Source organism: Adiantum capillus-veneris, chromosome 10 (assembly GCF_014529385.1).
Source record: "Adiantum capillus-veneris isolate H3 chromosome 10, ASM1452938v2, whole genome shotgun sequence".
NCBI lineage: Eukaryota > Viridiplantae > Streptophyta > Polypodiopsida > Polypodiales > Pteridaceae > Adiantum > Adiantum capillus-veneris.
Window position 1 is genome coordinate 123,615,038 of NC_140940.1, and position 144,179 is coordinate 123,759,216.

General features: G+C 42.9%; 1 protein-coding gene across 3 annotated transcripts; it reads right to left on the bottom strand.

Annotated features, from left to right (window-relative positions):
* Positions 1–17,237: 17,237 nt before the first annotated feature.
* LOC147449575 (DEAD-box ATP-dependent RNA helicase 10-like) lies at positions 17,238–98,953 on the bottom strand. 3 transcript variants are annotated; one of them, XM_086521986.1, is made up of 12 exons: positions 98,684–98,951; positions 98,480–98,603; positions 48,818–48,887; positions 48,643–48,705; positions 48,395–48,469; positions 33,842–33,961; positions 20,051–20,092; positions 19,218–19,292; positions 18,826–19,110; positions 18,622–18,733; positions 17,708–17,796; positions 17,238–17,620 (listed from the first exon to the last, which is right to left on the bottom strand). In XM_086521986.1, the coding sequence occupies exons 1-12, from the start codon at positions 98,826–98,828 to the stop codon at positions 17,531–17,533; spliced, it is 1,290 nt and encodes a 429-aa protein (XP_086378112.1). In that variant the 5' UTR covers positions 98,829–98,951; the 3' UTR covers positions 17,238–17,530. The 3 variants fall into 3 exon arrangements, with proteins under 3 accessions (XP_086378112.1, XP_086378114.1, XP_086378113.1); XM_086521988.1 differs by lacking the exon at positions 33,842–33,961 and having other exon boundaries at positions 98,684–98,953; XM_086521987.1 differs by lacking the exon at positions 20,051–20,092.
* Between the last annotated feature and the right edge of the window lie 45,226 nt (positions 98,954–144,179).

A 144,179-nucleotide genomic window follows, 5' to 3' on the forward strand; every position in this document is an offset into this window, starting at 1 on the left:
CACCTTCCCATGGCTTCAGGGTATCATTTGGTGTTACAACTAACCTTGTTGACGATTTGTCACTCGAATAGTGTCTTTTTGTGAGGAGAATGTCGGTGATAATTTTTCTTGATGTCTAACCATGCACGTTGGTTGTCGATGATATGTCAATGATGCTTATAAATCTTGGTAGCAAACGGATGCACCGTTTGGCCGTGAGAGCCAAATGACGCTTTGCATGTCTGAAGCCTAATTTGGTGTTTGGACCATCTTCTGGTAGTTTTTTCATCCTAGCATTTACATAGGCTTATAGTAGGGAACCTCGAGGAGTACTTATTCACCAAGTTTGGCGGCATTTCGGCTACTTTTTCCACACTAGCTTCTACAGGCTCCCAGGAGTTAGGGGTTTTTTGGCTGACCTAAATCACTATAGGAGGTCATAGACTTGTTTCCCTAGCCTAGGGCTAACCCCATGTCAAGCTTTTTAGCAATCTCACAACTAGATTTTGCATAGAACTTACTCATATGGATACACAGATACAATATGCATACCCTAAACATGAAGTACACAAAATTTCATGAGATTTGGAGCCAAGGAGGATGGCTAATACCCAAAAACGCAAAGTCTAGGCTAAATATCAAAAATTGGCTTTAGACCTATCAAAAGTGCTCCAAATCAATTCAAAACAAGCACAAAGCATGTACTTAGTACATACATTATGCCCCTATTCTCAAATGTTTGATTTACAAGTGTAGACATCATACGCGTATAATGTCTAGCTCTATCATAGAAGAGTTCTGTCATCATTTTGACCATCCAGAATTGTACTTCATGATATATACATCACATACACTAAGTTTGGGCACGTTTGGGCATGACATACAACCAATTTTGCAAATCAAGGATCCAAAAACATATTCTGTGGTCTTGGGCACATGAACCCTTTTCCAAATTTCATTTCAGGCACATCAAAGCAATCCACACATCCTGAGCTAGCTTCACAATCACTCTCAACCAAAAAAGATGAAATAGACATCATACACGTATGCTAACCCCTACAAAATGACAAGCTACAGGGATTATGAGGTTACCAGCTATTCCATCACAACCTTATGAGCTTTCTAATTAAATTCCACCATGAATGGACATCCTTTATCCATGATATATCCACATGGTAGAAATATGAACGCACAAACTCCTTTTATGGCCTCCCACCTACAAATCCATTTCCAAATTCAATTATGAAGCCACTTACATCATGCACACGTTATGGGCATCCTATCCCGTGATTTTCAAGCAAAATTGCATCAAGAGACATCATACGCGTATAATGTCTAAAGGTATTCAAATATCAATTTGAGAGGAGTTTTTCTTAGCCAATGTTCATACCACCTGCTTATGAGTCTGCCCATCAAGTTTTAACCCATCTGGACATCATTTGCTCAAGCCACGGCCAAAATACACATCCAAGATTAGAAAAAAGCTAAAGTGGTCACATCTTGCCCAACTAACACCCAAACTCAATTCCAGGCATATATCCATGATGCATATTCTATGAGATATACAATGAAGAATCACTTCATTTTAAACACCTAGACACCATACGTGTATGATGTCTCACAGCATGAATCTGCACTCAAAATACACTTTTTGACACATGCATAGTACCCTCAGGCCCTAATTTGCTTGTGTTTCAATTTTGAAGTTATTTGGAGAGTTAGAAACTGCAATAACACTAGATCTCGAAAATTACGCTAACTTTTACACTTGGAGAATCTGAAGGATCAACAGAAGCCAGCCGATCGCCACCAAAGAAGAAGAGGTTGTCCTTGAAAGACATTATTGCAGAGCGTGTGAGCCTTACACACTACCAGAAGAGACGCTCAAGCCAGCCAAATCTTGGATAGACGAGATAACATTATAAAGAGAAGGAGTGATGGTGTATCAAGGAACCTTCATAGACCTTCAAGGAAATACAGTGCATATCCCAATGAATTCATGATAAATTTTGAACTCACCAGTAGATTTGTACAACTTCTTGACAACACCACCACCGGGTGTAGATGTGCAAAGAGTCTACGAGCTAGCCAGCTCAATGCAAAAAGATGGCAAGGCAATGATTACTCCTTTGGATGGACAGAAGGATGGACAGAAGACAGAGGTGGTGATTACACCTCAAATCATAGCAGATGCACTAGGGCTCCATAATAAGGATAGCTTCGTAAGAGAAAGAAGAGACGAATTCAAAATCTACTCTCACAAGAAACCTAATCAGACATTTTCAGACTTGGTAGAGCCTAGGGTTGCAAATATCTACAACCTTTACAACCAATATTTCCATGTTTGCAGCAAGCGGCCACAAAAGTACACAACACCTCCACATACAGCGGCCACTACAATCACTTGTCATTGAGAAGAAGTGTGCCCAAAGAGGTGAATTACGCACAATATCTTCATGAGCAAGTGGTTTGCATGGGTACAGAAAAGCCCAAGTACATTGTAGGTGGAGAAACATTGACAAAGGTTGCATATGAAGCTATCAATGCAAGAGGACAGTGGCTTGCCCCACCAACCTAGAATGAGTGGTTGAAGTTAAAGGAATATAGAGAAGCTGAACCACAAATAGCAGTGGCACCACCAGTTTCCACACGACTGCAGAGGAGGCTGAAGACTATACAAGAGAAACAGTCTGAGGAGCCCCCAAGAAAGAAGGGTAAGATGGTGATGACAAAAAATCAAGGTCCAAAGAGACACACAGCCAAAAGGCCGCTCGGATTGAGAGGTTGATCAAGCAATTCAAGGTAGAACGGACACTCAGAGGAGACTTTGAGGAGTATTGGGTACCAGACCAAACAAGGATCAAAGGAAGCTCCTCGAGACTGTTGGAGGATCAATTCGATCATTATATCCGAACCTATGAAGAATCTAAAAAGGTGATTGAACAGCAAAACTTAGAGCCCTTCACATTGGAGGAGGTACAAGATATCAAGAGGCAATTGAAAGAAACGCTAGAGGCTCAAGTCAAGAAAGTCAAAGAAGCTGAGCAAACAAAAAGTCAACTCCACCACCTTCACCACCACGCTCCTCTAACTATACTCCAAGTCCAAATCCCTCTACATACCAACCATAACACTCACTAGAAAAGACTAAAGAGGAAATACCATCATCAAAAGACAAGGAAAATGAAGAAAGCAACACTTATGAAGACCTCCTTCAAGCAAGATACACATCGGCAGAGGCTTTTGAGGTGATCTATGGCACTCCAAACCTACCATGGGTTGTTAGGCAAGAGCAAGAAAAGGAGGAGATTCCTAAAGAAGAAGTGAGAGCTGACATATCAAAATCATAGCAACCAGACCAAGAAACACAGAGGAGAGCACAAAAAAGGAAATTCCCACATCCTAGAGTATCAAGGTTGGTCCAAATCCCGCATGCACCACAATGGAAACCTTTGGCTAGCCGGTGGAGAACCCCTCCAGCAGGAGTAATGTTGAGTATAGGACACCAAGTTCCCTTTTCAAGCCTCATCCCAAGACCATCAACAAGAAGCCAGGTTGCAGCAAATGAAGAGGATGTGAGAATCACATATCAAGTACTAGACAAAATCAGAATGTGATCTCTAAGATAGGCTGAAGAAAACAGTATGCTGCATACCAGGGAAGACAATATGCAAAGATAACATGATCACCTCACAAACACAATCCAAATGAAAACCATAAAGCTGAGGAAGCAAAAGGAGAGCTTGAGACTCTTAGTAAGATAGTAAGAGAGGCCGAAAGAAAACGAGACACTTTGACACTGCAAATGGTGGAGGTTTTTCATGAAGTAAAGAGTTTGCAGCAAGAAAAAGAAAGAGTGAAGGATGAGCTAGAAGCCAAATTAAAGTTCCACGACTTGACAATCCAGACTCAGAGCAACCCCAAGGGTTGCACAAGCAATTGCAAGAGCAAATAGCCAAGCTATATAATCTTTAGAAGCAGAAATCGCTTTTCTACAAAAGTAATTACGGCTATAACAAAGACAGAGAATGCATATGGCAGAAGGGTCCCTAGCCACAGAAGAGAGAATGAAGACTCAACACCAAGAACTCCACAAAGAAAATGAATAGCTCCAACTTTAATTAGGAATTCTTGAAGAGTTGTTTGTAGATCAAGCAGAAGAAGCTACAGTAAAAGATAAACTTGCTCAGCAAGAGATAACAGAACTACAAAAAGAAGTAGCGGAAGCAAGGACATAGGAAACAGAGTCAAGGCCCAATGACCTCGGCATTAACGTAAGAGATGAGCCCTTGGAGGTTCCTGAAGGTGTAGAAGACCTACAACACCTAGAGAAACAGGTACATACACATGCGAATAGAGAACAACCTTTAACTGTAGAGGAGGTGACATGCCTCCAAAATTTTGATTGAACAATCACAACTGAAGACCACAAGGCAACCTTGGAATGGGAGAAGCAAATGATCCACTCGATAGGAGTCCAAGGTCTCGCCACAAATGTCCTTAGGGAGGAATGGATGCAACCTTCACTGCCCTACCCTCTCCTAAAGTATAAATTTTTGGTGATAAAGAAAAGAGTCAAAGAAAAAGCAACACAGCTAGTGTATAAGGGAGATTTCAAATATTCAGACACTACAAAGAAGATAGTGGAGTCCCAACCAAAGTGGAGAAAAACGTGGCTCCTCAAGTACCCCGGATTCTTAAATTACTTGGTGGAAGCTCCCAAAAACATCAGGGATGACACTCTGGTTTGCCCAGTCCCTCGCGTACGTGTTCGAGCTATATATGGCTCACTCTATTCAACTTGATCTCACCTATATATTTGTATCTTGTCCTCAATATGAATCAATGTTTGAGAGCGTACATGATGTCTCTCTTGTCTTGTCTCTCTCTCTTTATCTCTATATCTCAACATGGTATTGGAGCAGTAACGATCATGCGACGCTTCAATTCATGTTGACAACAGAGTATGTGTATGCGATTTGCATGTAAGATTCAAAATTCCTACAAATTTTATTTTTGAGGATTGATTCTTGTTGATTGTGGTTGTTTTGTGTTAAGAAGAATATGATTAGTGTTTTGTGTAGTGCTTATTGCTAATTGATATGGTGAATCGTTGACTATAATTTTTTGTTGATTTGTCTTTTGACACCCTAGAAGTTCTTGATTTGTTGATTTGTCTCAATTTCTAGGGAGCTTCTACTTAAAATTTGGAGAAAAGGGAAAAGCGCAATGGAACGTAGCGCAATGGTACTTCTCATCCAAAACTTGTTCGTCTCCTCAAGCTCTTTGATTTGAGTTCTAAGTTTGTAGCAAATGAAGTTCGCAGTAGAAAGTTATTTTGTTTTTACTGCAATCAAACTTGACACAGGTTTTGTCCTCGTGCATCTTCGTGAAGCGTCCACAATCGTTTCTCTAATTTTGACGTCAACTTTTTTGAGCAAATTTAGGATTTTGCTACTCATATTATGGCCATCAATCTTGAATCTCATGTCGCGTCTCACGTCACTCTATTTTGACGACTCTTTATTATTAACGTCTCCTTTTCCTTGGTTTTTTGGGTGACCTCCCTCACATTTTTGGACGTTTATTGAGCATCCTTCTTGCGTATATCATTGGTTGAACGCAATTGTCATATTTCTCTCGTTCTCAATTGTAGCCTTCACCATGTGCAAATTCTACGATCTTATCTTCTACGTCTTCTCACAACCAGATATGGCTATGACTATTCTTGTCAATAATTTTCCTTTTAGCCAATGTTCTATTCCTCCTTTCCAAGGCCAAGGATTTTCAGGTTGGAAAGAAAAAATGTTGCTACTTCTTAAAGGCGAACTCTCTGATATTGTCCTTGGATGTCCGCCTCAGCCTGTTGATATGGATCATGACAACGTGCTTATCACTCAAGGACCTGTATTTCAAGACTAACATGTTGTATATAAAGATTGGCAATGAAGTGATACAGCAGCTCATTGATATACTCTTTCTGCTCTTACCAATTCCCTTTTTCTTGATGTGTATGGACTCCTTACTTCCTATGACGTATGGAAGTACCTTATTGCAAACTTTCAAAAGAAATCTGCTGCAAAAATACTTTATTTCAGAGGTTTTCTTAACAAGTCACAATATGAAGTTGGTACTACCATGACGAGACATATTGAGTCTTTCAAATCCATTATTAATCCTTTCAATGTGTATGGACTCCTTACTTCCTATGACGTATGGAAGTACCTTATTGCAAACTTTCAAAAGAAATCTGCTGCAAAAATACTTTATTTCAGAGGTTTTCTTAACAAGTCACAATATGAAGTTGATACTACCATGACGAGACATATTGAGTCTTTCAAATCCATTATTAATCAACTTGCTGCTATCGATAATCCTCTTTCACAAAAACAACTGATTATACTTCTCCTTGCCACGGTGAAGGACTCTTCTTATGATAACATTGTTACCATTCTTTCTAATAAAGATGGTCTCGATTTCAACCAAGCCTGCATTTCTTTAATCGAATACTCTCAACGTCAAGAACGATGTAATGCTGGTCATGATAAAGCTATGATTTCACAAGAGAAGACTGAGTCACAACAGATGGAACGTGCTTTTTATGCTCGAAGGCGTCCATTCAGCGACAAAACCGTAGAGGTGGCCGTCCCGGTAATATTTTCTCTCGTCTCAAATTTCCTAATAAGCAATGTTTTTACTACAACAAAAATGACCATACTGAAGATGATTGTTGAGCACGTCAGTATGATGAAGAACACAATATTACTATTAAACAACCACGTTTATCTAGAGATTCTTCTTCTTCTTTTGAATATTGTGGACGATCTGATCATCCCACTCATATGTGTTATAAGCATCGATTCGACACATATTGTAAAAGAGCATATGCTATTGAACATCGAACAATATTGTACCAAAAACAAGTTGCGTCCTATGTTCAGTTGCTTCAAACAAAATACTTCATATACGTGATGGATCACTTTTTATTGTTGATTTTGGTGCTATAAAAAATATGGCATGTCAGTCTAAGTGGCTGCATAAATATCATCCACTACCAGTTCAAAGTGTCTTTTATCTTACTGATGATACGACTTGTCATGTAAAGGGTATTGAAGATTTATATCTTAGTACCTTATCTTCTTTCACTTTGCGAGGAGTATTACATATACCAAATCTTCAACCTCGGGGGATTCACCGTTCAGTACCCCCCTATATAGCGTGCATTTGCGGGGTATTTTAAAAACCCCTCTTTTAATATGTTTGAATGAATAAAATGATCCCTTATTTTATGAATTTTTTTCAAAATTGAATTTAAAACCCCTTATTTTAATGTATCTCTATTAAATTGCCTAAATTTTTGCATTTTGAAGCCCCTCCTTTCGAACTCACGTTATACATTAACATGATTACATAGTGTACCCCCGAGTCTTCAACGCAATCTTCTTTCAGTTGCTAGACTTCTTGATATTGGTCTCTTTGTTGGATTTGATCATACCAAATGCCAAATTGAGAAATATGGACAAACTATAGCTACTGCTCCTCGAAACGGTAATTTGTTTGAACTCTCTCTCAACGATGTTGTAGCAAATGTTGTCACTACTCCAAAGGATCATGATTGCAAAGTAAGGCATCACCGTTTTATTCATGTTGATTACTCAGATCATTCTCATGACATATTGGATCTTGTTCATACTGATATATGTGGACCTCTACCTTCTTTGAGATCACAATATTGCTACTTCATTACGTTCATTGATGATTTCTCACGGTATACGACTGTATTTCTACTTAGACAAAAATCTGGGGCCTTATCTGTTTTCAAACAATTTCACAAGGCTGCTGAACTTCAAACTGGTCATTGCCTCAAGAAGCTTCGTAGTGACAATGGGCGAATATGTTTCTCGAGAGTTTGTGAGTTACTGTGCTAACATTGGAATTCATCATGAACACACTGTTTCATATTCACCTCAACAGAACGGCGTTGCTGAACGAAAGAATAGCACTATTCTCAATGTTGTAAGATGTATGGTGATTCATTCTGGGTTATCTCATGTCTTTTGGGATGAAACTACTTTGATAGCAGTATTTATTCATAATCATCTTCCTGCACCCTCTGAAAAGATATCCATCACAGCATGGACAGGTGAAATTTTTTCTGTATCTCATTTTTAACCTTTAGATGTATTGCTTATATTCATGTTCCCAGAGAAACACGAACAAAGCTTGATACTCTTGGTCTTTAAGTTATTTTTAGTGGATCTTTTGATACTTTCAAAGGATACAAATTCTATGACCCTTTCTCAAGAAAGTAATTGTGAATCGTGATGCTACTTTTAACAAACAGCTTATGGGAGGCTCATGGTCCATGGATGATTCTTATGATACTAATCATTGCTTCAGGATTTCCCATTTCTTTCAGATGATAAAACTCTTCCTATAGAGCAGCTTTCCTCTTCACAATCATCCATTCCGAATGTTGTTAACGATGATATTGATATTTTTGTTGATTTGCCTACTGATTTTTTAACATGATTCATGTCATATTTATGATGACGATATTGTTGATAATGATTTTTCTACTTTTGAAGATCCCATTACTTATAATGAAGCTATCTTTTCACCACAAAAAGATCAATGGTAAGAGGCTATGGAAGCAGAGTACGATTCTCTCATCTCTAAAGGTACATGGATACTAGTTGAACTACCTCCTGGCCGTACAACTATTAAGTGTAAGTGGGTGTATAAGACAAAGGTAAAAGTAGATAGATCTTTTGACAAGTTCAAGGCATAGTTAGTTACAAAAGGCTACTCCCAAGTTACTAGTGTTGATTATCAAGAGACCTTTTCACCAATTGTTCGCATTACAAGTGTTCAAGTTTTATTCACATTTGCTGTTCAATTTGATTTAGAAGCTCATCCAATGGATGTGCGAACTGCTTTTCGGAATGGTAATTTGGAAGGAAAAATTTATATGGAATAGCCAGAAGGGTTTGTTATTTCAGGTAAACAAGACCTTGTTGCTCAACTCCATAACGCAGTATATGATCTCAAACAAGCTTTCCGGGCTTGGTATACAAAATTTGATCTTTTTCTCACCTCTAAAGGATTCATCTCTTGGTCTTCAGACCCTAACTTACACATAAAGCAACAAGGTAGCAATTTTGTGATTCTTGCTCTTTATGTGGATGATACCATCCTTGTTTCCAATGATTTGGAATTTCTTCAGCAAGTGAAAAAGTTATTGTCTTGCGTATTTGATATGGTGAGTCTGGGAGAGATTCACTCATGTCTTGGCATTCATATTCTAAGGAACCACAAAAAAGGTATTTTATTCCTTCGACAGCCCAAGTTTATTGCAGATACTATTCAAAATTTGGGTATGGAGTCTGCACATTCGACCAACACACCTTGTCTTGCCACCTACTACAAAGAACACTTCTGATAGTGACAGTCAACTTGTCACAAATCAACATTATGCTAACTTCTGACACTGGTAGTCAACTTGTCACAAATCAACATTATCCTAAGGATTGGATGTCAGTATGTTGGCATGAACACTCGCCCTAATATTTTGTTTGTTGCTAATTATCTTGGACAACATCATGTCCTTCTCTTAAGCATTGGTCTGCAACACAGCGTGTATTGAAATACTTAAAAGGCACTACAAATTTTGGTTTGGTCCTTTAGCACCTTCTCTTTATTCCTTAAGACATAAAACATAGAACCAATCTAGTTTGCACATAGAATGTCTGATTTTAGAACCGATTGTCTTGGACTACTTTCTAATTATTAATACACTTAAGAATGCTCCAAAACTTAAAATAAGCATCTTGAGTGGAAGAAAAGATTATTGATAAAAATTAAGGTATATTATACCCACCTATTCATGTGTGCAAGAGCAATAAGCTATTCAAGATCACCTTAGATTAGAAAGATAAGCACCTTGAGTAGAAGAAAAATTTATTCATAAAAATTAAGGCATATTCCACCCACCTATTCATGTGTGCAAGACTAATAAGCTATTCAAGATAACCTTATAGAATAAGCACCTTGAGTGGAAGAAAATTTTATTGATAAAAATTAACCCACCTATTCATGTGTGAAAGAGTAATAAGCTATTCATGATAACCTTAGATTAGAGAGATATAAAGAAGAAGTACTTGAACACCTGAAAGGTCACACACATATTGAGGGTAAGGAGAGTGATCTTGGGTGATAGGCTCATGGGTATTGATGGAAAATACAAACCTTTCACAACCTTGAATGCACACATCATGAATGTTCAACTTTGAAAGGTGTAAGCTTGGAGTTGTAGCTAGCGTGCAACACAATGTGCAGTGCAATACAAATTAGAGTGTATTGTGCACATTGAGTGTGGCATGTTTTGAACAGGTTCCCATTGTGGAAAAGAAGGTGGTGGGCATAATGCCCTATTCAACTCCTGTGAGACACTAGCCCCCCCCCCCCCCCCCCCCGGCGCTCTCTATCCCCACCTTCTCTTTCTGTTTCTTGTGGCATGCATGAATCCCCTTCATCTCATAATAGCGAAATATAAATTATAACAAACATTGATGTGATTTGGTATTTTACTTGGAAAGGTCTCTCTCTCTCTCTCTCTCTCTCTCTCTCTCTCTCTCTCTCTCTCTCTCTCTCTCTCTCTCTCTCTCTCTCTCTCTGTGTGTGTGTGTGTGTGTGTGTGTACAGCTTATGGGATACTACCAGAGATAGATGCGCCCGATTGGCCCTTCAGTCCTCCAGAGAGTTAGCTGTTGGAAATTGTGGGCTTTGTCCTATGATGGTGTGTATCTCGTCTATCCTATTGGGATGCATATATGGCACAAAACCATGTGGTAGCATGTGAAAAAGGTACCTCGGAGTTATTACTAGAGGATTACTAGAGGGTGTGGACTCACCTAGAGTTAGTTAATGGACCCCTAAAGTGGCCTAAAAGGTCACCCACAAGTTTGCAACTTGTATAGGCTGATTTGGAAGCCTTGTATGATGTCATTAGTGATGCCACATGAGATGACTTAGCCATCTCTATATAATGAGCCCTTTGCACACACTTTCAATTGAATCAATTAATCTAGTTTTTGCCTACACTCTACTCTGTCTTCATTGCGTACTTTATTGTGTGATTAACATTGTCATTGGCATGTTAACACCATGAATGCTAGTCTCAACGATCCTCCCTAACTCTACAAGTGGTATTAGAGCTTTGGCGAGATTAGCATTCTCTCTTAGCTAGTTGCACCTCTTACTAATCGAGTTCTAATCTACGCATGTGTGGACACGTCGTTGGTAGACCCAAGAGGCCGCTATCCTCCATGGATTAGGCAGGTTGATTAGGGAGCGTTAGTTTTTCCATTAGCTTGCAATAGTTTTTCATTAGCTTGCAATTAGCACATGCATTAGAGCATCACCTCTATGCTAAATTTCATTAGAAGCAATTCCCTTCTTTCCTTTCCAAACAATTGATTCAATTCCCCTCTAGTAAACTCTCTAATTGAGCACTTGCATTTGAATTTAGGTTGCAACAATTAGTACCAATTTTGTGCATTGTTAACCCTTTAATTAATTTTTCTCCTTGCTCATTATCTAGAGACATTCCCCATGTGGAGAGGGTGCTCTCCAAGTCCTCTCCGATGAGCCTTCAAGCACCCCATTCTGACATTGGGAGCCCCCTTAACCCCAATCACCATTTTTATGCTAAAAATAGGGGGGGGGGGGGGGGGGGGGGGGGGGGGGGGGGGGGGGGGGGGGGGGTGTGTGTGTGGAGGCTATCCTCTACTAGAAATGGGATATAAACTAGATCTTGGGAGGCCTTGACATCCAATCATAAGGTTTCTTGTTTACCTCAAATAAGCCATACTATTCTCGGTGTGGAGGGGCATGGGCTCAAACCTAATGGGCAAAGCAGGCGGGGACTCGAGCAAGCCATAAATTCCAACTTTCGAAGGTGTGGGTTTAAAGGGGTTTGATCCCGTGCCTCATACAAGGGCACACCACAATCGAACGCAAAAGCCTCATCAAAAGCGCTTCATGATCTTTTTGACTCCTAAGAGATAGTTCTTGTGTGCCAGAAAATTTTCCCGAGTTGCTCATTGCCTGATGACTATCCAGGGCCCCTGTCCCATGGCCAATCTACCCAAAAGGTTTTTGTTGGACCAAACGCACGCAAAGGGCCCCTTCCCACACCATTGTTTGCAGCAAGGCCAAGACTTTGCTTTAAAGCCCTCAAGTCGGCTCGAAACATGCAAGCACCACATCGGGCATTCAAGAGGCCTCCACCAAGATTTCAAAGAAGGAATCTTCAAGACTTTTCTCCATCTCCAAAGGAGAAAATATTTCTCTCTCACATTCTCACATGGTTGTAGTTCAAGTTAAAATTTCTGCATCCAAAGCACAACCAACTGAAATGTATGCCAAAATTCCCACTTATGGAGATGATATCGATGTGCTACTGTAAGGAGTTAGACACTTGCCTTGGGCTAAGATGTCTCCATTGCACCATGAGGGGTTGGAAGCATAGAAAGCTCACTACAAGGGGAGGAGCATTAGCATCAATTTTTTTGTTTTGCACAAATGTTATTTAGGTTTCCATTCAATAAAGCTCATGAGCAGCAACAACTGCAAGTAACAGAGTCGGAAGAGTAAGAAGTAAGAGTGGAGGAGGACAAACAATGAAGTTGTGGCAATGAAAGTTTTTGCAGACTCTTGGACTAGAGCTGTGTGTTGGACTCCTGGATTGGAGTTGTGCTCTTGGATTGGAGTGTTTATCATCAGTTGTCTCCTAGATTGGAGATGGTCTCATGGATTGGAGATGATGGTCAAGCCTGTATTGACGTAGCTATTTTCTATTGTCATGGTCCAAACCCCAAGGGAAGGGTTGCTGGGAATTGTGGGCTTTGTCCTATGATGGTGTGTATCTCGTCTATCCTACTGGGATGCATATGTGGCACAAAACCATGTGGTAGCATGTGGAAAAGGTACCTAAGGATGTGGGTACCCATGGGGGTCATTACTAGAGGATATGGACTCACCTAGAGTTTGTTAATGGGCCCCTAAATCTTGAAAGGTCACCCACGAGTTTACAATCTGTATGGATTGGTTTAGATGCCTTGTATGATGTCATCAGTGATGCCACATGATATGCCTTAGCTAGCTCTATATAATGAGCCCTTTGTACACACTTCAATTGAATCAAATAATCCAATTTTTGCATACACTCTACTCTATCTCCATTACGTACTCTATTGTGTAACTAACTTCGCCATTGGCATGTTAACACCATGAATTCTAGTGTCAATGATCCTCCCTAACTCTATATTAGCTCTATGGGGAGACACATCATGCTGGTATGCATAGATGTCATCCTTGTTCCAAGCACATTGCTTCAACATGGACAACTTACCCTCCTTCCAATACTGCCTCGATGCACCATTGTTGTCTCTTACACGGGTGGAGAATACCTAGATTCATTCACCAGGACCTAACCCAGTTGGACATCAGGAGGACATGGATAGAACTGACATAGGGTTGGGTACGAACATGGTTTTCTATAATAAAACATATTTTCCAACTCACAGGGGATGGGTTTGTGACTAGACCCAACTATATGGATACACATCATGGCTATGGTGTGCCATTGGTCAAATACAGACATCTTCCCACCAGCTCAAGATTCAGATTGGTAGATTAAGAGGGATACCAACAGCCAGAGAGATATGTGGCCTATGCCATACAAAACTAGAGACGGAGATGCATTATATATGTCAATGCACAACGTACTACGAGATACGGGGTCACTTCCACTGTTTATTCACAGACGGTTTCGGACCCCTCCCGAGTCATGAGCTATCAGGACCAAAGGTGCCTTGGATTTTATGTACTAGACTTACACAGACACGGAGACAGCTTATTGAGGAGATATGAAGAGAGACAATCATAGAGACAGATTATCGATTTCTTCACAAGACACTGGACTAACAGAGGAGGAGCCATTGTTGCAAAGCTCAACTCTTACTCACGCTCACGATACTCTCATTGACAGAGCATTCGAGCTAGGGAGATCGAGACACCCGCGAAAAGGCAAAGGAGATTCACAGCATCAACCAAGACTGCAACTAAGGATTCAAGCCATACTATCTCGACATTCAGAGTACATATAAGGATAGACTCACGACCCACTATATCACTCTTTTTACTAGGCACCCATTGTATCAATGATCACACATATGCCACACAGTACTAGCTAGTAGCACTCCTAGTTTCATTTTTAACATCTCTTTTTGTTGTACTCTGTCATGGAATCAAATTCATCGATTTGTATCGATTTGGTTTCATAGGGCATATTGGCCTTTTAAAGATATTTTGTCTCTCTCTCTCTCTCTCTCTCTCTCTCTCTCTCTCTCTCTCTCTCATCGGATAGATCTCTCAGGTTTCTTAAGAGTGTTCCTATGATATTAAAAGTTTCATCAAGTAAATCTTTGAGATCTCTTGGATTGTTTCTATGACGTTTAAACCTCTCTCTCTCTCTCTCTCTCTCTCTCTCTCTCTCTCTCTCTATAAAACCCAAATCAAGAAAGCGTGGCAAAACTTGAAGTTGTAGTAGGGAAAAATATTGATGAACCATGCTTAATAGATTCTCGTCAATCTTAAGGTAAAGTTCATCCATAACATAGTAGCACCAACAAGAAAGGGTTAGCTAGAGGTCATGCATTACAAATCTTGGAAAGTAACATTTACAAAGATGTGTATTTATAGATGCCTCATCTATCTCTTGAGAACGAAAAAGAGGGGATTAAGTAAACATGGAGCAGTGAGAAGGAACATGTTTCACCTGAAAAAAGATAAATAAATGAAGCTACATTGATCTTAGAAGGCATACAATGTGAGATTAAGGGCTTCTTTTGCAAGCCTCGCTATTTCATGAGTCTTCACTATAAAGTTCAAATCTTGAATAGCAAGGTTGTGAAGTACACCAAATGGCTCTTGTAAATAAGATTACTAGAAAAAACTTCTTTGATTGTCTACAATCAATCAAAGCTTGTTAAACTGACACCCTTCGCATGCCTTCTTGACCTCCCTATTCATGTGTGCAAGAGTAATAAGCTACTCAAGATAAGCCAAGATTAGAGAGATATAAAAAAGAATTAAATGAACACTCTAAAGGTCACGCACATATTGAGGGCAAGGAGAGAGATCTTGGGTGGTGGGCTCATAGGTATTGATGCAAAACCTTTCGAACCTTGAATGCACACATCATGAATCTTAAACTTTGAAAGGTGTCAGCTTGCAATTGTAGCTGGCTTGCAACACAATGTTTAGTGCAACACATTAAAGTATATTGATGCACATTGAATGTGGCATATTTTGAACAAGTCCTTATCGTGGAAAACTACTTGGCAAGCCTAATGCCCTATTCAACTCCTACAAGACACTAGCCACCCCCACCCACCCCCAACCGCCCTTCTCTTTGTATACCTTGTAGCATGCACGAATCATTATAGATAGATGATAACAAACATTGACGTGATTTGGAATTTGTCTCATATGCAAAAGTAAACTTTTCACCTCCTCAGATTATTGATTTACTTGGAAAACTCTCTCTCTCTCTCTCTCTCTCTCTCTCTCTCTCTCTCTCTCTCTCTCTCTCTTATATCTCGCGAATATAACCTCAATATCCGATTACATTGACACCCATAGAAAACTTTGTTTTTTTATAATTTTCAAAATTATGATTAGCTAGCAAAACGTGAGAGGCCTACCCTTGAGAGTGGAAGGTAAACAAGGAGCATTAGGAAAATTTTGAGCTCATTTTTATGCCCTTTACAGGTGCCACATCATCAAAGTTTCACAGAAGAGAGCCACCCGATAAACCCCTCTAAATAATCCTCAAAACCCCATAATATGACCTATCACTAGAAAGCTCTTAAAAAATGAATTCTAAAGAGCCAAATCCAAAAAATTTGAATGTGTTCTATAAAGGTTATGTTTTTTTTTTCAATCAGCTAGTTTTGGTTACCATTACGGTGATCTAAAATCACCTTTCTCTAAATCTATATGAAGACAATCTCTAATACATGCATGCTATATACCAATAGATAGGATTCGAAAAGTAGGTTCTAAATATCCAACCTTCGATAATTTGGATCTTACTTGCAAAAGAGTAACTGTCCCCACCTTTTAAAACCTGTGCCACATCAACAATTTCTTACAAGACCCAAAAATGAGCTCAAAATTTTCCTAATGAGTCAGACTACAATGGCTTAGCAATTAGGTTTTAAAGGACTCAACTTCACAAAAAAAGTATGTTCCGACATGGGCAATGCACAAAGCCACTAAGACTTACTATTCTTGTACAAGTGCCTATGTGAAGATTCGCCACATCATAGTACCTAAGACTCAATCGTATTGCGACGTACATATCTTTGTGACTGGTTTGGTGTAGAAAACAAATCTCGATTAGAATAAAGTTTGATCTAAAATGAAACGAAGCTAACAATTGACTTTCTACAACATGAATGGATGCCTTGTATTTCGCAGCAAAAATCGATCCAACTCAATGACTAAACATCCATCGTATAGTAATTTGGAGTTAACCTTGACACACATCTAGACTTGGTTGTTGGATAAGGCATCTTTCGTAGCTGAGGGCGACTGGAAAAATGCAACTAGGGACTTTAATACTGGTGCAATTCTATGTAGCGACAAAAGAAAACTGATAAGCTGATTTATGGCATGCGATTGAGCAGTATCTACAAAAAGAACAGTAAAGGCCATAAGATTAAAACCCATTGAATTGAATTTGTTGCTGACAGTAATTCTTGTAAAAGCTAGATTTCTAGTGATGACTCTTAGAACGGATCGGCAGAAAGATAGCTACTCAAGGGCGTCAACAAAGATGGAAATGAGCTCATGAGAAAAGGAACCCGCCGAAGCAACAAAACACAGCAACCATGTCCAGAAATGGCAGCTAGATGCGTGTGTGTGTGTGTGTGTGTGTGTGTGTGTGTGTGTGTGTGTGTGTGTGAGAGAGAGAGAGAGAGAGAGAGAGAGAACAGAAAACAGAAACGGCAAGAGCAGGATAGCTCTTGCCAAGCATCAATAGCTGGCCTGGGGAAAAAGACAACCCAACACAAAATCACAAACACAAGCAAATTCTTACCCAAAATCACAAACACAAGTGCCGATGGACAGAGAGTTGACAAAATCAAAACCAAACCTATACCTTCACATGCTGATCTGCTAAAGCATAACCCAAAGGATAGTTATCAATTAGATTCCTCCAAGGCAGCTAAGGACATCCAAGAAAACACAACCTGATCTTTCCTATCATTCATCCATGCACAAGAAAAGCACACAGTAATCTAGTTCTAATTAGGCCATCTTCTCTCCCCCCCATCACTCTCTTCTTCACTCTTGTTCTGCTATTTGAAGTTGATTCAAGTTTTGGGACACTCGTACCAATCACGAGTTCAAAGTGTCTACAACTTCACCTTTACCTCCTTTCTGCTTTCACTTACAGTGGTTCAATTCTTCCTGCTCATCAATAGTCGCCACGGGTCTCACCATTATAGCCTGAAAACCCCTTTCTCCTCCCCGCGTATTTGTCATCGTGATCATGCTCATGCATATGCTGAAAAAAGGCAAATTTGCATCTTTACAAAAGATGACAGGATGAAATTGCTTTCACAGTTAAGTATTTCTGTAATGTGGAAGTTACCCTTACTGCCAACCGTTGGGCTTCACTCACAGAGCTTTGATATACATCCAGATCATCCATATCTGCCTTAAAACCTGGTAGCTTCTTTCCTGAGGAAAAAGAGGAAGCTTTCTTGAGGAGCAGGATGGTGATTTTTTCACACGTGTGTGTGTGTGTGTGTGTGTGAGAGAGAGAGAGAGAGAGAGAGAGAGAGAGAGAGAGAGAGAGAGAGATTTAGAAAACCAATAGCCACAACAAGAGCTCTAGCCCTGATGAAGCATTGACACTACTGCTGTTGTTCTATTGGCATGGTTTTGTAGGTGGAGGGGATGATAGCTCAAGATCTGCATGCAGGTTGGTACCCGTCTTATCTATGGAGCTTGCGGGTCGGCCATCGGATATTTATACTTCATATTGATCTGCACGTAGGGACATAGGCTAGTACCGCTGGTCATGACCTGATTTGTACTATTCAAGCTTTTGAGATACATCCTCGTGGGACAGTTTTCTCTACTGTGGCTGCTATAGCTCTATGGATAATATGAAGGCCAAATGCACACATGTTCTCAGTGGTAATCCTTCCACTTCAGTGGACAGAAATAGTTCAATACTGCAGTTGGCGATTCCAGGGCAGCAGAGGAGCTTTCTGAGGGCAAGATCCATGGCATTAGTCTCCAACTACCATAGTTCATAGTATGACTCCTATCAGCCACCTTGATCCAGGAGTACCTGTACAATTTTTTCATAGCTTGTACGGTTCCTTGGGGACAGGCTGACTTGAGCATCCGGAGGGCCCCTCAGTATTCAGTAAGTAATACCTGTTCTTTTGCAGAAAAAACACAGAGAGAGGGGTGGGTGGATGTGTGTGTGTGGGGTTGGGGTTTGGGGGGAAGGGGGGGGGGGGGGGGGATGTGCTTGAGAGAGCCCCTTGTTACCGATTGCCGCTTCAATACGAAGAAAATATTCCAGGTCATATTGTGTGATGATAGAAATCGCACGGCCAGACCTCCCGGCCCTTGCAGTTCTTCCGACTCTATGAACATAATCCTTCATTTGCAGACAATATCCTTTAGTAAAGACTGTTCACATAATTTACAAAGAATCATATTTGCAATACTATCAGGTCGTTATATGTTCACCTTTGACGAAACAGGAATGTCGTAATTGATTACAAGGTCCACACTTGGGATGTCGAGGCCCCTACTGGCGACATCTGTGCATATTAAGATGTCTCGATCCCCAGACTTGAACTTGTTTAATGCAGCTAGTCTTTTAGGCTGAGTCATTTTTCCACTAATTGGGACTGCTTTCAGCCCAAGACAGCGTAGAACCAAGTGAAGTCTTCTAGTGGCTTTACATGTCTTTGTAAAGACCATTGTTACATTTCCAGCCAGCTCATGTAAAAGAAACGCCAAACAGCTATCCTGTGAGCAAACAATTCATGCCAACAATCTGTGAGTGATTCCTCCTTTTGTAGCAAGCCCATCCATGTAACACCTTAGTAAGATAAGGACATCAATCCTGGCATTACCTTTTTTTCAAATGGAATGAATAAGTATTCTTGCCTGAGTGTATCGACAGTACAAAGCTTGGTTGATACCTCCACCTACAAAACCTTTCATATAATTAAGAATTCAAAACAATTGTAAGCCCTAGTGCGTCAAAACCATCAGGGGCAACATTATGTATCCCTTCTGTTGGCATATAGCACTTGATGGGGTAGGGAAACTTGAAAGGTCGCTGACCCTGTAATCTGGGCGATCAGCAGGCGACTAGTGGAGGCTGGGAGCCGGCTTGGGAGCATAGATTACGGGAAAGGTCACTGAGCGACCTTTCCCAACCGTCAAGGTCCGGGGGCGGGGGGGGGGGGGGGGGGGGGGGGGGCTATATTTTCTGCGTGCAGCCCTGCTGTCACTATCGCCTCCTGCTGAAAAATTCCGTGTGCTGATGTGGCTGAGACTTAGCTACTCTGCGACAACTTGGATTCTTTGTGCTGACTTGTCAGCTATCCAGGGCAGCTAGATGGCGTTGCATTTTCTGCATGCTGAGTTGTCAAGGATCCAACGGTGCATGCATCCGCTCAGTAAAGTACAGCAGATGGACAGTGGAGATCTGCAGTCCCCCCGACCCTTCACCTTGACGGCACATGACGCCACCTGAAAGATTTTTATCATATAAAGAATGCACCAGCCACTGTTGTTAATTCAAAGGGCGACTTCCCTTAGTTTCAACTTTCCATCTTATATTCTCTTGTAAAGTTCCATTTGCTAGCAAAAGACTTGATCATGACCATTTAGAATGTTAATGCTGGGTAAAGAAATGAATTTGCGATAACAAAGAGGACAAAATGCAATGGCATCAAACCTTAGCTGGGTTCCTCAGGCAAGCCCTTTGAAGTTTGGCTACCTGAGAGAGCGAAAAAAAAGGACATGAAACCGTCCAAACATAAAAATTGAAAGGTCACATGAAGGACTGAATCAACCAGTAGCATGCTTTCACAAGTCTCAGAAACTTGCATTTCAGTTATAAAAGAAAAGAAAGCCATAACAAGTTTTGCATCTGCTATGCTTTCACCACTGACTCTCTCCCTCCCTCCTCTTTCTACTGCTTTTGTATTTTTCCATGTTATGTACACAACCCCACTGATGATGCCACTTGGTCAAAACCTCCACTCCTGGATTGGATATTTGAATGTGGAAACTAGCAAACCAGGTAGTTGCCCAGAAACTGCGGCACAAAAATCTGCACCGTACAGATGCTGATGTTGCACTTTTGTACAGACATATTGATGCAGCAGCAGATGTTGGCGAGGCTCTTCTTCAACGTGGGCTGCATTTTATCAGTTATTAGATTAACAGATGCTTTGGGTGCTTCTGAACAAACTTGTAAAAGGCCGATCATTTTCAAGTTGCTTTTCGGCCTGGTACCTAAAAATTGAAGGGTAGAGCCTCTGTTGTATATCGGAACTTGTGAGTGGGCTCATGCCGACCAATTGTAATGGCAACAATTCAAGAAACCTTGAGTATGCACTGAGCATTTATCCTAAGCATTCACCATCAATCACTTCTGTTGCACATTACATTGGTATCAGACCTACACTATCTCTTCTGCCACCACCATGGTATTCATACTGGCAAAACTATTGTGGATATCCTCCATATTATCAACAAATTGCCACCTCATCCTCAGCCTAAGACATTCAAGGATGGGGTGTCTACGGAGATGTTCTTTACCTTTTTTGGCGCCCCAGACAAACAGAAGGCTTTTCAATTCATACAGCAATTTGAGAATATATACTCTTTTGTCAATTACACCAAAGTATTCCAGATCCCTTGTAATCACTCGACGAGATAACTCACTGAAACATGTAAAACTGCGACTGAATGACTTGAACAGAACTGAAAAGATCCCACTTGTACTCAGTAAAGAGCAGCAAAGTTCCGCTGCAGAGTGTTGGCACTCTTCTTTGATTTTATCACTAAGGTCGAACCTCCAACTTATAGGCACCCTGATCCGAAAAGAAAGTTCAAAGACCATTGCTATAAACAACCAAAAAGTCATCTTGTTAGGTCCCTACACATCAAGATGAGTGCTGGCCCAAACAACCAAACAACCAAGTGAAGGTGTGGATTGGTGGTATAAGACGCCAGTCCTTGAGGTGAGGCACTAGGCAACGTAGCTGCAGGCTCCCAGGACCCACGCTCTAGGGTGAGCCAGTTAGGCTCTATGGCTAAGAGGTAAAAACGCGTTTCACAACTCCGTAACCCCAGAACGTGCAAAGCGAAACTCGTTTCAGGTCATAGGTTTCGTAGCACTGAAATCCCCAAAACCCTGAAATCCCCAAATTTCTTTTGGTGAAACAGCAGAAAAGTAAAACTTTGTTGAAACCATAGACATTTTGAGGTTTAAACCTTTGGAACAAGAGCATGTTTGCAATATTTTGCAACATGATATTATAAAAATCTAGAGTGTGTATAGACAAAAATGGAGGAATATATTTGGGTATTTTCTATGAGGTTACTAGGTACACCTTAAACCCAAGGTTTGGCAATGAACCAAAAACTCCAGTTTTGGTAGCTAACTTTTTTGACCTACACCCTATCTGTTCAAGGGGGGGTTACTGATCTAGCACCAGGTTATGGATACACCAGAAATCCTTTGGTTGTGAGAAAACCTAAAACTCACGGTTGACGCGCTTTGTGTCTCCGCAACCCTTCCTTCAAAACATTCATTGCCTGCAGCAATCAATCAATAGCGCTCATGCAAGAAAATTGATATTTCATTTTTGTTTTTTCCTGACTTCCAACATAGTGGGCACTTGATCTCTCTATCTCTACCTTCCTTTGTCCCTCTCATTATGTGTATGTTCTGTACCTATACTCACTAGTACATTCATATATACGCCTACTAAGTGTATGCTTAAGAATATACATGTGAGTGTAGATTGTGAATATACTCACACATATATGTACACAAACACGTATATAGGTATATGTGTGCATATATATTTATAAATATAAATCAATTTCTACATATCATCACGAAACCCCTTTCCTTTTTACTTGCCTTGAAACAAAACGTTTCAAACCCTTAAAACCCCGAAACGGACGGAACCACAAAACTTCTCATGTCACACTGCTAAGAGGTGAGTCGGATGTCTATCCTTTATGTTGTTTTATGTTTGTGTTTGGCTTGTGTCATGCCATGTGTACAAGATGGATTCTTGGGGACCACTAACACATCTGCTTCTTAATAGCTTAACAAAAGTCTATTCTTTTGGTAATGATCGCTCGCTCGCTGCCACCCACCTTCCACCTCAACCTCTCCTCCGATAGCCCCTCCCTCCCCCCCACGTTCCCTTTCGCCCCTCCCCCCTCGCCTCCTTCCTCCTCCGCCCCACCTCACCCTTCTCCCTCTGCCGCTCCCCGCCCCCCCACTCCTCCTCCTGTTAGTTCCCCTTGCTTCCACTTCTCCTCCCGATCCTACCCCACAACCAAACCAGGGGGCAGGACCATGAGATCTCTTGGCAGCGCTTTTGCGACGAGTCGCTTGGCGAGAGAGGGACAGCCTTTCTTGTGACCCCCCCTTCTGGTGCAGACGTCTCCGTTTGCAAGAGTTCCTCGTAGACTGACAAGCTTCAACATTCGTCGTCGAGGGGACTTTTTTGCCTACGACTTCACACATTTTCTCGCCGACCCTTCACCAAACTTTGAGGCAGCTTGCTTCAGAGTTCATGTTTTGTTCCTTGCAACTAGAGGGATAGAGGCCCTGGACTCGGTGGTTGGCTTCTCTTTTCCTCTATGTGGCAACCAAGTGAAAGACCTCTTGGAAAAGGGTCTTGTCCAACCTAGTACTTCACCGTACTACTCTCCAGTGTTGTTGGTTTTGAAGAAAGACGGATCTTGGAGAATGTGCATCGATTATAGAGCTATCAACAAAATCACCATAAAGAACACATTTCCGATTCCTAGGATGGATGATATTCTTGACCGACTACAGGGATCCTCGTGTTTCAACAGGATCAATCTGAAGAGTGGATATCATCATATCCGAATCGCAGAGTGTCGGGTGCAGGGGAATAAAAATGGTGAAGATCTAGTTTTACACTTCCACAAAATCCTTTCCTTCTTTCCTTGCGTTAGTGAATGTTTTGTACTTCAATGAATGTTCCTTTTATGTTCCCCTGAAGAGAGGGGTTGAGAGAATGCAATAGAATGTGTAGAGGGAGAGAGAAAGAGAGAGAAGAAGAGAGCGACACCCGATGGGGTCCCAACCAACCCTTCAAGGGCCCCCCACACCGTTACCGATGTGGTATTTGCTTTAGATTGCATAAATGGAATGTATACACAATGCAATACCTCGCTGCAGACTCTAATGACTTGACGACGACAAATCACGCGGTAACTCCTCGAGAAGAGGCACCTCCAGGGCTGATTTGATGCACCTTTGGATCCTTCTCGATGTGGGATTGCGGATGGCCACCAAGGGTAGATTTGGGGCTGATTTGCACTCCCAATGTGAGAGGAATAAAGGGGCGAAGGATGACTGCAAAAACGCAGATCTGCGACGAAAAACGCAGATCTCTCGCGTAGAGCAGGGATGAAAACGCAGATCTCGATGACGGCGATGACGGGCAGCAGTGTGAGCACTCGATGCCGGCAAGGGAATGGCCGAGAGGAGACTCGATGGGCTGCCGAAGTACCGGACCGCAACGGGAATAGGCAGCGTTAGCAGATCTCGCACCGTTCGCGAAGACGGAATCGGCTGAAAACTGAAAACGCTGGCTGATCTGCAAGGCTAAGGCTGGCACAAGGGCTGAAACCTGCAAACGCTGGGACTTCTTGCCAAAAATGCCAGGGCTGATTTGATGTGAAAACGCTAGGCTGATCTGTAGTCTCCTACTAGCGCTTGCTCAATCTTCTGCAACTTCCTTCTGCCAAATGGGAGCTCTCTTGCCCCCTTTATAGGTGAGGCATAGGCCTTGTGAATTAATTAAGGTTGAGGTAGGGCAACTGTCCACTAGGTTTTCCAACAAATAAATCAAAAAAATGATTTATTAAAAATAAGTCAAGGGGGTCCAAATCTGGGTGCAACTGTCGCACATCTGCCCACCTGGGAATCTGATCGACGCTGGCACGTCGGATTCCTCTAACCTAGAACACATGCTCGTCATGCCAGATGCCCACCATAATGTAATAACATCTGTCAATATGCGTATACAAACCATTTATGCAAGAGGGTTCCAAACTGGAAAACCTAATCTAGTGGATTGGTTCGGACATGCAGGTCCTGCGAACAGGCTCACAAAATTGCCGGTACTAATCCTCCTAGGATTCTAGACATCCCTATCTAGGAAGAAGGGGAAAACTGGCTCTGAAAGTCGATGAAGTATGTCCACGTGGCACAGAGAGCCATGTGCACATGACACACAGGGAGATGTCTACAAGCCAGCTTTTCGGACGACTTTTGGGTTATTTAAGTTTTTGGTGATGCCTTTTGGCCTAACCAATGCTCTAGCGACATTTAATCGGATGATGGACAGGATTTTTCGAGAGTACAGACTATTTGTTGGCACTTTCTTTTCCGACATCATTGTTTTATCCTAGGATGAGACAGAACATAGACAACATCTGCTACAGGTCTTTTAGGCATTACGAGATCACAAGTTGGTGATTAATGCGAAGAAAAGTGAATTTTTGCTACCCGAGATACACTTTTTGCGACACATTGTCTCAGCAGCAGGAGTGCAAATGGACCCGGCCAAGATAGAGACTATCCGTGATTGGCCCGATTTGAAGAATGTCCATGAAGTCAGAAGCTTCTTGGGCTTGTGTTCGTACTACAAGCGGTTCATTAGAAAGTTTGTAGAGGTTGCTTCCCCTGTGCACATGTTGACGCAGAAAGGAGTCCCTTTCTCGTGGGGATCCACAGAGGTGACTGCCTTTCGAACATTGCAAGAGAAATTGACTACAAGACCAGTTTTGACTTTGGCGGATTTGCCGAAGTCATTCGAAGTATATTGTGATGCTTGAGGTCGTAGTCAGGGTGTGGTCTTAATGCAAGAAGGCCATGTGATTGCCTACAAAAGCCGATTGTTTTCAAGGCCGGAATTGACAGCACAGATTTATGAGAAAGAGCTTTTGGCGGTTATCCATGCTCTGACTCAATCGCGGTACCACCTACTCGAAGCGGATTTTACTGTCCATCAGAGTTTACGCTACTTCTTGTCACAGAAGCAGCTTTCGGAAAAGCAGATGCTGTGGATGAACATCTTACCAACAGCTTCCGGGACAAAGCATCTGCCATCAAATTCTTCTATCCCTGCACATGGACAATCTGGAAGTGAAACTGTGACAAGATGTTCGTCCACAGCATCTGCTCGGAGCTACCTACTCGGAGCGGATTTTACTGTCTTCACAGACCATCAGAGTTTACGCTACTTCTTGTCACAGAAGCAGCTATCGGAAAAGCCGATTGTTTTCAAGGCCGGAATTGACAGCACACATTCATGAGAAAGAGCTTTTGGCGGTTATCCATGCTCTTACTCAGTGGCGGCACTAGCTACTCGGAGCGGATTTTACTATCCTTATAGACCATCAGAGTTTACGCTACTTCTTGTCACAGAAGCAGCTATCGGAAAAGCAGATGTTGTGGACGAACATCTTGTCACAGTTTCACTTCTAGATTGTCCATGTGCAGGGACAGAAGAATTTGGTGGCAGATGCTTTGTCCCGGAAGCCGTTGGTTCTAGCTATTTCCGCGATACATCATAGGAGCTTCGAGGATATGGTCGATCACTATGCCACAAATAAAGATTTTGCAGATATTTTCACTCGGATACGGAATGGGGAGATAGTAGCTGGATATTCCATTCGGGATGGCTACTTAATGAGGAAAACCATGTTGTGTGTTAAACAGCCGTTGAGAAAAAAGGTATGATCGAATGCCACTGTCCACCTTTTACGGGTCACCGCGGCATTGCTACCACCTTGAAAGGGGTGGAGAGATTCTTCTTTTGGCCGAGACTCAGGAAGGACGTGGACGATTTTGTAAGCCTTGGTATGCCAGAAGTTTAAGTTTGACAGGCATAAAGCACAAGGATAACACTCTTCGACGAGGAAGGCGCCATTTGAGATAATTGAAGGTGCTACGAAGGTTCCACCCTTCCTAAGCACGAAAGATAAGATTTTTGAAGACGACGAGTACACGGGGGACTTGGACACGGCTTTTGCCAAGGTCCGGGAGGCTTTGCAGAAATCTCAAGAAAGACAGAAAAAGGCAACAGATAGCCATCGTCGCGATTTGAAATTGAAGAAGAACGATTGGGTGCTCTTACGTTTTGAGAAGGCACGCCCGAAAAACAAAAAGGGAAAGGAGAGGCTTTTTCCAAAGCTTAGTATGCGATACTACGGACCTTTCCAGATTTCCGAAAAGATGAATGATGCCTCCTTTAGACAGAAGTTGCCAGATACTTGGAGAATTCCCGAGTGGACCTAAATGCGATTGCTAAATACGTTGCCGATTGATCATGGACTGAGATCCGAATGAATTTTGAATGTGATTTGTCATGTGATGTCCTGTGATGTCAAGTGATGTCGTGTGATGTGACTGTCGATTGTTACATGTGCTAGATGTGTGTTCCTAGTGCATCGATACTAACAGTCAGTGTCTACAGTTTATGGCCTTTGTTTGTTTTGCAAGCGTAATCGAGGGCAATTACAATGCTTTCAAGAGGGGGGTATGTCACAAACCAGTGAAGTGGCAGCCAATACACATCCCCACACACACCCCATGAAATGCTGACATGGCAGTGACCTGGCAGCAACCCCGGATTTCGCACTGCAAACTGACGTGGCACTACCATACGGACCCCTCCGCGATTTACGGCGCAAAAAGCGGAACCTGATGACGTGGCTGGCTGTACGGAAAATGGCTACGTTGATTTTTGGTAGCTTTTGGCTACACAAAGCATGAGAGAGAGAGAGAGAGCTCTTTGGATAAAAATTGCTTTATTTGTGAATGCTTTTAATGGGTTGCTTTTGGGGCTCTGCTTTTAGCATCCCTTGTAAACCTTTCTATGTGTGGTTTGGACCTCTCACTTCTCAGAGCATCTGGACGCAAGGTCTGAGAGTGAGACCCTCCCACTCCCTTGTACCTTCAGCAACAAATTTAATACAAAAAGAAATACCGAAAGGGGCGCCAATCTTTGGGACCAATACCTCTTGGCACGGAACTCCGCCGGGCCGTTGTCAAATCAAATTATGAACTCTTTTGAAGTGAATTCCTGTCGTGTCGCAGTAGATTCTTGACTTGGAGTGTCCAAGTCTGTTACACCAGATGGATCAATTTTAACTTGTGATGAGACAATTCGACAGTTGCAGTTTGGTATTCAAAATTATGCAGAAGTCATGCCTTTGTCTTATTATGACATGATTCTTTGTCAGCATTGGTTATTCCAATATGATCCAGCAATTAGCTTTCAAGGACATACTATCAATTTGTTCAAAGATGGACGTGAACTGATTTTACACGGGCTTTATCATGCGAAACGAGTGATTCAAGCCTCACGTGTACAAGTTAAACAACATGATACATTGGATTATGAAACGAATATAATCTCTGATGCAAATGCTGAAATTATAATTAATGAAGAAGTTTTTCCAAGTGATAATTCATTACCAGACAAAGATAAGGACATAGTTGCACATTCGAGTCTGAAGACGACTATGCTTTCTTTGATTCTTTGTTGGATGATGATATGCCAATTGCAAGTCATGAAGTGACAGTTTCTGAAGAATGATTCTGAAGAATGCCTTAAGAAGATTTTCTCTTCCCTAAATATTTCACAATTATTGGAAGATTTTGAACCAGAAATCTTACATCGCATGAAGGATTTTGAAGATCAATCTCTTGTTGCAGTCAACTTAATTAAGCCACATTCTTCTCAAAGGTATTTGAACAATGCAACGACATAGGATTCAGCAGTCAAAGAAAAAAGGTTTTGCAAGAAGCAAAAGTTCAAGACAAAGATTTCAGATAACTCAAAGACTGAAGATTTTCGAAGATTCAATGCTTTTCCAGAATTCTATCAACATCAGAAGTCATTTCTTTGATACGGGCTCTCATTTTAAATGGGAGGGAATGTCACGATTGTGACTATGTTGCAGTATTACATCCACTCCTAGTTGCAGATGCGCAAAGTGCCATGCCAAGGAGAACCCCTACGCTTGGATTGTCACGACTCTTTGCTCAAGAGACATACCTCTTCGCCAAAAGCTACACTGCTTCGACGATTGGTCACAGCCCTTCGCTCTACGATTGCGACTCTTCGTCCAATGGTTGCAGCTCTTCGCCGAAAGGATGTCTTCACATCTAAAGTCGCGTCTCTTCACCATGAGACGTGTCTTTTCATTTGTGTCTCTTCGTCTCCTATATAAGGAGCCTATTGCACTCAGTTTTCAAGCATCATTCAATAATCAAACACACATTCAGTCTCTTGAGTCTCAGTTTGATCTTAAGTATAAAGTTTTAAGTCTTAATCATAGGATTAGCACCACTAATCCTCACGAGGTTGTGGGACACCAGACAGCCGCGGCGAGTCACGTTGTTCCAACAGCTGGTTGCACATAAAGCTACAGTAGTGGGGAACTGGCTTGTACATAGTGGTCTCTCCGCAGCATGTGCAGCTTGTAACCATCCTTTGGAGAGTCGGCGTCACTATCTTTGGGACTGCCCTATGGCACAGCAGGTTTGGCTTCGGGTCCTTTTGCTCATGCCAGCTCTCTCCACAGCAGGGCAGTACACTTGGGGGACAACTACTTGGTCCACTCTCACGCGCCCTGCACTACAATTTGAGCTATCCTCCACCAATAGGATGATAGTGATAGAGGGGGGTGCTACAGAGCTTACTCCACAGGAGTGGTGCAGAGTGAGAGAGGTGTGTTGGGAGCTCGTATGTGGCCTGACACTTTGGTTCATCTGGCGGGCCCGCTGCTTCCACATCTTTGAGGCTCACCTCGTGCCACCAACGGAGACTGTTCGAGATTTTTGGTTGGAGCTGATCCATACTCCCAGGGGGCAATTCGAGAGACTTCAAGGCAGCTCCGACCGCATCCGAGAGCGAAGCGTAGAGAGGCGTTCCTTCAACTCTGGCGCCCTGGGCCTTTCTTCACCATGGTCTAGGGTGTGCTCAGATGGCACTACCGTCCACCTGTGTGGCTTTTCCCTCCTCCCATCTCCTGATTTAGCCTTCATTGTACATGTTGTAGCCCTCTCTAGTAGAGGTGGTTGTAGCCCTATGGGCAGTTTCATTAACTAATAGAATGATCTTTGTCTCAGGGAAACAAAAAAAAAGTCTTCTACTTTTATTTTCTAGCGCCCAAAAAACCAAATACTGAATATATTGTCTCCCAAAAAGCTTCCACATACAAAGTTGTCCTGTCAGTGGCAGCCCATGTCTTGCTGCTTGATTTGCGATGGTTGACTCAGAGAGAGAGAGAGAGAGAGAGAGAGAGAGAGAGAGAGAGAGAGAGAGAGAGAGAGAGAGAGAGAGAGAGAGAGAGATTACGTGATTAAGACATATTAATTAAAATTTATAGATTCCAAAGACTAAAAACTAAGTAGTTAATTGTTTGCTTGATTGAAACTTACAATAGCCTCCTTATAAAGGAGATCAAGAGGTATGAATGAACCAGAGTAATAGGGAACGGGCGGAACGGGGCCCTCCCATCCCCAGAATGCGTTCCCAAGCCCGGCACCTTCTTGAAACGGAAACGGGAACGACGTTCCCTTCCCAGGCATAACCGAAAGGGGTTCGGAACGGCCGGAACAGCATCCGAAACGCGGAACGGCAGAATCCAAAACGCCAAAGTTTAAAAATATGACTATTTGGGACAGGTCTTTTGAACTTTTGGGGAGGTGTTATTTCCATCCTCTCCTATATAAAGAAGGGCTTTAAACCCTCTCTCTCAAGCTCTCTCCCTCAAGGCTCTCTCTCTCTCTCTCTCTCTCTCTCTCTCTCTCTCTCTCTCTCTCTCTCTCTCTCTCTCTCTCTCTTTTTCCCTCAAGGCTACCGTTCCGGCCTCCATTCCTGTTCCGCCACCCTGAGGGTCCCCCGTCCCGAAAACGTCCGGAGCCCCCGTTCCCGTTCTGTGTAACTTTGGAATGAACAGTCATGAAAAATCATGAATAGACACGTCCTTTGGGCGAATAGACATGGCTAATCATCAAAAGGGTGTGGCTTTTAACGAAGAGATGTAACTCTACTACGAAGAGTTACAACGAGTTGAGGGCAGGGGTCCCTGTGGCTAGTCACTCTTCATATCTATATATCTTCATAAGTTTAGAAGAATAGTCTGAACTCACCAATTATAAGAGGGAATAAAGCACTCATAAAACTATAAAAGCAAGGGACACAAGAAAAGGTGCGGGGGGGGGGGGAGTATCCTTTCTCAGCAGGTAAAGAAATAAGATGGCACAATTAAACAACAAAAGCAGATTTACTAGAACAAAGACGAGAAAATCTAAATAGTTGAGAGCAAACGACACCGTACTTAGCTAAAAGAGAAATATTCGAAGAAATGTGAGACATACGGATGATATTTAGACTGGCATATTCTGGTTCAAGGCGCTTATCATAGATATCTACTCTTGACCTCAAGGAACTAAAAAAGCACGACAATCACTATTTGTGGTACAATTAAGTTCACAAAACTCCTTAGGGTAAGTTTCTCCACCTACAAAACTCAAATTCAAGTACATAAAATCTTGAAAAGAAGGAACGTCACGAACAAGAAGATCATCTACAAAGCGTCTTGCATTGCATAACTCGTGCAAAAATATTGGGCAAGTGCTAGCAAGGACAAGCCGCTCCATAAAATCAAACTCATAAGTAGAAAGATAGAAATTAGCAAGAAAAACAACACAATTGGTGCCCATAGGGATACCAATTGTTTGCTTGAAAAGAGAATCACCGACGCTTATATATAAATTGTCCAAAAGAAAATCTAACCAAGATATGATGTCAATGTCATCTACAATCCTGGTGAATCTCTTTCTTCCTTTGTCTACATCTACATTCTTACTTTTTAACCATACGAAGTCAAGTTCAAGGCTGACTTTTCTACTAGCAATGCCTTGTACCCATCCTTCTCAAGCTTGTATGCAAAAACTTTTAAAATAAAATTTATCACATTCCTGACATTTCCTACCATTTGAAGTAAAACCCATGTGTGAAATCAAAGTCATCGGCTTGTCGAAGAAGTCTTGAGAAGGAGGTTAGGGTACTACCAGAGTGGATAGGATGATAAGTACGATAGAAAAAACCGTTTAAAGCGTTGTGCAGTACTAGTCATCACTACGAGTATAAAAAATTCGTTAGGTAATGAATACAAATTCGTATGGTACGGAAAGGCTGATAATTACACGTTTAGAATGCAACCTTGGGTACTGCTACATGTCTTCATTTGTTTGTCAAGTAGAATTTGACTAATCCACTTGACAAGGAATCTGTTGTTATCGTTCTTCTTGTTTCCTTTTGAAGAGCATCAAGAATCTTTTTAGGAACAAGAATGATATGATCATCCTCAATTTCTGGCACATAAGAAGATAGGTCTGGCACATGCGAATCCTCGAATATACTATTTGAGCCAATAAACGTGAAAAGTAGAAAGAATTTTTCTCCACGAAGGCGGAAGTTTCAACAAACAATTGAATTTTTCTTGATAATCATGAAAGGGCCATATAACCCGACTTCACAATTTTGTAGCAATGAGGTACCACATACAATATAACCAAATCACCTTCTTGGAAATCTACATGATGCTAACATATACATCATAGTTTTGAGAACAAGATCAGGAGGTGGTGCTAGTGTTGGAAAAGAAGAAGCCGGCTTTGGAACAAGTGGATCCTTTGCAAGTACAAATCTAAAATGGGCTCTGGACAGATGAGGCTCGGATGCAATTTTCGGCTCGACAAGCATTTGTTCGGGTTCGGGCTCAAGAGTGAGTTCCGGCTCGGAACCGGGCTATAGAACAGGGATGAAGTTGTTTTGTGGTGGGACCTTCTAAGACTGTCGACATAGCTTAGTACGGAATGTACAAAGCCCTCCGGATACTCGTCCATTGCACATGCACGCAAGAGCAGACCTAGAAAGCATGTACAAGCACTTGAGAAACACACAGCATGCATAAGGAAATGCACGCCATATCATACAATGCTGCTTGGTTTGTTATAATGGGGGGGGGGGGTCCACACGCGAGCAATCGATTTGGGATACTGTTGCTGAATTTTTTTATGCTCTATGGAACCCACCTTGGGAAGGGAGGCATGAAAAAGGTGATGAGAAAATGTAGGTTAATAGCAATATTGTTGCTGCTTTAACTTATGGATAGGTAGAACGTAATCCTTAGGGGCATTTTGAAGATGAAGTGCAACCTAAAGGAGCTTTTTGGCCTTATGCTATGAAGAATACACAAAAAACTTATGGATAGGTAGAACGTAATTCTTAGGGGCATAATGAAGATGAAGTGCAACCTAAAGGAGCTTTTTGGCCTTATGTTATGAAGAATATACACAGAAAGGGAAGCATGTGCATAACGTCTCCATGTCCTCATAGTCATATATCTCACATTGGTTGCTCTGTGGATGGGCATTTAGGTCTCCCGTGAGGAAGACTTCCTCCAGAGTTAAGTACATGATGTCCTCTCATAGGCATCCATATGGTGCCTCTGATAGGCATCCATATGGTGGCGGCCCCATGTCTGCATTGGATCACGAATGTATCTTCTGGTAGGTCGCTCCCAATTTGGTATGTTGGCTCCTATGTGTAGCCTGTGGTAGCATAAGAGGATCCCTATGGTGACGAGTAGCATGAAGCAATGTACATCATTCTCATCTGAGAAACCTGCAAATTGATCCACATGTATCTAGCCTCTAGGTTTTGAGTAGCGCCTATAAGTTATCCCCACAGCTCTCGTGCAAAGAGTACTACACTCCACCCTAGCCACCTGAGGTGCCTTGTCTTGTGGTCCTTGTAGGCAGACTCCCACTTATACACCCTAGGTGATTATCTCTCCGGATGTTGATGTGTCTCTTACATACATACATACATACATACATGTATGTTTGTGTGTGCGCGCGCGTGCGCGCGGTTACACGCATGCACGCATTGTGCGTTATGTCTTTATGTTTGTATAACCTAGCATTACGTGTCCAATATACGTATATGCATGAGCACATGTTGTGTATGTAGGTAGCTAACCAAAAATACGTGTACACGCTTACATAACCCATGTCCCTATAAATGTACGTATGACGTCTGTCAGCTTTTTGTGTAAGTATGTGCTTGCATGTGCAAAATATGGACCATAATTACTTATTTCCGTAATATGTCTGTTATGTGTATATAATGTGTGTGCATATTATGTGTGTCTATGCATGTGAATTATCTTCAAATGCATAAGCTCTCCCAAGCACTTCTAAAACAAACGAATGGTCCTTAATTACAACATATATGCTATGTCTATGTGCCTGTGTGGTGCCTACTGCACAGGCATGTCTTCACATGCGGACGCTCTTCCCAAGCACTTAATTAATAAAAAACAATTGGTTATAGACCATATATCCTATAATATAATGCAAGAAAGTCATTACCTTACTGGTCATAGTGGCCGAGTACAAAAGGGTTTGCCTTTCTCTTGGAATTGCTTTCAATATTTCATCCATCTCTTTCTCAAAATCAAGGTCAAGCAATCTGTCAGCTTCATCAAGTACCTGCCATGAATTTCAAGCTTTTAATGGAACAGATTTCTTTGCAAAGTATATTTAAAGAATGACTTGTCAAATGTATTTCTTCAATTACCTACATATAAGAACTTCCAAAAACGAAGAACTGGAAAAAACACTGAATGGAAATAACTCCTCCATTCAGTGTTTTTTCCATGCACACATGTTTCACCATGCAAATGTTGGGTTACCTCAAGTGTGTTTGAGTATGATTTGGAATTTTGTACTCCAAAATTCCTAGCTTAAAAAAGTAGGCTTGTAAAAAGCTACAAGCACACAAATCACACACCACTGATTGTTAAAGTTTGGATCACAAGATATGTGAACCATCTTGTTATTTTATCTCTAAAAATAAAAGACTTCAAATAACCGTCTTTTGTTGCGACTACTTTCTACCTTGAATGACTTATAGAAAGAGAATGAGCTCTGAAGGAGATAGAGTACGACCAGAGTGACAGCTCTATTGCTTGCAAATGGAACTCTTGTTTGAAGTTAAAGCATCTCAAGTGAATGGCCCAAAGTGTTTATATTTGAGTTTAGGTATTTATTTTCCCTATTTTTTGACATGATTCTTGGTACTGAGAGGGGGTAAATAACGCCCCCATGTTAGAATATAAGTCACCCCTGAGTCCCCCTTGTATTCAAATAATTAATTTATTCCCAATTGGTTGGTTTAGCAGCTCTCGCGTGCCAAAAAAGAGGGGCTTGACCCTTTGCATTACATAAAAATCGATCATCGGTGTACAATGAGATCATGGGGAAAAATCCCATAACAAACTACAAGAAATATATGGGGATAAAGATACTTTAATCACATGGTAAAGTATAGCTATTTGGATAGTGATAAAGTCTACACGAATCTGCCCAAAGCTCAATCCACTTCGGGCGATGTAGTGAAAGCCACCAAGTCCAGTGTTGTTTATCTGACCAATTATCTAAATGTTGTAAAAACCTCTTTGTAGCAGCTCACAAAAGCCAAGGGACTGTGAAACTGTTACAGACTTGGTCACCCCAAGTCGTAAATTTGGCACGACACACGAGAGAATCACTTAAAACACTTACACCTAGATGAATTCAGGATAAGCCCAAATTCACCCTTAAAGGAAAGTGCAAGGTATAGACCCATGGTAGTCACCCACAAGACAATATAACCATCAGCTCTTTGTATTGACTAGATACCACGACATCCCCACTAACGTCGTCAGTGCCCAATAGTGGGTGTAGAACTAGATAATAACATATGCTCCCAAACACAACACACACCACACACATACACACATGAGCATACATCATCACATAGATCAGCGCACTGAGTTTTTGCCATGACTTCGAAGATCAAGGGGGGAAGACTCAGCCATAATGAAGCCTAGCACTAAAAGAATCATTAAATCGGAAAAATTAGCACAAAAATGAGGTAGTTGATAGGGCATACGCACCACAAAAGATAGAAAGAATTAGCACAATATCACTTAAAACACTTCACAAATTTAATCACAGTTAAAAAGAGTTGACATGGCCTGACGTAGTTTCGTGCCCAGAGGTATTGGCCCCAAAATCTAGCGCCCCTTTTCGTATTTATTTTTATATTAAACGCTTGAGCAAAGTACAAAGTCCGAGGGTCCTCTCCGCTAAGTTGCTCGTCAACCAACTGAGAATAGGAGTGGCCTTGGATTCATATTTAAAGGCCCCAAGGGCTCTCAAAAGCAGTACATCCAAAAAGCTTCAAACTCAAAAGCTACTGGCTTAAAAGCAACCAACGGAAAATGCAGAAATCCATATGTTGCCACGTCAGCATCTGCCAGCGCGTTTTACGAAAATCAATCTCTCTCTCTCTCTCTCTCTCTCTCTCTCTCTCTCTCTCTCTCTCTCTCTCTCTCTCTCTCTCTCTCTCTCTCTCTCTCTCTCTCTCTCTCGTTTTACCCTTTCGCATTGTCGACTTGACATGGTAGTGCTTGTTGATCGTGGGAGAAGCTACAAAGAGGAGACTGGTGATGTTGGTGGCATTCTGATCGGTAGCGGTTTTTAAGCTCTATCAACGTTTTGTCGTGCCATTGACAACGTAACCCACAAGGGGAGACTCCATTGGCACTGGCTCTAAGGCACATTTTGAAAGGCTTGCCGAGGAGTATTGTCACGTGTTACAAGCTTGGACACTCCAAGTGAGAGATTGATATTATTATGGCTCGCCACTAAGGACAACTCCCGAGGGTCCTCTACTCTCAGACTCTGGGTTCAAATGCTTTGCAGAGTGAGGCTCCACGAGCACTTATGAACAGTACAAGGGATGCCTAAAAGCATAGCCCAAAAGCACTTCACCTAAAAACACTAAACCCAAAAAGCATCTGCTCCCAAAAGCTAGCGCTAAAATCTCCCCAAAACAGCCAGCGCTATTTACAGAAATCCATACAATCTACCACGTGGCATATTCAACGCAAAACGCGGAAAATCCGTACAATGTTGCTAACTCATCGTTCGTATTGTTTGCCACGTTAGTGTGTCAGCTCGTTTTACGAAAATCAGCCTCAAACTTCAAGCTTCTAGTTCTTAAAATTTTTAAGCTCCTCCATCGATGCTCCATAAGTTCTTTCAGTTGGTTGGCTCGGTTTCTCTTGTCCACTTGGCCATTTTCTCTCCTTGTTGGTACCCTACGTGCATGTGGACAAGCTAACTCCTACTTCTAGGGTTTAGGACAGCCTACGCAATGTTCCAACACCTTTGTGAGCCTATATGTCACAAACTAATGACGTGGCAGACTGTACAAGCTGATGACGTGGCAGAACTATACGGCAAGCTCGCATTTTGCGTTGACAATGCTGGCGTAGCAACATTACTGACTTCCGCGATTTGCGTTCTGCCACGTGGCAGACTGTACGGATTTCCGTGATTCCCATTGGCTGCTTTTGGGCCAGTAGCTTTTGAGTTGGAAGCTTTTCATGCAAACTTCCTTTAAGTTTGAATGGCCAGTGTGTGTTGAAGAGCAGCTGAGCAGAGAGGGCCCACGGGAGTTGTGACTTTGCTCAAGCATTAATATAAAAATAGAAAACGAAAGGGTGCCAGATTTTGGGGCCAAAACCTCTCGGCACGGAACTCGTGTCGACTCTAATTTTTAAAGTGTGATAAAGTTGAGGTATTTTAAGTGATTCTCTCGCCATTAGTATCTCAGTATCTAGGACCATTGTAGCAGCAATTGTGCAATCTAAAGCAACTCTCTCTCTAGCAATAAAGAGGGGGGCCCTTGGAGGGAAGTTTGGGATCCCCTCCAATGTTAATCTTCAGTGTTAGTCTTCTTTCTCTCTCTATCACATAGAGAACCTTCACTCTGTAACAAACTTGGACACTCCAAGTCAGGCCCGGCGGAGTTCCGTGCCTAGAGATATTGGCCCCAAAGACTGGCGCCCCTTTCGGTATATCTTTTTGTATTAATTTGTGTTCAAAGTACAAGAGAGTGGGAGGGTTCTCACTCTCAGACTCTGCGTCCAGATGCTCTGAAGAGTGAGCGCGTTGCCCACTTATTTATAAGTTACAAGGGATGCCCAAAAGCAGAGCCCCAAAAGCAGTAGTCAAAAGCTTCTCAAAAAGAAAGCAACTGAGTCTCAAAAGCTGCCAATTTTCAGCCAATGCTTTGCCACGTCATCAACAGATCAATGCAAAAGTAAATTTCCGTACAACTTGTCCCGCTTTTCACGCCGCAAATCACGGAGCTGCCGTACGATGCCACGTCAGTCTGTCAGCGGGTTTTCCGAGTTGTCTGCCACGTGTCATGCAGCCGCATTTTTCGGGCCTCTGGCCTGTTGTGAGTGTGTCCGGGCATGCCACTTCACCAGTTTGTGACATACCCCCCTCTTGAAAGCATTGTAATCGCCCTCGATTACGCCTGCAAAACAGACAGAGGCCATAAACTATTTTAGCAAACACTGATTGTTAGTACCGACGCACTAGGAGCAACACATCCAGCACATGCACCAATCAACAGTCACATCACATGACAAATCACATTCAAAAATCATTCCAATCTCAGACCCTATTTAGCAATCGCATCTAGATCCAGTCAGGACCTCTCACATGCCCAATTAACTAATCCTTATTGCAATCATGTCTATAGAGATTTATCAGACCGAAAATGCTACAATCATTTCGTCTATCAGTTCCTGCACTTAAACAAGTCAAGTACAAATCAGTATCATATTATCAAGAATTCCAAATCTTAAAGTCTTTACAGCAGAATACTATCAGCTCACATTATCCCTGAAACCCAATAGGGACATCAGTGACTCTATTATCAAAAATTGGGACAATTTGTTGACAAAGGAGCGGAGTGACTCCCCTCTTGTGCAAGCCCGCTACCCAAATTCCGCCCTGAAATCGGGGTTCTGTCGGAGTAGACTATGCTAAACCGAATGCTTCAAGTTAAAGTTTCACAATCTGAGGAGTATCTGCCAAGTCCTCCTCCTCCATCCACTTTGCATCCAATGCGGGATAGTTCTTGAATTTAACCAAGAACCGCCTTATCACTTTACCTTTTATCTTTCTATCTTTATGTGTCAGTATCTATTCTGGAAGAGTATGTATCTCCTCGCTTTCCTCCACTTCGGGTTGCTCATATGGCTCCCCATCATCAACCATATCGCCTTTAAAAGGCTTCAAGAGACTCACATGAAAAGTATTGTGAATTCTCCAAGTATCAGACAGCTTCAATCTAAAAGAGACATCAGTTATCTTTTCTTTTATCTCGAAAGGTCCATTTAATTTCAAATCGCGGTGATGTCTATCTACTGCCTTTTTGTGTCTTTCCTGAGATTTCTCTAAAGCCTCCCGAACCTTGGCAAAAGCAGTGTCCAAGTCCCTCGTGTGCTGGTCGGCTTTAAAAATCTTATCTTTCGTACTTAAGGGTGGAACCTTCGTAGCACCTTCAATAATCTCAAATAACTTCCCCGGGCACCGAAGAGTGAATCGTGTTATTGTAGGCAAATTCCACCAAGGGCAAATACTTTTCCCATTGAGTCTTCTGATCCGAAATGTAACACTTCAATAAATCCAATACAACAGAATTTGCAATCTCAGATTGCCCATCTGTCTGCGAGTGGAAAGATGAGGAGAACTGCAACCGTGTGCCAATGTTCTCTCAAATAGCCTTCCAAAACATACTCGTAAATCGGGGATCCCTGTCAGAGACAATTGTCTCAGGCATACCATGTAATCTGAATATTTGGGCAATCAACACTCTCGCTAAGTGATTCGGCTTGATTGTTTTCTTCACTGGAATGAAATGAGCTTGCTTGCTAAATCTGTCAATAACAGTCCAGATACCATCGTACCTACGTTGTGTCTTCGGGAGATCAAAAATGAAATCCATTGCAATACTTTCCCAGAGGCGGGTAGGAATGGGTAAAGGCTGTAACAATCCTTGTGCTTTATGCCTGTCAAACTTGACCTTCTAGCATACCAAGCATCTGCATACAAAGTCGTCCACGTCCTTCTTGAGTCTCGCCAATAGAAGTATCTCTCCACACCTTTCTAGGTGATATCAATGCCACGGTGACCCATAAATGGTGGCCAGTGGCATTCGGTTAGAACCTTTTCCCTCAACGATTGTGTAACACACAACATTGTTTTCTTCATCAAGTAGCCATCCCGAATGGAATATCCCGCTACTACCTCCCCATTCTATAATCGACCGAATACATCTGCAGATCAGTGGCGTATTGATCGACCATGTCCTCAAAGCTTTTATGATGTATTGCGGAAATAGCCAAGACCAACAGCTTCTGGGACAAAGCATCTACCACCAAGTTCTTTTGTCTATGCACAGGGCAGAGTTCACAAGTGCTGAATTTAACAAATTTTGTGAAAATTTGGGCATTAAGAGGGAGCTTATTGTGCCATACAGCCCCTCTTTTAATGGTGTGGCTGAAAGATTCAATAGGACACTTTGTGAGAGGGTGAGATGCATGCTGTCCACAGCTAATCCCTCTCATGGATTTTGGGGAGAAGCTTTGAAAACTGCAGTCCATATATGCAATCGATCCCCTCACATGTCTTTGAAACGTGACATTCCTGAAGAGGTTTGGTCTGGCGAGCCTGCTTCATATGGTCACTTACGCATTTTTGGTTGCGAGGCTTTTGTGCATGTTAGACCTGAGTTGAGGAGTAAACTAGATGCCAAGTCCATTAAAGGCCTCTTCATGGATATGGTGAAGAAGGCGAAATGGGTTACAAGATTTGGTTACCTCAGCTCAAAAGGGTTATACGCAGCCGGGATGTTGTTTTTAATGAGGCAAGGCTGCTTCAAAACAATTGTGCCTCAAAGCATGACCATAAAAGGGTCAAATTTCAGCATGACCAGCCACCTGTTAGACCTATTTTTGACCCTCAAGATGCACCACATATGGCTGAAAATGTAGATGATCCAATGGTGTTTGAGCCAGAAGATGTTGGGCAGCAAATTGAGGCTCTTGAAGGGCATTTGCAGCCATGAAACAATGCCTGAAAATGGTGCTGAAAATGATTACAGCAGCCCATTGTTCATGATTTTATCATGCCACCTCATGTAAACCCATTGCCGGATAATGTGGATCATTGGGTGAGGCGATCTACTCGTCCAAGACGGCTCGTGAGTAGATATGATCCCTCTTTGCATTACATTATGTTGACAGATGAGGGAGAGCCTCTTATGTATAAAGAGGCAAAGACATGTGAGCACAACGACATGGGAGCTTGCTATGCAGGAAGTGATTAAAGCTTTGCATGCTAATCATACTTGCGATTTGGTGGAATTGCCCAAAGGAAGGAAGGCTATTCCTAACAAATGGGTGTATAAAATCAAGACAGTTGATGCAAAACCCAAGTATAAGGCAAGGCTAGTTGCAAAGAGATATGTTCAAACCAAGGGCATAGAATTTCAGAAAGTGTTCTCTCCTGTTGTGAAGATGACCACTTTGCGTGTATTGTTTGCCATAGTGGCTGCCCTTGATTTGAAAATGGACCAAATGGATGTACATACCGCTTTCTTGCATGGTGATGTGGAGGAAGAGCTTTACATGAAGCAACCCAAGGGTTTTGTTATTCCTGGCAAGGAACATTTGGTATGTATGCTCAATAGAAGCTTGTACGGGCTAAAACAATCATGTAGACAATGGTACAAGAAGTTTGACTGCTTCATGCTTAAACATGGTTACAAAAGAAGCCATGCAGACCATTGTTTGTATACTAAACATTATGAGGATGGCAGCCCTATCATTCTTGTGCTCTATGTGGATTATATGTTGATAGCTGCAAAGAAAAGAAGCACTGTTGATGCTCTTAAAGGACAACTAAAATCTGCATTTTCAATGAAAGACCTCGGAGCAGCTAAACATATACTTGGAGTGTGTGTTAGAAGGCAAAGAGACCAACGCATATTGTATTTGTCGCAAGAAAAGTACATTGAAAAGGTGCTGAACAGATTTAACATGGCTGAAGCAAAGCCTCTTGGCGTGCCATTACAGCCATATGTCAAAATCTCCAAGGATGATTGTCCCAAGTCAAAGGAAGAAGCCAATGACAGGCAAAGTGTGCCTTACGCTTCAGCTTGTGGTTCACTTATGTATGCTATGGTTGCTACTAGGCCTGACATAGCCCATGCAATGGGAGTTGTGAGCCGGTTTATGGCTAATCCAGGCAGGTTGCATTGGGATGCAGTGAAGTTCATTATGAGGTACTTGAAAGGGACTAAAAATAAATGCCTCTGCTATAGTAAAGGACCATTGGAGTTGAAGGGATTTTGTGACTCTGACATCGCTGGTGATGTGGATACACGGAAATCCAGAAGTGGCTATGTGTTTACCTCTTGCAGGAAGTGTTGTTTCATGGTGTACTAGATTGCAAAAGATCGTTGCATTGTCTACGACAGAGGCTGAATATATTTCAGCCACTGAGGCTTCCAAAGAAGCCATTTGGTTAGCACGTCTATGCAGTGAGTTTGGTTTGCCTGCCAAGGCACCTATGCTTGGTTGTGATAGCCAGAGTGCCATATGTCTGGCAAAGAAATTAAGAATGCCATGTTTCATGCACGCACAAAGCATATTGATGTGCGGTATCACTTCATTCGATAAGTGCTTGAGGATGGCCTTATTACATTGGTTAAGGTCCATACATCACAAAATCCAACAGATGCTCTCACTAAGTGCTTATCCAAAGCACAACATCATCTTTGCATACAGATGGTGGAAATCACATAGCTTAAAGGCACCATTTATGCCTTTAAGTGGGAGGTTGTTGGGTTAAAGGCCCAAATGGCCCCCTTTTGTGTATAGTTTTAAAGGTTATTAACCTTTGGCCAAGTTCACATTGAACTTGGCCACTAACTTTAAATAGGTCATATACTTTATAATAAAGGGAAGAGATGAGAAAAATAACTCACTCTAAATCTTCCCCTCAAGAATCGTGCGCTCACTCTCCCTCTTCTTCTTCGTTCCCTAGTGCCCTGTTCTCTGCAAGCCTTCGCCCCTCTCCAAAGCACAAGCCCTGCACTTCTTCGCGTGTTCTATCACTTGCACACACTGCTGCGCGCTCATCACTGTAGTCAATTTCTCTTTCAATGGCTGAAAGGCAGTCACCTCTGTGGGTCCCCACGAGAAAGGGACTCCTTTCTGAGTCAACAAATGCAAAGGGGAAGCAACCTCTATAAACTTTCTAATGAACCGCTAGGAGTAAGAACATAAGCCCAAGAAGCTTCTAACTTCATGGACATTCTTCAAATCGGGCCAATCACGTATAGTCTCAATCTTGACCGGGTCAATCTGCACTCCTGCTGCTTAGACGATGTGTCCCAAAAAGTGTATCTCTGGTAGAAAAAATTCACTCTTCTTTGCATTAATCACCAACTTGTGATCCCGCAATGCTTGAAAGACCTGTAGCAGATGTTCCCTATGTTCTGCCTCATCCTTGGAGAAGACAATACGCGAAGACAATAATGAATCCGACACGGCCCGCCAGAGTTCCGTGCCAAGAGGTATTAGCCCCAAAGACTGGCGCCCCTTTCGGTATTTCGTTTTGTATTAATCTGTGTTCAAAGTACAAGAGAGTGGGAGGGTTCTCACTCTCAGACTCTACGTCCAGATGCTCTGAGTTGTGAGGCCCTGCCCACCAATTTAAAGGTTACAAGGGATGCCCAAAAGCAAAGCCCCAAAAGCTGTTCTTTTAAAAGCTTTGTAAAAATAAAGCATCTATTCCCAAAAGCTTCAGAATTAGCTTGCGTAGATTTTCAATAGCGCAAAAAGCTAATTTCGGTACACTATCAGCGTGAAAAGCGGGGATTCGTACGGCCAGCCATGTCAGCACTCTCAGCAAATTTACGACGCAACATCCGAAAATCTGCCACGTCAGCATGTCAACGCTTTCTCCGGGTTTCTCTGTCAACCATGTGTCCGGTCTATTGCCCCACTTGATGCTAGGGCCATGCCACGTCACCGGTTTGTGACATACCCTCCTCTTGAAAGCATTGTAATCGCCCTCAATTACGCCTGCAAAACAGACAGAGGCCATAAACTGTCTTAGCAGACACTGACTGTTAGTACCGACGCACTAGGAAAAACACATCTAGCACATGTATTAATCGACAGTCACATCACACGACATCACTAGACATCACATGACAAATCACATTCAAAATTCATGCGAATCTCACACTATGATTAATCGGCAACGTATTTAGCAATCGCATCTAGATCCAATCCGGACATGATTTACTAATCCTTATTACAATCATGTCTATAGAGATTTATTAGACCGAAATGCTGCAGTCAATTCGTCTACCAGTTCCTGCACTTAAACAAGTCAAGTACAAATCAGTATCATATTATCGAGAATTCCAGTTATAAAGTCATACAATAGAATATTGTCAGCTCAACAGTATCCCTAAAACCCAAAGGCACATCAGTCACTCTATATCAAATCAAGGTATCGGAGCAATCTGTTGACAAAGGAGTAGAGTGACTCCCCTCTTGTGCACTAGATTCGCCCATGCTGAAATCGGGGTTCTATCGGAGTAGACTATGCTAAACTGAATGCTTCAAGGTAAAGATTCACAACTGAGGAGTATCTGCCAGGTCCTCCTCCTCCATCCACTTCGCATCCAATGCGGGATAGTTCTTGAATTTAACCAAGAACTGTCACGAGTCTATGACAACTTTACTTGTTGATTTCTTTGTGGGGGAATTTTATTTGATTTGTTTTAAAGCACCCCTCTGGAAATGCCAATGCCCGAGTTGCATGGTGTGAGGCGAACAGTGAGAGTCCAAGCCGGACGGCCAGTGAGCACTGAAGTTGGGCAAATGGACTAAGGTTAGCCACGGTGGGGCTACGAGTGAAAATCACCTGATAGCTGGCCGACATTGTATTTTTCAATGTGGTTCAAGTGGTGATTGATGGTTAGATGACCAGTGTGAGTGCCATGGAAGCATCTCCTAAAATTTAGGAAACTGCTATTTTGGGCCGTGAAATGTGTTCGCGTCATTAGCTCTGGAATGACAAGGGGAACATTTTACTGCTCTGCTGCCAAGTCAACTGACGCACCAGTTGAGATATTTTTAGCCAAGTCGGCCAATGTCGGAAACTGGGTGAGGTGTCAGCTCGTGAGCAAATCTGCCACTCTGGGAGAGCTGGGCGAGCTGGTTATCAGCAAAAGGGGCGCCATTTTCAGCCTACAGGCGGATTGCAACAGGTTAAGAGCTATGGAGTGCTTCCTTTCCCTCTTATGTACAGTGCGGTGCCAGGAGTGATGCCCTGCACGCTACGCACTGCTCTCTCTCTCCCCTATGAGCAGTATGTTATGCCCCGCTAGTGGGCTTTTCATTTGACCAATGTACAGTTATGTGGGTTCATGCACAATTGCCGAGGCAAGAGCCTCTTGCACAGGTACTGGATTAGCTAGTTGCTAATCCCCCGCAGGTACAGGTGAATTCGGAGAGGTTTCACGTGAGAAATCTCGTCCGATTCAAAGGGCAAGTAGCCCTACAGGTGCGGGAGCTCGAGGACTTGCTACGGATGTGATCAGCACGCGAAACGGAGCCCGAAACAGGGAATTACAGCCTGCTGTGTATTTTTGCAGGTTTAGGGTTTCGGCTCTAAACGGTCCCTAATACCCTCAAGAGGTTTGAGGACGCGAGGGGACCGTTGTAGACGTGATCTGGCGCATTTTCGGGGCAGAAAACAGAGAATTCAGCGTGCTGCAGATTCTCGCTAGGTTTTGCAAAGTGTCCGTATGCGTCCGGAAAGTCATCTATTGTGTGGGGATACTGACTGTGAAGCGACCTAGTATAGTTATGCTGCCGAAATCGGGCCAGAACAGGTGCAATTCAGCCCGGATTATGCGGGGCAGCTTGTAGGAAGTTCACAAGTTTTTATTCCCTCTGTTAAAGAATAAAGAAATACCGAAAGGGGTGCCAACCTTTGGGGCCTACAAGTGTCGCTGTCTGCTTGGGAGCATTCTAGCTTCCTGGCCGTGCTTTTGTTTTGAAGTGTAATTTCCAGTCCCAGTTACAGGTTCCTTTTAAGTCATTGCTCTGTGTCATAAAGTCAAGTGTTGAAGAATTGGGTGAAAGCTAACGTCTACTGCCCCACGGGCCGGTTTCAAGAACCGCCTTATCGCTTTACCTTTTATCTTTCTATCTTTATGTGCCAATATATGTTCTGGAACAAGTATCTCCTCGCTTTCCTCCACTTCAGGTTGCTCATCTAGCTCCCCATCATCGGGCACATCGTCTTTAAAAGGCTTCAGGAGACTCACATGAAAAGCATTGTGAATTCTCCAAGTATCAGGCAGCTTCAATCCAAAGGAGACATCATTTATCTTTTCTTTTATCTGGAAAGGTCCATAGTATCTCATGCTAAGCTTTGAAAAAACCGCTCCTTTCCCTTTTTCTTTCTCAGGCGTGCCTTCTCAAAACGTAAGAGCACCCAATCGTTCTCCTTTAATTTCAAATGCGACGATGACGATCTGCTGCCTTTTTGTGTCTTTCCTAAGATTTTTACAAAGCCTCCTGGACCTTGGCAAAAGCACTGTCCAAGTCCCGTGTGTATTGGTCGGCTTCAAAAAATTTATCTTTCGTGCTTAGGAAGGGTGGAACCTTCGGAGCACCTCCAATAATCTCAAATGGCGCCTTACCTGTCGAAAAGTGTATCGTGTTATTGTAGGCAAATTCCACCAAGGATAAATACTTTTCCCATCGACTGTTCTAATCCGAAATGTAAGACTTCAATAAATCCAATACAACTGAATTTGCAATCTCAAATTGCCAATCTGTCTGCGGGTGGAAAGATGACGAGAACAGCAACCGTGTGCCAATGTTCTCCCAAATCGCCTTCTAAAACAAACTCGTGAATCGGGGATCTCTGTCAAAGACAATTGTCGCAGGCATGCCATGTAATTTGAATATCTGGGCAATGAACAGTCTCGCTAAATGATCCGGCTTGACTGTCTTCTTCACTGAAATGAAATGAGCTTGCTTGCTAAATCTGTCAATAACAGTCCAGATACCATCGTGCCCACTCTATGTCTTCGGGAGATCAAAAATGAGGCAATGGACCGCATGATCGAGCAGCTTGCACAGCTTGAGCCGAAAGTAGAGCGATATGCGGAGATCCATGCGCTTTGCAGCTCGAGGTGGAATTCATATGCCTCTCTCCTTTACACGGGGCCGCGTACATGGTGGATCCAGAGTTCCAAGGTGCAAGGCAAGAGACGGATAGAGAAGTTATGAATCAATTTACAGAGATCTTAAACAAGATGGTTCTAGACAAAGATGGGCGACGCATTGTTAGAGATCAGTTGAGACAATACAGAGAGATGCTTAGATTGAGCAGTCCAGATGCTTAGATTGATCGCAGGAAGATAGGTTCAGTGCTATGGTGGGAGGGGAGGACTATGGCTATGATGGCCCTGAGCTTCAGAGATTGGCCATCCGTATTCTCAGCCAGTCAGTTAGTACCTCATGCTTGGAGCAATTGTGGAGTACCGTTAGCCACATTGCTTCCAAGAAGAGCAATCGGCTTGAAGTGGAGAAGGCTAATGATCTTGTCTTTGTCAGCGCAAATTTGAAAATGCTTTGCAAGAGTACAGACAAACAGACAGATCCTTTTACACACTGGGAGATGGAGCAAGAGGCTCCTCAGGCAAGTGGAGATGCACATCCACCAACACCAGGTACTTCATCTGTGGCTGAGATCGAGTCGGGCCTAGAGCTCGATGATGAGGAATGGGAGGATCTGCATGATTTACATCCCACTACTACGAATTGGGAGGCCTCTCAGGCTAGTGGCTCTTGAGTCTTGAGTCTTGAGTCTTGAGGCTCGAGAGTTGCAACTCTAGGACTTCCATTATCCTTATCTTTTTGTATGGCTGCTTGAGCCTTGCCCTCTTTAACATTTGTAGCTACTAGCATCTTTATGGTATTTGTCACCTTCAGTCTTTTGGTATTGTGGTCATTGGTTTGGTCCCCTTGTAGTCTCGACTCTCATTATGGTATATGTCACCTTTGGTTTTTTTTAGCACCTTTGCGGGCCTTGTTAGCCAGAATTAAGCGAAAAGTGTTATCTCTGACTTCTACTCTTGCAATTATTTGAGAGCTCTAATCTGTAACTACATATGTTATTGACAAATGTGTATGGGCATTGTGTTTGTTCAATGTTGTGTATGTACTATGTACTCTGGGCGCCGCACATCCCAATCAAGTCATAATAAGGTTGAATGGTCTTCGAATCGTGTTTTTTGTGGGTATTAGAGTCAAAGGACTCTAGTACTACTTGTATTCAAACACATAACGCTAAAAATAACATTATTTGGGTGTTTTTTTAGCCTCTCGTTCCGCACCGTTTCCGTTCCGAACCCCTTCCCGTTCCCCCGTTCCACAGGGAGGCCCGTCGTCGTTCCTGTTCCGTGTTCCAGGTAACTCTCGAGAGAAGGTCCATAGTTCATCATCATGAAATGGATGCAAATTTCTGCAATTATCCTCTCCCCCCTTACACATGTGAGATCGTTTAATGTTGCCCTAATCTAATGAAACAAAACTGAAATGGAGAGAAGAAGTCTCCTAGCTACCTGGACAAGAGCTAGGCAAGCCACCCAAGCCTAGTCACGATCCAATCGCACTCTCTTGTTGGGCAGCATAAAAGAACATAGCAGATACAATGGTAAGACCAACTGTTCATGCCCTACATATCCTCCCTAAGTACCTCATGAAAATTATAAGCGATTACAAGCTTACAAAATGCCTTTCCTTTCAATTTGAGCACTTATGGAGAGCTTTGCAACTCCCTGTTCAATAATAACACACTTTTTCTTTTCCTTCCATTGATGTGCAGCGTCATGTTTTATACATTACATCGACTCCACAAGATCAAGAGATCTTTCACTTTCTAGCAGAAACACAATGGTAGGACATGTACCAAAAATTTCAAGCTCCGTAGATTGAAACCCTTTGTATTGGCCAAATGAAAAGCAAATCTTCCTGGTGTACCCACCTGTCAAAAACAGAAAAAGTTTTTACATAGAAAACTCCATAAATCAAAACCCTTTGTATTCGCCAAACAACATGCAAACCACTCTCATGTTCTCAACTGATATTTCCACAGTAACAATAGAGAAATCCTTGCATAAACATAGAAAATTGCAGCAAATTGCAAAAGAATATTACCACAATGTGTGGCCCTTTTCCCAAGGCAATCATCTCTGACATGACATCGACACCTCCAACTACCTGAACATGACCAAAACGTAAACTCAATATGCCAACATAAAAAATGACATCAATCCCCTTTATAAAGGCCCAAACACAACCATTATAAACAGCAGACTGGTACATCTCCTACCACTGCACATTTCAAACCAATTCCTGATCCCATGGCCTCGAACTGCTGCCCTATCTGAATTGCCAACTCCCTAAAACATCCAAAATCATCTCATGAACAACTCAAATCTCCTTGAAAGAAACATGTATTAACTGATAAAAACAACGATTATCGCTCTTAAGCATTGTACAAAAACCTAAAATTAAATCCTTTTAACTTAGCTTTCTACTACTTGGAGATTGCTTTGTGTGTGGCTCAAAAAATGGATCGTTGCAGGATTATGAAACATTTATGCTAAGCAACAAATACAGCCTCTATGCTTTAGGAGGGCATGTTGGTATATATAAGACCATCTAAGGACTCTGAAACGATCCACATTATCAAGTCCTTGGATCTCTCTCTCTCTCTCTCTCTCTCTCTCTCTCTCTCTCTCTCTCTCTCTCTCTCTCTCTCTCTCTCTCTCTCGTCGAATAGATCTGTCACAAACTTGGGACACTCTAAGTCAAGATTCTACCGCGACACAACAGAGGTTCACTTCAAAACAGTTCACAATTCACAATCGATTCGACACAGCTCGGCGGAGTTCCGTGCCTAGAGATGTTGGCCCCAAAGACTGGCGCCCCTTTCGGTGTTTCTTTTTGTATTAAATCTGTGCTCAAAGTACAAGGGAGTGGGAGGGTCTCACTCTCAAGACTCTGCATCCAGATGCTCTGAGAAGTGGGAGCCCAAGCCACACTTATAAAGGTGTACAAGGGATGCCAAAAGAAGAGCCCCAAAAGCTGCCCATTAAAAGCATTCACAAATAAAGCAACTTAGAAAAGAAAAAAAAGCTCTTTCTCTCTCCCAAGCTTACGTGGAAATTAAAGCAACCATTGCGTAGGATTTCCAGCCTGAATTTGCATAGCAAAAGCAGCCCGCACTCAGCCGTGAAATGTGCCGCAAAACACGGAGGGTCCGTACGACAGTGCCATGTCAGCATTCAGCGGATTTTCCGGGCATGTCATCCAGCCGGGGAGGGTGTGTGTGCGCTCTGCTGCCCCAATGTCCAGGGCCATGCCATGCCACGTCACCCATTTGTGACATACCCCCCTCTTGAAAGCATTGTAATCACCCTCGATTACACCTGCAAAACAGACAGAAGCCATAAACTGTCTTAGCAGACACTGACTGTTAGTATCGACACACTAGGAACACACATCTAGCAAATGTACCAATCAACAGTCAAATCACAAGACATCACTTGACACCGCAGGACATCACATGACAAATCACATTCAAAATTCATTTGGATCTCAAACCATGATTTATTAGCAACGTATTTAGCAATCGCATCTAGATCCACTCGGGACCTCATAGATGCCCGATTCACTAATCCATATTGCAATCACGTCTATCGAGATCTTTGAGACAGAAATGCTGTAATCATATATACACGATTTCGTGCTTTGGCTCTCATGGAAGAGCCATCTGTCACAATGGTGGACGTAGGAGGAGGACTGTGAAACCAAAATGTGGGCACATCAAGCCTTCCACATGGTCCAAAGCATGATGCTACATATCGTGGTGAAAATTGTCTCTCTTTGGCAGAAATCCAACTAGTGACTTGTATTTAGGATCATCTGTAGATTGCCCGGTCTATATCCCAAGGAATATAGACCAGAAGACCAGATGTCACGTGCGCATGTTCTATGTGCCACATGGACATGCTTTATCCACTTCCAGGGCCAATTTTGCACCTATCTCTAGATAGGAGTGTCTAGAATCCTTGGAGGATTCGTACTAGCAATTTTCTGAGCTTGTTCACAGGACCTACATGTCGAGATAAGTCCATTAGATTATTGCATAAATGGTTTGTACAAGCGTTTTGACAGATGTTATTACACTTCGGTGAGCATCTGACATGACGAACATGTAGGTCTAGGTTAGAGGAACGTGTCAACCTAGTCATTTTGTGAAAATGGGTCAAAAAATAATGAGCGATCATCAAAAAATTCCCGTGTGTGCACATTTTCCCGACTTGATTCAAAGTCGTATAAAAGCAGCGAATCAGCTAGCATTTTCATTCATGAGAGCTAGCCCCAGCATAGACCACCAGCCCATCCATTTTGCAAATTAGCTCTTGGCGTTTTTGCTCCTCCATCACGACAACCTCCCAGAAGAGTGGATCAGCCCAGAGTTTTCAGTTTTCAGTTTTCAGCCATTTCCCTCGTCGGAACCTGCCCAGTTCTGCCAACGCGAGCTTCTCCACTACAACCCAATACTTCAGCAGCCGCAACAGCCAGCTTTCGGCCCTTGATTCCTCTCACATTGAGAGCGCAAATCAGCCTCAGATCTACCCCTTGGTGGCCGTCAGCAACCCCTCATCGAGACGGATCCAAAGGTGCATCAAATCAAGCAGAGGTGCTTCACCTTGAAGAGGTACCGTGGTCCCATTCCCCATCGAGTCCGTAGAGTCTACATTGAGACATTGCATGTGTGTACATTCCATTTACGCAACCAAAAGCGAATACCACATCTGCAACAGTGTGGGGGGCCCTTGAGAGGGCTGGTTGGGCCCATGATGGCTATGTGTGTTGGTTCAGTTGACTACAACATGTACAGTCCAAACTCCACGGGTGGGAGTTGGTTTCAATTAGAAACCAAGTGTCTCTCTCTCTCTCTCTCTCTCTCTCTCTCTCTCTCTCTCTCTCTCTCTCTCTCTCTCTCTCTCTCTCTCTTTTTTTTTTTGGAAAAATCAGGGCTGTATATTACTGAGTACAATATAATCCCCAACGGATGCCAAAATAGCCTATCACGTGGGGTGTACAAGCTGAATGTAAGGGTGAGAGCCACTATAGTAACAACTCGACTAGAACAATCTCATGGTGGCCTGTGTGATGAGTGGAGGAGAAACCACCGAGGAGGTGCATAATGCCATGTAATCTGTCCACCTGTAAGTGTGAAGAAGAGTGGAGATCGGGCCCAACGCCGAAGGAAGTCAAATCGACGAGCCTTGGCTGCTCTAGATGTACCTGAGGAAGAATCCCACTGCCAAATGAGGGTGTGAATGATGTCCAGCCAAATGGCAGTGAGGGTATCCGGAAGGAGCTATGGAGCCGTACTGAGAATGTGAAGACAACAAGCTCTCCAAACATTCCATAGTGCAATGCTAGTGATGACTGAGAAGATTTCATCACGTGTCTGAGGATCCCCCTGCCAAGCAATCTGTGGTAACATAGCCAAAGTCCCTCGCCGATAACCAGTCGAGGTAAGCATAAGAGCTGGATCTGTGTCTAAGCCCTCGTAGAAAAGATGCGGTCCGGGCATCGGCATCAACCAGGAGACAGATCCCCAAGTGAGAAATCCATGTTGAACACCAGCTCTGCTAAGTAAAAAGCAAACTGCTAGCCACACTACGTGAGAAGATGAGCATGACCAAAGACAGTGTGCAGGTGACTCAGGTAGTCGCAAAGGAAAATGAGAACATAACGGATCATGACCCATAGAAGCTAGCCAAGTCCCAACTGGAAGTCCTGCATGTGCAATCATCCACATGAAAAAAGAAATACGACGAGCCACATGTAAATCCCAGATGGCTGACCAAAACTGCTGTAGATAGGCATGGGAGAGACCTGAATGTAACCAGAAACGCATACGAGTGGGCTGCTCTGGGTGTTGTCTCATCAATGCTAATCTTCCAATTCTGACAGTGTACTCAAAGAATGATACATGTGCACCGGTGGGGTTAGAGAGAGGCCACTGCCACTCTCCTGGGTCCCAATAAAGCTGAGATAGGGTACGACCCTCCCACACCCAAAGCCTCCAAAGTGCAGCATCAGCGGAAGCGAAACGGGGGATGCTTCCCGCGGGAGCCAACCACTCGTATGGCCTCCCATCGAGCGCCGGGGTAGACAAGGTGCGGAGAGGTGGTATCATATGTCAATCTAGCATGCATCCCCTGAGAGTAGTCAGTATCAACTGTGAACAGCATGGTGTCTAAACGAACTAATAAGAGAGTGCTCTGAGCAAAGAGGCCTTCCCGGCCACAATGTGGAGGCATCTGAACCGTGCCTCGCATGACTGCGTCCGAGTGTGAAGGAATGGCAGAGTCAATCTCAAGCAGTCTGTCTGTTACCCCGCGGCCAATGTCATAATGTTCTGCCACAAAACCTGCATCCAGCATACGTGTCTCATGAAACAACCGCATAGAGGCAACAGGGCCAATGTCCCAAGCAGCCCAATCAATGTGAGTCCTCTCTCCAAGCTGACGGGGTGGATTAACCGAAGAATCAAGAACTGCATCATTCCAAATGAGAGGTTGGCGCTCAATTTCCTCACGGCATGAGGGAGGTGAGCGTATGATAGCCCGTCGCATGGATACCCAAATCTGAAGGAGCGATCGGATGAAGGGTGAGAGAGTGCTGGTGCACAAGGAGACATCCGTAAAGAGAAAACGATACCCTACCAATGCACGACCAGCCAACGACAGATGACGTGAAGACCAATGACATAGCTTCCTGCGAATAGACTGTAGTACGGGTGCAAACTGCTGCAGTCAAATCCAACCTGAAAGCCCAGATATCTGCATGTCTGACCCGGCTGCAGCCATGTGAAACCATCAGTTACCCCCCAAGTAGGTATGTCATCACTGCCAACCAGTAACCCATAGGATTTATGTCAGTTATGCGTGCACCACTGGCAATGCAAAAAACCTCCAGGGCCTCCCGCATGGCATCAAGAGCTGCTAGCAAATAGCGCAACATCAGCATAGTGTCATCAGCAAACTCCTGATCGATAAGGTCCGGAGCTGAAGGTACTGGCATGGTCAAGCCACGAAATGCATGACTCTGAGCACGAAGAAAGTCGGACATAGTCTCTCCTACAAACAGATACAGATATGCTGCTAAAGGACATCCCTGACGAACAGATCGAGAGAGCTCAAAACTGCGACTGACACGACCACCAATAGTAATAGCACTACTGGCAGTCCTGAAGAGAGCGGAAATGCCTGAGATCCATCTCGAAGGGAAACCCATCCTGACTAATGATCCTTCGAGACACTCCCACTCAACACGATTGTATGCTTTCTCGAAGTCAAGGATGAAAAAAGCGAGAGGTTCAAAAGATGATCTGGCCAATTCTACTGCCTCATAAAAAGTGAAGATATTATCCAGTATGCATCGATCCATGACAAAGCCTGTCTGAGAAGTATGAATAATATCTCGTAAGAACGATCGCAAGCGATGGCTGATCACTAACGCTAATATCTTATAGACCGAAGGAAGTAGGGTAATAGGTCTCCACTGGCGGAGCTGAGTGGTGTCACCCCCTTTCGGAATAAGAGATATGAGACCTGAACAAAGATCCGGATGCATATATCCTGATGCAAAGATATCCTGACAACCGCGAAGCAGTGGTATATGCAATACATCCCAATAAGTCAAAAAGAAAGCTCTAGTGAGGCCATCCTCTCCTGGACAGGAAGATGGATCTAGACTCTCGATAGCAGCATAAAGCTCTGCAAGTGTGAATGGAGCCAACAAGATCTCTGCCATAGTGTCTGTACAACGACGTCGGGTGTGATGCCAGATCTGCTCACGGGCAAGTAAAACCTCAGTAGTGCATACATCAGCAGTGAACAATGCCTCAAAATAATCTGCAGACATATCAAGAATAACATCAGGATGCATATGAAGTGTTCCCTGAGCATCGCACAAAGTCCGAAGGGTGGTGCCAGGAGGGCGCTCTTTATGCGCAGCGAAGAAGTCCTTATTCATTCGATCAGCTTTAGCTATCCAATGAGATACTGAAGCATGATGAGTAAACTCAGACCTAGCCTCCTGTACGCGACGAATTTCCTCTGTGAGCTCTGTCTGTCTAGCAGCGAGATAAGCATCCTGAGGCAACTCCTCAAGCAAGCACTGTGTGGAACCAAGAGGAATGTGGAGGTCAGACTCGCGTACTCTCAACTGACAATGAATAGTAGCAGTCTGACCACGGCAGTAAATACTAGATTGAGTAATGTAATGGACAAGGAACTCTCCAGGGGGACCACAATAAGAAGCACCCGTGGACCACAAGTCACGAATGTGCTGCTGCAAAACTTCAGTGGTGAGAACACTGTCAGGGATGCCAATGTAAAAACGATCAAGTCGCTCTAATAATCTTCCCTGCTGTCTCTGAAACCCCCACGAGTAATGAAGTGTAGCAGGGTGGTGACCAAAAGAGGGTATGTGCCAGGCGTCAACACCTTGAATAGCTAGAAGAAATCGATCCCAAGCTGGCTACTCATCGGGAGAAATGGATGATAGAACTGGAGGTGTGATCGTTCGCCAGTCAGAGTCGCTCTCGACGTTGTTGAAGTCGCCTCCAACAACCGAGGAGTCTACAGCAAGTAGAGCAGCAACCAACGAGGACCAAAAAGTAACTCTCTCCCGAGGATTAGTGGGTGCATAGACTGACATAAAACCAACGATAGAGTCCCGAATCCGAATAGAAACATAGACTGCTCTGCCAGCGACAAGGGTGCCATGCTGCTGAACTGATGCCAAGTAACGTGGCCCCACTGAAATGCATACACCGCAACTCTGTCCATGAATGCCCAGAGCAGGCTCCCAAAAAGTGTGAGCGCCCGAGGGCATGAGATTACCAAAGGGAGTGGCAATCTTATGCTCCTGTACTAGTAATATATCCACAGTGCCTACTACATGAGCGTGTAAATCTCTGCGAAGTAAAAGCTTACGTGAACCTCTTACCCGAGAAGTCTGTAAACCATTAGCATTCCAAGAAACTACATGTAAATCCATAGTCTGCATGAAAGAATTGGTAAAGCATCTGACTAACTGCGCATCTTCTTGGAGGCAGCTGGGCCATCCAAGGGGTGAGCTTCGGGCGGGAGGAAAGCAACCCGCAAGCCCTCTCTAAAATATGGTGTCTCATTGCACCTACTGCGGACCTCAGCTTGTTTACATTGCATTATCGATGCTACAGCTTTGACACCCCAAATGCGCATAGACATAGGAAGCACCACATCTGAGGATACATGAATGATCATAGGCAATGAATAGCAAGCATAAACATCACTCCATTCCATAGCACCAATACATGAAGGGAAGTGTGGAGACAATACATCCGGAGCAGACAACCATAAATGAAGCTGAGCCATAGTTTGTGCATGCACAAAATGCAGAACCTGATCCTCGGACCATTCATGAGCTGCATGGAATGGAAGGATCTCTCTCTCTCTCTCTCTCTCTCTCTCTCTCTCTCTCTCTCTCTCTCTCTCTCTCTCTCAAAGACTTGTGGAAGTGTAAAGTTTAGATCTTGTCACCATTTCAATTCCCATGCACCTGAGATTGGTATTAGAGCTTTCTAATTTTGCACTAATCTACTGATCTTTGAAATTTTCTTCTCTCTATAGCGTTTGAGTGTGTGATAGCATTTCACCCACGCACACTTCTTTCACTCAAGGAAATGCACAACCTGCCATTGCGCGTAGGATAGCGCAACTTGAGCGTAGGAAATGCAAACATTGTATACTGGGGGTTACAAGTATGGTGCGCCTGCAAGAGGATAGTTGACTTGGTGTGCACGCTCAACCACCTCGACATAAAGAAATCCTCGCACGGATATTTGCATTCATAAATGCTTCATCTTGAAGAGATACCACGGCGACATTCCCAATCCGAGTCAATAGAGTCTGCACGTGAGGTATTGCATGTGTGTACATTCCAGTTAAGCACTCTAAAGCAAATACCGAATCGGCAAAGGCTGTAGGGGGCCTTTGAGAGGGTTAGTTGGGACCCCATCGCGTCTCTCTCTCTCTCTCTCTCTCTCTCTCTCTCTCTCTCTCTCTCTCTCTCTCTCTCTCTCTCTCTCTCTCTCTCATCTACCACTCTCATTCTTTCTCTACAAGACAAATAAAAGGAATAAAGCAGGACCCACACACACACACCAAAGGCTTGCGTAGCAGCTGATGACGTGGCAGTCATACGGACGCTCTGGATTTTCCAATGACTGATAACGTGGCAAACTGTACGGATTTCCGCATTTTGTGCTGGCTGCTGACGTGGGAGTTGTACGGATTTCGGTGATTTAGCTGACAGTTTTTGGGAATTGCTTTTGGACCAAATGCTTTTGAGTTTGAAGGCTTTTCATGTAAACTGCTTTTGGGGCCTAGGGCCTTTAAATATGAGGCCATGGGCTCATTCTCTAGCATGCTTCCTGGAGAAGCTGCAGAGTCTGGAGTTCCGGCTTGTACTGTGTTGATGCAATATAGAGAAATACCGAAAGGGGCGCCAAGGTTTGGGCCCAACTCTCTCTGGGGTGGAATTGCGCCACTCTGTGTCGCGTGTCGTCTCTCTCTCAGTTCAGTTGTTATTGAAGTGCTAAAAGTCTGTTTAGTTGTTCTTTTCTATTGGCACGTGGTGCCCGTCTTGTTACACTCCCAAAGAGCTTGCCAACATAGTGGAGAGGCGTCATGAGTTTGTTTTCCATCGACAGGCATCTCACTGGACTAAGGTTTTCACGTGCACATCTAACCCTATATGCATGTGGACAAGCTATCTCAGGTCTAGGGTTCAGGTTAGCCTAGGCATGTGGACAAGCTATCTCAGGTCTAGGGTTCAGGTTAGCCTAGGCAATGTTCTGACATCTTTGTAAGCCTATATGCAGGCCATGCATGCCCAGGCACTTAGAGTAGTTGCATACCCTCTGATTGCACAACCCGGTACCACCCAGCATTTGCATTGTCCAAGGCAGTACACCCAAATTTCCATGGCATTTTGAGGCAGTTCAAACTTCAATTACAGGCATTTTTCTTCTTTATTTATTATTTTTGTCTTTTTTCCAAGGTCATGTGCTCGACCCAACTTGGGTTGGCTATATAAAGAGAAGAGGGGGCACTCACTACACGCAAAAGAGGCAGTAGAAGAAGTTCAGGCAACTGGCAATGCATCTTCTTAGCAAGACTGGCAAGGAACCTCAGCGTTTTCAGCCATCAAGACACCTGGCGTTTTTGGATTTCCAAGATCAGCCATCGTTTTCAGATCCCAGCACACGGCCTTTGCAGTTTGCAGATCAGGCCTAGCGTTTTTGCATCTTGCAGATCCTCCTAGCGTTTTGCAATTCCCGTAGCCAAATCAGCCAGATCAAGTAGCGTTTTCAGTTTTCAGCCCTTAGCCATTGCAGATCCAACCCTCAACTTCGCAGATCTCACCTACCCGCAGCAAATCCTCGCCGTACCGTCGGATTAGCCAATGTTTTCAAATATCCGCAGATTTCAGCATCTGTGTTTTCAACGCATCGTCGTCGGGTCGTCGCCATCACCGCCCTTGCCGACACAGTGTCAGTATTATGCAGAAAGTCAGCGTTACCAGAAATTCAGCAGATCAGCCCTAGCATTTTCAGTTTTCAGCCCAACCTCGTCGTCGTCATCATTGTCATCGACATTGTCGGCAAGTCCATCGCATCTAAAACATTGTACCAGATTTGTGCATAGACCTCTCGTCATAGAGAGGGGGGCCCTTGGAGGAGGGTTTGAGAACCGCTTGGTGTCCTCTCTCTCTCTCTCTCTCTCTCTCTCTCTCTCTCTCTCTCTCTCTCTCTCTCTCTCTCTCACACACACACACACACACATTCTCAGCACTTTCATTCACATTAGCATTCACTTTGTTTGTGATCATTCCACTCTCTCTCCGAGAAGAACAGAAGGCTCTCCCTTCCGCAAGTGAAAGGAACCCTTGAGCACTGACGACGAGACGGGCTGAAATCTGCAAATCTTTATCTGCTGAATTCTGACTCTATGTCGGTGACGATGTCGATGGCGACAATGCGACGATGACGCGCTGAAAACGCAGATGCTGAAATCTGTGTTTTCCGGGCTGAATCTGCAAACTGCGTTGGATGCCACCGTGCGGCGAGGAACTGCTGTGGGAAGGCGAGATCTGCGAGGTTTGGGGGTTCTACTGCGGGTACTGAATGCTGAAAACTGAAAACGTTGGTGCTACTGTGGATTTCGTCGCGAAGAAACTGCAAAACGCTAGGTCGCCTGCTGCTCCAAAAATGCTAGGGCTGAATTCTATTGCTAGGGAAAAATCCACTAACGCTAGAGCTGATCTGCTGTAGTAGAGTGATTCTGTTGTGTCTGCCAATGCCGAAGCTCCTCTGCAATGCAAAATCATCAAAGCTGATCTGTCCTTGCAAAAACGCTAGCTTGATGCTGAGTTGCAAAAACGCTAGGTCATGCAATTGGGGGTCCTGCTGAGAAGGTGCCTGTTGAGCGGTGCTCCTGCTGCCTCTTCTGCCAGAAAGTGCTAGCTCTAGTTTGCTTATATATTATCTTAGCAAAATTACCCTACCCAATTCCCAACAAAAGTCACTTAAAAAGAATAAGTGAAAAATGTCAAAAATAGAGAAAATAGGTCTATGCACTGTAAAAATGCTCCTGATGGGTTCTGACAGAAATCTGATGATCATGCTATGTACAACCAGAGGATATGCATCTACTCTAAGTGTCTGGACATGCACGGTCTGCGAACAGACTCACAAAGGTGCCAGATCACTTCCTATTCTAGACTGACTTGACTGAACTGAACCCTAGTCATGCTGTAGCTTGTCCACGGACACATAGGGTTAGATGTGTCACGTGACACCCCCTCCTTTTCAAAGTGAGGTACTGGAACCAAACTGTATGGCGTCGAGGGAGATCGCCAATAACATCCGGAATCCTAGAAAGGACTCATCGCCGGCCCACTCTGATGTGTGGGTCATGCGATACTTGAACTTCATAAAGGTCTGCAACGCTTGCTTCTTTGGACCGTGCCGAAAGCAGCACAAAGTCTTCTGAGTCTCCTTAACTTCGTCTATGGACGTAGGTCCACTTTCTTCAAGAATCTTCAAGAATCTCCAAGGCTGAAAATTCCTGAAACCACTTCCAACACAAAAACATGAACATACCTATTCCTACTATTCCTTCGAACAAACTATGCACGCCATGCAAATGAACAAAGTGACGGAGTGCCAAAGCGTTGATCAGACACACGCACACAATGAGATCTAATCTTGTTTTCTGATCTATCCTTATTAACTGTTGCAAATCACAATGGAAATGCCGATGCTTGATGCTCAATCTTTCTGGTGCTCTTTCGGAAACTGTGTCATGCCAAGGAAGAGACATGCAATGTGACTCAATCTTTCTTGTGCTCTTTCAGAAACTGTGTCAAGCCAAGGAAGAGACATGCAATGTGACTCCCTTGAATGCAAACATTTCATCTTTTCATGAATCATCCATATACATCCGTGCTCATTCATGAGTGAATCGTACTCAACGTACAATATGGCATGCCTTTGGGAAGGGATCACATAAGGACGGTGACTAAAATACATGAAAGCATCACGAATGAAACACTCGAACAATGCGTGTTGACTAATCATGCGAACACATAGTACTTCCTTTGGGGGTTCGTGGGATTCGAGAGCCAAGATCGGTTCTTCGTGATTGATCGAATCTGCAATGAGGTTAGCTTCACTAGAGAAAGTATTCACTAACACATCATCCTTGTGAACAATCACATCATCTTCATGCAAGTCATCATGCTTGTGAGAAATCACATCTGGATCATCATGCAAACCATCATGCTTGTCATTGTCATTCAAATCATCATGCTTATCATTGTCATTCAAATCATCATGCAAATCATGTGTGTCATGCTTGGGAGAAGAAGAGACTAAGAGTCTTTTTTTCCTGTTCTTGTTGCATCTGTGTCTGCACTTGAGAAAAGAGACGCAACATCTCTTTCATTTGTTGGGCACTCTGCGCTTCATACGCTAACCGTCTTTCTTCGCACTCGCGATCGAATTTGGCTTGTCTTTCTTTGGCTTCCAAGCGGTACTTACGCTCTATGGTTGCCACTCTTTCTTCGTAGTCACGATCTATGGCTGCCCTTCTTTCTTCGTGTTCTAACTTCCTGTTCAGAAACACTGCGGCAACTCCTTCATAGGAGTTAGTGCAATCCTCGACGTAGATGGAGAAGGGGGAGGGTCAGATAAACCTCCTAGTGGGGAAAATTCTTCTTCGCCTCTCTCATGCTCATCACCTCCAAGCGAAGTATCCATTCCACTTCGAGTGATGACCATCCACTGAAGTCAGGGGTTCTTGTGGGTTCTTGTGGTCTTGGGTTCTTAAGTTCACGAGGAACTTGGATTCTTCGGGGTCTTGGTTCTTGGAGGTCTTGAGGTTCTTCTTTCGCTTGCAATCTGTGTTAGAGAAAGATCTTCTCTTCACCTGAGTTCTCCCCTTGTCGCAAGCGCACCCCTTGGCGGCCTTGCGCTCACACCAAGGTTGCTTTTTCCCACCTCACGTCAATTGGCCGGCCGCTAAGTGCACGGTCCGCTCTCAATGAGTGAAAAGAGGCACAAGGGGAGGTTGGACAAGCCCTTCTTTCTTAGGTTTCTTGTCACGCTTCAAAAACACGATTAGGAATCGACACGCCTAAGAGATCTTGGGTTACGTGCGACCGCAACAAGCAAAAAAAAATTATGTGGTTCTTGTGGTTCTTTCCTTGAGTGATACAGAACACTGCCAAAGCTCTGATACCAATGTAAGGTGCAATGGAATGAATGTTGAACTTTGCCCAAGATGAGTGCTCCGAACTGTGCTCAAGGTTCCTTTTTCTTACGAAAGGAAGAGCCTTCCGCTCCTTTAGTGAGAGAGTGCAATGGACACAAACAAAGTGGATTGACACTGTGAATGAAGGTGCATGAGACTGAGAGATAGAAAGAGAAGAATACGACACTAGAATGTTGTCAAACCCTCTTCCAAAGGCCCCACTCTATGGCGAGAGTGGTCTACTTATGATTGCATAAATCTCTACAATGCTTGGACTTGCCGACGATGTCGACGACGATGAGGACGACGACGAGACGGGCTGAAATCTGGAAATGCTAAGGGTTGAAATCTGCAAACCTTTATCTGCTGAATTCTGACTCTATGTCGGTGACGATGTCGATGGCGACAATGCAACGACGACACGCTGAAAACGCAGATGCTGAAATCTGTGTTTTCCGGGCTGAATCTGCAAACTGCGCCGGATCCCACCGTGCGGCGAGGAACTGCTGCGGGAAGGTGAGATCTGCGAGGTTTGGGGGTTCTACTGCGGGTACTGAATGCTGAAAACTAAAAACGCTGGTGCTACTGTGGATTCCGTCGCGAAGGAACTGCAAAACGCTAGGTCGCCTACTACTCCAAAAATGCTAAGGCTGAATTCTGCTGCTGGGGAAGATTCCACTAACGCTAGGGCTGATCTGCTGTCATGGAGTGATTCTGCTATGTCTGCCAATGCCGAAGCTCCTCTACAATGCAAAATCGCCAAGGCTGATCTGTCCTTGCAAAAACGCTAGCTTGATGCTAAGTTGCAAAAACGCTAGGTCATGCAATTAGGGGTCCTGCTAAGAAGGTGCCTGTTGAGCGGTGCTCCTGCTGCCTCTTCTGCCAGAAAGTGCTAGCTCTGGTTTGCTTATATATTATCTTAGCAAAATTACCCTACTTAGTTCCCAACAAAGTCACTTCAAAATAATAAGTGAAAAATGTCAAAAATAGGGAAAATAGGTCTATGCACTATAAAAAAGCTCCTGATCGCTTCTGATGAAAATCTGATGATCATGTTGTGTGCAACCAGAGGATATACATCTACTCTAAGTGTCTGGACATGCACGATCTGCGAACACTCACAAAGGTGCCAGATCACTTCCTATTCTAGACTGATTTGACTGAACTGAACCTTGGTCATGCTATAGCTTGTCCACGGACACATAGGGTTGGATGTGTCACGTGACACATAGATCGTGAATACGAAGAAAGAATGGAAGCCATAGAGCGTGAGCACGAGCAAGCACATCTGGAAAGACAAGCCAAATTTGATCGTGAGAACAAAGCAAGACAAGCAGAATTTGATCGCGAGAACAAAGCCAGAAAAGAAAAGAGCGACCAACACATGAAAGAGTTCTTGCGACTCTTTTCTATTGTGCAGGCACAAATTGCACAGAATCAGGAAAAGGAGACTCTCTCAGTCTCTTCTTCTCCAAAGCATGACACACATGATTTGCATGATTATGATAAGCATGATGATTTGAATGACAATGATAAGCATGATGATTTGAATGATAATGACAAGCATGATGAATATGATGATAAGCATAATGAATTGCATGATAATGATGAGCATGATGATTTGGATGATAAGGACAAGCATGATAATTTGCATGATGATCGAGATGTGATTTCTCAGGAGCATGATGATTTGTATGACCACGATGTGATTGTTCACAAGAATGATGGGTTAGTTGATATTGTTTCTAGTGAAGCTAACCTCATTGCAGATTCGACAATCACGAAGAAGCGATCTAGGCTCTCGAGTCGAGATCTACAGAACCCCCTCAGAAAGAACCGATCTTGGCTCTCGAGCCTAGGTCCAAAGAACCCCCATAAGAAGGATTATATGTTCGAATGATTAGTCAGCACGCATTGTTCGAGTGTTTCATTCGTGATCGTTTCCTGTATTTTAGTCAGTGTCTTTATGTGATCCCTTTCCAAAGGCATGCCATATTGTACGTTGAGCACGATTCACTCATAAATGAGCACGGATATATGCGGATTACTCATGGAAAGATGAAATGGTTGCAGTCACGGAAGTCACATTCTATGTCTCTTCCTTGGCATGACACAGTATCAGAAAGAGCACAAGAAAGATTGAACATCAAGCATAGGCATTTCCATTGTGATTTGCCACAGTTGATTGATTTAGATCAGAAACACAAGATTCGATCTCATTGTTTGCGTGTGTGTGGTGAACGGGTTGACACTCCGTCTATTTGTTCATCTATATTGCATACATAGTCTTTCGAGAAGAAGAGATTTTTTCCAGTCACTTTACATGGAATGGGTATGTTCATGTTTTTGTGTTGGAAGTGGTTTCACGAATTTTCAGCCTCGGGAATTCTTGAAGAAGGTAGACGCATGACTATAGACAAAGTTAAAGCATTGAAGGAGCCATACATCACTTTGTGTCGCTTTCGGCGCGGCCCAAAGAAGGAAGCGTTGCAGACCTTTATGAAGTTCAAGTATCGCATGACCCACGCATCAGAGCGGGCCGGCGACAAGTCCTTTCCAGGATTCCAGATGTCACAAAGTGATGACGTGGCTATTGACAACAAAAACCCTAATTTCTGCCAAAAACCCTAATTTGTAGAAAACCCTAATTTCTGAAAACCCTAACCCTAACTGCTGGCTGAAACCCTAAAGTGGCTGGAAACCCTAAAAGTAGGCGGCAAATGCCACGTGGCAACAGTGTACGAATTTTCGAAAATCACGGAGGCTGCTTTTTCTCCTCATAGCGACGCATCTTGGCATGCTTTTTGGCTACGCTTTGGATATATATATATATATATATATATATATATATATATATATATATATATATATATATATATATAGAGAGAGAGAGAGAGAGAGAGAGAGAGAGAGAGAGAGAGAGAGAATATTTGCTTTTATTTTTTGGCTCTCTTGAGAGAGAGAGAGAGAATTTGCTTTTGAACTGAAAGCTTTTGGGGCTCTGTTTTTGGGCATCCCTTGTAATCTTTAAATACGCGGTGAGGGGCTCACTCTGCAGAGCATCTAGACACAGAGTCTGAGAATGAAACCCTAACCGCTCTTTGTACTTTGACATTGATTTAATACATAAAGAAGTACCGAAAGGGGTGCCAATCTTTGGGGCCAATATCTCTAGGCACGGAACTCCACCGGACCAGTGCAAATCTATTGTGATCTATTGTGATCTGTGAATTGTTTTGAAGTGGTTATTTGGTGCTGTGGTGATTGATTCTTGACTTGGAGTGTCCAAGTCTGTTACAGTGGTATCAAAGCACGGCCGATTTCTCTTCTACGGGAAATCCGATCCCCATTTTTTTTATTTTTTTCTCCACGGCACCTAGTGCTTCACGCAAGGATCAGTCGACTCCCTCTACATTTGGAGATGCGGGCAGGGATCACACCGAAGATTCCGGCAGAGAGTATGGCCCAAAATTTGCAAAGTATATGAGCGAGACTTCTTTTCAGGAAGTGCACAAGCAGTGGCAGAAAACCACTACACCACCCCCGAAACCCGCTCTCAAGAAACCTTCTGCTCACAAGAAATATCCAGAGAAGGAATTAGAAGAGGTGGTTGATGCACGGATTGCTCAGCTTTTTGACGCGCAAAGGAAAGCCAAAAAGCACGGCAAAAAGCAGAAGAAAAGCACTGACTTCCCGGGTTATTTGGGTCGTCAGTAGACATTTGACAAAGCAAAGAAACAGAAGAAGCGTGTTCACTTTCAAGGAGTACCCAGTTCTTCTTCTTCTTCTTCTTCTTCTTCTGATAGTTCTTCTAGCTCTTCAGACTCGAGCAAAGAAGACAAAAAAGGTAAAAAGCGAAGCAACAAACAACGCTTTGGAAAGGGCAAGAAAAAGGCAAAGAAGGTTAAATCTCGCCCAAAGACCGACAGTTCTACTGAGGACTCGTCTACAGACAGCCCAGCTTTCGATTGACGGAAACTTATATGCGAACAAGAAGAATTTTTATAAAGCCAACCAGTATGACTTTTCTCGAAGATAAGAGCAAGAAAGTCCGAGAGTTTAAGGAAGGTGGCCACTCCATCAAATTTGATACTTTTTCAGGATACTCAGATGCTTCGAAGGCTTTGTCTTTTATAGAAGTTTGACATCGCTTTCGCGGGAGGACGCTATTCAGAGCACTCCAAGATTCAGAGAGCTGCCTCTTACTTTAAGGGGAATGCTCGCACTTGGTGATCCACGCTTCTTTTAAACAAGACTACGCCAGTTAAATGGCTGAAATTTAAGAAGCTTTTTATTTCTTCTTGGTTGACGCAAGAGTATGAACGAGATATACAAGCTGCTTGGAACCATCTTTGGATGACCAAGAAAGATACAATCAATGCTTACTCTGAAAGATTCTGGAGCTCTTTTCTACCCGCCTCTTCATTCAAGAAGACCTCGTTCAGAGAACAGATTGAGCGGTTCACCTTGGGTCTACCTACAGAGATCCGAGATCACTCTTGGAGCAGAAGTCAGCTTCTATTCAGGAGTTGATGAGTCATGCGAAGCTGGGCTTTGCCATTCACTCTAGCAGTCTGACCTACCCCACATATGAGGCCATGACACAACGAGCCGAACAGACTTCTGGGAATGAAAGTAGAAAGAAAAAGGGCAACCAAGAGAAAAAGGATGCACGACCCAAGCTTACTCCTCAGGAGCGAGCATGATTCATCAAGGAGGGGAAGTGCTTTGGATGCAGGGAACATGAACATATCTCCGCGAAGTGCCCTAAAAAGGCACAGAAAGAACAGAATGATAAGGACGACGACAAGCATGAGAGTTCGAGAGCAACTGAGAAAAGTGGACAAAAAGGCAAGATGAAAACAAGACTGGTTCCAGATTGTGTGGGTACCGATCCCGACACCATGGACGAGAGTACAGAACTTTGCGGAGCTTGGGGCAAAGTGAAAGATCAAGAGGCCGTGATCTTCTTTGATGGAGGAGCCAAGGCCGACTTCATTTCACCGGAATTGGCGGTGCGGCTCGAGATTACTCCCGATCGGATGGGACTACTTGCGGAGGCAGTTCTAGCGGCACCTGGCAGGGACGTAGCCATTACACCTGTCATTGGCAAACTTCGGTTGCATTCTCAGGGATATTTGGGGCATGAGGACTTCTTCATAATGCCTTTGGAGGGTTGTGATGTTCTCTTAGGATTCCCTGGTACCACAAGAACAACGCCGTGGTCGATTATCGAGCGAGAAAAAGTGACTTTGACTACAGAGAAGGGCAGAACCATTGTACTTGATATTAAACTAAACGGCAAGTCTATCCCTATTGTATCGGCTTCGGCCATTTCAAAATTAATAAAATCCAATCTGTTTGTTTACTCGATCTTTATGAAAAAATTGAGCGATAAGGATAGGACAAATAAGTCTAAACTTGATAAAGAACGCCAAGATTTTCTCCACTCTCATGGCGATTGCTTCTCAGAAGGCCTACCAGGCAAGTTACCACCTGCTCGTCCTGAAGATCATACCATTGATTTGATACCTGGAAGCACACCACCGAACCGGCCACCTTACCGTGTGAGCCGAGCACAAAATGAAGAGATTATGAACCGAGTGAAAGACCTCTTGGAAAAGGGTCTTGTCCAGCCTAGTACTTCACAGTATTACTCTCCAGTGTTGTTGGTTTTGAAGAAAAACGGATCTTGGAGAATGTGCATCAATTATAGAGCTCTCAACAAAATCACCATCAAGAATAGATTTCCGACTCCTAGGATCGATGATATACTCGAAAGGTTACAAGGATCCTCGTGCTTTAGCAAGATTGACCTAAAGAGTGGATATCATCAGATGCGAATCGCGCCGAAAGACGTCTACAAGACAGCCTTTCGGACTACTTTTGGGTTATTTGAGTTTTTGGTGATGCCTTTTGGCTTAACCAATGCTCTTGCGACATTTAACCGGATAATGGACAAGATTTTTCGAGAGTACAGGCTATTTGTTGGCACTTTCTTTGACGACGTTATTGTTTTCTCCAAGAATGAGGCAGAACACAGAGATCATCTTCTTCAGGTCTTTCAAGCATTACGAGATCACAAGTTAGTGATTAATGCAAAGAAAAGTAAAGGGGAAGCAACCTCTGCAAACTTTCGTATGAACCGCCTGTATACGAACACAGTCCCAAGAAGCTTCTAACTTCATGGACATTCTTCAAATCGGGCCAATCACATATAGTCTCTATCTTGACACAGAAAGGAGTCCCTTTCTCCTGGGGATCCACAGAGGTGACTGCCTTTCAGACATTGAAAGAGAAATTGACTACGGGACCAGTTTTCACTTTGTCGGACTTGCAGAAGTCATTTGAAGTATATTGTGATGCTTGTGGTCGTAGTCTGGGTGCGGTCTTAATGCAAGAAGGCCATGTCATTGCTTACGAGAGCCGATTGTTCTCTAGGCCGGAGATGACAGCACAGATTTATGAGAAAGAGCTTTTGGCGGTTATCCATGCTCTTACTCAGTGGCGGCATTACCTACTCGGAGCGGATTTTACTATCTTTACAGACCATCAGAGTTTGCGCTACTACTTGTCACAGAAGCAGCTTTCGGAAATGCAGATGCGGTGGGCGAACATCTTGTCACAGTTTCACTTCCAGATTGTTCATGTGCAGGGACAGAAGAATGTGGTGGCAGATGCTTTGTCTCGAAAGCCGTTGGTTCTGGCTATTTCTGCGATACATCATAGGAGCTTCAAGGATATGGTCGATCAGTATGCCACAGATACAGATTTTGCAGATATTTTCACATGGATACGGGATGGGGAGACAGTAGCAGGATACTCCATTCGGGAAGGCTACTTGATGAGAAAAACCATGTTGTGCGTTACACAGCCGTTGAGGAAAATGGTTATGACTGAATGCCACTGTCCACCTTTTACGAGTCACCTCGGCATTGCTACCACCATGAAGGGGGTAGAGAGATACTTCTTTTAGCCGAGACTCAAAAAGGATGTGGAAGAGTTTGTGCGCAATTGCTTAGTATGCCAAAAGGTCAAGTTTGACAAGCATAAGGCACAAGGATTGTTACAGCCTTTACCCATACCCACCCACCCCTAGGAAAGTATTGCGATGGATTTTATTTTTGATCTCCCAAGAACACAGAGTGGTCACGATGGTATCTGGACTGTTATTGACAGAGTTAGCAAACAGGCTCATTTCATTCTAGTGAAGATTATAGTCAAGCCGGATCACTTAGCGAGACTGTTTGTGGCCCGGATCTGCAGATTACATGGCATGCCTGAGACGATTGTCTCCGACAGAGACCCCAGATTTACGAGTTTGTTTTGGAAGGCAATTTGGGAGAACATTGGCACGCGGTTGCAGTTCTCGTCATCGTTCCACCCGTAGACTGATGGGCAATGTGAGATTGCAAATTCAGTGATTCTAGATTTATTAAAGTCTTATATCTCAGATCAGAAGACTCAATGGGAAAAGTACTTACCTTTGGTGGAATTTGCCTACAATAACACGATACACTCTTCGACGGGGAAGGCGCCATTTGAGATTGTTGAAGGTGCTGCGAAGGTTCCACCCTTCCTAAGCACGAAAGATAAGATTTTTGAAGCGGATGAATAAACGTGAGATTTGGATACGGCTTTTGCCAAGGTTCGCGAGACTTTGCAGAAGTCTCAAGAACGACAGAAAAAGGCAGCGATCGCCATCGTCGCGACTTGAAATTGGAGGAGGATGATTGGGTGCTCTTACCATTTGAGAAGGCACGCCTCAGAAAGAAAAAGGGAAAGGAGAAGCTTTTTCCAAAGCTTAGTATGCGATACTACGGACCTTTCCAGATCACTGAAAAGATAAATGATGTCTCCTTCCGATTGAAACTCCCAGATACTTGGAGGATTCACAATGCATTCTATGTGAGTCTCTTGAAACCTTTTAAGAGTGATGTGCCTGATGATGGGGAGCCTGATGAGCAACCCGAAGTGGAAGAAACCGAGGAGATCCTTGTTCCTGAACAGATTTTGGCACATAAGGATACGAAGAATAAAGGTAAAGTCCGAAGGCGGTTCTTGGTTAAGTTGAAGAACTATCCTGCATTGGATGCAAAGTGGATGGAGGAGGAGGACGTAGCAGATACTCCTCGGATTGTGAAACTTTACCTCGATGCTTTTGGTTTAGCATAGTCTACTCCAAACAGAACCCAGAATTCAGCTTGGCTGAAGATCTGGTGCAGTGGGATGCACAAGAGGGAGTCGCTCCGCTCCTTTATCAACAGATGCCTTGATATAGATACTAGAGTCACTGATGTCTCTTTGAGCTTCAGTGATACTAAAAGCTAACAGTATTCTGCTGAATGCCTTTAATGAAATGGAATTCCTGATTATGATACTGATTTGTTCTTGACTTCTCTTAAGTGCAGGAACTGATAGACGAAATGATTGCAGCATTTTGGTCTGCTTGATCTCGAATAGACATGGTTGCAATAGGGGTTAGTCAATCGGACATCGATGAGGTCCCGATTGGATCTAGATGTGATTGCTAGCTACATTGCTGATAAATCATGCTCTAAGATCCGAATGAATGTTGAATGTCATGTGGTCCTGTGATGTCTAGTGATGTCTTGTGATGTCGTGTGATGTGACTGTCGATTTGGTACATGTGCTAGATGTGTGTTCCTAGTACGTAGGTACTAACAGTCAGTGTCTGCTAAGACGGTTTATGGCTTTTGTCGGTTTTCGACGCCATACAGTTCGGTACCAGTACCTCACTTTGAAAAGGAGGGGATGTCACGTGACACATCCAACCCTATGTGTCCGTGACCAAGCTACAGCATGACAAGGGTTCAGTTCAGTCAAGCCAGTCTAGAATAGGAAGTGATTTGGCACTTTTGTGAGTCTGTTCGCAGACCGTGCATGTCCAGACACTTAGATTAGATACATATCCTCTGGTTGCACACAGCATGATCATCAGATTACAATCAGATCCCAACAGTAGCATTTTTAAAGTGCATAGACCTATTTTCCCTATTTTTGACATTTTTCACTTATTATTTTTAAGTGACTTTTGTTGGAAACTAGGTAGGGCAATTTTGCTAAGTTTGTATATATAGAAACCTAGCGCTAGCACCTTCTGGCAGAAGAAGCAGCATGAACTTCGCGTTCAACAGGCACCTTCTCAACAAGACCCCCCAACGGCGGTAAACCTTGCGTTTTCAGCCACGGACCCAAGATCAGCCCAGTGTTTTTCATCAAGGACAGCCTAGAGTTAGCAGAGACGGCAGATCAACCCTAGCGTTAGCAGTTTGCAACAACAGGAGGCTAGCGTTTTTGCAGCAAAACACAGTTTCAGCCTAGCGTTTTTGGCTCAGCATAGCAATTCAACGTTTTGCAGTTCTATCGCGACAAGATCCACAGTAGCATCAGCGTTTTCAGTTTACAGCAGTCAGACATTGCAGAACAAGTCCCGAACCTCGCAGATCTAACCTTCCCACAGCAGATCCTCGCCGCACGGTTAGATTCCGCGGAGTTGCAGTTTTAGCCCGGAAAACACCGATTTCAGCATCTGCGTTTTCAGCGCGTCGTCGCATCGTCGTCATCGACATCGTCGCCGACATAGAGTCAAAATTCAGCAGATAAAGATTTGCAGATTTCAGCTGTCACGTGACACATCCAACCCTATGTGTCCATGGACAAGCTACAGCATAACAGGGTTCAGTCAGTCCATTCAAGTCTAGATTTAGAAGTCTAGATTTAGAAGTGATCTTGCACTTTTGTGAGTCTATTCGTAGACTGTGCATGCCCAATCACTTGGTATAGATGCATATCCTCTGGTTGCACACAGCATGATCATCAGTATTCCCATCAGAATCCATTAGAATCAATTAGGGGATTTTTCCAGTGCATTTAGCCTATTTTCCCTATTTTTGACATTTTTTACTTATTAATTTAAGTGACTTTCCAACAAAAGTAGGTAGGGCAATTTGGGTAAGAAAATATATAAGCAAACCCAAGTTAGCACTAAATGGCAAAAGAGGCAGCAGGAACACCTTGCTCAACAGGCAACTTCTCAACAGAACCCAAGGACTTCTAGCGTTTTTGCTTCACAACAGCTTGGCTAGCGTTTTTGGACAAGACCATCGCAGATCAGCCAACGTTTTGCTCTTGCAAATCCCTGGCGACAAGACCACAGCAGATCAGCTTGGCGTTTTTGCATTTGCAAAGCCACGGCGATAGAAACACAGATTTTCAGCCCTAGCGTTTTTGCATTTGCAGCCAACCCTAGCATTTTGCAGATTCTCCGCGACGGAAAGTCAAGGAACATCAGCGTTTTCAGTTTTCAGTAGTTAGTACCCGTAGATCAAGTCCCGAACCTCGCAGATCTCACCTTCCCGCAGCAGTTCCTCGCCGCACGGTCAGTTTTTGCAAGGTTTATAGTTTCAACCCGAAAAACGCAGATTTCAGCGCGTCGTCGTCGCATCGTTGTCATCGACATCGTCACCGACATAGAGTCAAAATTCAGCAGATAGAACATTTGCAGATTTCAGCCCATAGCGTTTTGGACAGCAGTAGAAAGATTGCAGATTTCAGCCCTTAGGTCGACTTCGTCATCACCGTCGTCATCGTCGACATAGCCTAGACTTGCATCAGTCATATGCATTCCCATTGTACCCAATTGTGCAATCAATAGTAGACCACTCTCGCCGACGAGAGTGGGGCCTTCGGAGGAGGGTTTTACAACGTCTCTAGTGTCGTATCTCTCTTCTCTCTCTTTCATACACTTGCACGCACAGTGTCCATTCACTTTGTTTGTGATCATAGCATTCTCTCATTAAGAACGGAAGGCTCTCCCTTCCATAAGAACAAAAGGAACCTTGAGCACAATTCAGAGCACTCATCTTGAGCAAAGCGCAAACATTCATTCCGCTGCACCTAACATCAGCCCTTAGCATTTTCAGATTTCAGCCCATCTCGTCGTCGTCCTCATCGTCGTCGACATCGTCGGTAAGTCCAAGCATTGTAGAGATTTGTGCAATCAATAGTAGACCACTCTCGCCATAGAGAGTGGGGCCTTCAGAGGAGGGTTTGACAACATTATGGTGTCGTATTCTTCTCTCTCTATCTCTCAGTCTCAGCACCTTCATTCACAGTTTCATCCACTTTGTTTGTGTCCATTGCACTCTCTCACTAAAGGAACGGAAGGCTCTCCCTTCTGTAAGTAAAAGGAACCCTTGAGCACAGTTCAGAGCACTCATCTTAAGCAAAGTTCAACATTCATTTCCGTTGCACCTTACACTCTTAGTGAGGGAGTAGGAGCAAAGAAAGCGCTCTGAGGAATTAGAGCCAGATCAGCCCAAGGGTTTCGTACCCGAGTTTGGGAAGTAGATCCACGGATCGGAGAGAGGTAGTCTCTCAAGTTGTGATCCGAAAGTTTGGATTCTCAAGTAAGGACTTCATGTCCGGGAAAGCGGAGTTATTCTGCAGGAAGGACTCTAGAAACAGAGTCGGAAAAGAGTTGCAGGGATGCCATGCCCTCGGTTTGGAAGGTGAGATCCAGAGGCGAAAACCTTGATTCTCGAGGAATTGGAATAAGAAACGGAAGTTCCATGGAATAGGGTTTTGCCCTAGGAATCGGAAGTTGAGGCTTCTAGAAACCATCAGCCTTATTCTAGAACGAACGTGGTAATACGTTCGGTTCAAGTGCTTGTATAGACTTCTCCTCAGTACTAAAGATACTATTACGGGGGGGGGGGGGGGGGGACAACCCATCTTCTGGTCCACAGTACTGTGTCGATCTTCTCTCTCTCTCTCTCTCTCTCTCTCTCTCTCTCTCTCTCTCTCTCTCTCTCTCTCTCTCTCTATTTATTTCTCTATATCTTTTGTCTTCAATATTAAGTGATAAATTCTATTTACCCGAGTATATTTTATAATTTATGCGCTCCCGTTTGTGACACAAACTGCTGGATGAAGGCCAAAGCCCTTGGAGCATCTCGAAATCCAGAAAAGGATTCAAATTTTATCGACTATCCAATTTCTCTAAATTCTTTTGCTTTCTTGTTCGTCTTCGAGGAAGTCATATTGGTTGGCTCTGTAGAAGTGCTTCTTCTTTGCATAAAACATATGGTCATTGGAGTCCGAACTATCAAAGGATGACTCCTCCGTAGAGCTAGCAGAAACTGGGCGGAATCGGAGTTCCTTTGCCTTTTTCTTGCCCTTTCCGAAGCTTTGCTTTTTGCTCCTTTTTGCCCTTTCTGTCCTCCTCGTTCGAGTCAGAAGAGCTAGAAAAACTGTTAGAAGAAGAGGAAGAAGAAGAACTGGGTAGTCCTTCAAAGCGTACACGCTGCTTCTGTTTTTTGCCTATGCAAAAGAAGATTGACAGCCCAAATAACCAGAGTAGTCAGTCCCCTTCTTGCGCTTTTTCAATTGCATTTTGGATTGATTTTTCGTGTCCAAAAGCTGACTGATCTGGGTCTGAACCACCTCTTAAAGTTCTTGTTCTGTAAACATCCTCAGAGAAGGAGGTTTCTTGATTGCCGGTTTGATCGGTGGTTTTGTGGCTTTCTGCCACTGAGTGTGCACTTCAACGATGGATTGCTAGACAAAAATTTTGCAAACTGAGGGTCTTTCGCAAATTCAAACATCTGCTTTGTGCACTCATCAACCTGCTGTCGACGCTACATCTCTTGAAGTTCATACCGGGTAGGCCAAGGTGGCCCGTACTCTTCTTCTGTTAATTCGTTTAAATGTTTTGCGTGGTCTCCTCTCACATCAACAAATGCAAAAGAAGTCGACTGACTCTTTTCGAAATCCATAAGTGTCACGAAATAAGGGATCGGATTTCCCGATAGAAGAGAAATTGGCCGTACTCTGATACCACTGTAACAAACTTGGATACCCCAAGTCAAGATTTTGAAGCGACACAGCAGAGATTCACTTCAAAATAACTCACAAAACAAAAGAGAGTCAACACGGCCCGGCGTAGTTCCGTGCCAAGAGATATTGGCCCCAAAGACTGGAGCCCCTTTCGGTATTTATTTTTTATATTAATCTTTGAGCAAAGTACAATTGAGCCCACGGGTGCTCGCTCTCAGACTCTGCATCCAAATGCTGTGTACTTTGAGCAAAGTACAATTGAGCCCGCGGGTGCTCGCTCTCAGACTCTGCATCCAGATGCTGTGAGGAATGAGCCCCTAAGGCCACTTATAAACATTACATGGGATGCCAGAACCCCAAAAGCTTCAAACTCAAAAGCAGGAGGCCCCAAAAGCAACCAGCGCGATTTGCGAAGATCCGTACAGCCAGCGGGATTCGCGGAAATCCGTAAGCCCTACCACATCAACAGCCTCTTCGCAAGCCCTTTTTATTTTCCTAGTGTCACTCTAGGCCCCTCGGCAATAATCCATAAGTTGGGACAGTTTTATTATGCGTCCCCTCAGCATTTGTCCGTTAATTAGCATGCCACGTTATCAGTTTGTGACATAACACATATCAATGCAAACATGAAAACCCAAATATCTACAAGTTTGTCCATGGGGCAACCATGTAAAATTGTCTTGCACACCCCACTGACATTCCCCACCAACTCCTACAAGAAAAGCAAAAGACTTGTACCAATTGAATCTTGATAGAACCGTAGCTAGCAATGAGGCCTTAGACCAGCTATGTAGAGATGCTGGAGGACAATTGTCCCATCTAGCCAGTGCTCCTGATCCATAATACTCTCTCTCTCTCTCTCTCTCTCTCTCTCTCTCTCTCTCTCTCTCTCTCTCTCTCTCTCTCTCTCTCTCTCTCTCTCTCTCTCTCTCTCACAGGGAATAGGATCGTGCTAGCTATGGTGGATGAAAGAGAAACATCGTGCACACAAGTAAATGTGTGTTGGCTAGATTATCACTCAATCGAATTAGGTTCCAAGATCAAATAACTTGGACTCATAAACACGATCTTGAGTTGTTGTTAAGCCATCACAAGATCACCATAAACGAGAGAGATATAATGCAAAATAGACTTGGTTTATTCATTCATGAAATGAGCTTTAAGTAGCTCTACATCTTTGCACCAATACATGTGGGATAATTCCACCTTTTCCCTCCTTGACTCATACTCTAGGACTCTAGGACAAAGCTCACACCTTACAATCCTCCCCTTGAGGTTTGGACTAAGACAATACAATGAAGGTTCTTTATCCATTAAAGATGACACATGGTATCCACTAAGGATGTCAATACAAGAGGAATCCTACCCTTGGAACTTTGAGCTACAACTTGATGAAGAAAGTCAACAATCCAATCCAAGAGCACAGACAACATATATCCCCAATCCAGGAGACTGTAACAGACTTGGACACTCCAAGTCAAGAATCAACCGCGACAGCACCAAATAACCACTTCAAAACAATTCACAGATCACAATAGATTTGCACTGGCCCGGCGGAGTTCCATGCCTAGAGATATTGGCCCCAAAGACTGGCGCCCCTTTCAGTATTTCTTTTTGTATTAATCAATCATCAAAGTACAAGAGAGCGGTAGGGTTTCACTCTCACACTCTGCGTCCAGATGCTCTGAGAAGTGAAGCCCTCACCACTAATTTAAAGGTTACAAGGGATGCCCAAAAGCAGAGCCCCAAAAGCTTGAAAGCAAAAGCAGATTCTCTCTATCTCTCAATGAGAGTCAGTAAAAAGCAAGTTCTCTTTTTCTCTTTCTTTCTCCCAAATCAAAGCGAAAAGCTGAGACTTGCTTCGCTCAAAATTTCCCCAAAAAATAATAATAATAATCCGCCTCCGCGATTTCCGGAAATTAGGGTTTCTGTTGTCCGCCACGTCATCACTTTGTGACATACCCCCCTCTTGAAAGCATTGTAATCGACCGCGATTACGCATGCAAAACCGACAAAAGCCATAAACCGTCTTAGCAGACACTGACTGTTAGTACTTACGTACTAGGAACACACATCTAGCAAATGTACAGAATCGATAGTCACATCACAGGACATCACATGACATTCAACATTCATTCGGATCTTAGACCATGATTTATCGGCAATGTAGCTAGCAATCACATCTAGGTCCAATCGGGACCTCATCAATGTTCGATTGACTAACCCCTATTGCAACCATGTCTATTTGAGATCAATCAGACCAAAAATGCTGCAGTCATTTCGGCTATCAATTCCTGCACTCACAAGAAGTCAAGAACAAATTAGTATCATTATCAGGAATTCCATTTCATAAGGTCATCCAACAGAATACTGTCAGCTCTCAGTATCCCTGAAGCTCAAAGAGACATCAGTGACTTTAGTATCAAAATCGAGGCATCTGTTGACAAAGGAGCGGAGTAACTCCCCTCTTGTGAATCCCACTGCACCAGATCTTCGGCCAAGCTGAGTTTCTGGGTTCCGTTTGGAGTAGACTATGCTAAACCAAAACATCGAGGTAAAGTTTCACAATCCGAGGAGTATCTGCTAGGTCCTCCTCCTCCATCCACTTCGCATAAATGCAGGAAAGTTCTTGAACTTAACCAAGAACCGCCTTCGGACTTTACCTTTCTTAGTATCGTTATGTGCCAAAATCTGTTCAGGAACAAGGATCTCCTCGTTTTCTTCCACTTCCGGTTGCTCATCAGGCACATCACCCTTAACAGGGTTCAAGAGACTCACATGCAATGCATTATGAATCCTCCAAGTATCTGGAAGTTTCAATCGGAAGGAGACATCATTTATCTTGTCAGTGATCCGGAAAGGTCCGTAGTATCTCATACTAAGCTTTGGAAAAAAAGCCTCTCCTTTCCCTTTTTCTTTCGTAGGCGTGCCTTCTCAAAAGTAAGAGCACCCAATCATCCTCCTTCAATTTCAAGTCGCGACGATGGCGATCCGCTGCCTTTTTCTGTCGTTCTTGAGACTTCTTCAAAGTCTCGCGAACCTTGCCAAAAGCCGTATCCAGATCTCGCGAATATTCATCAGCTTCAAAGATCTTATCTTTCGTGCTCAGAAGGGTGTGAAACTAATTTGAATATTTTGTTTCTAATTTCTATTTTCTAGAATTAGGACTTTGATAAGAAATGTGCACAAGTTAACTAATAAGTTAAGGAATCACAAATCTATAAGAAAAGCCATCAGGAAACAGACAACTCTGGTGTGTCATATGATGGGTGACAAGAAGCACCGTGAAGGAGTTGGCCTGTTAGTTCGGTGGGAGAAGACCAGGTAATGGTGATCCCTCATGAGTCACAAGATGGGTGACAGGTTCATCGGTAAGGGGACACACTAAGGGTCTAAGGAGGAAATCCGAACTGAGTAAGAAAATATGCGTAAGAACGCAAGCACAAGAATAAAGATGGGTTCAATGAGGCTTTTTACGAAAAGCAAGAACAGTCGCGGGAGGACAGATGTTTTCCCGTGAGGAGTCTGTGTCTGCATTGCATCTATGTCGTATCCTGCACCGACGGACGCCTGGAATGTGTCCGTGTAGCATTGTTTTCACTAACGGAGTGAGTTTTTAAAGTTTGAACAGGTTCACACTTTATTTTATAAAGTGACCGGTCACTTTTAAGTGACCGGCCTCTTTATTAATAAAACAAAGCAGCCACTTAGAAGATAAAGCAACAAAACCAGCCAGCGAATTCTCTCTCCCTATTTCGGGTAGAACAGCGCGAAAAAAAAAAAAAAAAACGGCTGCGATCTCTACGCGAGCAATTATTCGTGCCTTGGCCAGGGAGCTATAAAAGCACCACATGCCCTCACTCACGGGAGGTACCAACATCAGTAAGAGAAGACTCTGCCGCAAGAGATCGCGAGACTACGAAGCACGAAAGTCGCTTTTCCCGCGCAAGAGCGACAGGTATCTATTGTGGATTCGCCATACGAATTGTTGTCGCGTGTTGGTGTGGTTTGTTTTGCAGGAATCTCCCGTCTTCCGAGAAGGCCCTCTACGGGAAGTACGACATCACGCCTAAGTCCCTTACGGGAAAGTACGGCTTCGCGCTTAAGCCCCTTACAGGAAGAAACAGCCTTGTGCCTAAGTCCCTTACGGGAAAGTACGGCTTCGCGCCTAAGTCCCTTACGGGAAGGAACGGCCTTGTGCCCAAGCCCTTTACGGGAAAGTACGACCTTCCGGTCTAAGATTACAGAACAGAGGGGTTTCCTCGGGTTCTCGTGCTTGTATAAGAATTCTCCCTAAATAAAAGAATACTCTTTACGGGGGGGGTCCAGCCCATCTTCTGGTCCCCAATACTGTGTCGATCTTCTCCCTTCTCTCATGTTTTCAAAGAATTATAATTTTCAGATTTTCTAAGTGCTCGTGTACGCTCCCGTTTTGTGACAGTGGTATCAGAGCATGGTCTCCTCTCCTTCTCTGTAAAGGAGGACGACTCTGGGAAGACACGGGAAGAAGCTATGACAAGCCAAGAGAGAAGTAAGCAGGCGGAAACCTAAGTCCTGCAGGACAAGCTCGCAGAGTTGAAATATTTTTTTTTTCTCTCTGCAAGAAGGTGACACAAGACTTGGGATTCTCTAAGAAGGCGACAAGAGCATGATGCTCAAGAAACTAGAGAATCTGAGGAGCGGAATGCTCAAGATACTTCAAAACCCAGAAGATATCCATGAACATAAATCGAGAACCATAGCCAAGAAATCCCGTCATCTCGGGAAGGATATGAAGAAGGTCTCTAGACCTAGGAACACTCCAGCCAAGCTTGATACTTTTGACAGAAGGGAAGATGTCTTGAAAGCTACTGCTTTTATTCGACAGTTTGAAGTTGCTTTTGCAAACGACAATTTCTGAGAAGTGTCGAAGGTGAAGCAAGTGACCAAACACCTCAAGGGGATTGCAAGTACTTGGTGGTATACCAAAGCTCTGCAAGGAACTTACAACAACAATTCAAGACGGAATTCTCCGACAATTTTTTTTTTTCCTCTACGCTTTGAGGAGGGCATTCAAGAAGATTGGGATTGGTTTGCCCAATAGGAACACGAGCGAGTCAAAGCAAGTAGCGGTTCACTCTTGCCAAGGTAGGTCCATTCTTGATCCTCTCTGAGGAGAGAAAGATGAACAAATTTAACGAAGGACTTTTGCCCGAATTTTGTAAACCCATCTGCAAGATACTTTGCAACAGATGATGGAGTCAGCAATAAAAGCTGAAAGTGTACACCTTGATGTACATAGAATACAATCCCCGCAGTGGGACGAGAACCATTGAACACAGAAACAACGAATTTTTGTTACCTCTCCTCGAAGGATACATTGCTATCCAGAGAAAGTTTGGAGTAAGGGAATTCAATCTAACTCGTGAGATTTTGAACAAAAGACCCTCGAACTTTAAGTGAGAGGGCAGGTCTTTGATCAAAGTTAAATCTTTGAGGAACTCATAAACTGCGTATTGCTTATATGCACAAGATATGCATGTGTCTAACCAGGACAATCACTCTCAAATGTTTATGAGAATCGAATTGAGTTGAAACATTGTTTTATACGATGAACTGCTTTGCTTAACCATCCGGAAGGTCCATGATTGATCTGGTATCCGGTAGTTCTCCAACAAATTGCCTGCTAGTACGGGTAGGAAATTATGAAGGAACCATTCTGAGCTTTCAAGCAAAGAACAACTTTTATCAAGCTTAAGTACCCTACGAACCAACACTCCCTACCCGGTAAGGGAGGATCAGTTTTTGCAAAAAGGAGATACTGCTGCAGAGTTCACCCGCAAAGAAGACGTTTGCCGGTGATGCCCATGATTGTCCAATTGTACCCGATGTCGCCAAGACCCAATGCGCGAGTTCCCTCGCGAAGAAGTGCCTATGGAGCATGTTTCCATCGCAACAAGCTGCTGTTTTTCTCTGTTTTCAGCCCATAGACGTCGTAGACAGGGCTGATTTACGAGAAGGAACCCGAGAACACACCTCTTTTGTGTGTAGGATTGAAAGAGAGGATTTTCTATGTAGAGATCTCTTCCGGGGAATTGCTTTTTCGAGAACCGAGTTGCGTTTCGAGCGTCGAGACTTTGAAGGTAACGACATTCATGTTATGATCTCTGAGTATTTGATTGCAGGTGTACTTCCTCTTCGTGAGGGAGTAGGAGCAGAGGAAGGCATGAGCCTCTGCAGGAGAAAGTGCTATGAGGAACTAGAGCTAGATCAGCCCAAGGATTTCGTACCCACTTTTGGGAAGCAGATCCACGGATTGAAGAGAGGTAAGACTCTCGAGATGTGATCTGGAAGTTGAAATTCCCAAGGAAAGGACTTCGTGTCCAAGAAAGCGGAGTTGTTCTGCAGGAACAGGACTCAGGAAACAGAGTCGGAAAAGAGTTGCAGGGATGCCATGCCCTGACTAGGACGGCAGAAAGGAAGGAACCATTCCGAGATTCCAAGCAAAGAAAAGTTTTCATTAAGCTTGAATACTCTTTAAGCCCACACCCCCCTACCCGGTCAGGGAGGACATGGTAGTGCTTTTCGCACAAGTGAATGAACACTCTCTTTATGAGAGAAGGAACAAGCGACGACTACGGCCTGTGCTCGAGGAATCCAAGGATTGAAATCCTAGTTATTTAATGAGCGGGTTTTGCTCTAAGATCGAGCCAAGGGATCGTCAAGTTGAGCGTCTTCGCTCTAAGGATCTTACGAAGGGAAGGTAATTTCCCAGGTTCACCAAAACTCTAACAGAGCTTAAGAATTATGTACACCTTTGGGTACATGGATAACACACGAAGATGCAGACCTATGCCAGGGAACTGGACAAGAGTTTGTTATACTCTCTTGAGCGCCTTTTTGCGCACAAGGATATTCCGACACGAGAATCTCTATTTGAGATGTGTTCAGTAGAAGGAATTTGAGTTTCTCTACGGAGAAGAGGTTTTCTTATGGTCGTGATCATTGAGTATGCTATGTGTTTTTACCATTACAGTAGCAACTTTTGGTTACGGTATATGTTTCTCCATGAGCAGGTCAAGTAGCATTTACATACTGCTTGAATAAATTCGAACTATTATGTTCGTAAGAGTCAAACTCGCCAACCGTTTTAAAAAATGGTGAGAATTACCTTAACCACATATGGGAGAACCCTTAAGTAGGCCGAGTTTGAACTTATGTTCACAGAATGATATGGCTAGAATTTTATCTGCCTAAGATTTTGCGAGGAGTCCTAGATGCTTGCAAAGATGGCGTCTGCAAGGAAGAGACGCTAATGGGCGCCAGGGAAAAACAGTGCTGGTGATAATAATTTACAGGAGGAAAAGAGTGGAAGGAAGTGCCGCCGTGCACAAGGAATCTTCGGATTGGAACCATTCGCCTACGTTGAGCGATGGCCCGAAACAAGAACCTTCTTTAAGATGATTGCAAACTTTGTTTGTGAAAGAAAGACATCGACCTTAATGCTCTATGACTTGAGCATTCCCTATGTGGGAGGACACAAGAGGTTTAATAACCTCTGGACTAACAGCGCAGGATTATGCGCAAGGACAGATACCTAGATTGATTTCTAGGAAGAATATTCTTCTCGAATTTGAGAAGACGGAATCAAGTTAACAGAGTCTCGGATAACGAAACTTTGGATCAGAACAATTGGCCTACCCAGAGCAAAGGCCCGGAATAAAAACTTATTTTGGTAAGGTGGCACACTTTGTCTGCCACAGGAAGATTCACATGAGCTTAATGCTCTAGACATGCCCTATGCGGGAGGACACAAGAGGTTTCATATCCTCAGGACTAATAGCGCAAGGTTATGCGCAAGGACATAGACCTAAATTCATTTTTTAGGAGGATGATTCTTCTCGGGATTGAGAAGGTTGAATTGAGTTAACAGATTCTCATAAAGACGCGAATGACGAGTTCTTACATGGCTCGTAAGTTTGATGAATGGTGAAGGATATCCTCGAGGTACTAGAGGAAGGACATGAACCGGTAAGGTAAGTATTGAGTTCCTGAATTTTGTTTAATTTAATTTTTAAAGTTCTCTTTTGAGAAAGGACTAGCTCAACTCACCATTGAGTAAGATTTGGAATCTTTCCGGTTTCTCCCCGGAAGTTCAGATGGACCTCTACAGTTGAGGACAACTGTTTATAAGTGAGAGGGATGAAACTAATTTGACTATTTTGTTTCTAATTTCTATTTTCTAGAATTAGGACTTTAATAAGAAATGTGCACAAGTTAACTAATAAGTTAAGGAATCACAGATCTGTAAGAAAAGCCATCAGGAAACAGACGACTCTGGTGTGTCATATGATGGGTGACAAGAAGCACCGTGAAGGAGTTGGCCTGTTAGTTCGGTGGGAGAAGACCAGGTAATGGTGATCCCTGATGAGTCACAAGATGGGTGACAGGTTCATCGGTAAGGGGACACAGTAAGGGTCTAAGGAGGAAATCTGAACTGAGTAAGAAAATACACCTAAGAACGCAAGCACAAGAATAAAGATGGGTTCAATGAGGCTTTTTACGAAAAGCAAGAACAGTCGCGGGAGGACAGATGTTTTCCCGTGAGGAGTCTGTGTCTGCATTGCATCTATGTCGTATCCTGCACCGACGGACGCCTGGAATGTGTCCGTGTAGCATTGTTTTCACTAACGGAGTGAGTTTTTAAAGTTTGAACAGGTTCACACTTTATTTTATAAAGTGACCGGTCACTTTTAAGTGACCGGCCTCTTTATTAATAAAATAAAGCAACCACTTAGAAGATAAAGCAACAAAACCAGCCAGCGAATTCTCTCTCCCTATTTCGGGTAGAACAACGCGGGGGGAAAAAAAAAAAAAAAGCCGCGATCTCTACGCGAGCAGTTATTTGTGCCTTGGCCAGGGAGCTATAAAAGCACCACATGCCCTCACTCACGGAAGGTACCAACATCAGCAAGAGAAGACTCTGCCGCAAGAGATCGTGAGACTACGAAGCACGGAAGTCGCTTTTCCCGCGCAAGAGCGACAGGTATCTATTGTGGATTCGCCATACGAATTGTTATCGCGTGTTTGTGTGGTTTGTTTTGCAGGAATCTCCCGTCTTACGGGAAGGCCCTTTACGGGAAGTACGACTTCACGCCTAAGTCCCTTACGGGAAAGTACGGCTTCGCGCCTAAGTCCCTTACGAGAAGGAACGGCCTTGTGCCCAAGCCCTTTACGGGAAAGTACGACCTTCAGGTCTAAGATTACAGAACGGAGGGGTTTCCTCGGGTTCTCGTGCTTGTATAAGAATTCTCCCTGAATAAAAGAATACTCTTTACGGGGGGGGGGGGGGCCAGCCCATCTTCTGGTCCCCAATACTGTGTCGATCTTCTCCCTTCTCTCATGTTTTCAAAGAATTATAATTTTCAGATTTTCCAAGTGCTCGTGTACGCTCCCATTTTGTGACAGGGTGGAACCTTCGCAGCACCTTCAACAATCTCAAATGGCGCCTTCCCCGTCGACGAGTGTATCGTGTTATTGTAGGCAAATTCCACCAAAGGTAAGTTCTTTTTCCATCGAGTCTTCTGATCCAAGATACAAGACTTCAATAAATCTAAAATCACTGAATTGGCAATCTCAAATTGCCCGTCAGTCTGCAAGTGGAACGATGACGAGAACTGCAACCGCGTGCCAATGTTCTTCCAAATTGCCTTCCAAAACAAACTCATAAATCTCGGGTCTCTGTCGGAGACAATCGTCTCAGACGTGCCATGTAGTCGGAAAATCATCGTGATTCGTGATCATTCTGTGTTCTCGGGAGATCAAAAATGAAATCCATTTCAATATTTTCCCAGGGGCGGGTGGGTATGGGTAAAGGCTGTAACAATCCCTGTGCCTTATGCCTGTCAAACTTGACCTTCTGGCATACCAAGCAACTGCGCACAAACTCTTCCACATCCTTCTTGAGTCTCCGCCCAAAAGAAATATCTCTCTACCCCTTTCATGGTGGTAGCAATGCCGCGGTGACCCGTAAAAGGTGGACAGTGACATTCAGTCATAACCTTTTCCCTCAACGGCTGTGTAACGCACAACATAGTCTTTTTCATCAACTAGCCTTCCCGAAGGGAGTATCCAGCTACTGTCTCCCCATCCCGTATCCGTGTGAAAATATCTGCAAAATCTGTATCTGTGGCATACTGATCGACCATATCCTCGAAGCTCCTATGATGTATCGCGGAAATAGCCAGAACCAACGGTTTCCGAGACAAAGCATTTGCCACCACAATCTTCTGTCCCTGCACATGGACAATCTGGAAGTGGAACTGTGACAAGATGTTCGCCCACCGCATCTGCTTTTCCGAAAGCTGCTTCTGTGACAAGTAGCGCAAACTCTGATGGTCTGTAAAGACAGTAAAATCCGCTCCGAGTAGGTAATGCCGCCACTGAGTAAGAGCATGGATAACCGCCAAAAGCTCTTTCTCATAGATCTGTGTTGTCATATCCGGCCTAGAGAACAAACGACTCTCGTAAGCTATGACATGGCCTTCTTGCATCAAGACCGCACCAAGACTACGACCACAAGCATCACAAAATACTTCAAATGACTTCTGCAAGTCCGATAAAGTCAAATCGGGTCCTGTAGTCAATTTCTCTTTCAATGTCTGAAAGGCAGTCACCTCTGTGGGTCCCCACGAGAAAGGTACTCCTTTCTGTGTCAAGATATGCAAAGGGGAAGCAACCTCTGCAAACTTTCGTATGAACCGCCTGTAGTACGAACACAGTCCCAAGAAGCTTCTAACTTCATGGACTTTCCTCAAATCGGGCCAATCACGGATAGTCTCTATCTTGGTCGGGTCCATTTGCACTCATGTTGCTGACACAATGTATCCCAAAAAGTGTAGCTCTGGTAGGAAAAATTCACTTTTCTTTGCATTAATCACTAACGTGTGATCTCGTAATGCCTGAAAGACTTGAAGCAGATGATTTCTGTGTTCTACCTCATTCTTGGAGAAAACAATGATGTCGTCAAAGAAAGTGCCAACAAATAGCCTGTACTCTCGAAAATCCCAGTCCATCATCCGGTTAAATGTCGCAGGAGCATTGGTTAAGCCAAAAGGCATCACCAAAAACTCAAATAACCCAAAAGTCGTCCAAAAAGCTGTCTTGTAGTCATCTCCTGGCGCTATCCTGATCTAATGATATCCACTCTTCAAGTCAATCCTGCTAAAGCACGAGGGTCCCTGTAACTTGTCGAGTATATCATCGATCCTAGGAATCGGAAAGCTGTTCTTGATGGTGATTTCGTTGAGAGTGCTATAATCGATGCACATTCTCCAAGATCCGTCTTTCTTCAAAACCAACAACATTGGAGAGCAATACGGTGAAGTACTAGGCTGGACAAGACCCTTTTCCAAGAGGTCTTTCATTAGGTTCATAATCTTTTCATTCTGTACTCGGCTCACACGGTAAGGTGGCCGATTCGGTGGCGTGCTTCCAGGTATCAGATCAATGGTTTGATCTTCAGGCCCTCTGAAAAGCAATCGGCATGAGTGTGGAGAAAAATCCTGGTGTTCTTTTGATCAGGTCAAAACATATTCAACCTTTATCCATCATTCAGTTCTCTCCCAAAAGAATGAGTAAGAAACTGAAGTTCATCAAGTACAATCTCTAAGCCCTTCATTTATCAAAGTCGCTTTCTCGGCCCGGTAGTCAAACCACGGCGTAGTTCTTGTGGTACCAAGGGATCCTGAGTAGAACGTCACTCGCGTGCCCTGAACACCCCTGTCATTGCAAACAAAGTCTGCCAATGCTCAGTGTAATGGCAACATCCCATCCGGGTGCCAATCGAACTACCTCCGCCTGTGGCGTCAGTCTGTCAGGCGTAATTCCAAATCCAGCCGCCAATTCCAAGTGAAAAGAAGTTGGCCTTGGCTCCTTCAAAAGAGCTTCCTGATCCTTCACTTTGCCCCAAAAGCGGCAAAGTTTGTACTTTCATTCATTAGATTCGGTGCAAGTCCCACGCCATGTGGTACCAGTTCTGCTTTTCTATCTGCCTTTTCTGCCACATTCCTCAGCTTCTCTCGAACTCTCAGGCCTGTCGTCGTCGTTATCATTTTGTTCTTTCTGTGCCTTATTAGGGCACTTCGCGGAGATATGTCCCTGTTCCGCGCATCCAAAGCACTTCCCCTCTCTGATGAAGCGAGATCTCTCCTCAGGAGTAAGCTTGGGTCATGCATCATTTTTCTCTGGGTTGCTCTTTTTCTTTCTACTTTCATTCCCAGAAGTCTGTTCGGCTCGTTGTGTCATGGCCTCATCTATGGGGTAGGTCAGACTGCTAGAGTGAAACTAATTTGACTATTTTGTTTCTAATTTCTATTTTCTAGAATTAGGACTTTAATAAGAAATGTGCACAAGTTAACTAATAAGTTAAGGAATCACAAATCTGTAAGAAAAGCCATCAGGAAACAGACGACTCCGGTGTGTCATATGATGGGTGATAAGAAGCACCGTGAAGGAGTTGGCTTGTTAGTTCGGTGGAAGAAGACCAGGTAATGGTGGTCCCTGATGAGTCACAAGATGGGTGACAGGTTCATCGGTAAGGGGACACACTAAGGGTCTAAGGAGGAAATCCGAACTGAGTAAGAAAATACGCGTAAGAACGCAAGCACAAGAATAAAGATGGGTTCAATGAAGCTTTGTACGAAAAGCAGGAACAGTCGCGGGAGGACAGATGTTTTCCCGCGAGGAGTCTGCGTCTGCATTGCATTTGTGTCGTGTCCTGCACCCGGGGACGCCTGGAATGTGTCCGTGTAGCATTGTTTTCACTAACTGAGTGAGTTTTTAAAGTTTGAACAGGTTCACACTTTATTTTATAAAGTGACCGGTCACTTTTAAGTGACCGGCCCCTTTATTAATAAAATAAAGCAAGCAGGGCTCTTATAAAAGAAGCCAGCGCTAATAGCTATGCAGGGGGCTGATTTGCGATCTCTCTCTCTCCTCTTTCTAGAAAACGCGATTTTCTCTCTCCTCTCTCTAGGAGCGCCAAGCTCTGCTTTTTTGACCCCTATTCTTGCCGGGTGTCAGACCCTATAAAAGGGTAGCCAGCGTTTCAGTTTGGAAGAGCCGGAAGCAGCAGAAAAGCACCAGCGCTAGGATTCTGGAGCAGAGACAGGCGACGGAAATTGCAAGTGTTCGCGTGACGACTAAGTACGGAGGTTGATTCTCCGAGCAAGGAGCGACAGATATAAGGTGTTGATACGCACTGAGAATTGTTGCTTTGTGTGGTTTGTTTTGCAGGACTCTCCCGTCTCACGGGAAGGCCCTTCGCGGGAAGTACGGCTTCACGCCTAAGTACCTTACGGGAAAGTAGGGCTTCGCGCCTAAGTCCTTCACGGGAAGGAACGGCCTTGTGCCTAAGTCCCTTACGGGAAAGTATGGCTTCGCGCCTAAGTCCCTTACGGGAAGGAACGGCCTTGTGCCTAAGTCCCTTACGGGAAAGTACGGCTTCGCGCCTAAGTCCCTTACGGGAAGGAACGGCCTTGTGCCCAAGCCCTTTACGGGAAAGTACGACCTTCCGGTCTAAGATTACAAAACAGAGGGGTTTCCTCGGGTTCTCGTGCTTGTATAAGAATTCTCCCTGAATAAAAGAATACTCTTTACGGGGGGGGGGTCCAGCCCATCTTCTGGTCCCCAATACTGTGTCGATCTTCTCCCTTCTCTCATGTTTTCAAAGAATTATAATTTTCAGATTTTCTAAGTGCTCGTGTACGCTCCCGTTTTGTGACAGTGGTATCAGAGCATGGTCTCCTCTCCTTCTCTGTAAAGGAGGGCGACTCTGGGAAGATACGGGAAGAAGCCATGATAAGCCAAGAGAGAAGCAGGCGGAAACCTAAGTCCTGCAGGAAAAGCTCGTAGAGTTCGAAAAAAAAAATTCTCTCTGCAAGAAGGCGACACAAGACTTGGGATTCTCTAAGAAGGCGACAAGAGCATGATGCTCAAGAAACTAGAGAATCTGAGGAGCGAAATGCTCAAGATACTTCAAAACCCAGAAGATATCCATGAACATCAATCGAGAGCCATAGCCAAGAAATCCCGTCATTTCGGGAAGGATATGAAGAAGGTCTCTAGACCTAGGAACACTCCAGTCAAGCTTGATACTTTTGACGGAAGGGAAGATGTCCTGAAAGCTACCGCTTTTATTCGACAGTTTGAAGTTGCCTTTGCAAACGGCAATTTCTGAGAAGTGTCGAAGGTGAAGCATGTGACCAAACACCTCCACGGGATTGCAAGTACTTGGTGGTATACCAAAGCTCTGCAAGGAACTTACAACAACAATTCAAGACGGAATTCTCCGACAATTTTTTTTTTTCCTCTACGCTTTGAGGAGGGCATTCAAGAAGATTGGGATTGGTTTGCCCAATAGGAACACGAGCGTGAGATTTTGAACAAAAGACCCTCGAACTTTAAGTGAGAGGGCAGGTCTTTGATCAAAGTTAAATCTTTGAGGAACTCATAAAATGCGTATTGCTTTTATGCACGACATATGCACGTGTCTAACCAGGACAATCACTCTCGAGTCTTTATGAGAGTAGGGTTGAGTCAGAACATTGTTTTATACGATGAACTGCTTTGCTTAACCATCCGGAAGGCCCATGATTGATCTGGTATCCGGTAGTTCTCCAACAAATTGCCTGCTAGTGCGGGTAGGAAATTATGAAGGAATCATTCTGAGCTTTCAAGCAAAGAACAACTTTTATCAAGCTTAAGTACCTTACAAACCAACACTCCCTACCCGGTAAGGGAAGACCAATCTTTGCAAGGAGGAGATGTTGCTGCAGATTTCAGCCGTAAAGAAGACGTCGCCGGTGATGCCCATGGCTGCCCCAAGTGTACCATATGTCGTCAAGACCCAGTGCGCGAGCTTCTTCGCGAAGAAGTGCCTACGGAGCGTGTTTTCATCGCGACAAGCTGCTGTTTTTCTCTGTTTTCAGCCCATAAACGTCGTAGACAGGGCTGATTTACAAGAAGGAACCAGAGAACACACCTCTTTTGGGTGTAGGATTGGAAGAGAGGATTTTCTATGCAGAGATCTCTTCCGGGGAATTACTTTTTCAAGAACCGAGTTGCGTTACGAGCATCGTGACTTTAAAGGTACGATTTTTATGTTATGATCTCTAAGTATTTGATTGCAGGTGTACTTCCTCTTCGTGAGGGAGTAGGAGCAGAGGAAGGCATGAGCCTCTGCAAGATAAAAGTGCTCTGAGGAACTAGAGCCAAATCAGCCCAAGGGTTTCATACCCAAGTTCGGGAAGCAGATCCACGGATTGAAGAGAGGTAGACTCTCAAGATGTGATCCGGAAGTTGAAATTCCCAAGGAAAGGACTTCGTGTCCAAGAAAGCGGAGTTATTCTGCACGAACAGGACTCAGGAAACAGAGTCGGAAAAGAGTTGCAGGGATGCCATGCCCTGACTAGGACGGCAGAAAGGAAGGAACCATTCCGAGATTCCAAGCAAAGAAAAGCTTTCATTAAGCTTGAATACTCTTTAAGCCCACACCCCCCTACCCGGTCAGGGAGGACATGGTAGTGCTTTTCGCACAAATGAATGAACACTCTCTTTATGAGAGAAGGAACAAGCGATGACTATGGCCTGTGCTCGAGGAATCCAAGGATTGAAATCCTAGTTATTTAATGAGCGGGTTTTGCTCTAAGATCGAGCCAAGGGATCGTCAAGTTGAGCGTCTTCGCTCTAAGGATCTTACGAAGGGAAGGTAATTTCCCAGGTTCACCAAAACTCTAACACAGCTTAAGAATTATGTACACCTTTGGGTACATGGATAACACACGAAGATGCAGACCTATGCCAAGGAACTGGACGAGAGTTTGTTATACTCGGTTGAGCGCCTTTTTATGCGCAAGGATATTCCGACACGAGAATCTCTATTTGAGATGTGTTCGGTAGAAGGATTCTCTACAGAGAAGAGGTTTTCTGATGGTCGTTGATTATTGAGTACGCTATGTGCTTCTATGATTACAGTAGCAACTTTTGGTTGCGGTATATGTTTCTCCATGAGCAGGTCAAGTACCATTTACACGCTGCTGGAATAAATTCGAACTATTATGTTCGTAAGAGTAAAATTCGCCAACCATTTTAAAATGGTAAGAATTACCTTAACCACATATGGGAGCACATCCTTGAGATCCAAAGCGGGTTCACCCTTAAGTGGGCCAAGTTTGAACTTATGTTCAGAGAATGATATGGCTAGAATTTTATCTGCCTAAGATTTTGCGAGGAGTCCTACATGCTTGCAAAGATGGCGTCTGCAAGAAAGAGACGCTCATGGGTGTCAGGAAAACACTGCTGGTGATAATAACTTGCAGGAGGAAAAAATTGGAAGGAAGTACCGCCGTGCACAAGGAATCTTCAGATTGAAACCATTCGCCTACGTTGAGCGATGGCCCGAAACAAGAACCTTCTTTAAGGTGATCGCAAACTTTGTTTGTGAAAGAAAGACATCGAGCTTAATGCTCTATGACTTGAGCATTCCCTATGTGGGAGGACATAAGAGGTTTAATACCCTCTGGACTAACAGCGCAGGATTATGCGCAAGGATAGATACCTAGATTGATTTCTAAGAAGATTATTCTTCTCGAATTTGAGAAAACGGAATCAAGTTAACAGAGTCTCGGATAACGAAACTTTGGATCAAAACAATTGGCCTACCCAAAGCAAAGGCCCGGAATAAGAACTTACTTTGGTAAGGTGGCACACTTTCTCTGCCACAGGAAGATTCACATGAGCTTAATGCTCTCGACATGCCCTATGCGGGAGGACACAAGAGGTTTAATATCCTCAGGACTAATAGCGCAAGATTATGCGCAAGGACATAGACCTAAATTGATTTTTAGGAGGATGATTCTTCTCGGGATTGAGAAGGTGGAATTGAGTTAACAGATTCTCGGATAAGGAAACTTCCAATCTGTTGGAAAGACGCGAATGACGAGTTCTTACATGGCTCGTAAGTTTGATGAATGGTGAAGGATATCCTCGAGGTACTAGAGGAAGGACATGAACCGGTAAGGTAAGTATTGAATTCTTGAATTTTATTTAATTTTTAAGTTCTCCTTTGAGAAAGGACTAGCTCAACTCACTATTGAGTAAGATTTGGAATCTTTCCGGTTTCTCCCCGGAAGTTCAGTTGAACCTCTACAGTTGAAGATAACTGTTTATAAGTGAGAGGGATGAAACTAATTTGACTATTTTGTTTCTAATTTCTATTTTATAGAATTAGGACTTTAATAAGAAATGTGCACAAGTTAACTAATAAGTTAAGGAATCACAAATCTGTAAGAAAAGCCATCAGGAAACAGACGACTCTGGTGTGTCATATGATGGGTGACAAGAAGCACCGTGAAGGAGTTGGCCTGTTAGTTCGGTGGAAGAAGACCATGTAATGGTGGTCCCTGATGAGTCACAAGATGGGTGACAGGTTCATCGGTAAGGGGACACACTAAGGGTCTAAGGAGGAAATCCGAACTGAGTAAGAAAATACGCGTAAGAACGCAAGCACAAGAATAAAGATGGGTTCAATGAGGCTTTTTACGAAAAGCAGGAACAATCGCGGGAGGACAGATGTTTTCCCGCGAGGAGTCTGTGTCTGCATTGCATTTGTGTCGTGTCCTGCACCCGGGGACGCCTGGAATGTGTCCGTGTAGCATTGTTTTCACTAACTGAGTGAGTTTTTAAAGTTTGAACAGGTTCACACTTTATTTTATAAAGTAACCGGTCACTTTTAAGTGACCGGCCCCTTTATTAATAAAATAAAGCAAGCAGGGCTCTTATAAAAAAAGCCAGCACTAATAGCTATGCAGGGGGCTGATTTGCGATCTCTCTCTCTCTCCTCTTTCTAGAAAACGCAATTTTCTCTCTCCTCTCTCTAGAAAACGCGATTTTCTCTCTCCTCTCTCTAGGAGCGCCAAGCTCTGCTTTTTTGACCCCTATTCTTGCCGGGTGTCAGACCCTATAAAAGGGTAGCCAACGTTTCAGTTTGGAAGAGCCGGAAGCAGCAGAAAAGCACCAGTGCTAGGATTCTGGAGCAGAGACTGGCGACGGAAACTGCAAGTGTTCGCGTGACGACTGAGTACGGAGGTCGATTCTCCGAGCAAGGAGCGACAGGTATAAGGTGTTGATACGCACTGAGAATTGTTGCTTTGTGTGGTTTGTTTTGCAAGACTCTCCCGTCTCACGGGAAGACCCTTCGCGGGAAGTACGGCTTCACGCCTAAGTCCCTTACGGGAAAGTAGGGCTTCGCGCCTAAGTCCTTCACGGGAAGGAACGGCCTTGTGCCTAAGTCCCTTACGGGAAAGTACGGCTTCGCGCCTAAGTCCCTTACGGGATGGAACGGCCTTGTGCCTAAGTCCCTTACGGGAAAGTACGGCTTCACGCCTAAGTCCCTTACGGGAAGGAACGGCCTTGTGCCCAAGCCCTTTACGGGAAAGTACGACCTTTAGGTCTAAGATTACAGAACGGAGGGGTTTCCTCGGGTTCTCGTGCTTGTATAAGAATTCTCCCTGAATAAAAGAATACTCTTTACGGGGGGGGGACTAGCCCATCTTCTGGTCCCCAATACTGTGTCGATCTTCTCCCTTCTCTCATGTTTTCAAAGAATTATAATTTTCAGATTTTCTAAGTGCTCGTGTACGCTCCCGTTTTGTGACACAGAGTGAATGGCAAAGCCCCGCTTCGCATGACTCATCAACTCCTGAATAGAAGCTGACTTCTGTTCCAAGCAGTGATCTCGGATCTCTGTAGGTAGACCCAAGGTAAACCGCTCAATCTGTTCTCTGAACGAGATCTTCTTGAATGAAGAGGCGGGTAGAAAAGAGCTCCAGAATCTTGCACAATAAGCATTGATTGTATCTTTCTTGGTCATCCGAAGATGGTTCCAAGCAGCTCGTACATCTCGTTCATATTCTTGCGTCAACCAAGAAGAAATAAAAAACTTCTTAAATTTCAGCCATTTAACTCGCGCACTCTTGTTAAAAGAAGCGTGGACCACCAAGTACGAACATTCCCTTAAGGTAAGAGGTAGCTCTCCGAATCTTGGAGTGCTCTGAATAGCGTCCTCCCGCGAAAGCGATGTCAAACTACTGTATAAAAGACAAAGCCTTCGAAGCATCTGAGTATCTTGAAAAGTATCAAACTTGATCGAGTGGCCACCTTCCTTAAACTCTCGAACTTCCTTGCTTTTATCTTCGAGAAAGTCATACTGGTTGGCTTTGTAAAAATTCTTCTTGTTCGCATAAAACTTTCCGTCATCGGAATCTGAGCTGTCTGTAGACGAGTCCTCAGTAGACCTGTCAGTCTCTGGGCGAGATGTAGCCTTCTTTGCCTTTTTCTTGCCCTTTCCGAAGCTTTGTTTCTTGCTTCGCTTTTTACCTTTTCTGTCTTCTTCGCGCGAATCTGAGGAGCTAGAAGAACTATCAAAAGAAGAAGAAGAACTGGGTACTCCTTCAAATCGAACACGCTTGTTCTGTTTCTTTGCCTTGTCAAAAGTCGACCGACGACCCAAATAACCTAGAAAGTCAGTGCTTTTCTTCTACTTTTTGCCGTGCTTTTTGGCTTTCTTTTGCGCGTCAAAAAGCTGAGCAATCCGTGCATCAACCACGTTCTCCAGTTCCTTCTCCGTATATTTTCTTGGAGGCAGAAGGTTTCTTGAGAGCGGGTTTCAGGAGTGGTGGTGTGGTTCTCTGCCACTCCATCTGTACCTCTTCCAATGAGGTCTGGTTCATATATTTTTCCATCTTCGGGTCCTTGGCAAAATTGAGCATCATCTTTGTTGCATCGCCGATCAACTGGCGACGCTCCATCTCTTGCCACTCCGCCTAAGTAGGTCAAGGCGGGCCATACTCTCTGCCGGAATCTTCGTTGTGATCCCTGCCTGCATCTCCAGATGCAGAGGGAGTCGACTGATCATTACCTGAAGCCATAGGTGCCGCGGAAAAAAATTGGGGGATTGGATTTCCCGTAGAAGAGAAATCGGCCGTGTTCTGATACCACTGTAACAGACTTGGACACTCCAAGTCAAGAATCAACCGCGACAGCACCAAATAACCACTTCAAAACAATTCACAGATCACAATAGATTTGCACTGGCCCGGCGGAGTTCCGTGCCTAGAGATATTGGCCCCAAAGACTAGCGTCCCTCTCGGTATTTCTTTTTGTATTAATCAATCATCAAAGTACAAGAGAGCGGTAGGGTTTCACTCTCAGACTCTCCGTCCAGATGCTCTGAGAAGTGAAGCCCTCACCACTAATTTAAAGGTTACAAGGGATGCCCAAAAGCAGAGCCCCAAAAGCTTGAAAGCAAAAGCAGATTCTCTCTCTCTCTCAATGAGAGTCAGTAAAAAGCAAGTCCTCTTTTTCTCTTTCTTTCTCCCAAATCAAAGCGAAAAGCTGAGATTTACGTCGCTCAAAATTTCCCCCCAAAATATATATATATATATATATATATATATATATATATATATATATATATATATATTGTTTGGTTTGCTTGCCGTCATTGGCTTTCTGCGTGGACGGATAGGCAACTCGGTTGGAAAGCTATCTCCGACCTTGCATTGGCAGCCGGCTTTACGAGACGAGTAAAGGAACCTAGTTCTTGACTGATTGTATACTCTCAACCTGCAGAAGGCCATACATTCGTCAATGGGAAAATGTGTCCCAATCTCCACTTCTAACAGCGCCATCTACGCAACTTAACAGCATAAAGCAAGCCTGCTTTTAATATATATATATATATATATATATATATATATATATATATATATAAAATAATTCGCCTCCGCGATTTTCAAAAATTAGGGTTTTTGGTAGAAATTAGGGTTTGCAAGAATTTTAGGGTTTCTGGCAGAAATTAGGGTTTTTGCTGTCCGCCACGTCATCACTTTGTGACAAAGACAAACAGTATAACACTCCAATCTAGGAGCAAAAAACAACGCTCTAATCCAAGAGCAAAATCTTGAAAAATGTCCGCTTCGCTCTAATCCAAGAGTGTTAGTGCGCATGTGCGAAAGCGTGAGAGAGAGAGAGAGAGAGAGAGAGAGAGAGAGAGAGAGAGAGAGAGAGAGAGAGAGAGAGTAGACCACAAACGCTACAAATAGTGAAGAGGGGGCGATCAATCCCCCCTGACTACCAGAGCAAGAAGACCCAATACACAATAACCAAATAGTGTGGAAGTGGGTACCCTCCTAGCCCCATAAATAGGTGCCCAAGGGGAGGTAGGGCAAAGCCTGGAAAAATCCCCCACGACCCAGCAAGAAATAAATGTAATATGAGGACGGCCGGCCCAAAAGTGGACGGCCGAACAATGCAGAGAAAATGCATATGCAAAGGGTGGCCAACCCGGAGGCACACTAGCCATGCATGTATGCCCTAGACCTGTAAAGCAGCGAAGTGGTGTGAGTCTAACAAAGAGCACCTTTGACTTCTTCAATGCTTTGTCTTCAATTGCTTCATGGTCTTTGTCTTCGTATCCTCCCCTCAAACAAGTGCTTCTTTCCCCCTTTTATTGTGCAATCGGGCTTTATTGAAAAAACAAGTGCAATGAAAAAATACTGATGTATAAGAACTGCTAATGCAAAGAGCCAAAAAATGGCTATCACTATATACAGTTTTAGCGGGGTATGAAAGCACCACAGCAGTAGATCAACACCATAGTGGTGTGCAAGACAGCCAACACTGAGACAGTAATAGTAATGTTATAAGTTGTATTAAAGAGAGAGAGAGAGAGAGAGAGAGAGAGAGTAATCTTTCAAACATGTGGTATGTCCAACAGATGAGTAGGATGTTTGGCGTAAGTGTTTCTTCCTACGCTGTTGCCGATTTTTCTCCTCTCGAAGTGAATTTTGAAATTTCCCCATAGGGCCTTGGAGCGGTCTTTACACTTGGGAGTCTGGAGACTCTCGAAGGCCAATGTCTGCAACTCCGTACATGAGCACATGCTCATATCCTTGATGATAGATATAAAATCATACATTGCAAGGAATTGTGCTTGGCTGCAAGATTTTCAATTTTAATGCGTATTTTAAAATTTCTCTTCACCTTTTGGGTGAAGCCCCTCTTCACAACAAAGTTTCGAATGCTTGCTTTGCCTTGAGCCTTTGATGCACCCCTTTGGGCCAATGATTCGAAGCTCTTCAGAACCAAGGTCATGGGAATAGGGGGTTTCCGTTGACATGAGGCTTGCTTAGCTCATGCAGGAACCGGCTCTTGGTGAAATGCCTTTGTTGAGCCTTATAATTCCACTTGGATCTCTTTGAGAGCTTTGAATGTGCTTTGCCTTGGAGGCTTTAGCCTTTAAGCCTTGGTGGCCTGCTCGTAGGATTGCACCCTAAAGGGTTGGAGCCTTGGGAATGTGGGGAGCTCAGGCCCAAGCCGTGGGAAAGGGCCTTTGCATAGAAGCACTCGATGCTCAGGAGCTTCTGCACGCGGGAATGGACCCTCTGCTGAGGTGTTTGACAAGCGAGAGTCCGCGGGACTCACCCCCATAGGACCTAAAATGGCACTATGGCATTTTGATGGTTTGGGCATGTCCGGGTGACGTGGGATCGGCGTGGGATCTCCCGCTTGCAGGGTTGATGGCGCGAAAAGCTTTGCGTCCGTCTCGCAAGCGCACGTGTGATTCACCGCTTGCAGACCCGCCGAACTTCAAAATTCAATTTAAGGATAGCTCCGCAGTCCTCCCATTATTTCCAATTTAGCTTTACCAATTTGAGCACACGACTTCGTCCACGCCCTCAAAATAGGGTCATTGAACTAAGCCACAAGATCTCAAGGCTTTGTTGTGTGAGGATAGCTGAAAATAGAGATTACAAACTCGACTTATATACACACACACACACCTAATAATAGCAAACTTCGGGATGAAGCTTAGAGAGGTTCCTCGGCTCAGAATTCAGAGCTTGGAGGCTCTACGGAAAGATAGTGAGAAGCACTTCGAAACAATGTGGATGATGCAAGGAGAAAACAAATTTGATGAAAATAATTGAAGATGCAAATTAGCAAGAAATCGACACAAAGTATGTTCTAAATGCAAACACCAAAAAGATACTAATCCCCGGACCCCTCCCTAATCAAGCCTACCTAGCCATGGAGTGTAGTGGCCCCTTGGTGTGTCAAGGACATGCCACACATAGCTAGATTAAGGCTTAATGAGTGAGAGACGTAACTAGTTATGAAAATGCCAATGGACCCGTAATGATAATTAAGAAATGCTAATCAATCTAATGGAGAGCATATTCACTAACACATTAACGCATAACGACAAACCTAGCTAGCATAACCTGGAGCTCTGATACCACTTGAAGGGAATAGGGGATCGTGCTAGCTATGGTAAATGAAAACGAAACACCGTGCACACAAGTGAGTGTATGTTGGCTAGATTATCACTCAAGCAAATTAGGTTCCAATACTCTAGGACTCCAGGACAAAGCTCACACCTTACATTCTCTCCCTCCCCTCTTGAATAACAAACACAAAAAAGATACTAATCCCCGGACCCCTCCCTAATCAAGCCTACCTAGCCGTGGAGGGTAGTGGCCCCTTGGTGTGCCAAGGACATGCCACACATAGCTAGATTAAGGCTGAATGAGTGAGAGACGTAACTAGTTATGAAAATGCCAATGGACCCGTAACGATAATTAAGAAATGCTAATCAATCTAATGCAGATGCTATTCACTAACACTTTAACACATAACGACAAACCTAGCTAGCATAACCTGGAGCTCTGATACCACTTGAAGGGAATAGGGGATCATGCTAGCTATGGTAAATGAAAGAGAAACACCGTGCACACAAGTGAGTGTATGTTGGCTAGATTATCACTCAAGCAAATTAGGTTCCCATACTCTAGGACTCTAGGACAAAGCTCACACCTTACATCTCTCTCCCCCCCTCTTGAATAACAGGTTTTGAGTTCAACTCTCCTCATCAGATCGATCTTTAAGGTCTCTTGGGATAGTTTCCTACTACGTTAAAACAATCTTCTTCTTCTCTCCCACCCCCCCCACACCAAAAAACAAACCTTTTCTAAACGCTGAACTAAAACAAAATGGACTTACTTCCATCCACCACAACTACTCATTCTATTCAGTTCCCTTCCATGATGCATGTCGGAAATCTTGTAACTACTTGTTTGCATGCCTAGCCTTATTTTCTTGCAATAATGAGCAATAATAGAGAACCAACATAGTACCTCGTAGGAGACAACACAGATGCAAAGAAAGGATGTGATTTTTCAAGTAAGACTTGAAGGATGGGGATGACAAACGCTGCCGTCTTTCCTGACCCAGTTTGTGCAAGACCGATGATATCCTTTCCTGCAAACAGAGCATATATCTCTTACAATGAGGCTTCTTTAGGTCTTTGGATACTGTGGATAATAAATGGTTCTCCTTACCAGCCAAGGCGAGAGGTATGGCTTCTGTTTGAATTGGAGTAGGCTCCTTCCAGCCAAGAGCAAGGCAAGCTTTCACTAGCTGATCGCACACTCCCAAGTCTCCAAATCCCATATCTTCACCTGCGACGATCGAAGAGGCCTGCATGATGTGGGTGCCCTATTTGCCTGCGACGATCGAATAGGGGAAAAGCTCGAATTTTACAAAGGCTGGATTCTAAGAGAGATTACTCTTGGGATTGTTCCTACAACGTTAAAATCTCTGTTCCTACAACGTTAAAGGCGTCGCTGAGAAAATATGCAAGTGGGTCCAAAGAACATGGAAAATTAGTCTTGAAAAAGAACATGGAAAATTAGTTTTTTCAAGACTGACCTATTCCTTGGAGGCAAGAATTCAAGAAGTCCTACCCTCCTCGTCAGCACTCAAATCGTCGGATACTTCCTCTTACATAATGTATGGCAGACAAAGAACCGCTGTGTGTTAGAAGGAGTTTCGGAGGTGGCAAGCTTTGCAAAAATTACTCAAGAAAGCAAAGTGCTAATATGGACGCTCAGGTGTAAGCAACACTCGGAGGATTGGTCTAGGACTACTTGTGGATTGTTGTCAGCAGATGGAATGCCTAGGACGGGGGAAAATCTTGGCCATCGGTAAATAAAAGATCTCAAAAGGACAACTTTATGGACCTTGTGTATCGGAGGAGGCGACGGGTTGGTGGGGGTGACTACCCTGATAGCCGATGTAATTATAGTCCCTAGATGATGTCATGGCTCATCAAGAGCATGACAAGACCTTGTAATTTTTTGGGCTGTTCAATATAATTCACTCATAATTGTGAGTTTTGCTATAATAATAATAAAAACCTATGTTCTTCTTATCCTTCTCTCTCTCACACACACAACACTAGATTTTAATTGAAAAGTGACTCGATTTTAACTAAAAAGCTTACCAGCTCCTTCGTGCTAAGGTCCCCGAGTCTAGTTTTTTTTTTTTTTTTGGTGGTTGAGGGGGGGGAGGGGGGGGGATGAGGGCCAAGTTCCCTTTTTGGCGCAATAAATGTGACTCGCCGCAAAGCCTTTGTGAAAAGGTCAGCAAGATTGTCATGCGTAGGCAATTAGCAAGGTTGTGTGAGCATGGCACAATGGGTTTTTCACAGCTGCTAAAGCACTCTGACTATCAATATAGATCGTTGTGGTAGATTGTTATCCAACGGACCAGCACCCAAGTCGGTCAAAGGCGTTTGAGCCAAACGCAATCAACCGCAGCTAATGAAAGTTGCCATGTACTCAGTCTCACAACTAATGAAAGTTGCCATGTACTCAATCTCACAACTAGAAGTGGCCATTTTAGGCTGCTTCTTGCTTAACCAAGATATGCATGAGTTGTAGAGCATGAAACAAAAACCACTAATGGACACTTGTGTATCATTGCAACTAGCCCAATGCGAGTCTAAAAAAACATGTAAATATGGTGGCAATGATCCCCCCCCTTGTTAGGAGAAAACAACCCAAGATGCATAGTGTCAGTCAAATAGAGAAAGATATTAACTACCCTCCAATGCCTAGCGAAAGATGCATAGTGCAAGTCAAGTAACAAAAGATGTGCTTGACTACCTTCCAATGCCTAGACCCTTGGCTATGCCTAAATCTGGCCTAGTTCATGCATACATAAATGAGGCAACCAACAACCTGCTAATAGAGTGTGACATCAAAACAATCTCTAGTATCATGAAGACTAAGCTTCAAACCTATCTACATTGGAGCAGCAACAGGCTTGCAATCCTCAAAGCTAAATCTAGATGATAGTGTCTCAATATACATTGTCTCAATATACATTATCTCGCACAAATCAATCCATCCATCAGCCTAGTTAAGATGTATGGCCAGACTATCCATCAAACTACTTAAAATGTATGGCCAATAATGATGCAAAAGCCCCAAATCTAGCATCTCAAAGGAGGCATTCAAATCAACAAATGTGTCTCATTTGGTTCAATGAGCAATTTGTCATCAACATAGTGCACAATGATCAGAAATACATCATCCACACGTACAAACCATGTGCAAGGAAATAAGCATGAATTTATCATATCAAGCGTGTGATGCGTCCTTCAACCATACAACACCTTCTTAAGCCTACACACCTTGTTTTTCTGTCCTTTTTGAACAAAACCATGAGACCACAAATTTATACACTTCCTCATGCAAATTACCATTTAAAAATGTAGTCATAAAGTCCGGCTAATGTACATTACAACCTTTATAAGCTACCAATGTGAAAATTCTTGTCATGCAACAAGTGGGAGAAAAGTCTAATCAAAATCAACGCCCTTCTGATGTTGAGCTACCTCATCCACAAGTCTAGTGTTAAGTTTATGGCCTTTATCCTATGTGTGTGTAACACCTCTTGTCTATCGAATGCTTAAGTGGCATGGAACCATGTGGTAGCATGTGTAAAGACACATAAAGGGTGTAGGTATCCATGAGGGGTATTTCTAGAGGGCGTGGACTCACCTAAACTTAGTTTAAGGATTCCTAAATTGGTCTAAAAGAGCACCCACGAGTTCCCAAATGGATTTGAGCTAATTTGATACTATTGATGATGTCTTATATGATTCCCTATGAGATGCTTTCACTAGCCCTATATAATGAGCCTCTTTGTACTCACTTTTAACCAATCTAATAATCAAGTTTGTGTCTACACTCTATGTTGGGGTGTAGGCCAGGTGGTCGTGGGAAACCACCCTTACTCACTTTTCATTTAATGAATATAGGGAGAGAAAGTGAGAGAGTTGACCACTCTCTCACTTTCCTCTCCACTAACCCAACTCTCTATGCAGCTTCTTCTTCCCCAATTCTCATCCCCCTTCTCTTGCATCCTTCCCTCTCTAGCACACTCCGCACACACGCACTCCGACCACATCAATTGGTATCAGAGCACAGGTGGGAACATCAACGGTGGTGGTTGCAGATTGCGGAGCTTGGAGCACGGGAGAGAGCTCAGCCATAACCGGGCTTAAGCTCGGAGCCCGAGAGAGTGATCAACTCTACCGGATTGAGCATTCGAAGCAGCAGGTTCAAATTATCGAGCAGTGGGACTTGAAAGCTCTGCAAAAGAGGTTCGGCTTGGATAAGCTCATGAGCAAGCAGGCCCAAATCCGACAGTGATGCAAGCATGACACACAAAAGGGGCAACAACTTGACATCTGCAGAAGCGGCCTGAACAAGTCGGAAGCTTGGCAGTGAATCCGAAGCAGAGCATGTGTATGCTTGAGGACCTAAGCAAGGAGTAAATTCGAAATTAGGAGCAACTACAAGTAGAAGCAGTAGGGTAGAACAAACCGGGCAGGTAATTGGGCCATGAACTCTCGGGTAGTAACAGAGCACAGAGAGCCATAGAAAGCTTCGGATAAGCGAGAGTGAGCAGAATCGGGCAGCCCTACTGAGCAAGCAAAATCAAAATCTTTTGAAGGATTTGGAGCATTGCATTCGGGCAGCACTGAGCAAGTAGAAGAGCATTTACTTCGGGGCAGTAGGTTGTGAGCCGACAATCGAACAAAAGGGAAAACCGTGCAAGAGGGCGCAACTGAGAAGCCTCAATTGGGGGATTGCCTTGGCAATGGCGTAGTGAGCAAGCTCGCAATGGATCGAGTAGGGAAGCTACACACACACATACACTATCCAGTGTCGTATGCAGGACATACGACACACATTATGCCTCATCATGCTCTGATTCGTCAATCCTTCCAAAAACTATCATAAATATAATATCTAACTTTACCAAATGATTTTTTCATATTAAACTGATCATTTAATATGGGAAGATACAAGGGAAACAAGAGTTAGGATATAGGTATGTGCTTCTAGACCTATCTCAATAGGGGACCAAAAGGAGAAATGGTTGCATCTCAATAGGGGTCCAAAAGGAGACGGTCTACCAAAGAGCAATGTGCAATAAGTGCTTCTAGATTTACAGTAGCAAGGGACCAAGAGGAGAGATGGTTACATCTCAATAGGGGTCTAGAAGGAGGTAGTTTATCAAAGAGCAACGTGCATCTAATGGAGCTTAAAAGACCTTAGGGTTAGCTTCATTAAAGACCTCCAGAAGTTAGTGTTAAAAAGTCATTTGACCTTAGGCAAATTGACCTTAGGCAAGCTAGGGCTAAACTTGAGGTGGGAATTCTACTCAAGCATGAGATGCTAAGATGCTTAAAGTGGTTGTGGGAACCTTGCCCAAATCTTGAGGTGATTTTTATGCTTAAATGACTAAGGTTTTTGAAATGTTAAATTCAAAGATAAATTCTCAAGAGGCATGAACGTTTCCATGCTTGATTGACTAAGGCTTGAAGTATTCAGTTGAAACTAAATGACATATGAAGCATAAAAGACACATGCTTGATTGACTAAGTGCTTAAAGCATTCAAATCAAATCAAATGAGTTAAGAAGCATAAAAGACACATGTTCAAAAAATTCTCCACATGTGGCCCTCATGATGTGCTTGAATCCTATTGGATAGGCTTTAAAGGGGTCCAATGAGAATTTAGATGCATAAAAATAATAATTAAGTTCTTTCTCTCAAAGAGGAAAAAGAGGACACATGTCCCAAATGATATAATTAAATATTACGAGAGAGAGAGAGAGAGAGAAAGAGAGAGAGAGAGGTGTGGACCAAGCATGAGATGGGGGTATACTCTCCCACACACACACACACACACACACACATTCTCTCATTGTGTGGATTGCAAAGTGCAAGAGCTCCATCTCCTTCTCCAAGCTTGTAGAGAAGTGGAGAGCCTACACCAACACTCTTGGCTGTGGAATGCAGATCCAACCAAGAGCCATGCTTCAATGCTTAAGCTTGTCATCTTCTTCATCTTCACTACTATGCTATCATGCTATGCTAAGCAAGAAGAGTGATAATAAGTGAGGAACTATTTCTTTCTCCTATGGATCATTCTTCTTCCTCTTCCCTACCCTCATTCCCTGCTAGAGCTTTCCACCTTCGAAGTTGTTCGAGGCCTTGGGACCGAGGCTTGGGATAGTTATTGCTTTTTGTAAAGTTTATGTTATGCTCGTGATGCATGAAGCTTTCCATCTTCATAGCATCACCAAGGTCACAAGGAACACAAAGATTGTTTTGTACCAAGTCTCTCTTGTTGGGAGAATCTATAATACAAACGCCTTTTGGAGGGGGGACCGGCTCCAAGTAAATCCAGTCCACTCTCTCTCTCTCTCTCTCTCTCTCTTGCAAAAGTATTCATGCCAAGTTTATTAAGTACCATGTTCAGGTTGCTACCATCAATTAAGTTCACCCTTTATATTCTCAAAGTAATCTCACAAAAATGCTCACTCTAATTCTCTTAATTCCGCTATTCTCAAAGTTCATAGGCCATTCCCATTACATTGGTATCAGAGCATTTGGTTTCTCTTTTCTTGCTTAAGAAGAGAGGTCCTTAAGTAGCCTATTAATGGTTGATTTTGTTAATTATATTAGGGTAAGTGGGACTGGGATCTATTATCGGTTTTGTTGAGTCCACTAGGTGGGATATGGTGCACACCTCGGGAGCTTTGGTCTTAATAATGGGGTCTTTTTAGACTTGCCTATGGCTTTACCATTATTGAGCCATAAGAAGTTCAAAAGGAGCTATCCCTCTGTAATTCTGCTATGTTAGATCCACTCCACTACTCTCTATAATTAACCAATTCGAGCCGTGGGTGTAGATACTTAAGTGCTTATTTTCAAAGGCTAAGAGGAGTAGCAACTAAGGTTTTGAATTGCCAAAGGATACACTAAGTAAACACATAAGTATAATTAGCATGGCTGACAATAACCAAGAGAGTAGAATGAACATTGATAACTTTGATTTTGCACAAGAAGGTGCTAATGATGATGCCCCCATGTTTATCAATTATCTTGTTACTAGGTTGCATCAAGCTATGTGCAACCCTACTTTGGAAGCCGAAGTTACCCAACAACTTCATGCTTATGGGATTTCCCTTCCTCTCCAAGAGGAGAGAGAGTTTAAGAGGCCTCTATCTAGCCATTTTACCAACACCTATCGTCTGACATGATGTCTGGTGCGAAGCTCATGAGAATCCAAAATCTTTTCGAGCTCATGAGGAATGCTTGGCGGTTCGATAAGGTCAACCAGCACACCTGTGTCAATGACATTATCATTCTGTCCTAGCTGTTTTCGTAAACGGCTAACATGGAAAACAGGATGAACACGTGAGTACTCTGGAAGAGCTAACTTATAGGCCACTTGACCTATACGTTTGAGAATGGTAAACGACCCACAATAGCGTGGTGAAAGTTTAGCAACTTTTCCCGTCTTCAGACTTTATGAATGCTCCGGAACTTTGAGGAAAACCTTGTCTCCTTCTTGGAAAGTAGCAAGACGTTGATGCTCATCTGCGTACTTCTTATATCGATCTTGAGCTTGCTTAACATTTTGTGGAGCAACTCGAAGCATGTCAAAATGGTCTTGGAGAAAATCCTTCGCTTGTTGTATCTTCTCCTTAGCCAACCCCACCGTAACAGGTGATCTAGGTTGAAATCCATACAAAAGCATAAATGGACTAAACCCTATAGTCACATGCTTTGAACTATTATAAGAAAATTCCAATATAGGTAAGTAGTCTTCCCAATTGGTTTGCTTCTTGCTCACGTATGCTCGTAGCATATCCTCTAGCACTTGATTAACTCTTTCTGTTTGACCATCCGTTTTTGGATGATCAGTCGTACTTAGATTAAGTTTAGTTTTCAACTTTTGGAACACAGCTCTCCAGAAGTGATTATCGAACTTTCGATCTCTGTCACTAATGATACTAGTTGGAAGACCATAGAGTTTATATATATGCTCTACAAATAGCCGTGCTAATTCCGGTGTCTTAACCGTAGTCTTAGTGGGAATGAATCGACCCATCTTTGTGAGACGGTCTACAATTACCCAAATGGCATCATGGCCACGATTTATAGTAGGTAGTCCTACTACAAAATCCATAGAGATACTCTCCCACTTACCTTGTGGAATCTCTAAAGGATGTAAAAGGCCACCTACCTTGAGGCGCTCTGCCTTATATAACTTGGCACTGTTGGCAGTTTAGTATGTACTCTTGAACATCATGATGTAAGCCCGGCCAATAAAATTGCCGTCGAACTAAGGCATACATCTTACGGATACTTGGATGACCATCACTTGGACTATCGTGACACTCAAATAAGATTTGGCGCCTAGTGTCTGAGTCCTTTGGCACACATACTCTACCTTTGTGGAGTAAGTAGCCATCATGAATGGAAAAATTCTTCCATCGCTTAAGCTCTTCCTGAGTAGGGGTGGAGCTCTGTGTGTTGGAGTTTCTATCTGCACGTGCAGAGACATGTTGATCTGGCTGTTCAGAGACATGTGAGTGTGAGGGATCCCTTTTTAAAACTGCACTCCACACTTTAGCATATGAGCGATCTTGTGCACACTTGCCATGTAATGACTCCAAAAATCTACTCTTTAGTTCCGTGAAAGCAGGTGAATTAATTTGAGGCATCCGACTTAGTGCATCCGCTACTACATTATACGGCCCCTTGCGATATCATAGCTTACAATCATAATCTTGAAGGATTTTTGCCCATCTAGCTTTATGGCCCTTCAAGTCTGTTTGAGTAGTAAACCATTTGATACTCTCATGGTCAAAAACTACTTCAAACTCGGCACCATATAAATAGTGTCGCCACTTTCGTAAAGCGTGAATTATGGCATAGAGCTCTTTCTCATAGACAGAATAATTCTGTTGAGCTCTATCTAAATTTTTACTTTCAAAGGCTATAGGTCTTCCCTCTTGGAGAAGTACCACACCAATGGCTTTATCACTAGCATCAGTCTCTACCACAAACGGCTTAAGTGGGTCGATGATTGCTAGGATGGGAGCAGTGGCTATAGCTACCTTGAGCTGTTCGAAATTGCATTTTTGGGCTTCTTCCCAAGAAAAGGTCTTACCTTTTGCTTTAAGTTGATCCGTCATAGGAACAATGATTTTGGCATAGTCACGGATATACTGTCTATAAAATCCACCCATGCCTAAAAATATTTGAAGCTCCTCAACCGTTTTGGGATGTGGCCATCGAAGAATGGCAGCGACCTTGTCAGTGTCCATCTTGATGCTAGAATAAGAGATCACATGACTGAGGTAATGTATCTCTGTTTTAAAGAAATCGCACTTGCTTTGCTTAGCATACAAAGCGTGAGCTCGTAGCTGTTCAAACACTAATCGTAAGTGTTCTACGTGTTTATCTTCAGTCTTACTGTAAATGAGAATATCATCAAGGAAAACAACAACAAATTTTCCAAGATAGGGACGTAAGACACTATCCATGAGTGTCATAAATGTAGCTGGAGCATTGGTTAGACCAAAAGGCATAACCAAAAATTCAAAATGCCCGAACCGTGTTCCAAAGGTAGTTTTGGAGATATCTTGCAGTAGGATATGTACCTGGTGGTATCCTGAATGAAGATCTATCTTTGTATAGTATCTTGCCCCATGGAGTTGATCAAACAACTCATCCACTCGAGGCAGAGGATACTTGTTCTTGATGGTTATCTCATTTAATCCGCGATAATCTACGCACATGCGCATAGTACCATCTTTCACTTTTACCAATAGAATTGGTGATGCCCAAGGCGAAGTGCTAGTTCCAATGAAACCATGAGCGAGGTAGTCATCCAACTGACTCTCAACCTCCTTGGCTTCTTTAGCACTCATACGATAAGGTGGTTTACTCACTGGTTTAGTGCCTGACAAGACCTCTATGCCATGCTGCACATCACGTGTAGGGGGTAAACCCGGTGGTAAATCACTTGAGAACACATCACTATACTCCGTGAGTAAGTGAGTCAGCTTTTGCCGTGCAAAAGGAGAAAGTAAACTAGAGTTATGCTGGGATGGAGAATCTTGTAATTCTTGTAATGTTTGTTTTACAACAGTTGCACGTTGCTCTATAGAATTAAAATTGAGAGCACTTTGATCGTTAGATTTGTTAACACTTTGTTTATTAATAAAATTCATTGCACTTTGCATACCATTACTAGAATTCATTGTACTTTGCATACCATTACTAGAATTCATCGCACTTTGCTCTTGAGAATTCACAAGATTTGGAGACAAGCAGTAACACAAAAAGACTTCATCCATTAAATTTCCTTTCTGCAAAATAGAAAGCTCGGCTGTACATATAAAAGGTACATATGATATATTTTTCTCACCAAGAAAAAGCACATGTTTACCATTGGCCATAAAGGATAAGGAGTTGTGTTCATAACTAGTGTGCAATGTGTTTCCTAAACCATGCAGCCACTCCTGTCCTAAAACTACATCAGAACGGTCCATGTTCATAACTTGGAAGTCAAGGGTCATCGTATGATCTTGAACAATAAGCTCAACCCCTTGAACTACCGTGTCCCATACTTCTTTATCATTCCCAGACATCTGCTCCACCACATACTTGTGAGAGCAGGGAGTCTGTGTAAGCTTTAATTTCTTGATCAGCTTATAGTTCAAGAAGTTATGAGTTGCACCATCATCCACTAAAATACGAACACGTTGTCCGTTAATAGTGCCATGCATGAGAATCAAATCATGGGGGCCAAAGGTGGGCTGCCGCATTGAAACAGGCACACAACACTTGTGCTTTTCTTCCATATGAAGAACCTCTACAACACAATATTTAGGAGATGAATCTAATGTGAGGCGTTGCACCGTGTGCATGGCCTTTTCTTTGCCTTGCAAAAGAGGACAATCTTTCTTGTTATGTTGGTCCGAAAGACATCGAAAACACAAATTGTGTTTCTTTGCACGCTCAAAATCAGCAGTGCTAAGAGACCCACGCGGAGTATCTCGTGATTGCTTAGGCTTCTTAGCCTCTTGTGGGCGTGGAGTGGTAGATTGTCTCTTGTTCCTCTTGGAACGTGTGGGAGATCTACCTCGCCATTGGCTCTTAGCCACATTGCTCTTAGCAAAAGTATTCTTAGAGTAGGGAACATTTCCTTTCCTCTCTTGGTCATCATCATATCTTTGTGCATGACTAATGGCTTCTTCCAAAGTTTTTGGATGTTGGGTCTTGACATGAAGACGATAGTCTTTGTCAAGACCCCTATTAAAACCCCGTATCTTTTGGAATTCATCTAGACCTTCTAGATTTAACATGATTTCTCGATACTTTGAAAGGTACTTTGTGAGAGAGAGACCAAACATGCGGCATGCATCCCATGCTAACCAATTCTTATCTTCTTCATTGGAGTCCAAAAACTCTTTGGAGAAAGAAGCTTGAAACGCAGCCCAAGACGGAGGACGAGCATCTATTGGAAATGTCATCCACCACTTATAGGCCTTGCCTTTAAGAGATAGACTTGTTTCCACAGCCGTCTTTATATACGGAGTGTGTCTCAATTTATGAATATCACTCCATTTGTGTAAGAACGTATTGACCGCATCCTTGTTGTGATCACGCTCTTCCCCGTGAAACTCAAGAATGGTGATATTCTTAAGTAATGCATTGCTACCTTCTGCATCTTCTGCAGCACTTGTCTCTTGGACTCCTTGAGTCGTGCGAGCTTGGTTCCCTTGAACCATGCCACTTGTGGCTCTTTGAATTGTCTTTGAATTCATAAATTTCACAAGTAACTCTGTAAGATTGGTAACATTTGCATTGAGTGCTGAGAGGTTTCTTTCAAGTACGCTTTGGCGATGTTCCAAAGTCTTGAAAGAAGCCATATCTACAAGCCCATGATCTCCTAGATCATCATCATCATGCATATTAGTGTCAGCAGCACCCGTGGTGCCCTGATTTTGATCTACTTGCTCAAAATCAAACGTGTGTGTAGGTGGGATATCCTCACTGGCCATGGTAAACACACACTAATGCAAAAAGAGAAAAAGAAACGACAACTTGTACCTTGAGAAATTGAAGTCTTTGTGTTTTGTATGCTCTGCAATTTGCGTTGCATGCGAACCTCACCTTACGGGAAGTTGAGCGCTTCACTTGTCGTTCCTTGTAAGAACACCGTTGATGATTTTTCACAAAAACTCGTCGTTTTTGTAAAGGCTTTTCTTCACTTTGAAGCTACCTGCTTGAGGAAAAAAGAATTTTTGGAGGAAAACTTGCCTTGTTCCAAGAAGTGAAAAGGAAGGGTAAAGCTACTTCCTTGCAGTTTGAAGCTTTCCCTTTCCTTCTAGTTTTCCTTTCAACACAAGTAGAGTATCTTTCATTGTTATACACAACAAGGGCCGATAGCTTGATGGTAAAGTGTTGGCCTCTTACCCTCATGGGGTGGGTTCAACCCTCCTTCATGCAAAGGTTAAACGAGCCTTCCTATGCGCGCAGCCAATGAAAAGCCTTTGGAGTCTCGGTGCCGTCGAGTTACCGCTCGAGTTTGCCTTGGTCATCCGTTGTGGAGGGTCTGGATGGGGCGGTCGCGGTCGGCTGTCGCTGTTTGTCCACGCGCTGCTCGCATTGGAAACTGTGTCTGTCTTCTTTTTGCTGCACAACGGAGATGTCACTGTCTGCGGAACGTGGGGGAGAAGCAGGGCGTCGCATGCACATGCAAAGCCGCTTTTAGCCTCCTCCCAAAAATAGCTCGGATACCAGTGAAAGGGCGATGGTAATGCGTATGCTAGTCTCCACCCAACCGTGCTATCTTATACCCTCCCCCCTAGCGTACACACTGTCCGGCCTTGCCGGTGACCTTGCCCATAGGACCCATGTCCTTACACAGTTTGAAGCTTCTCTCACATGAGTCTATTCACAAATATGTGGACAAGTTTTGGGATTTACATCTCAAGGCTACTGTCTTCCAAAAGATAGACTTTGTCAAGCAAAAGTAACAATTTTGTGCAGGATTACCTGAAGAAATGCCCGAGTATGTCAACTCCCAACGGCCTGGTTCTATCACCAAAGTAATCCACCACACCATGGTTGCTTCTCGCATCAATTTCCAACAAGGGGCTAGATGGAATGTCAAACCCATGGAAAACAAAGAGAAAAATGATGCAAAGGGGAAAACCAATGCCCAAAATTCTTCCCAAGGCACTTCCTGCAATAACAACAATGGTCCAAGGAGAAGGGAGTTTACAAAGGAGCTTACAAAGGTAAAAATAAGCTCTCTCCCAAAGAATAAGACCATAAATGATTTAAGTGTGGGGAGCAAGGACATGGTTATCGTTCTTGCCCCAAAAGAAATGTACGCAATGACACTCCTAGAGCTTCCATGGTTGAAGCTCCAAAAGATGATACTCATTGCAAAGTCTCATCCCTCTCCTATGCTTGGGGAAAAGTAAGGGAGCATGATGCCTTCATCTTGTTTGACCCTGGATCTACTCACAACTTCATATCAATGGAGTTGGCCACCAAGTTGGGCATTCAAGCTTTTGAGATGGGAGATACTGTAGCTGCTGACACAACTTTCAAGGGACAGGAAGCCTCCATTACTCCCTTGATTGGGAAGTTGAGGCTTTATCTCCAAAGCTACGTCGACAAAGAAGACTTTTTTAATCTCTTGTGGGACGCATGTCTAACCTCACTATCCTATCTTATTGCAGTATTAGCGAGAACCACGATTAATTTGTCAAACCATGGGACGAAGCTGACTCGACTAGTGCAAAAGAGGCTACAAGAGGTTGTCAATCTCTTGGAAAATGACTAACAGCTCGCATCTAACTCAAGCTACACTCAAGTGACTAAAATCACCAAAAGCCAATCGCTCATTGGCAAGCAAATCACATCCGTTGTACAACATCAAATGACATCTAAACGTAACAAAACTTCTAGGACAAGTTTATAAGACCTAAGCACACATGCCTATGGCCTCAAATCCCACTTTAGGTCAAGTTCCAAAATCGCGATTACTAACAACAGTGGGCTTTTGACCTAGCCGTTTTCGACCCAGAATGCATCTAAATGCTTAGCAATGATGCCCCAATACCCCGCCTATGCTTAGTTTTTGATTTAAAAAGTGTAAATTCCTAGTTATTATGAAATTAGGCCGCGGGCCAACGATGCCAAAAGCTACAAAATACTGTGAATGGCTTATGTCAATGCGTAGAGCTCTTACCTGCGATTGCAATGCAACAAACGCATTCGCAATGTGACAACCGGAGAGGGAGTAGGAAGCGCAAGAAGGAGAGAAGTGAGCGCCGTTAGCTCACTCTGTGTATTTCTTATCCAAAAACTTATAAAAAACTTACAAAAATTGGCTTTTATACCTTAGCCAAGGTTTTTGAGTGGTCAAAACTAATAATCTGGAGTTCTACCAAAGTTGAAAATTGACTGGCTGATACAATCTGGAAGCTTGTAGATCCGGCTCATTAATTACAAAGTTTACCAAGAAAATAGGAGTTACAATATTCCCGATTTATCAAAATAATTATTGTTTTACAAGGAGAACTCCAAAAAATGGTGTCCGTGTTAGCTTGCTGCTAACATCTCTCCTCTCCAACATGAGGATGTTATCCTAGGGGCACCATGGGTCAACCGCATGGCTGCCAACATGGAGTTTTCTGAAAGGAGAATCTATTTCACCTATAGGGAAAAAAGCGTGTACATAGATGCTAATGATTTGGGGAACACCATATCCCTGGTAAATACGCTTGCTTTTGATAAGTCAATGAAAAGCTCTATTTTTGCGCATCTGATTTTTGTTAGAGAATCTGTAAATGATTCTAATGCTTTCACAATTAGCAATAAAGGGAATCAAGAGGAATTAGAGTTGTCTAATTTCCTAAATGGATTCCAAGATGTTTTCATTGATGACATCCCTAATGAGCTACCTCCAAAATGAGGGGATGATGACTATGTAATAAAGCTTCTACTAGGAAGCTCACCGCCTAATAACCCTCCTTATTGAGTTTCACAAGGTCAACAAGAGGAGATCATGAGGCAAGTGCATGAATTGGCGGAAAAAGGAACGGTGAGACCTAGCTCCTCTCCATTCTATTCACCAATACTTTTAGTGCAAAAGAAAGATGGCACATATCACATGTGTGTCGACTATAGAGCACTAAATAGGATCGCTATAAAAAAAGAGGATTTCTTGTGCCGCGGGTAGAAGGTCTATTTGATAAGTTACAAGTTTTGTCTTGGCAAATTCTTCAGCCGCATTCAAACTCACGATGGAGAAAAATCTTCAAGCCACTCAAATTCTCTTGAGGAGTACAAGTGACACCACCAGGTAATCTTTCAAGTTGTGAGAGAGAATAAGCTTTTCATTAATCAAAAGAAAAGTGATTTTTTTCTACAAGAGATTTAATATTTAGGTCACATTATCTCTCAAGATGGTATATGTATGAATCCATCAAAGTTGGAGGTATTAAAAGCATGGCCTAATCCAAGGAATCTACATGACCTAAGAAGCTTTATTGGTATGTGTGCATACTATAGACGCTTCACAGAAAAATTCTCTCAAATAGCAGGACCATTGTATGAATTAACAAAGAAGAACGCTAAGTACTCATGGACTGCTAAAGAGCAAAATGCTTTTGACAAGCTCAAAGAGAAGCTTACCTCTCAACTAGTCCTCATGCTTCCGGATCTCTCAAAGCCATTTGAGGTCCAATGTGATGCTTGTGGTGATTGCCTTGTAGCAATTTTGCTTCAAGACGAGCATGCCATAGCATATGACAGCCAAAGGCTCAATGCCGATGAACGAGTATTGGGCATATACGAAAAAGAGCTTTTAGCTATTCTACATGCCCTAGACACATGGAAGCGAGCTCCATTCATTCTACGAATAGATCACAAAGCCTCAAGAACTTCATGATGCAAACCAAGCTCTCTGATAAACAAATGAGGTGGGTAAATTTTCTTTCGCAATTTAAATTTAATATTGCTCACATTGTAGGCAAGCACAATCAAGTGGTCGATGCACTTTCACAACGGCCAAGGGTAAATGTGGTGTCTATAGCAACTCACAATAATCTATCTTTTATGATAGATGAGTATGCTACGGACCAAGAATTTAAGTAGGTAATTATAACCTTTGCATTAGGAAAGAAAAAAAAGAACCATTTACCTTGAAGGATGGTTATCTTCCAAACGACAATAGGCTATGTGTTACTCACCAATACAATTAGAAAGTCATGTGTTACATTGAAGGATGGTTATCTTCCAAATGACAATAGGCTATATGTTACTCACCAATACAATATGAATCCTATGCTTCTCCTTATGTGGAGCAAAGAGGGATTCCATAATCTACTCTTCAACCTCAGCCTCCTTCGTTCTGCATAATCAAGGGGCCATGCCCACGCCACAGCTTTTTGTTGTCATGTCGACCTCGACCTCCTTTGCAGTTGATCACGCATAGCATGCAAGCACGGTCTCCTCCTCCGTCCAGGCCTGAGAGAGAGAAAAATCGCATGAGAGAAGAGAGGCCTTGCTCTCGCATGAGAGAGAGAGAGAGAGAGAGAGAGAGAGAGAGAGAGAGAGAGAGAGAGAGAGAGAGAGAGAGAGAGAGAGAGAGAGAGAGAGAGAGAAGCCATGCAAATCTCCTTCCCCTACCTTCCATGGATGCTCTCCCCTGTGCTCTGATACCAGTGAAAGGGCAAGGGAACTGAACATGCTCATCACCACCCAGCCATGCCCTATAGACCCTTGGCTTGCTAAATATAGGGACCCCCTTGACTGCATGTCCATCCTGGCCCTTGGCCGTGCCTGGTCCTACCCTTGGCATGACACATGACATATGCTTTTAGTAGATTCAAAAATCGTTAGATTAGTTATTTCACTTTGGTCATCCGTTTGTGGATGATAGACTGAAAGGGAAATTTAATCTACTTCCTAGATTCTAAAAGAGACCCTTCTAGAAATTACTGGTCATTCTAGGATCTTTGTTCGACACTATGGATGTTGGCAATCCATGATACTTGAAAATTTGAGATCTAAAGAGGGTTGCTGTTTGATGTGCCTTAATAGTCTTTTTGATAGGCATACAGTGTGTTTTTGTTGGAATTAGGGTTGCAGAGAGACACACACAGCTTGGAGAAGACGAAGAAAGCTCAAGGCACACAATAGAGAGTGTATAACTTAGTGTGCAATGGAAAGATAGATAGCCCTAGAGTGATGGGCGTATATACAATGCCCCGGCGGTCCTAGTGTGTTCACACACATCACTACAACATGTATATGGTAACAAGTCCCCCCCTGGAGTGATGCGGTGAACGAGAGCTGGCACGTGAGTAAAGGGAAGTGCCATGCCCTAAGGACATGATCAATCCAAAAAGGGGAGTAAGCCCAAAGCTTTGCGAAAATCTTCAAGCTTCTCATGAGACAATGCCTTTGTGAAAAGATCTGCAAGGTTGTCCTGTGTTGGCACATAAGCCAAGCTGATCTCTCCTACCGAGAGCCTCTCTCTAACATAGTGGTAATGCACCTCAATGTGCTTTGTGCGAGCATGAAAAATTGGGTTCCTCGCAACTGCCAATGCGCTCTGACTGTCAGTGTAGATAGTGTTGGTAGTGGATGTCCAACACCCAAATCAGCCATAAGGTGTCTGAGCCATACACACTCAACCGCAGCTGTGAAGAATGCCCTGTACTCAGCCTCACAACTCGAAGTGGCCATAGTAGGTTGCTTCTTGCTCAACCGTGATATACATGAACTGCCAAGCATGAAACAAAAACCACTTGTGGACACTCGCGTGTCAAAACAACCAGCCCAATCTGAGTCCAAAAAAGCATGTAAGTTTGGCGGCAATGATCCCCCCCTTGGGATAAAACAAGCCAAGGTGTAAAGTGCCACTAAGGTAGCGGAAAATCCTCTTGACAGCCTGCCAATGCTTAGACCCTGGGCTATGCATGAATCTGCTGACTTGTGAGACTGCAAACTGAATATCTGGCCTCATGTTGCATACATAAATGAGGCAGCCAACAACAGTTTGGTAAAGAGTGACATCAGTAGGATCGCCAGCATCATGTAGACTTAACTTCAAACCTGTTTCCATGGGAGTGGCAATAGGTTTGCAATCCTCAAGTCCAAACTTACATAGCAATGTTTCTATGTAACTTTTCTGACACAAGGCAATACCACCATCACACTACTTAAGCTGTATACCCAAGTAATGATGCAACAGCCCCAAATCTTTCATCTTGAAAGTAGCATTCAAATCAGCCTTAAATTCAGTAATATGTCTCTCATTTGGTCCAGTGATCAGCAAATCATCAACATAAAGAACCACAATGAGAAGTACATCACCCTTACGCTTTACATACAATGTGCTTTCTGTTGGACTGTTACAAAAGCCTTTTTTAACCAAATGAGTGTCAGCTTTCTCATACCAAGCATGAGGAGATTGATTCAACCCATACAAAGCTTTGTTACATTTGCACACTTTGTCCTCTTGTCCTTTTATGACAAAACCGCAAGGCTGCGTTACATAAACTTCCTCAAATATGTCACCATTCAAGAAAGCAGTAACAATGTCTGATTGATGTACATCCCAACCAAAATGAGCTGCCAATGCACATAGAAAATGCACAGTAGTCATACGACAAGTGGGAGAAAAAGTCTCTTCATAATCAATGCCTTTTTTTTGTGCATGACCCTTTGCAACAAGTCGAGCCTTATGGCGATCAATCTCACCATCCGGCTTGCGTTTCAACTTGTAAACCCACTTCGTACCAATGGCCTTTTTGCCAGGAGGCAAATCACATAAAGTCCATGTGTCATTTTCTATAAGTGCATCATATTCTGATTGCATGGCAGCCATCCAATTTTTTGAATTATGTGCTTCATCAAAAGATAGAGGCTCCTCAACATCATGTAAGCTAGACATAGCCAAAGCATAACAATCTGATGCATAAGATGCATGGCGAGAGCCTGAACGAGTACACTAGACAAAGGTGCATCCAATTTACTGTCATGCAAAGTGTGCACCAGCCATTTTGGCATACCTCTAGCCTGCTCATTTTCAACCCTTTCCTCATCAAGTACATCATGTACATCTGCATCAGTAATAGGCTGCTCTGTAACATTTTCAGAAACCCCCATAGGTTGTACATTTGCCTCATTGGAACTTACATTCGTATTTCCACCACTGAAAAGAGGCAACAAAGTGGTATAAATGTCGTGTGAGCTTACATTACTGTCTCTAGTACATGACAGCAAGGGCTGAACAGAATCTTCCACAAACACTACATCCCAAGAAACCAGAACACGTTTTGTTTGCGGATGATACAACCTGTAACCTTTGCTTTCAGCACTATAACCAACAAAAATACATTTGACAGCCTTATCATCCAATTTTCTGCGCTGCACTTGTGGCACCAAAGCATATGCCAAACAGCCAAAAACACGCATGTGCTCAATAGAAGGCTTTCTATCATGCCATGCTTCATATGGAGTAATAGACTGCAAAGATTTCGTAGGACACCTGTTAAGTACATAAGTGGCACACATGATGGCCTCAAGCCAAAAATAATGCGGCAAAGCTTGACTTTTGACCATACATCATGCCATTTCCGTCAGTGACCTGTTTTTCCTCTCATCAACACCATTTTGCTGAGGTGTATAAGGCACTGTACATTGGTGTTTTATCCCACGACTAGCCAGAAATGCATTAAATTCATGAGACATATACTCCCCCCCTCGATTGGAACAGAGGGTGTCCATAGTACATTTCGAGACATTTTGAGCCATAGCCAGAAATTGTTTGAAGCACATAAAAACTTTGGACTTCACTTTAAGTGGAAATACCCATGAATCGCCCTCATCAAAATCAAGGGGTCTTGGGCTCAGCATGAGCACGAGGGCCTGCTTTGCAATTCCCGTCACAGGATGGAAGCATGGGGAGCACCATAGCGATGGCATGGGAGCAGCTTTCCCTGTGCAACAGAGGCTGAAAGGCATCACTGTGCAGTCGTTAATTTTTAAAAAGAAAACAAAAAAAGTGTTAGTCTTTTTTATAGTGCAAGGGAGATTTCCCACATTCACATGCAAAGGCATGCACGGGCCTCGCACAGAGCTCTCGGGTCGACAGTCGAGTCCGATCATGTAAAGGCACGGCTTGCTCTACACCGCGTCAGATGTATCCAGATTACAACACATGGTTCCATCCCTCAAAGAGGGCATGTCAGCATTGGAATTTGTGATTGCCGACATCGGGCAAGGTTCTGAGCAAGGCTGCTCGGCACAGACGATGTTGATGCTTGTTTCGAGGTTCAAAAAAGCTCGAGCATCCCAGCCAGGTGATCAACACGACAAGTTTATACAGGTAAATTATAAGGTAATCATTCAATTTTACTTGTATTTATCAAACTATTCAAGTACCGGTTGCATAGTATAACATGCAAGGGCTATGAGTGATGCCGTTTAACAATGCATGTACTAGACGTGTATATGCATCCACAAGCAAGGCTTGTCTCAAGCCCAAGGTGGTTCTGTTATTCGCATAAGCATAACAAGCACGATTATTCTCCATCATTAGTACGATCAGGCATGCACGACATGTCTTGAAAAATTATCGTGCTATATCTAGGCAGGTGGTTTTCAGTCAGTCCAGATTTTCAAATAGCTTTTCCATGCTTCAACAACCAATTCCAGGTATGCTTTGTCGATGCATTACAATGTTCCTACTCCATGGTTATCCGCATAACTTGATCTATAATTAATTGTTGTATCTCTGCATAAAGTAATGTATGAGAATCGAACGATCATCTTTCCATGCACAAGATGTACGTGCAATTTAGGCACTCTAAGCACAAGCACGGCTTGTGACAGTCGTTCCAAGCATCATACTTTTGTTGGCATCTAAACAATGCTTAACTTGCCAACATGACTCAAGCATGACTTGAGTACCTGAAGTCTTGATCTGCTGCACGGATCAATAGCAGTTCACTTTTGCTGCCCATGGAATCTCAAGGAGATTGACACAACCTGTGGCTCCACTTCATCCAGAATGCACAGAGTTCGGCATGGCTGACTTCTTGTTAATGCTTCCAGAAGCCGGGAAAGATGCTCGCCACATGGCACTAGCCAATTTCAATAGAAAATGCTTGACAAGGTCAATTCTCGTTTGCCATGATCTTTGTATGTTGGTACCAGTATCTGTTGACTACGATTTGGGCATCTTGATACAAAGATTCCCGCATGGACTATGCTATGAGCATACAAAATTGGTGCAAAAATTGGTGATATAATTGTAGGTTATTTCATTACATACCAGACGGGTGTATATGATATATACAATAATTCTCTCTCGCGCAACAGATAGGGCTATGAGCTGCATTTGAGCGATTTCTTCCTTGACATCTCAAGACAACCGGTTACAGCAGGATAACTAGTTTCACATGAAGCACGACTTTGTCTTCGTGCTAAGATACTGTCCATTGACTTGGCATTAAGGGCATGGGCACACAAGTTTGGGGAACTGGTACGATCACAAATTTGTTCCCATTTTAGGCGTAGTGACATCACGTTATGATGCATCACTACCACTACAGAATGTGTAAGGCACTTATGGTTTTGGCTCTCGCGCTTGAGACCGTAATATAGCCAAGGGATTACAACCCCTTACATGCATGACGTTGCAGGCCAAGTGGACTGAACTCCACCACATCATGGATTACGCTTCCGCTATAACACCAGACACCTTGTCAAGGACAAGATAAGTTTTGGATTGTTTCACATACTTTTGATTGCTGTCAACGCACAACAACACTACGAAGAACCTCAAAAACACGACCCCTGCAGGGTAGGTGGGTCAGGATATGTTTTGTGTTTTTTTTTGTTACCTTGCTCGATGAGAGCGTCATACCAGAAAACGGTGGTATGCTTAAAGGATAAGCTGCAAATCGGGCATAAGATGCCTAAGAGCACACATTCTGAGCACACACTCTAGAAATTTAAGGAAAGTTCCTCAGTCCAACATGCTCTTCTTCTCTCTCTTTCTTTTTTCTCTCTAAGAATAATGAAAACTTTCTAAGAAGCTTTTGATACATGTCTAGCTGGTGAGTCAGCCTGAGTCAAGGTGCTCTAACTCTCAGCTAAAAATTGGGCAAGATGCCATCCAAATTAGTCTTCATCGGTTCCACGATTGAACACTAATTGCCATAAAGGCTAAGAGCCACACACAGGCTGGCTAAGAGCCATTGTCAGATTTTGGGTAGGACCCAACTATTGGCATTCCTTGGGTGATTGTTCTTACGATCGAACAAATCTACCTAGTGGAGTGCACATCGAATACATTGACGTTAATGGATGAGCAAGAGTCTTGTCATTTCGGATGATTAGGGTGTCATTTTTGCACTACATGTTTCTAGTGCGACCCTCAAGTTGAGTTTTTGATACTCTTGAACTCACATCAACCGATCTATACCATGGAGTCTAGAGGCAGCAAACAGTTGAGACAGCATGGCTGTTGATACGAGCTAGGCATCTCACTTGTGTGGATTTCTTGCTCTCTCTAAAGCACTACGAGTGTCTATGGCATCACAGTTTTGGGGTACAACCAAGCGGGTGCTTACTAAATCCCACCAAGAGGATCACAGTTTGATCTATTCCTGTTATACTTTCAAGGAAAGAATTTCGCAATCTAATTCAACTTTTCAAGTTGATTCTCATCATTCTATACACGGTTAACTATGTTGGTTATCGTTACCTGCTAGTTGAGCAGTTGCTACAAAGGGTCTTACTAAGTGGTTTGACTACGTAGATTCTACCCAACGGGTTTGGATTGCGAAGGCAACACCCAGGGTTTCCAATGCAATGTTGCTTGTTTTTTCTCAGGTGGGCAACGTGCTCCTTTGCATTTGAATACGGGTAAGTGTCCATTAAGTACGCATTTATTGATTTGGTGTTACTCCATTTTTTAGTATGCTTTGCTTGGTTTTTTCTCAACTCGTATAAATCTGCTTGAATATTTTTGAGCCATGCCAAGGACATATCAGAACAAAATATTTTGGGCCGTAATGTCCAATGTACATTATCCTATTATGAATCCACTTGTAGGATTCGATATGGCACATGTTGTCACATGGGATACAACACGGTATAGGGACTCAAGGAGTTCGGTTTAGCCAGTGTGGAGCAATGAATGAGGGTCCCTCTCACTCTTGTTGTAGAGTGTTTAGAGTTACCTCCACACACAAGTACATCTTGTACTTGTAGGATGTTCTTTTTTCAGACATCCTTAGTTGAGACTCATATTCCACATGTGGCGAATATGAGTCTCTTGGACTGACACTGGCACCCACTATTGCAAATATGTGTCACGACAAAGTCCCTAGGTGCTGGTCACATCTGTTCTCTAGACCATTTTTAGCACGACGTATCTGGAGCAATTTCGGTGGCCAAAAATTTTCGAATACTTAGAATGACTTGTTCATGTACAAGCACTGCTAAACAACATTACAGATGGTTGTTCATATAGCAAGGCTCTAAGTTGTTAATGAAAAAGCTTCATTGTTTGTCCCTAGAAGTGATTAATGTTTCACCTTCTATTATGGTTCAGACGTTTCATCAAGGCTTGCAAAAGATTGCAACTGAAAGTATCTAGTTTCTTTTCAGAACTATTTACATTCCTTTTTAATGTGTGCTAGGCGCATCACATTTGCCACAAGTATTGGCAAGGATCACCATGGATATACAGGTTCGGATCTGCTTTTGCTAAATGCATGCACACTAGGTGTTACGGGCCCTAGTGTTTAGCAAAGGCTGATTTGGAACGGCATGCATATTCCTTAAGTTGTTGCTTATGAAGCATTTTGCACTCTATGTGCAATATCTCTATGAGATTACTTTTGGATCTACTAATCACCAATAGAGGGCATGGGTTGGTTTGGGTGTTTGTGGATTTTTCAAGTTAACCACGATAGTTATTCCGAACATTGTTGATTTCTCAACAATGCTACACAATATTGTGATTCCCATTTACCAGTCATCTGGGAAGACTTTCTGTAAACCATGAGGAAAAACACACCTCAGTACTGTCACTAGTTATCCAAGGGGATAAGCAGATTACAAAGTGTAATCTTGTGCTGAAGGATATGCAAAGTGCGTACGTTAGCACCAAGCGATCTAATCAGTAAGCATTTATTGCTCTACTTGGAGTTTACTTACCATAAGTTAAAGCATGTTTGCAACTAGGTGTAGTCTCTTCATGTATAAATCAATTTCTCAACCTTGAACACTAGTGATGGTGGGGTTGTTTACTGCTGAAATTGGAAAACAAGTCAAGGACTTAAACTTGGCTGATGAGTTATGTTAACAAGTTTCTTTCATGGAAAGTGAAAAGAGGTACTCTTTAGGGTACATTTTGTGTGATACCTCGTTTTGAATACTCATGTGTGTTCTAAATGGAGTCTACACACTATGATAGGATAGGAATCGGTAACACAAGCTGGTTGCAAATGGACAACAATGTGGAAAATCAAGATGTCACTCTTGGTTTCATTGAACCTCCTGTGCTGAACCATGTTTCCGTCAACCAAACAGCTGGATCCATGAAGGGTGCCACTATAGAAAACATTAGTGTATCATCACTCTTGTTTTCGAGGACAAAAACGCTTCTCCAAGGGGTGAGTAATGTCATGCCAAGGGTGGAACTAGGCACGGTCAAGGGCCATGATGGACATGCAATCAAGGGGGTCCCTATATTTAGCAGGCCAAGGGTCTATATAGGGCATGGGTGGGTGGTGATGAGCATGTTCAGTTCCCTCGCCCTTTCATCATGGAAGTAGATCAACGTTCTCAATGAGAGAAGTACCTACCTCTTATAGAGTATGCGTACAATGACATTGTACATACTGATAGCCATTTTTCGGCTTTCCATAATTGCCATAGTAAGCTACCTCACCCTATCAAATCACTCAAACACTATGGCTATCCCTACCATTTCACTATATATAGGCGTGTGTGAGTTAGGGAACTTTTCTCATATTTCCTTAAAAACCCTCAATTAGCTAATCACTGGGCTAGTTGAGCCAAAAAAAATAAAAAAATAAAAATTATAAGTATATTATGGCCCATTTGTGTGTAAATATTTCATTGTATATAGGGCCTAAATAAAAGGATTTTTCATAATTATTTTGGTATATATTTAAATATTTCTATCTATTTATTTTGATATTTATTTAAATATTTCTATCTATGGTGTGTTATTTATGCTATGTACATTGACTCACCATTACCATATTTTTTCTTACCATTTTGCATACTCTTTATTCCATATAAAAATAATTTCATGCAAGCTTCTCTTATTTTTGGTGTAACTCCATCCCAACAAAAATCCAAAAAAAATAGTTCTATTTATGTGTATATTTTTTCACTATTGTGATTTTTTCCTTCCTACATCTATTCTCTATTACTCTCATAAATTAGACGACCAAAAATATTCATCTTTTTATGGTAGACTTATAATGAGAGAGATTTATTTTGACCCCTTTATATTTTTTCCACCTATATTATTTATATTTGACATGTACATATTTTTTTAGACCCCTCAATATTTGATTTTCTTAGTTGTACTATTCACTTATATCATGATATCAACAATATCTTCAATTATAGACCTACCAAATAAGGTCAAGGGTATGTGGAATACATGCATGTACCATGGGGAGCTCACTCTTGGAGGTATTCAAAAGAATCATCCAAAGAAGGACCTCACAAGGACCTTGTGCAGTGGAGAAAACATTCGGTTTTGTTGAATTTTTCAAGATCACATGCTCCCCGAATTTGAAAAGGTAATACAAACAAAAGTTGTAGCTCGTGAGCTGAACTTTCACCTCAAATTTTTTCATATTTTTTTGAGCTACGAGCTGTGAGCTATGATTTTATTGGTGGACCCTAGTTTGCCCATGCTATGCAGCCACACTCCCTCTTCCACTTTATCATTTTCCTCTTTCACACACACTCCTCCCTGTCCTTCCCACTCCCAAACCTGCAACCCCAATGTCCTAATTCACCCTTTTCACCATTGCCACATCTCTCACACCTCCATAGCCTTCATCCTCCATTTCTACACTCTATGTGTCCTCCTTTCTCTCTACATACATGTCCATATTACCATACTCTCTTCAGCTTTGTAAAGGACTTCAAAAAATCAGCAAAAATCCAAGGATAACCTCTGCAAATGAAAGCTTTTATCCTTCAACCTCTCTTTACAAGCTCATCCCTTCTCTAACTTTTCTCATCATATATCTCACCATTTGGTTAATGATTTTGTAAATATTCTTTAGCGATAATTACTAACTACTAACCACTAACCTTATTGTAAAATGCACCCTCTATTAGAGTAGGCACTCCCAAATTATTCACTCGATCCTCTCTCCTTTCATCCTCAATAATTCTCTTCCCTTGAGCCCACATCCATGTGACTCAAAGGACAAGAGAGACCCACCCTCAATAGAAATAAAAATAAACAATATGCATAATCTTTTATTCCTTCAAATAAACTTGATTAGGCCTAATCCTAATCGAAGCTTCTAAAACCTATAAATAGAGCCCTTCTCTCCCTTGTAAATCATCATATGATCACACTACACCACACCATTCTCAACACATAACACACCACTCTTCATGCCTAGTTGTGCAGAGTGTGTGCATTGTGAGTGCTCTATTCCATCACTACACATAGGTGCATGGAGAAGCTTGAAGTTAGTTATGCCATCTAGAGGAGTGGAGTGATACTATACTCTGCAATCACACTTGTAGCCTGCTCTTGTCCATAAATAAGATTCATAGTTTTGGGTGCAATTGTATGCTGCAACTACGACTCTTCTCTCCAAATTGACTTGATAAGTTGGCTCATCAGGTGGTTGAAGGTATATTGTCCTTGAAGTTTGTTGTGCCATTTCATGCTTGGTAGTTTGAGGGCTTGTTGAATTGTTTGCCTAAAAGGTAAATTGTAAGAGGGTGCTCGGTGAGAGGGCTCCCGTGACCCTAAGACAATTTGTGTATTGGCAACAAGGTCAAGTTTTGTGTTGTCTCTCCATTTCTCATCAAGCTTTGTGTGCATCTAGTCTTTAAAGCTAAAACTGAGTTGCTCAAGTTGATTTGTGCTCTTTACCTCTCTCTGGCGTGGTGAATGTTTGTGTTTGGTGTGTGTGGCTATCTTGCATTCCCCTCTCTTTGTGCGTTTGAGTACAAGGAGATATCACGTGCGTTCTATTTCGCATCGACAACTAGGTGGTACCCCTTTTCTTGTTTGGTTTCTGGCTGTGGGTTGTTGTTGTCTCTGATTGTGCTTGCCCTAGCCCCAATTGAGCAGCACGGGAGCCTCGAAGGGTGTTTAGAGGCCGCTCTTCTTGTTGCCCGCCCCGGACCGCGCCCCGGACCGCCTCAAATTGGTGCCCCCACTGAGGACTGACTTTGTGCTTATTGTTGTTGTATTGCATGAATGCTTGAATTTCAGCATAATCAAGTAGATTATATGAATCATGAAAACTTGTATGACCGAGTTTAATTTCAAGGTTGGAGTATGTATTCTCAGATTGAAGATGGATATACCCAAATTTCCAAAGCTTTGAAGACCAGATTCTCTAAATTTCCAACAACACAGAGACATCATGGGCTTCATTAGGGAGACTTTAACAACATGGTGAAGACTACTATGCTTATGAGGATATTTTTTCTCGTCAATGGGGAAGATGTGGGTTTAGTTCTACATTTCCAGATTATGTAAAAATGGAGCAATTTATTTCGGGTTTGTCTTCTTTCCTAAAGACTAAGGTTGCTTGTAGTGGACCCTCTACCTTTGAAGAAGCGGTCACTATTGCTCGAAGGAAGTTTCACAAGTACTTCTACATCACAAATGGTTTCCATCATGCTGGAAGAACCAACCACCATGAAAGTGTTTCTATCAAGGAGTCATCTCGTTTGCCATACTTGTCTCCTTCTACTCCGACAAATGTTGAAGAAGTTACTTACATGCCAACTGATTATTCAAGTGCTAATGTGTGTGGCCAAGATTCAAACATGGAATCTCTTTCTTCTACCTTTATCCCAAGCATGCAAAAATCGACACAAGATATCTCAAATGGCATTGATGATTCAATAATGGATACATCCAATCTTTTGGCGGAGGATCAATTTCTAGTCCGAGCAGACGAAGCTTTTGTGCAACATGACTCTATGGAGAATGAAGACCTTGAAGGTAACCTTGATCTTATGGAATGTTCTGAGAGTGTATCTTGTCTAAAAGAAGAGAGTGAAGAAGAAGATGAAATCATAGGTGGGGAGATCATGGACCACATTGATCATAAAGAGATGATTGTGTACATGGAATGCCAACTCCAAAACAAAGTAGAAGAGTGTGAGTTGAATCCATGTGATGATAATCTTCAAGAAGTGTTTGAGGATGTTGAAAAGCATTGGTATGACCCATGTATATTACGCATGGAGGAACCTATCATGCAAGAAGCCAAAGTTTTCACAAAATCAAACAGTAATCCATCAACATTTGAGGTGGTACAATGTGAGGAGTTACAACCTTGCCAAAGGGGGGGCTTAGAAGGGGATGAAGAACATGGGAGAGTGGTAAAAAATAAAATCATAAAAGGAAACTATCAGAAGGGTATCATTCTCTCCAATGGTGTTTTAGTGGGTGGCTCTTCATTCGTGGGACAATCTCTTAGTAGGAAAATCCAAGCTTTTGAAGCCCCAATCATCTTCACATTGGGTTTCACCTCTTCAAGGTCAACTTCTCCTCTCTTCACATATACCTTTCATCGGGGACACCATACCCTCTTAAGTGGAAGAGGACATGAATACTTGGTGATGAATGGGTGTTTCCAAACCTTTTTCATTTGGTTCTTTGGTGTATGGAGGTCGCACATTGTGATGCTTCTAATCCTCATCATAGATGAAAAACTTGTTGATTGCTACATGTGGATATTTCATCAATCAGTACCAAAATTTATTCTCTTCGAATGTGTTGGAAGCAATGGAAACCTTCATCTATTATATACTTATGTGATAAACTATTTGCAATATCTTCCAATAGCAGCTGGAAGCATGGATCAAGCTTTCCTAAATCATGAAGGTCATAGAATTTTTGACTTGATGAGCCTACCCAGGTTGAATGAATTTTATGAGGTACAGTTCAGGAATTTGCTTATACAAGCTCTTGAAGATCGTAGCAGATACATCAACTTTACACAGGAGGAAGAGCAACCAATCTTTTATATCACATTCATAGTGATAGATGCAATGATGGACAACAATAAAATCTACAAGTTTCTTCAACCGAAATCAGTAAGTGTTTCCATACCATACATCTCTCTTTGGGAAAGATATTTATAGATCTTTGATCCTGGGGGGTGCTTATGGAAACTTTCTCAATGGAGGAGGTTTACTCCGTCACTTCATTACATCCTGCTATTGGCTCTGAGAACCTTTCATATCACACAAGGTTTTTTTAATCATACAACAAAGGTTCTTCAAAGATGAGAGCAGACAAAGATAGACGTTACACAATCTACATGTTGTATGATCAGATAAATGGTACATTCAATAAACGTTACATGAATGTACCATTATCTAAGGAGGGGGCTAATGATAGCCGTTTTTTGGCTTTCCACAATTGCCATAGTAAGCTACCTCACCCTATCAAATCACTCAAACACTATGGCTATCCCTACCATTTCACTATATATAGGCGTGTGTGAGTTAGGGAACTTTTCCCATATTTCCTTAAAAACCCTCAATTAGCTAATCACTGGGCTAGTTGAGCCAAAAAAAATAAAAAAATAAAAATTATAAGTATATTATGGCCCATTTGTGTGTAAATATTTCATTGTATATAGGGCCTAAATAAAAGGATTTTTCATAATTATTTTGGTATTTATTTAAATATTTCTACCTATTTATTTTGATATTTATTTAAATATTTCTACCTATGGTGTGTTATTTATGCTATGTACATTGACTCACCATTACCATATTTTTTCTTACCATTTTGCATACTCTTTATTCCATATAAAAATAATTTCATGCAAGCTTATCTTATTTTTGATGTAACTCCATCCCAACAAAAATCCAAAAAAAATAGTTCTATTTATGTGTATATTTTTTCACTATTGTGATTTTTTCCTTCCTACATCTATTCTCTATTACTCTCATAAATTAGACGACCAAAAATATTCATCTTTTTATGGTAGACTTATAATGAGAGAGATTTATTTTGACCCCTTTATATTTTTTCCACCTATATTATTTATATTTGACATGTACATATTTTTTTAGACCCCTCAATATTTGATTTTCTTAGTTGTACTATTCACTTATAACATGATCTCAACAATATCTTCAATTATAGACCTACCAAATAAGGTCAAGGGTATGTGGAATACATGCATGTACCATGGGGAGCTCACTCTTGGAGGTATTCAAAAGAATCATCCAAAGAAGGACCTCACAAGGACCTTGTGCAGTGGAAAAAGCATTCGGTTTTGCTGAATTTTTAAAGATCACATGCTCCCTGAATTTGAAAAGGTAATAAAAACAAAAGTTGTAGCTCGTGAGCTGAACTTTCACCTCAAATTTTTTCATATTTTTTTGAGCTACGAGCTGTGAGCTATGATTTTATTGGTGGACCCTAGTTTGCCCATGCTATGCAGCCACACTCCCTCTTCCACTTTATCATTTTCCTCTTTCACACACACTCCTCCCTCTCCTTCCCACTCCCAAACCTGCAACCCCCATGTCCTAATTCACCCTTTTCACCATTGCCACATCTCTCACACCTCCATAGCCTTCATCCTCCATTTCTACACCCTATGTGTCCCCCTTTCTCTCTACATACATGTCCATATTACCATACTCTCTTCAGCTTTGTAAAGGACTTCAAAAAATCAGCAAAAATCCAAGGATAACCTCTGCAAATGAAGGCTTTTATCATAAATTTTCCAAGGTTTGAAGATAACATAGCTTCATCGACATGCGCTACTTCGCCATTCTGATTGCTTGTAAAGAGGTGAATGTCAACTTCTCCAAAGCTTCAACCTCTCTTTACAAGCTCATCCCTTCTCTAACTTTTCTCATCATATATCTCACCATTTGGTGAATGATTTTGTAAATATTCTTTAGCGATAATTACTAACTACTAACCACTAACCTTATTGTAAAATGCACCCTCTACTAGAGTAGGCACTCCCAAATTATTCACTCGATCCTCTCTCCTTTCATCATCAATAATTCTCTTCCCTTGAGCCCACATCCATGTGACTCAAAGGACAAGAGAGACCCACCCTCAATAGAAACAAAAATAAACAATATGCATAATCTTTTATTCCTTCAAATAAACTTGATTAGGCCTAATCCTAATCGGAGCTTCTAAAACCTATAAATAGAGCCCTTCTCTCCCTTGTAAATCATCATATGATCACACTACACCACACCATTCTCAACACATAACACACCACTCTTCAAGCCTAGTTGTGCAAAGTGTGTGCATTGTGAGTGCTCTATTCCATCACTACACATAGGTGCATGGAGAAGCTTGAAGTTAGTTATGCCATCTAGAGGAGTGGAGTGATACTATACTCTGCAATCACACTTGTAGCCTGCTCTTGTCCATAAATAAGATTCATAGTTTTGGGTGCAATTATATGCTGCAACTACGACTCTTCTCTCCAAATTGACTTGATAAGTTGGCTCATCAGGTGGTTGAAGGTATATTGTCCTTGAAGTTTGTTGTGCCATTTCATGCTTGGTGGTTTGAGGGCTTGTTGAATTGTTTGCCTAAAAGGTAAATTGTAAGAGGGTGCTCGGTGAGAGGACTCCCGTGACCCTAAGACAATTTGTGTATTGGCAACAAGGTCAAGTTTTGTGTTGTCTCTCCATTTCTCATCAAGCTTTGTGTGCATCTAGTCTTTAAGGCTAAAACTGAGTTGCTCAAGTTGATTTGTGCTCTTTACCTCTCTCTGGCGTGGTGAATGTTTGTGTTTGGTGTGTGTGGCTATCTTGCATTCCCCTCTCTTTGTGCGTTTGAGTACAAGGAGATATCACGTGCGTCCTAGTTCGCATCGACAACTAGGTGGTGCCCCTTTTCTTGTTTGGTTTCTGGCTGTGGGTTGTTGTTGTCTCTGATTGTGCTTGCCCCAGCCCCAATTGAGCAGCACGGGAGCCTCGAAGGGTGTTTAGAGGCCGCTCTTCTTGTTGCGCGCCCCGGACCGCCTCAATACTTTTATGGGGAAAGCACCTTTCGAGGTTAAAGAGGGAAGATCCAAAAGTCCCTTACTACTTAAAGTATTTGGGAAGGATCTTTGCTGCTGATGAATATAGTTGTGACTCACAAGAATATTTTCCACAGATTAAAAAGGTTACATCCATCTCAAAGCAAAGGCAAAAAGTAATGCTGCTAATAAGAACAGAAGAGCCTTAGCCTTTAAAGAAAATGATTGGGTCTTACTAAAGTTTCTTAAGGCTCATCTAAGGCATACTATGGGCAAGAATCCTACGAGCCACCAAGAGTATTATGCTAAACTAGCAAAAAGATACTGATAGCTGTTTTTCGGCTCTTTGTAATTGCCACAATGAGTTACCTCACCCTACCAAAATCACCCAAACACTGTGGCTATCCCTACCATTTCACTGTACATAGGCGTGCGTGAGTCACGGGACTTTTCCCATATCTTCTTCAAAAACCCTCAATTAGCTAGTCATTGGGCTAGTTGAGCGAAAAAAATAAAAAATAAAAAAAATAAAAAATAAAAAATATAAGTATATTATGGCCCATGCATATGTAAATATTTCTTTGTATATAGGGCCTAAATAAAATATTTTTTCATAATTATTTTGGTATTTATTTAAATATTTCTACCTAGGTGTGTGTTGTTTATGCTCTGTACATTGCCTCACCATTACCACAATTTTTTTCTTACCATTTTTCATACTCTTTATTCCATATAGAAATATTTTCATGTAAGCTTCTCTTATATTTTGTGTAACTCCATCCCAACAAAAATCCAAAAAAACTAGTTTTATTTATGTGTATATTTTTTCACTATTTTGATTTTTCCCTTCCTACATCTATTTTGTTTTTTTCTCATAAATTAGACCACCAAAAATATTCATCTTTTTATGGTAGACTTATAATGAGAGAGATTTATTTTGACCCCTTTATATTTTTCCACCTATATTATTTATATTTGACATGTACATATTTTTTTAGACCCCTCAATATTTGATTTTCTTAGTTGTACTATTCACTTATATCCTAATCTCAACAATATCTTCAATTATAGACCTACCAAATAAGGTCAAGGGTAGGTGGCATGCATACATGCACTATGGAGGGCTCACTCTTGGAGGTATTCAAAAGAATCATCCAAAGAAGGACCCCACAAGGACCTTGCAGTGGAAAAAAACGGTCGGTTTTGCTGAGAGTATTCCATTGGTGTTAGGGTTAGTGTAAATTCCTTGCTTGTTTGTGGGTTGCTCTAACGATTCTCCTCTTTTGCGTCCTAGTTCGCTCTTAAACTAGGTGGTGCCCCTTGTGTAGTTGGGATTTGGCTGTGGGTTTGTTGTTTTGGTTTGTGTTGTGTTGTGCCCCAGCCCCATTGAGCAGCACGGGAGCCTTGAAGGGTGTCTAGAGGCCACTCTTCTTGTTGCCCGCCCCGGACCGCCTCAAATTGGTGCCCCCACTGAGGAACAGGCTTGTGTATGTTCAACCTTTAGCATAATCAAGTAGCTTGCATGAATCACGAGAATTTGTATGATCCCTTCATTCCCATTGCAAGGCAAAAGGTACACATAATTGTTAGTACTAAGTTGCAATTTCAACGTGTCATTCGTAGAATTTTAGGTCCTCTTAGGTTGGCCGAGATAAACGCTTCAGTAAATCCTTTTATTTTGCCTCTCATTAGGTACGACCTTAGTTTGGACGTCTATATTTTTGTTTTGTTTTAAGCATTATGACATGCATAGGCCATGGATAATGGCCCAGGAATAGAGGTTTTTCCCTTTCATTTTACTCCACACATTAGAATAAACGTTGCAATTAGTAGAAAGATTCATTTTCAACAACGAATGGTGTTCATGTTTGGTGCCCAAAGAGCAGGAGAAATTCTTGCATCACCAAACCCTGTCATTCTACCTCTCATCAACTACCACACTTCTTTTGATGTACATGTGTTCATTTTATTTTAAAATGAAGTGCAGCCCGGCAAAATAGTGTGTATGTTTGTTTTTTTCTTTGTCCAAGTTGTTACAAGAAACAAAAAAACGATCATTTGTTCTAACTGGGAATGTGTGTGCAGTGAAAGTTCAATCCTTAGAGATCTAGCTCTATTACCAATTGAGTTGCAGGAGCAAGTAGTAAGGCGTCTCCCTCATAACAAGAGGGTGGTGAAGTTAAGACGGAAGGTCCTACGCGTGGATTCCATTTTCCTCTTGTTGTTGGGCACTAAGGAAGACCGCGCATTCATCCAACTAGTGTGTGCCCTAAGATTGGTAAATAGAGTGAAATTTGGCGTTTGGCGAGTGCATTTCACCATTGAGGAAGACTCTTCAGGAAACTTGCGGCCAGAGTTCACGCTTCATAGACTCACATTTGGTGAATTTTTCCCTCATTTGCGTCTTATTAATAGTCTTCCTTTCGCTTTCAACAAAGGAGATAGGGAGCTATTTAGAGCTTGTCTTAATAAAGAGAGCATAGAGAAGATTGCAAATTTGTATAAATTCTCATCCTTCTCTACTTTCTATGACACTTTGTTCATAGAGACATTGTAAATCTCTTTATGCTTTTGAATGATTTAACCATAATCCTAAGGAGTTTTTGTCCAGGAATTTTGTAGCACAAGTGGAGTCTTTAAATCTTGCAAACTTGATTGGACTTGATGAGGATGTTCTTTATGAAATTGTGAGAAGGTTGCCTCACTCCGACTGTGTGGAACTCGAAGGAAAGGAGCTCCTAGTCAATTGCTACTTTCTCACGGCCTTCGACGAGCATGAAGATCTAGTTTTTATACAAACCGCTTGTGCGTTGGGAATTGTAGAGCAAGTGCAATTTATCACTTGGGACGTGGTTGCTCTTTTGGATCCAGAAAATGAAGTTCTAGAGATTTCTGTTTATCGCCTTAGCTTTGAAGAATTTCAACCCTTCTTAGAGCTCATCAATAGTCTACCTTTTTGTTTTGATCAAACAAATCGAGACCTTATTGAAGCTTGGATAGCTGAAGAAGAAAACCTAGAGTGGTATTTTCTCACTTCTTCATTTGCAGGCGAGTGGTTCTAAATCTCTATTGTATCCCTTATTGTAACTCGTGTTGTAATCTTTCATAATAATGGAGAGCCAACGCCAAATGTCTGGATATCCTCTTTTCTTTGGAGAGCCTGGAGAGGATGCAGAATTATTTTTAGCAAATTTCAAGATGTCTTGCCGTATCAAGAGGATAGTAACCGATCAAGAACGTGTAGAAATGTTTGAGGTGGTCCTTAGGAAAGATGCTAGTACTTGGTTTGACTCTTTGCCTGAGGAAGTTAAGGGGAATTACACAGAAGTGTTGAATCGTTTTAAGAGATACTTCTTTGATCCCCAAAACACTCAAAAACTATGGCAAGACATTGTTTCTCATAAGCAAAAAGACTTAGATGACTACTACTTGTACAAGCAAGAGTTTCTACGTCTTTGGGCTCTATGGATACAAAATGTTGCTAACCCTGGTGATGGTGCAGAATTTCTAAAGAAGGAGAGGTTCATAGCCGGACTCTTTCCTGACCTTAAGGTAAAAGTTGAGGCGGGTGCACCTGCTACCTTTGATGCAGCTGAAACTAGGGCTGCTGAGAAGTATAGGAAACTCAAGTGCTTAAGGGGGGAGTTTCCAATAGAAGGTCTTAGACCCAAAGGTAAGTCACAAGCATCAACATCTAAGGAGCTTCCTAAGGTAACGGTTGAAGTGATTGAGAAGTTAAATGAATCCTTAAGCAGCCTGTCAATTCACCTTGCACAAGCCGTAGGTCCAAAGGGACAAGCAAAGAAGTCTGAAGAGCGAGACCCACGACCTAGGAGAGTCTTGCAATGCTGGAATTGCGGAGAGTCTGGACATGGGATGTATAATTGTCCTTGGCCCCGTGGAGAGCCAGGGAGACCTAACTTGAATTACCCAGTGATGAATGCAGGAGAAGGAGTTGGTCAACAACCAAGGCTTCTACAAAGGCCAAATGGACCAAGACCACCTCCACAAGGGGTAGAAGGAGTTCCACCTTTGCCAGATCCAAATGTGCATGTGGTAGAGGTGACAAATTCAAATGAGTTTGACATGGAAGCCAATGGCATTAAGCGTGGCCGAGGAAAAGGTAAAGAGAAAGAGGGTGTCCCATCACAGAGTGACCATGGACAAGGCAAGAAGGCAAAGGAGACCAAGGAAGCTAAGAGGACTCGACGTCGTATCAATCTCCAAGACTTCCCTCTTGGACATGGTATGGCTCCATACAACCTGTTGGAAGACATGCGAGGTAAGGGTCCTGATATCTCATGGCCTCAGTTTCTTGCATTATGCCCACAAGTTAGGAGGGATTTAACAAAGGCAGTTAGCACTAGGAGAAAGGTAAAAGAGAGTTTTCCTGTTGTAAAAATTGCACATGCTGAAATGAACGAGGATATTACACCTGTGCTAGATTGTTACATAAAAGGAAGATTGGTTAGGAAAGGTCTAGTGGATGGGGGTGCACAAATTTGCATCATGACAGAAGGGCTCATGCAAAGACTAGGCATGCACATCCATGAGACACCTGAAATCAAAGTGAAAATGGCAAACAATAGCAAGGCTAGGTGCGTAGGCATTTGTAAAAATGTTTTTGTGGAGGCCTTTGGCATTAAGAAGGCAGTGGATTTTTATGTTATGTCGACCAAGGGAAGTGGTTATCCATTTATCCTAGGAAGACCATGGCTAATGAAAATGCGAGCTTTGCAGGATTGGGAGAGTGGGAAATTAATTTGCAGGAATGACAATCATAAGAAGGTTGTCTTTGACATGAAGGAGCAACGCCAAGAGGAGCTCCATGAAGAATCATCTCAAAGTGAGACGGAAGAAGGTTGGACCGATAGCACTTCAGAAGAAGAAAGTAGCGGCAGCATTACTGAAGAGGAGTCTTCCATCGAAGTCATGGGGGTAAGATTTAAGCCAAGCATCCAAGAAACCTCTTGTCAAGGCTTGGAGGAGGTAGGTCCTCAAGAGAACCAAAAGGTGGAAGATGAAGGAATGTTAGAAGGTATGTTGTCTACAACACTTACAAAGGATGAAAGAGAGGAGTTCAAATGTGTGCTAAGGAAATTTCCGAGTCTTTTTGCTAAAGACTACACCGATGTGCGTGGAGTAGATGTTGTTCAACACAAGATTGAGTTGAAGCCAGAGGCCACACCTAAGGCTCAAAAGCTACGAAGGCTAGGAGTCATTAAGGAGCAAGCTCTTTTCAAGGAGGTAAGAAAGCTTCTAGCAGCAGGTTTCATTTATCCAGTGGAGAATTCAGAGTGGGTCTCTCCCGTTGTTGTCACTCCTAAGAAAAACGGCAAGTGGAGGGTGTGTGTGGATTATCGTCCACTTAATGAGGCAACAAAAAGAGATCACTTTCCCCTCCCATTTCAGGATGAGATACTAAATGAAGTAGCTGGTCATGAGAAGTACACTGTGTGTGATGGCTACTCGGGTTACTTTCAAATAGGTATCGCATTGGAGGATCAATTGAAAACAACCTTTATCACTCCTTGGAGTTGTTATGCTTTTAGAGTCATGCCATTTGGCCTGACAAATGCTCCTGCAACTTTCCAACGCTTCATGAACATGGTGTTTCAAGCATTCTTTGGAAAGTCCATTAGGGTTTTTATTGATGATTTTTGCATTTATAGCTCAAAATCATTGCATCTACAAAGGGTAGAAGAAGGTTTAAAGAAGCTCTATGACATGGGAGGTCAACTCAACCCCGACAAGTGTCACATAGCTGAGGATGAAGTGATCTTGCTTGGTCACAAGGTTTCCTATAAAGGCATTGAGGTGGATCCTTCAAAGGCAAAGGCTCTTATTGAGCTACCATCACCCAAGAGTCTTAAGGAGGTCATCTCTTTCATTCAGAAGGTGAAGTATATGTCACGCTTCATTCACTTAGCCTCGGAGTTGCTTCATCCTTTGCAAAAGTTAACACAACAAGTAGAATTTGCATGGTCTGATGAGATTGAAGAGTATTTTTGTAACATTAAAGTCATTTTGTCAGAGCTACCAACACTCATGCCTCCTTGTTGGGAGTACACATTCTTTGTTAGCTCTAGTGTTGGAAGGGAAACAATTGGTGCTGTGTTGCTACAACAAGATCCCCACAGTACAAGGATGCGACCCATCTACTTTGCTAGTAGGGTCATGAATGCTTTGGAGAGAGACTACACAGAAGCAGAACTCATGATGCTTTCTCTCATGTTTGCGGTGAGAAAGTTTAGATCCTACCTGCTACCAAAACCTTTTGTAATTCTCACTGCAGAAAATTTGTTCCCTTGGGTGTCATCTCAAATGAATCTTAGTACTAGGATCTCAAAGTGGATTATGGAGTTGCAAGAGTTTCAATACTCTTTCAAGGTAGAAGATAGTGTGCGTGCACAATTGGCAGGGATTCTCACTTATAGGGTGCACGAAAAGGAGATTAAGGTGCCTGAAGTAAAGACCCTACCATTGCCACCACCAAAAAGTATTCCTAATGCTTTTACTTTGTTCTTTGATGGAGCTTTTCGTCGAGCCACAGGAAAAGCAGGGGGAGGGCTAGTGTTGCTCAACCCAAGTGGAGAGGTGGTCATGAAAGAGAAGTTCAATCTACCAAGTTCAGCTAGCAACAATGAAGCAGAATATGACACTCTACTTCATGGTTTGAAGATGTGCATTGGCCAAGGGATACAACGCCTCATGGTAAAGGGAGATGCACTTCTCATTGTTAAACAGATTTTAGGCATTTGGGCATGCAAGAATGAAAGCTTACGGACAAAAGTTCATGCCATTCGTAGATTGTTTAATCAATTTGAAGAAGTGCAACTATATCATATTCCTAGGAAACAGAATGAAGATGCCGATTTACTTGCACAGCAAGTAGTTACATGCGTTGAGAAAGAAGTGCAGGTCATCATGGTGGCAGCAATCGTCAAGCAACCGAGATACCAGGGATTGGAGTCATTGACTCCCATTATTAGCTACATTTTGGAGGGCGAGTTTCCACAAGACTTCACGAAGTCTCAGAAGAGGAGACTCATGAAGAAGGCAAGCGTATATCTCTTCCTAGAAGGCTCCCTCTATCAAAGAGGGAGGGATCAAGTATGTAGAAGAGTACCAACTATTGAGGAAATTCCAGCCATTCTAAAAGGTTTGCATGAAGAAGCATGTGGTGGTCATTTTGCCCAAGAATTAACTGTGAAGAAGATTTTGCTTGCGGGGTATGTTTGGCCAAGTCTGCATGTGGATGTCCAACATTGGTGTAAAAGTTGTCACAATTGTCAGGTAAATGGGAATAGAAGATTGGTTTATGGTCCAAGGCAAATCGTGCTTGCAAATGGACCGTTTGAAAAGTGGGGCATTGATGCTATGGGTCCTCTGCCTAGGACAAAAAATGGTAAACTCTACATTCTGGTGGCTGTAGACTATATGACTAGGTGGGTGGAAGCACAAAGTGTGGCAAAGGTAAATGAGAAGACAGTGAGCAAATTCGTCTACACTCACATTTGTTGTAGATTTGGCACACCTTTGGAGATTGTTTCTGATAATGGTCCAGGGTTTAGAAAAGGATTGCTCACAGAAGTTTGTGAAGAGCTTCACATTCTACATCGTCATAGCACACCATACTACCCACAGTCAAATGGTTTGGTGGAGAAGGCTAATGGTGTCATTGCAGGAATCATTAGAAAGATGGTGCAAAACAAGACAAAATTATGGGATGACTTCTTGGATGGTGCCTTGTGGGCATATCGAACCACAGTTAGGGAAGCCACGGAGTTCACACCATTTCACTTGGTCTATGGTCAAGAGGCTTTGCAGCCTATCGAGCTCAACATTCCAACAATGCGACTTCATGGCAAAGGAGCACAAGATGATCAAGAGGTATGGATGGATCGACTTCTTACGTTAGTGGAGCTTGAGTGGAAAAGAGAAGCAGCATATGAGTGCTACAAGAGGAAAGCCACACAAGCGAAAGAAACGCACGACAAGAAACTGAAGGACAAAGGCATCAAGGAAGGAGAGCTTGTGCTAAGGTATGACAATCGACTTGACAATCGTTTTGATGCCAAGTTTGAAACAAGATGGCAAGGGCCATACATAGTCAAGAAGGCTTTCAATTCAAGTTACTATCAGCTTATGGACTTGAATGGTAAAGAGCACTCCAGGAAAGTAAACGGGTATCGCTTGAAGCCCTATTTGAGTCGCCTTCTACCAAAGGATCTACCAAAGATCTGTCCAAAGGCCGCTGTCTCATGTAAGTATTGCTACATGAAGCATGAGTGTAACTCCAGCCAAAATTCTGAGGGGCCAAACAATAAAGATCTCGTCAAGGACTCTGAAGCACTCTCTTTGGAAAAGATGCTCTATGATGGTACATGAATATACCATCATCCAGGGGGAGGGCTAATGATAGCCGTTTTTCGGCTCTTTGTAATTGCCACAATGAGTTACCTCACCCTACCAAAATCACCCAAACACTGTGGCTATCCCTACCATTTCACTGTACATAGGCGTGCGTGAGTCACGGGACTTTTCCCATATCTTCTTCAAAAACCCTCAATTAGCTAGTCATTGGGCTAGTTGAGCCAAAAATAAAAAAATAAAAAATATAAGTATATTATGGCCCATGCATATGTAAATATTTCTTTGTATATAGGGCCTAAATAAAATATTTTTTCATAATTATTTTGGTATTTATTTAAATATTTCTACCTAGGTGTGTGTTATTTATGCTCTGTACATTGCCTCACCATTACCACAATTTTTTCTTACCATTTTTCATACTCTTTATTCCATATAGAAATATTTTCATGTAAGCTTCTCTTATATTTTGTGTAACTCCATCCCAACAAAAATCCAAAAAAACTAGTTTTATTTATGTGTATATTTTTTCACTATTTTGATTTTTCCCTTCCTACATCTATTTTGTTTTTTTCTCATAAATTAGACCACCAAAAATATTCATCTTTTTATGGTAGACTTATAATGAGAGAGATTTATTTTGACCCCTTTATATTTTTCCACCTATATTATTTATATTTGACATGTACATATTTTTTTAGACCCCTCAATATTTGATTTTCTTAGTTGTACTATTCACTTATATCCTAATCTCAACAATATCTTCAATTATAGACCTACCAAATAAGGTCAAGGGTAGGTGGCATGCATACATGCACTATGGAGGGCTCACTCTTGGAGGTATTCAAAAGAATCATCCAAAGAAGGACCCCACAAGGACCTTGCAGTGGAAAAAAATGGTCGGTTTTGCTGAATTTTTAAAGTTCACTTGCTCTCCGAATTTGAAAAGGTGATACAAACAAAAGTTGTAGCTCGTGGGCTGAACTTTTGCCTCAAATTTTTTCATATTTTTTTGAGCTACGAGCTGTGAGCTATGATTTTTTTAGTGGACCCCAGTTTTCCCATGCTATGCAGCCACACTCTCTCTTCCACTTTATCATTTTCCTCTTTCACACACACTTCTCCACTCATCATCCCCATCTTTCTCACCACTCCTCTCTGCACACTACTCACCTTCTCCTCAACCTTGAAGAATAAGAGAAACCATGGTGAACTCATACCTCCCACACACAATTCCATTCAAAAATTGACCACCTAGTCTCATTTTTCCTCCTCCAATTTACCCATATCTATAAAAAAACCACAAAATTCATCCTCTTCTCTTAAAAGACAGCATCATGGTGGTTGATTACTCAGCTTCAATTACCTTGTCTCTCAAGGAAGGTCAAGAGTGGAGAAGAAACGTACCGTCAAAGCTAGTGGACCGTCAACAAGCGTCAAAATCGGCCCTACTCAAGACACTTGGAGCATCAACCTTGTAAGAAATCCACCTTTTCTTACCTCTTAAGAGTTTTTCTTCCTTATTTGTATCCTACATGGATACTCCCATTGTAAATATCCAATTCCATTTGTAAATTAATACTAACTCTACTAACACTAACCCACTATGAAAAGTCCTATCACCTCCATTTCTCTCCTCTCTCTTTCCCCACCAACTTCTTGATAATTCCAAGCAAAAGAAATTAGATAAATGGCTGAAAATCTAACCCAACCATGGTTAGAGGAGTAACCCTAGCCTTCAAAATTGCTATAAAAGGAGGGTGTAGCTAGCACAAAAAGGGGGGAGCCATAAGCAAGAGCACTATGCTATAGCTTGAGAAGCCAAGCTCAACCTCTCTAGAAGGAGCTCTTGAGTGGAAGCTCATTGTCTTATGCATGTGCATGTGTTGTAATAGGGGATTAGCAAGGGAACTCTATGCCATTTGTAAGAGAGAGAGTGTTCATTCAATTGAGAGTAGGAAATCTATCATTTCTCCTACTAGTGTAAGCCCAACATTTGCTGAATCAAGGAGGGTGGATTTGGACTAAGCTTGGATACTTTGTCTCCCTTCCAACGTGAAGTAATGGACAACAATGATGCGTAAGTGTCTTGGTGTTTTTTGTTAAGTTCTTGATAGCTTGTCTCTGGTGTTGTCATCAATCTAGCCATAAATCCCACATACTGTAAGAGGGCGACAGGGTGGAGAGGACTCCCCTGGCCTTAAGACAGTGATTGGGGTGGTTTTCCTTGTGATGCGTTGTGGTGAAATTTACGCAAGCTATGTTGAACAAATACTAATCTCACTTTGATTTGTCATGACAGATTTGTAAGAAGGTATTAATGCAACAAGCACCCCCTCCCCCTTTCTCTCTCTTTCTTAAATATATAGTTGTGTTTGCTTGATCATTGCCGATACGTTTCAAAGCAGCCCTCTCTCTCTCTCTCTCTCTCTCTCTCTCTCTCTCTCTCTCTCTCTCTCGTGTTTTAGGGGGTGAGAGTATTCCATTGGTGTTAGGGTTAGTGTAAATTCCTTGCTTGTTTGTGGGTTGCTCTAACGATTCTCCTCTTTTGCGTCCTAGTTCGCTCTTAAACTAGGTGGTGCCCCTTGTGTAGTTGGGATTTGGCTGTGGGTTTGTTGTTTTGGTTTGTGTTGTGTTGTGCCCCAACCCCATTGAGCAGCACGGGAGCCTTGAAGGGTGTCTAGAGGCCACTCTTCTTGTTGCCCGCCCCGGACCGCCTCAATACTATGGTCCTTTATTTTAAAAATTCTAAAGCCAATCAATAAGATGGCTTATTAGATAAATTTGCCTAACCATTGTCTCATTCACAATGCTAACCATGTGAGTCTACTCAAGCCTTACAAAAGAGAGCCACAAAAAGCACCAATAATGGAGGACCCACCAGAAATCGAAGATCAAGAAGAGGTGTTACAGCCCGGATCGATTCTTCGACACGAAGACAAGGTACTAAGAAACGGTAATGTTATCCAATGATATCTTGTTAAGTTTAAGAATTATCCTTTTGAAGATGCTAGATGGATGCAAGGAACCTAGCTTAAGGATAATATGAACCTTCTTAATGATTACAATGCTACACTAGAGTAAGCAAATGAAAATGCATTTTAAATGAACAATGTTTTTGTCTTATCAGACTCATTCTCTTTCTCTTATTGTGCACAAAATTTAAGAATTATACATGCTTAGAATCATGTTTCTGCTGATGACATCTCCCAAACACCAAGTAGACCTTGTCACTCTACTTTGGAAGTATGATATGGATTAAAGAGCAGACATGCTTGCGGTAGCTAAGTCTCCCGAGCACCAAATGGATTAGTCATCCATTCTGGAATGATGTCGTAGGGTAAAAAGGGATCCTCTCCTCGCTAAGAAACATGGACTAATGACTAGGCTTTATCTTCTCTACCTCATAGTTGAGGACGACTATGATTTCAAGAGAGAGGTAATGTCACAAATATATTATCTAACTTTACCAAATGATTTTCTCATATTAAATTGCTCATTTAATATGGGAATATACAAGGGGAACAAGAGTGTTTTAGGGCAAAACTACTCCCCTGTTCATACTCACGAGCACGACACAGACAACATACTTATCATCTGATGACACGACTAACCCGTAGGTGTATGTAGGCAATCTCGTTAGCTTGTCAGGCTGAGACCAATCTACACATACGCACTTTTATGATGCATCAATCACTAACCCTGGTAGATTGCAACCCACTCTATCCCTTAACGCTCACAACACAGTTCACACGTCCAATGAACTCGGAATCGCATCAAACTTACTAGGCACCATCCTCTCACTAGGACATACTTACCTATAAGTCTAATCTCACCAGATTTGAACCCTAGCTATCTCGAATGTTGTCGTGATAGACCAACAGGCCATAATCCAAAAGTGGGTGAAACTTAAGTTGATGAGTATCTATGTGTAGCTAATCTCTTTCTCATTCCATGAAGCACTTGATTATTGAAAACAGACACCGTTTGTGCTACTTACAAGCAAAACAAGCTCGAGGAAGAGTCGATCACGATCAACTCGAAACGGCGAATGCGTGGCGTGGGCGCGTAGCTCTCGGAGAAACTACTGCGATGGTGTGGTCGCGTCGTGAATCCAGTGAGGGAGAAGCGCATAGCGAAGAGGATAAGACACACTCACTCTCTCTCTCTCTATCAGACTTGTACGACACACGATTAATCCAAAATGTTATTCAAAAATGGTTCTAAGGTGACTTTTATACTTTAGTCACCTTAGCTCAAAAATGTACATGGGGTTCTCTTGCTCATGATTACAAAGTGGGAATAAATATGAGTCTTGACTAACTGACTAATATTTACATAATCCAGACGAATGGATCAAAATGATAAGACGTCTTTGACATAAAAAATGGATTTTGATATGCTTTACAAGATGGGCTCATTACAACAGTTGGACCAATGGGGCTCCAACACTCCCCCCCTCCTAATTCATGTCTACCATGACATGATCGTCTTTGTCTTCATTGTCGTTGTCATCTTTCTTTGTTGATTTGATGTAGAAACGCATCATAGCGCATAGACTCACTTGCCATTAATGAGCCAAATTTTTTTGACTTGTACATGAAGAAGCCCGTGTAAAATGCTTCTTCAAAGGTTTGGAGATGGTAGCTTGGTAGAAACATCAGCCGTTTGAAATAGGCATACAATACTGGCTCTGTCGGTGGCCCACTTAGATCGTATGACAACTCTGAGATGCTCCTTTCAGTATTCATATACTCTGATGTCCAGCTTTCTAAGAAGACTGTGAGACAGGCCAAAAATGTTCGAGCTATCTTACATAGCATCTTGCAGGATAGGTCAGAAGAGCCTCCAAATTCTGCTATGGCGCCCTGCAGGGTTTTCACCATGTAAGAACCGGATATTCGCTCTCCCTCTGCTGGCCCTGGCATTACTGGATAATTCAGCCATGTCGGATTTCTGCTCCGCAGTGCTTTATGTTGGCTGTAGGTGTATGTTCGGGGAGTTGGGCAAAACGTTTTGTCATTCCTCAGCTCAGGCGGTGCGTTGACTAAGTGGATCAGGTTATTAGGATGATCCAATAGCCATTGACGCCTCCACTTTGGCTGGCTGTCCACTATTCTGTTTTGCTGTTCCCTATCTTGTACTTCTCCTTCAAATACTGGCACTTGTTCTTCTTTTTCGAGTTGCCGTTGATGTGTTAGAGTCTCATACTTCAGTAGAGCATAGGGTAACATAGGTGCATTCCATTCCTGCCGTAGCTCTGCTGCTGTTTTGCTCAATCTGGAAAGCCCTTGTAGCAACTCCTTTTCGAGTTGCATAGCCTTGTACCATATCATTTCTGTTTGTTTTTCCATCTGCTCGGCCAGCCTCTGCTCTTCCAATTTCGTGACTGCGTCTTCTTCTGTCTCTTGGTCTTTGGAGCCGGTTTGGTCAATTTGCTTATGTGCCTCCTGTTCATCTGAATCTTCGTCGTACTCATCTTGACCCCCATAAACTTCGGTGAGTCCAGCCAAATTCATTGTTACTGGCTCCATGTGCACTCGTACTTGTCCTTGGTGCTGCCCTGCACTTTGTATACTTGCGATTTGTGCGGTCATTGTTCTACTATTGATTTGTAGAGCTTGAAATTCCATGTCTTTTTTAGCGGCTGACTCCTCTAACTATTTTATCCTGATGTGCAAGTTTTCATTTTCTTCCCTGAGTGATTTGGAAACAATGCTTTCCATTTCACTGTCAGGAGCTGGTCCTTATTGCTGTTCACTTTGCAAGTCTGAAATTTGTCTTTGTAGTTGATCTTCTGCTCTAAGTGCACTTTCAGCAATCATTAAACGCTGTTTTCTTTCCAACTCCAGATCCCTCTTTAGTGCAGCCACTTCTTCTTCTGGGTGGACTACTGGTGTTGTTGGTAGAGACGTTTTCTGCTTCTTAGCGCGTTCGATTTCTCTTGCTTGGATATCTGTTACTGCTCTCAAATCT

Coding starts and splice junctions, on each gene's coding strand:
- LOC147449575 (XM_086521986.1), bottom strand. CDS start 98,828: ATGCAGGCCTCTTCGATCGTCGCAGGTGAAGATATGGGATTTGGAGAC. Junction 48,888..98,479: donor TCTGTGTTGTCTCCTACGAG/GTACTATGTTGG, acceptor TGGATGTTTTAG/GGAGTTGGCAATTCAGATAG. Junction 20,093..33,841: donor CGGCCACTATGACCAGTAAG/GTAATGACTTTC, acceptor TCGCTCTCTCAG/GTAGCCAAACTTCAAAGGGC.